Source organism: Phocoena phocoena, chromosome 3 (genome assembly GCF_963924675.1).
Source record: "Phocoena phocoena chromosome 3, mPhoPho1.1, whole genome shotgun sequence".
Lineage (NCBI taxonomy): Eukaryota > Metazoa > Chordata > Mammalia > Artiodactyla > Phocoenidae > Phocoena > Phocoena phocoena.
The window spans coordinates 42,562,922-42,685,258 of NC_089221.1; the positions used below are offsets into that span (position 1 = coordinate 42,562,922).

Here is a 122,337-nt window from a genome sequence, read left to right on the forward strand (position 1 = left end):
AAGACACAGATGTAGTGGGACCTGATGAGGTGACACCTGCCAGCCAATCCCCCAGAACCTTGAAAAGAAGTGGAGGTCCTGCTCTCACCAAGTGGGAACATTCACCCAGTAGCAGATTTAATATAATCTACTTTATATACTCAAACAAGTGAGACCGAAGAGTTATTTGGTCTGCACCCATTGTATAGTTGAGTAAACTTAGACTTAGGGGTGATGACAGCAATAACAGCCAATAGTAATAGCCAATAAATAACAGAGCTGGCATCTGCACCATGTTGGACTGACCTCAAAATCTATACTATGTTTACTAAAGGGGAAGGGGAGGATTCTGAAAAAATGTGTGGAGGACTAGGCAGATTTAGTCAGACACCATGAATAGTATGAGAGGAAACTTTAGAAACTGAACACTCCAATGGTGCTACCTGCTAAGAAGCCTGCAAGTGGAGACCCAGAGAACTGGGAAGAGGCAGAAGTATCTTTTGCCAGGGAGTGACTGGCCAAGTGACCAAGACAGAGCTAAGTCATGTGATCACTAAACATGGGCAGTCACACATGTTGCTTCAAAAATGATGATAGTCCATTACACAGCGTCCACTGAATGCACTCAAAGTTCACAATTCTAGAGGGAAAACTGAGAAAGTAAAAAGCACAGTGTCCAGCAAGATTGCTGCTTGGCAAGTGAACCCACAAGAGTTTTGATGGCCACGTCTCTCAGCCTAACCTAAAACTGGCCATGGGCCACATCTTCAATGTAGAGAGAAAACTTCTTTGAGTCAGTCAGTGCCAGTTACACTGTGCCAGCGTCCCGGATACACCACTTCCTGTGTGTCTCAGTGTGCTGGTCTGCCTGCAGAGGAGGAAAGAGACCCCACCAAACGCTGGGGTGATGCCTCAGTCTTTGAGATGACCCCCAGGTCTCACTGAAAGTGTGATGTAAGTGCAATGCCCTTGAAAGCACTGAGTCAGTGGTATACTGGTAAATGGTTAGCAACAGGCTGGCCCTTAAGGGGAAAAGCCCTAATTTATAGTGTTTGCCAATTTCTGTGGTATAGATAATCCACCATAGCTGATTTCAAACAACCAATGTGACATCACTGAACATGGAGTTAAGAGATGCACAGTAGTCCATCCTTATGTAGCACAGATATGACTGAAATAAAATATCTCAAAAGCACAGATATTAATAGAACACCGTAAAATGATTAAGTGATGAGTTTAGAGTATTATCTTTATTTTATATAATTTATTTAATTGCAAGTTTATCTAATTTAATTTTTAATATTGCCTGTGTTTAACAACTGGCTTGCAACTTTCCTGAAAATTTAACAATTGGCTTTTGTGAGCTGGTATAAGCCAGAACCAGTATCCTTTTGAGCCAGTGTTTTCTTTTATGGACAAATATTGACTGAAAGGTGAAATTGTAAAAGGATGGGCATTTTACAAAGAGATAAAATATCCAAGGAGGTAAGGTATTTGTTTTTGTTTTTTACTTATGCTATGTCAGAATAGGTTTGTTATATCGTTTTACTTAATGTTTTGTCAGATTGTGATTTCTCTCCTCTATTGAGCCTTCTACGGAATATATCAAAGGCCTAACCCAGTCTTCCATATGCTTCCATTATAATAAAATATAATAGGTGCCATCTTTACAGTTTTATCTGTCTCAAAGACAACATGAATGGGGGACGGGAGATGGATGGGGGAAGATTGTAGTTAAAGAAGATAAACTGGTGGTTTAACACCACTTCACTGCCAACAAACTCTATATTAAATTTAATGCTGCTCCCAAGATCAAAGAGGTAGACGGACACATGTAGAAATCAGCAGGATACACTGGAGCAATTAAAGATCAAAGATACGGATAATCCCTGCCCTTGAGGATTTTTGTTCAGGGATGTGTCCCTAGTGTCCAACACAGTACCAAGCAGATACACAATGGTATCTGGTGCTCACTCACTGGCCGTTGGTTCTCCCATCCTCCAGAAGCAAGCTCAGTGCTCCGATGCAGAGAGACCTATCTAAAGAAGGAATTGCCGAGCAATATGAACATACCCTATGGGAATTCAGTGCCTTGCTGCATTGTCCAGAGTTGTAAGGAAGGGCTTCTTAGGAATATTTATATTGCTGGAAGAGTTACAGGAGTTTACAAATTGTAGACCTCACCTCCAAACCTCCATCAATTATTAAGGAAAATCAATTTACTACCACCTGTTTTGTAACAACCAAATACCACACTAAGGTCAGTTTCTCCTTAAATTGTTAATGGCTTCACTTATGATGGGTTCAGCTTCTCTGAGAAAATCTTCAGATTGGTTTGTAGGATTCTTGGTCACCAACTAAATCTAACCTTCATCTGGCCCCAAAGCTTTAGGGGAAATTGTATTTCTCATCAGAAGCTACCTCCTCAGAGTCTGCCTTTTTCCCCTGGACAGGATCCCCTTCCTTGAGCTCCTGGCTATAAATTTCATCTGAAATTAAAAAATTTTAGTGAGTCTGTGGTGAAACAGTAAGACTGCCAGTAGCACTCAAAAAATTAAAAACAACTCCTTGACCACATACTTTTCATGTTCCGCATAAATCCTCACTTAAGACATACAGAGTACGCAACTTATGGCAAATCATGTTCTCACTTAACTAGAAGTAATTTGCCCAGGAGTTGTTAAATCATCTTCCTTCTTGACACTCATGAAAGTACTATTTGGAAATAGGGATTTCAAAGAATGGCCGATCAAACAAAATTTTAAATATTTCCCATTAGAAAGCTATAGACTTGGGGCTTCCCTGGTGGCGCAGTGGTTGAGAGTCTGCCTGCCGATGCAGGGGACACGGGTTTGTGCTGTGGTCCGGGAAGATCCCACATGCCGCGGAGCGGCTGGGCCCGTGAGCCATGGCCGCTGAGCCTGCGCATCCGGAGCCTGTGCTCCGCAACGGGAGAGGCCACAGCAGTGAGAGGCCCGCGTACCGAAAAAAAAAAAAAAAAAAAGAAAGGTATAGACTTGACGGGGTGAAATTTCACAAATGAGACTCTCAGCACAAAAAGAAAAGGCCATAAGTATTTCTCTACATATGTAAAGCAAGGAAAATAGAACTTCAAGTTCCACTCACCTTTTAAGATTAAGCATAGCTGGAAACAATAATATACCCAGGAACAAGCATGAAGCCATCTTTCCAAGGTAGGACATTGGAGGAATCTGAACCATTAAAGATAACCTAAGACATCTGTGAAAGACACAGGTTGTATTCTAAGGATAATAGAGACAAGACATTTTCAAATGTTGTATATAGCAGGATGATCAAAACCTTGAAATGTTCAAGGAAATTTTTTTATTACATATGTAAATAACTTCACAAGGAAAACACACATAGAATACGTCCACACACAAAAAAAAACCCTGTTTATATAAATGTATAATCAGTTCTGAAGGTTATTTTCACACAAGCATAATTTTAATCTAGTTATAGTCTTTTCATGTATCACTATTTTATAAACTGTTTATCATGTAACAACAAAGTCCACCTGGTCATCCATCATTGTAATGACTGTCGTAGGCTGGGTTCCTCCGGAAGCAGATGCTGAGACAGATGTGAATGCAAATAGCTTCTTTAGGAGGTGATTCCAAGAAGCACTCAGAAAACCAAGGAAGTGAGACAGGGAAGAATGCCAATGAGCAGGCTATCCCTGTGGGCAACCAGGGCTCAATACGCACTGGGGACCTTTGGAAGACAGTGTGGAACAAGCCTCAGAGTTAGCCCAACCAAGGAGGGAAGCAGTTGGGATATATCTACACCAACCGCCATCAGTCATGGGTTGAGAACAGTTTCCAGGGGGTGTTAATTCCCCAACACCTCCAGGCTGCCCTGTTCATAGGCTGAAAGGGCGCCAACAGCTAGAGAAACCTCACAGGCAAAGATCTGTAGATGCCTGTGGTTGGAAGTTTTTGGTTAGAGAACATGAATAGGAAGTCCTGCAGGGCCCGAGAGCATCAGACACAGTAACTATGTGATATCTCATCACATTTCTATGGCATTGTTTTTCTATTTGCTTTGAGAAATACAAATTTAATTGTCCAAGTTTCAGAAGGAAGTCAGTCAGTGTAACATCCATGTGAAACTTAGAATAGGTACCTGGTGAAAGAGATGCATTAAATTGTTTTGTAATCAATGCCATGGAAAGCTAAGTAAATTATTATTATTCAAAAGGCATTCATTCACTTCACCTCCATTATGATAGCTAACATAAAAAAACAGAAAATAGCAAGTGTTGATAAGGATATGAAGAAATTGGAACACTTGTGCATTGCTGGTGGGAATGTAAAATGCAGTTGCTATGGAAAACAGTATAGCAGTTCCTCAAAAATTTAAAAATAGAATTATCCATATGATCCAGCAATTCCACTTCTGGGTATATACCCAAAATAATTGAAAGCAGGGACTCAAACAGGTATTTATACACCCATGTTCACAACAGCCCAAGTGTCCATCAATGGATGAATAGGGAAACAAAATGTGGCATATACATATAAAGGAATATTATCCATCCTTATAAAGGAAGGAAATTCTGACACAAGCTACAACATGGATAAACCTTGAAAACATTATGTGAAGTGAAATAAGCGAGTCACAAAAGAATAAATTCTGTCTGGTTCAACTTATATGGGGTACCTAGAGTAGTCACATTCATAGAGACAGAAAGTAGACCAGTGGTTTCCAGAGACCGGGGGAGGGAGGAATGGGGAGTTACTATTTAATGGGCACAGCGTTTCAGTCTGGGAAGATGGAGAAAGTTCTGAAGATGGATGTGACTGAAGGTTGCAGAACAATGTGAACATAGTTAATACCACTGAACTGAACACTTAAAAATGGTTATAATGGTAAATGTTATTTTATGTATATTTTACCACAATTTTTTTAAATCCTGAAAATTTTTTTAAAATAAAAAAGTGAACTATTATTCTATGCAGCAATATGGATGAATTTTTCAAAGATGTTCATTAATTTTCTCAACATCTTCCAAGCTGTATATACTTAGTTTCTGGAAATTAACATCTGGAACCTGTGAAAATATTTTAGCAAAAGCCACTCCAGGGCCCTCTGATGTTCTTCCCATCCTTACTCTAAATGTGTACACACCAAAGGTCTTCCTCATGCCAGAATAAAGGCAGTGCTAGATCCAAAACATGGAATGCTTTCACTTCAGCTCTTTCTCCAAGATACAGTTCACTTACAGCTGTGTGTTTCTAGGGTTTGTGCAAAGGAGCCAACTCACGAAACCAGGAGCTTTCAATACTCAGGAAGAGTTGGCAGCAGGGAACTACCAGCGGTGACTGTGTGGAGACCTGATTTGCCCGCCCCCTTTAGAATGGTTGTCAGAATCTGCTTAGGAAGCCATCAAGGCAGGCAGTTTTCAAGTTAGTCTTTTGGCAGGCTTCTCTCCTTGGCAGGATCCTAAAGACTCCAGGATGGAGGTAGCTTTTGTCCCTAACTCCTTTCTCTTTAGCACTAATTGAGGCAAGATTTGGGCCTGATACTGTCTTCCATATGATAGCGTGTTCTCAAAGGTGTAGGTGGTGGATGAGACAAAAGCTTCCAAATCACTTTAAGTAACCTCATGCTCCCACCAAACTGAATTGCTTGCTGTGCCCCAAACACTTTCCCACATCCCTGCATGTGTGCACGAGCCTCCCTTCAGAGGAAAGAGACACTTCTGCCCTCTCTCCCCAACCTCTGTACATCCAAATCCAATCCTCTCCTCCACAATCCATTGCCCAATGGCTAATTAGAGGTAACTTCTTCCTCTTCCAGAATTCCATAATGCTTTAGCAGTTCTCAGGTTTTTGCATTTGGCATTTTCTACCTTGTAATTTAGATATGATATTTCTATCTTATCTCCCTTACTAGACTCTAACTTCCTTTAAGACAAAGTCCCTATCTGATTTACCCTAGTACCCATTCCACACAGAACGTTAGTTCAGCATGTTTCCCATAATAGGAAGTCAGTAAATATCTCACAAATGAATGAGTAAACCAATGAATGAATGTAAGCATGAAATCCTACAAGAAAAGCCCAACAAGTCTGGGAAAAGCTGTGCCATTAACCATTTGTTTTTCAAATGCCCATGTTTCTGGCCGTGCCCTGACCCTCCACACTTCTGCAAGAAATACAGGCTATAATGGGAAGACATGTCATCATCTTCAAACCTCTGTCTCTACCCCTCGAGCCTCTGAAGCACCAGACAAGCAATAATTCCCATGGCCCTCTCTGCACACCCCCATCCCCATGCCTTACAGTCACTTCAAATCTGAGAGCCCAGATTCCTCCAGTTAAGGAGCCTGAGTATAGACCACAATTTTCCAGCTCTTCCCTGGAGCTCTATAGTTCCAAGAAGGTGAAGGGGCCACGAGGAGGAGACTGGGACGGCAAGGCCTTGGGAGCCACACACATACACATATACTCACATTGTCCTTCAGCAAGAGCAGCTCTGGTTTTCATCTATTTTATATTTTAGTTTTTCACAGAAGATTTCATGAAGAATAGAAACTTCCCTGCTAAAATATAAGATATCTGAAAAACCTGGTGTAGCCCATGTACTTGGACTATGATCTCTAGGAGGGCAAGAGGTCAGAATTGTACCATTCATTACTGCCTCATGTCTGGCACAGTGCCATAAAATTAATTAGGAAGCATCTTGGTGGCACCAGGCATGAAGTGCCAATAACCCGAGTCCTGGTCCCAGCTCTAGTATGAACCAGTTGGGTAAGCCCCTTCTCTGAGCTTCAGTTTCCTCATTTTCAAAACAAGGGGAGGGCACAAAGAGAGGACACTCAAACTTACAACAAAGGCATAGGATATGCAGGACACTAAGTAACAGAGACTGCAGGATCCCCGACATATCCCAAAGAAATTTCAACCTTGGCTTTAAGGGCTGAGGCCTGAGTCACTGCAGTGCCTCACCCACTGGCAGCCCGGCGATGCCGGCTCCTAGTTAAAAGGGCCGGTGCCGTGGGGCCAGGTGGCCCCATTTATGCGCAAGTGCGGGCTCCGGCTCAGCAGTCTGACTCCAAAATGCCACGCGCAGGCACGGCAGCGGCTCGAGGCTGCATGTTAGAAAATATATATTTTTTTTTTTTTTTATATTAAGACATTGAGTTGTACTTTGAAGTGTTTGAGAAAAGAAGAATTTACCTGTACTTTTATATACATCTATTTTTATTTCATTATTAAAATTTTCAACTGTTTTAGCCAGCTTAGGCTAAGTCATGCTGCAGTAACAAATGATCTCAAACCTTGTTGATGACACAATAAAAGTTTATTTCTTGTTCAAAAACAAAACAAAACAAAAACCAAGGGATTTGTCCAGAAGATTCTAGAACACCACTGTCCAATAGAACTTTCTAAGAGGATGGAATGTTCTATATCTGTGCTACACAATATGGTAACCACCAACCATATGTGAATAGTGAACATCTAAAATGTGGCTACTGAGACCAAGAAACTGGATTTTAAATTTTAATCAATTTAATTTAAATTTAAACAGCTATATGTGGTAATGGCTGCCATACTGGACAGCACAGCTCTAGAACATGATCTCCAAGAACTCTTTCAACTCTGACATTCTAGAACTCTCTAAATAACCCTGCCACCACCTCACTACTCCCACCACCAGGCATTGTGATTACAAATCCCTCCCACTACCAAACACACACACACACACACACACACACACACACACACACACACGACATTGGATTCAAACGACTAAAGTTAGCTGTCTTCCTCAAAATGAACAGTAGGTGGCTCCCTTACCCTGAAACATCCACTGCTGCAATTACCTCAGAAGCTTCGGTGATTAAAGCAGCTGTAAGACACAGGGATCTTAGATGGGCAAACTACCCAGAGCACCATAAGACAGAAGGAGAAAGGAAAACCAGATTGGAGGGACTCCATGATTCTTCTCCAACCGTGTGTCTGACAGGGTCTTGGTGCTCCAGCCAGGTGTCAGGCCTGAGCCACTGAGGGGGGAGAGCCGAGTTCAGGACATTGGACCACCAGGGACCTCCCGACCCCACGTAATATCAGAGCTCTCCCAGAGATCTCCATTTCAACGCTAAGACCCAGCTCCACACAACGATCAGCAAGCTACAGTGCTGGACACCCTATGCCAAACAACTAGCAAGAAAGGAACACAACCCCACCCATTAGCAGAGAGGCTGCCTGAAATCATAATAAGTTCACAGACACCCCAGAACACACCACCAGACGCAGTCCTGCCCACCAGAAAGACAAGATCCAGCCTCACCCACCAAGACACAAGCACCAGTCCCCTCCACCAGGAAGCCGACACAACCCACTGAACCAACCTTACCCACTGGGGGCGGACACCAAAAACAATGGGTAGCTGCAGGTTCATAGCCTGGGGGCTGCAGGCTTTGAACCTGCAGCCTGTGAAAAGGAGACCCCAAACACAGTAAGTTAAGCATAATTAGAAGACAGAGAAATACGCAGCAGATGAAGGAGCAAGGTAAAAACCTACCAGACCAATAAATGAAGAGGAAATAGGCAGTCTGCCTGAAAAAGAATTCAGAGGAATGATAGTAAAGATGATCCAAAATCTTGGAAACAGGATGGAGAGAATACAAGAAACGTTTAACAGGGACCTAGAAGAACTAAAATACAAACAAACAATGATGAACAACACAATGAATGAAATTAAAAATTCTCTAGAAGGAATCAATAGCAGAATAACTGAGGCAGAAGAACAGATAAGCGACCTGGAAGATAAAATAGTGGAAATAAATACCACACAGCAGAATAAAGAAAAAATAATGAAAAGAATTGAGGACAGTCTCAGAGACCTCTGGGACAACATTAAATGCACCAACATTCGAATTTTAGGGGTCCCAGAAGAAGAAGAGAAAAAGAAACGGGCTGAGAAAATATTTGAAGAGATTATAGTTGAAAACTTCCCTAATATGGAAAAGGAAATAGTCAATCAAGTCCAGGAAGTGCAGAGAGTCCCATACAGAATAAATCCAAGGAGAAACATGCCAAGACACATATTAATCAAACTATCAAAAATTAAATACAAAGAAAAAAAGCAGCAAGGAAAGGCAACAAATAACATACAATGGAATCCCCATAAGGTTAACAGCTGATCTTTCAGCAGAAACTCTGCTAGCCAGAAGGGAGTGGCAGGACATATTTAAAGTGATGAAAGGGAGAAACCTACAACCAAGATTACTCTACCCAGCAAGGATCTCATTCAGATATGACAGAGAAATTAAAACTTTTACAGACAAGCAAAAGCTAAGAGAATTCAGCACCACCAAACCAGCTCGACAACAAATGCTAAAGGAACTTCTCTAGGCAGGAAAAAAAAGAGAAGGAAAAGACCTACAATAATGAACCCAAAACAATTAAGAAATTGGGAATAGGAATATACATATCGATAATTACCTTAAGTATATATGGACTAAATGCTCACACCAAAAGACACAGATTGGCTGAATGGATACAAAATCAATACCCATATATATGCTGTCTACAAGAAACCCACTTCAGACCTAGAGACACATACTGACTGAAAGTAAGGGGATGGAAAAACATATTCCATGCAAATGGAAACCAAAAGAAAGCTGGAGTAGCAATTCTCATAACAGATAAAATAGACTTTAAAATAAAGACTATTACAAGAGACAAAGAAGGACACTACATAATGATCAAGAGATCGATCCAAGAAGAAGATATAACAATTGTAAATATTTATGCACCCAACATAGGAGCACCTCAATACATACGGCAAATACTAACAGGCCATAAAAGGGGAAATCGACAGTAACACATTCATAGTAGGGGACTTTAACATGCCACTTTCACCAATGGACAGATCATCCAAAATGAAAATAAATAAGGAAACACAAGCTTTAAATGATACATTAAACAAGATGGACTTAATTGATATTTATGGGACATTCCATCCAAAAATAACAGAATACACATTGTTCTCAAGTGCTCATGGAACATTCTCCAGGATAGATCATATCTTGGGTCACAAATCAAGCCTTGGTAAATTTAAGAAAATTGAAACTGTATCAAGTATCTTTTCTGACCACAACGCTATGAGACTAGATAGCAATTACAGGAAAAGATCTGTAAAAAATACAAACACATGGAGGCTAAACAATACACTACTAAATAACCAAGAGATCACTGAAGAAATCATAGAGGAAATCAAAAAATACCTAGAAACAAATGACAATGAAAACACAATGAACCAAAACCTATGGGATGCAGCAAAAGCAGTTCTAAGAGGGAAGCTTATAGCAACACAATCCTACCTCAAGAAACAAGAAACATCTCAAATAAACAACCTAAACTTACACCTAAAGCAATTAAAGAAAGAAGAACAAAAAAACCCCAAAGTCGGGCTTCCCTGGTGGCGTAGTGGTTGAGAGTCCGCCTGCCGATGCAGGGGACACGGGTTCGTGCCCTGGTTCGGGAAGATCCCACATGCTGCAGAGTGGCTGGGCCCGTGAGCCATGGCCGCTGAGCCTGTGCTCCGCAATGGTAGAGGCCACAACAGTGAGAGGCCCGCGTACCGCCAAAAAAAAAAAAAAAACCCCAAAGTTAGCAGAAGGAAAGGAATCATGAAGATCCGATCAGAAATAAATTAAAAAGAAATGAAGGAAACAATAGCAAAGATCAATAAAATAGAAGCTTGTCCTTTGAGAAGATAAACAAAACTGATAAACCATTAGCCAGACTCATCAAGAATAAAAGGGAGAACACTCAAATCAACAGAATTAGAAATGAAAAAGGAGCAGTAACAACTGACACTGCAGAAAAACAAAGGATCATGAGAGATTACGACAAGCAACTATATGCCAGTAAAATGGACAACCTGGAAGAAATGGACAAATTCTTAGAAACGCACAACCTTCTGAGACTGAATCAGGAAGAAATACAAAATATGAACAGACCAATCACAAACATTGAAATTGAAACTGTGATTTAAAATCTTCCAACAAACAAAAACCCAGCACCAGATGGCTTCACAGGCAAATTCTAGCAAATATTTAGAGAAGAGAAAACACCTATCCTTCTCAAACTCTTCCAAAATATAGCAGAGGGAGGAACACTTCCCAACTCAGTCTACGAGGCCACCATCACCCTGATACCAAAACTAGACAAAGATGTCTCAAAAAAATAAAACTACAGACCAATAGCACTGATGAACATAGATGTAAAAATCCTCAACAAAACACTAGCAAACAGAATCCAGCAGCACATTAAAAGGATCATACACCATGATCAAGTGGGGTTTATCCCAGGAATTTGAGGATTCTTCAATATATACAAATCAATCAATGTGATACACCATATTAACAAATTGAAGGATAAAAACCATATGATAATCTCAATAGATGCAGAGAAAGCTTTTGACAAAATTCAACATCAATTTATGATAAAAACTCTCCAGAAAATAGGCATAGAGGGAACTTACCTCAACATAATAAAGGCCATATATGACAAACCCATAGCCAACATCATTCTCAATGGTGAAAAACTGAAACCATTTCCACTAAGATCAGGAACAAGACAAGGTTGCCCACTCTCACCACTCTTATTCAACATAGTTTTGGAAGTTTTAGCCACAGCAATCAGAGAAGAAAAGGAAATAAAAGGAATCCACATCGGAAAAGAAGAAGTAAAGCTGTCACTGTTTGCAGATGACATGATACTATACATAGAGAATCCTAAAGATGCTACCAGGAAACTACTAGAACTAATCAATGAATTTGGTAAAGTAGCAGGATACAAAATTAATGCACAGAAATCTCTGGCATTCCTATATACTAATGATGAAAAATCTGAAAGTGAAATCAAGAAAACACTCCCATTTACCATTGCAACAAAAAGAATAAAATATCTAGGAATAAACCTACCTAAGGATACGAAAGACCTGTATGCAGAAAATTATAAGACACTGATGAAAGAAATTAAAGATGATACAAATAGATGGAGAGATATACCATGTTCTTGGATGGGAAGAATCAACATTGTGAAAATGACTCTACTACCCAAAGCAATCTACAGATTCAATGCAATCCCTATCAAACTACCACTGGCATTTTTCACAGAACTAGAACAAAAAATTTCGCAATTTGTATGGAAACACAAAAGACCCGAATAGCCAAAGCAATCTTGAGAACGAAAAAAGGAGCTGGAGGAATCAGGCTCCCTGACTTCAGACTATACTACAAAGCAACAGTAATCAAGACAGTATGGTACTGGCACAAAAACAGAAAGATAGATCAGTGGAACAGGATAGAAAGCCCAGAGATAAACCCACGCACATATGGACACCTTATCTTTGATAAAGGAGGCAGGAATGTACAGTGGAGAAAGGACAGCCTCTTCAATAAATGGTGCTGGGAAAACTGGACAGGTACATGTAAAAGTATGAGATTAGATCACTCCCTAACACCATACACAAAAATAAGCTCAAAATGGATTAAAGACCTAAATGTAAGGCCAGAAACTATCAAACTCTTAGAGGAAAACATAGGAAGAACACTCTATGACATAAATCACAGCAAGATCCTTTCTGACCCACCTCCTAGAGTAATGGAAATAAAAACAAAAATAAACAAATGGGACCTAATGAAACTTCAAAGCTTTTGCACAGCAAAGGAAACCATAATCAAGACCAAAAGACAACCCTCAGAATGGGAGAAAACATTTGCAAATGAAGCAACTGATAAAGGATTAATCTCCAAAATTTACAAGCAGCTCATGCAGCTCAATAACAAAAAAACAAACAACCCCATCCAAAAATGGGCAGAAGACCTAAACAGACATTTCTCCAAAGAAGATATACAGAATGCCAACAAACACATGAAAGAATGCTCAACATCATTAATCATTAGAGAAATGCAAATTAAAACTACAATGAGATATCATCTCACACCAGTCAGAATGGCCATCATCAAAAAATCTAGAAACAATAAATGCTGGAGAGGGTGTGGAGAAAAGGGGACACTCTTGCACTGCTGGTGGGAATGTGAATTGGTTCAGCCACTATGGAGAACAGTATGGAGGTTCCTTAAAAAACTACAAATAGAATTACCATATGATCCAGCAATCCCACTACTGGGCATATACCCTGAGAAAACCAAAATTCAAAAAGAGTCATGTACCAAAATGTTCATTGCAGCTCTATTTACAATAGCCCGGAGATGGAAAGAACCTAAGCGCCCATCATCGGACGAATGGATAAAGAAGATGTGGCACATATACACAATGGAATATTACTCAGCCTTAAAAAGAAATGAAATTGAGATATTTGTAATGAGATGGATAGACCTAGAGTCTGTCATACAGAGTGAAGTAAGTCAGAAAGACAAAGACAAATACCGTATGCTAACACATATATATGGAATTTAAGGGGAAAAAATGTCATGAAGAACCTAGGGATAAGACAGGAATAGAGGCGCAGACCTACTGGAGAACGGACTTAAGGATATGGGGAGGGGGAAGGGTGAGTTTTGACAGGGCGAGAGAGAGTCATGGACATATACACACTAACAAACGTAGTAGGGTAGATAGCTAGGGGGAAGCAGCCGCGAGGCACAGGGATATTAGCTCGGGGCTTTGGGACAGCCTGGAGGGGTGGGAGGGGGAGAGTGGGAGGGAGGGAGACGCAAGAGGGAAGACACATGGGAGCACATGTATATGTATAGCTGATTCACTTTGTTATAAATCAGAAACTAACACACCATTGTAAAGCAATTATACCCCAATAAAGATGTTAAAAAAATAAATAAATAAATAAAAAATAAAACTACAGACCAATAGCACTGATGAACATAGATGTAAAAATCCTCAACAAAACACTAGCAAACAGAATCCAGCAGCACATTAAAAGGATCATACACCATGATCAAGTGGGGTTTATCCCAGGAATTTGAGGATTCTTCAATATATACAAATCAATCAATGTGATACACCATATTAACAAATTGAAGGATAAAAACCATATGATAATCTCAATAGATGCAGAGAAAGCTTTTGACAAAATTCAACATCAATTTATGATAAAAACTCTCCAGAAAATAGGCATAGAGGGAACTTACCTCAACATAATAAAGGCCATATATGACAAACCCATAGCCAACATCATTCTCAATGGTGAAAAACTGAAACCATTTCCACTAAGATCAGGAACAAGACAATGTTGCCCACTCTCACCATTCTTTTTTTTAAATTCTTATTATTCTCTCTCACCACTCTTATTCAACATAGTTTTGGAAGTTTTAGCCACAGCAAACAGAGAAGAAAAAGAAATAAAAGGAATCCAAATTGGAAAAGAAGAAATAAAACTGTCACGGTTTCCAGATGACATGATACTATACATAAAAAATCCTATAGGTTCTACCAGAAAACTGCTAGAGCTAATCAATGAATTTGGTACAGTAGCAGGTTACAAAATTAATGCACAGAAATCTCTTGCATTCCTATACACACTAATGATGAAATATCTGAAAGAGAAATTAAGGAAACACTCCCATTTACCATTGCAACAAAAAGAATAAAACACCTAGGAATAAACCTACCTAAGGAGACAGAAGACCTGTATGCAGAAAACTATAAGACACTGATGAAAGAAATTAAAGATGATACGAACAGATAAGAGATATACCATGTTCTTGTATTGGAAGAATCAACATTGTGAAAATGACTCTACTACCCAAAGAAATCTACAGATTCAATGCAATCCCTATCAAACTACCAATGGCATTTTTCACAGAACTAGAACAGAAAATTTCACAATTTGTATGGAAACACAAAAGACCCCAAAAAGCCAAAGCAATCTTGAGAAAGAAAATGGAACTAGAGGAATCAGGCTCCCTGACTTCAGACTATACTACAAAGCTACAGTAACCAAGACAGTAAGGTACTGGCACAAAAACAGAAATATAGATAAAAGGAACAGGATAGAAAGCCCAGAGATAAACCCACACACATATGGTCACCTTATCTTTGATAAAGGAGGCAAGAATATACAATGAAGAAAAGACAACCTGTTTAATAAGTGGTGCTGGGAAAACTGGACAGCTACATGTGAAAGAATGAAATTAGAACACTCCCTAACACCATACACAGAAATAAACTCAAAGTGGATTAAAGACCTAAATGTAAGGTCAGACACTATAAAACTCTTGGAGGAAAACATAGACAGAACACTCTATGACATAAATCACAGCAATATCGTTTTTGACCCATCTCCTAAAGAAATGGAAATAAAAAACAAAAATAAATAAATGGGACCTAATGAAACTTAAAAGCTTTTGCACAGCAAAGGAAACCATAAACAAGACCAAAAGACAACCCTCAGAATGGGAGAAAATATTTGCAAATGAAGCAACTGACAAAGGATTAACCTCCAAAATTTACAAGCAGCTCATGCAGCTCAATATCAAAAAAACAAACAACCCAATCCAAAAATGGGCAGAAGACCTAAATAGACATTTCTCCAAAAAAGATATACAGATTGCCAACAAACACATGAAAGGATGCTCAACATCACTAATCATTAGAGAAATGCAAATCAAAACTACAACGAGGTATCACCTCACACCAGGCAGAATGGCCATCATCAAAAAATCTAGAAACAATAAATGCTGGAGAGGGTGTGGAGAAAAGGGAACCCTCTTGCACTGTTGGTGGGAATGTAAACTGATACAGCCACTATGGAGAACAGTATGAAGGTTCCTTAAAAAACTAAAAAAAGAACTACCATACGACCCAGCCATCCCACTACTGGGCATATACCCTGAGAAAACCATAATTCAAAAAGAGTCATGTACCACAATGTTCATTGCAGCTCTATTTACAATAGCCAAGACATGGAAGCAACCTAAGTGTCCATCAACAGATGAATGGATAAAGATGTGGCACATATATACAATGGAATATTACTCAGCCATAAAAAGAAATGAAATTGAGTTATTTGTAGTGACGTGGATGGACCTAGAGTCTGTCACACAGAGTGAAGTAAGTCAGAAAGAGAAAACAAATACCGTATGCTAACACATATTTATGGAATCTAAAAAAAAAAAAGAAAAAGTGGTTCTGAAGAACATAGGGGCAGGACAGGAATAAAGACACAGACATAGAGAATGGACTTGAGGATATGGGAAGTGGGAAGTGTAAGCTGGGACGAAGTGAGAGAGTGGCATGGACATATATACACTACCAAATGTAAAATAGATAGCTAGTGGGAAGCAGCTGCATAGCACAGGGAGATCAGCTCAGTGATTTCTGACTACCTAGAGGGGTGGGATAGGGAGGGTGGGAGGGAGACGCAAGAGGAAGGGGATATGGGAATATATGTATATGTATAGCTGATTAACTTTGTTATACAGCAGCAACTAACACAACAATGTAAAGCAATTATCCTGCAATAAAGATGTTAAAAAATAAATAAATAAAACAGCTGTTGTCCACCCCAGTGTGCTGTCACTCAGCTATAACTAGGCCCAGGAATCAAGTCGCTCTATGGAAACTCTCCTATATGCCAAACTGTTGGGGAGTTACCCCAAGAAGCAGAAAGTCAGGCTACTCGCAGGCCCCCGGGCAGCTGTCCAGCCATTCACCACCAGAGGTTCTCCCTGCTCCCCTGAGCCCCAAGGTCCCCTCCACACTTCCTCATAGATTCCCACACTTTGTGGAAAATGGTGACAAAGAAATTGTAGATTGGTATGTATTTGTCGAAGATGACATTCTGCAAACAAATTTTTGCAAGTCATTCACCTAGTCTCTGAGGCAGTGCTAGGACTTCATGTCTAACTATCCTCTCACGAAAGAGACAGAAACTGTAGCTGCCAAGTAAATAAATGGATTAGAGTGGGGGCAATCCACAGGGCACTGAAAGAGTCAGGGCAAAGATCCAGATTCTCTGCAGCTTTCCACCCTTTGTAAACCCAGGCTGACTTGGGTTGACCAGCTCCCTCATTTTAAGGAGCTAGTTTCAGACATCACTGTTACACAGACATTGCTACTGCACAGTGATTAATGGAATGGGCTCTGGAGACAGCCTGGATTTGCATTCTAGGTGCACAGTCAGTGAGCTGTGTTACTTAACCTCCCTACTCATCAGTTTCCCCATGTATGATGTGGATAGTTGACAAAACCGCAAGAGATAATCACAGTGGCTGTCTTCTACTTGTATGTTAGTTATTATTAAAGATTAGTTCTTTCTTGTAGCTCAGCTATATGATAACTGCTGTTCCATCTTACTCTCTAAAAATGTTGCCACCAAATTAGAGATGAAGCTGGCCTTCCTTCTGGGGAGAGCGTCTGGCCTGAAGAGAGTCTGTGACTAAATCCTTGAGGAGTCACTGCAAAGTCTGGGGTGGATCTGCAGAGCCTGGAGCCTCTCCTTCCACCCATGTTCCTCGTACGGTTTGAGAAGAGTGGAAGACTGGGGGAGTCACCTTGCTCCAGGTCAGCTGGACAAGTCCTGCGAGTACATAGGCAGGAAATTTAGCTCGTACCTGAATGGTCTTCTGGAGGACACAGGCTAGCAAAGGGGCCAAAAGCCCCTCTCATTTGGAGGTTTCAAAAACAGTAAGATCCTTTACAAAAGGGATATAGATGGACAAAAGGCACAGTATTAGGAACAGAACCTTAGATGGGCAAGTGTCTTATCAAGTGTCTGATCCAACGACTCACCAAACTTTAAGGGCAGTTTTTGGGTCAGGCAGTACTGGGTTCAAATTCTGATTTATCAGCTATTAGTGGTACAACTTTGGTCAAGTTATTTACCCACCTGAACTTCAGTTTCCTCATCTGTAGATTAAGAATAAACAATTCCTCTTTCACAACAACAACAAATGGTGCCACTCTGGAGATATTCCTATTTAACATCTTAGTAAAACTACCTCTTTCATTATTTTCTCAGCTTAGTTGAAATTCTTCATTTCAACTAAACACATCCTAATGAAGCCTTTGTTTTCATAATTGGTCAGCTTACAGCACACACATACATATACACACACTTTCACTCCACACCATCCCCCTACACCTCACCCCACATCCCACTGCCCCAGGGCACCCTGGGACCCAAATCCCATCCCTTCCCAGATGTCAATTAAGAAGATAAAGAGATCTCATTCTCCATTTACCCTCAAACACCTTTTTGAGAGATAATTTAATCTGATCTAATAAAGTGGCCTGGTGGACAAAGCAAAAACAATAACTCAAATTACTTAGTGCCCACAGGAGCGCCCCAATAACTAGCTCTATTCTCCTCCAAAATCAATGTGCTTTTCATCCTCTGAACATTTACTCTAGTAGGATGGGGTGTGTCTAACTCAAACAGCTAGGGAGCTGCCACTCCCTGCCCAACAGCTGCGCTTTCAAGTTATGGTTCATTTTCTGGCCACATAACTGTGTCTATATTGCTCTCTATGAAGCTATAAAAAGTCAAATATACTATACATCTCTTCAAATTCACCCAGACCAAAAATAAAAGATCAGTTATCTCACAGACTATCAATAAAAAACTCAAAAAATCCAAATTAAAACAGAATAAACATTTAAAATACACTAAAAAGGAGTTTAAAGTTTTTTTACATTATAACTCATAATTAGCCAAATTCTTCTGGACTGTTGATATGGGATATTTGGTAAACTGGCCAAGTTCAACAATACCTCTCCCTATGAATGGCAAGAATATACTAAAAGGTCACTCTTCTGTCAAATAATACAGAAAGCACAGGAAAGCCAACAAGGACTTTATTTTGTAATGTCCAAAAGTATAAAGAATAATATATATGAATCCCTATATATCTATCACCCAGCCCCCATCACCAGTTAATTATCAAATTTTGCCAATTCAAAGACTTTTGACAGGAAGATTTTTTTTTTTTTTTTGGCTATGTTGGGTCTTCATTGCTGCACTTGGGTTTTCTCTAGTTGCGGCAAGCAGAGGCTACTCTTCATTGCGGTGCACGGGCATCTCACTCAGTGGCTTCTCTTGTTGCAGAGCACGTCTCTAGGCACACTGGCTCCAGTAGTTGTGGCTCACGGGCTCTAGAGCTCAGGCTCAGTAGTTGTGGTGCACGGGTTTAGCTGCTCCGCGGCAGGTGGGATCTTCCCAGACCAGGGCTCGAACCCAGGTCCCCTGCATTGGCAGGCAGATTCTTAATGAAAGGTAGATTTATACCATCTTATACCATCATCTAAAGTATGTGTTTTCACAAAAAATAAAACAGGCACCTGCTTGTTTTGAGGGAGAGGAAAGACTGGATTAAATTTTGGAGAAACAAGAGGAAGGCGCTATCTATGCTCTGGCCGAGAGTAAACTGCAGAAGTGTGTTGCCTTGAGCTAAAGTCCTTAGTCTCTAGGTGCTGAGAGAGGCAGGGGAGGAGGGATTATAAAGTTCTAACCCCCTATGTTCCTGGGAAACAAGTCTCAGGCAGCTACAGCCCAGTCAGTCTCTGACTCACTGGCAGAAGACTTTCTTCCTTCTGACTCCATCCATTCCCCACCTCAGTCACAATAAAGAAGAAATCAGCCTTGCCCTCTGGGCTGCAGCTGGCCAGGAATGTGAACTGCAGGCGATTCCAGGTTAGTCCAGGAGGTGCACCAACATTGCTGAGTGCCGTCTGTGTGCCAGGTAACACTTTACCCCAGCACTTCTCCACGCTGACTACTGCTTTATAATCACCTGGGAAACTTTGGGAGAAATGCCTGGGATCACCCCAGACTAAGTATCTCAGAGCGAGAACCATTACTTTACAGCAGTCCTTTCAACAGCCCAATAAGCTAGGTACCATTGTGCTCAGAAAGGATGTGGATGTTAAATGACAGGGCCAGGGTTTAGAGGCAGGGCTCTCTCATTTCCAAAATCCTGCTCTTCTCACTGACCACAGCACTGGACATTAGTATTTCTAAGTCTCTATTTAGGCCATAAGATCCATTCAGACAGTAACTCCCATAGCTACATATCAAGAACCATTGAATTGTACATTTTAAATGGGTGAATTGCATGATATATAAATTATATCTCAATAAAGTGGTTTAAAAAAATGAAACGAAGGGGACTGTCCCAGTGGTCACAGTAGATGCAGCAACAGTGATGTGGTGAGTTATCTAGTGGGGTGACATGAGATGCAAACCTGGGGGTTGGGGAATGGGGGAGGAAAATTGTCGCTTCATTACCTAGAAAACTCACCACATAGAAACCTCTGACTTTAGACCACATCTAAATGACCGAACTATAACCAGAAAGATTTGGTGGGAACCTCATAAAAGTCTCTTCTCACTCTAAGAGTTCACTCTAAGTCCAAAGCTCAGAAAATCAAAAAAGTTACAATTACCCCTTTCCCACCTGCCCTACTTCAGGGAAATCCCGTTCCCACACGTGTCCTTCTTCACTGGAAGGCAGGGGGCAGGGCTGCCCGGATCCCACATCACAGGGTAGGAGAAGCAAAAAGCCCACTGCCCCTCTACTCTCACCACTTACCACCACCAAAGGAGTCCCCAGTGTTTCAGTTCAGTGAGACATTCAACTCCAAATCCTACTTTGTGGGTCTAATTTACAAGGTCACTCCCAACTCCTAGTGCCACTCCCAACTGTCAGCCTGAGCTCCCAGAGGGGAGAAGTTATATTCTACCACTGTCTTAGAGATCAAAATACTTGAGAAGGGGGTAGCAGGTGGTGTGAAGGGAGAAAAGAGGAGTGTTGAGGAGAAGCACACTACAAAGGTGCATGGCTGAACAGGAAACCTCTTGGCATCAGGCACAACTGATTGCTCAGACTATCTTCCAAGAACTCTAAGAATTAGTGCTTCAAAAAATAGCTTATATATAAACTAGATTCCATCTCCTACTAATCAATAGATTTCCCTAAAAGGCTCAAATTCCCCTACATTTCTGCATCATACCCTAGATCTCAGCAGCAGCAGTGGAGTCCAGTGGTGGAGGCAAAAGCTGTATCATGCAGGCATGAGGCAAGGTGCTGTCAGGTGGGTGCCCAAGATGGTACAAGGCCATGCAGAATTGGTCTCCATGGAGTAGGTGGAGAAGAACAAGTGGCCAAGATCCATGGATTTTTAAAAATATTTATTTATTTATCTATTTATTTATTTGGCTGCACCAGGTCTTAGTTGCGGCATGCAGGATCTTTAGTTGCAGCATGCATGAGGGATCTAGTTCCCTGACCAGGGATCAAACCTGGGCCCCCTGCATTTGGAGCACGGAGACTTAGCCACTGGACCACCAGGGAAGTCCCAAGGTCCATGGATTACATGAGGCCAAGGGGATCTGTGGTGACACACAAGAGGTGTCTGATACAGCAACATTTTTGTGATCACTTTCCATGCTATTTAGTGGTTGCACAGAATGGTTGTACTAATGAATTATAATTTACTTACTATGATATGCAGAATAATGTTCCCACCCACCCAAAGCTGCCCACATCTTAATCTCTAGAGTCTGTGAATCTTAGTTTACTTGGCAAAGAGGAAGTGAGGTTGTATATGAAACTTAGGTTGCTAATCAGCTCACATTAAAATAGGGAGATTATCAGAGTGAGCCCAATGTAATCACAGGAGTCCTTAAATGTGGAAGTAGCAGGCAGAAGGAAAGTCGGTGTCAGAATGAGAAAGACTCCACCAGCCATTGATGCCTTTGAAGCTGGAAGGGGGCTAAAAGCCAAGGAATGCTGGCAGCCTTTAGAAGCTGGAAAAGGCAAGGAAATGGATTTTCCCTTAGAACCTCCAGAAATGAATGCAGCCCTGCTAATACCTTGGTTTTAGCCCGGGGAGACCCACATCAGACTTCTGACCTGCAGAACTGTAAAATAATAAATTTGTGTTGTTCTAAGCCACTAAGTTTGCAGTAATTTGTTACAGCAGCAATGGGAAACTAATAGGCTTACCTAATTCCTTACTTGGGGGCATTTAGATTATTTTCAACTTTTTCTCATTAGGAACAATAATGCAATGGAACTCCTTATTGCTAAATTTCACAATTTTTTAAATTATGAATCATAAACCTGACTTGTTGAGACAAAGATCATGCAAAATTTAACAACCCTTTCATATGTATTGCCTTCCAAAAAGATAGCAGCAGTTTGAAATACCATCAACACATGAGAATTTCCAACAACAGAGAGTATTTTTTGTGTGTTTTTTAATTTTTAGTAATTTGACAGGCAAAAATAGTACCTAAATGTTTTAAATTGCATTTTTATTACAGATAACTTGTGCTATGTGATTATGCATTCCTCCATAGGTTAGGAAGATAGGAGCCATTTTTATTTCTTCTTTTGTAAATTACTTGTTCAAATTCTCTGACCATTTTTCTTTTCAGGTGTTCATCTTTTCTTATTGCTTTATAAAAATATCCATTTGTGTCACATAGATTGAAAATGTTTGCAATTTGTCTTTGCGTTTGCTGTGTTAAGGTACAGAAACTTCAATTTTACATCATTGACTCTATCAATCTCTTACAAATTCTGCCTTTGATGTCATATCTCAAAGTCCCTTTCTCATTTCTACATGTGTGTGAATATCTGTATCTTCATTTAGTGCTTTTATAGTTGAATGGTGTGCTTTAAGAATCTAACTTCAGTTTTCCCTTGATGATTACCCAGCAATTTCAACAATGAATGCATCAAATATCTGTCCTTTCCCCCACTAGAATAGGTTTAAAGATGCTATTTCAAAATAATTTCTGATATAGACTTGAATTCTCAGATTTTTAAAATAAACTCATATTTGAAAGTGAAAAAGTTGCCAAAGAAGAGCAATTTTCTATTTAGTGTTCTTAATTTAAAATAGTCCCTATGGCTGATTTGCTTTGCTGTGCAACAGAAACTAACATGTTATTGTGAGGCAATTATGCTCCAATAAAGCTGTATTAAAAATAATAATAATAAATAAAAATGAAACAGTCCCCATGGCTTCACATTTACCCTTTAAGGTAGGAAAGGTCTAACCCTGAAGGAAATGTGAAACAAATAAGTAACCACACCATCTATAAAATAAAGTTATGTTTTCCAGTAATAAAATACCAAACTCTGTAGCCACATAGCAGAGAAAGATAAGAAGAAAAAACCCACATCCTTTGTGTTTCATTATATATTACTAAGTCAGTACCTGAAACTAAATAGTCTCCATATGTGAGTAACAGAAGCCATGAAAATTCCATTCCTTTTCTCTTTTCCCACTGGCATGTGTCTCCTTCTAATTCCTGGAGGTAAGACATATTTCCATATGCTTTTTAGTTTTGCTTATAAGAAAATAGAATTTTATATTGCTTTAATTTTTGTTTAATATTGTGTAAAAGGGAAAAAGAAATCACAACTCAATTTCCAATAATTTTTCATGTTACGTTTTTTCTTTGCTATCTAAATGGTATATTGGCTTTTTAAGATGAAAACATACTCTATTGTATCTACAGCAAAAATATGAAAGCATTAACTATATCTGGAGGTTATCATAAATTCAGGCCAGATCTACAGAGCTCTACCTTCAAGTGAAAAACCAACAAAGCCATTAAATTGGGGATGGATAGATTACTTATTAACTGGAGGGCTCAGTCATACAGATACAACTGAGTAGTCATAGCTCTCAGATAAATCTTAAAACTTTGGTTTTCAGAAGGTATTTGTGAGTGCCTATTTCCAGCAGTGGGGGTGGTGAAGAAAGCAATAACATCAATGTAAAATACTCTAATGAACTGTGTGTGTGTGTGTGTGTGCACACGTGTGCACCAACACTGCATAAAACTTACAATGAAGTATAGCAGTATTCTATGTGGTTTACTTATACTCTTCTTAAGTATCATTGTTATCAGCCCATTTTACATATGAGGAAACCAAGGCACAGAGAGGTTAAGTCCATTTACTAAAGTCATCAACTAGTAAGTAGTAGGGCTGGGATTTGAACCCAGAGTTCAGGTTCTTAACCACACACTATGATATCTTATAGCTCAATGATACCTTCAGAGCTGGGATTCTTAATGTGGGATCCATGAGCTCCTTCAAGGCCATGGATGGGCATCAAGAAGTCTCCCAAAACTGTATGCAAATATTTACATGCATCTGTGTGTCTGTACTATATCAGATTCTCAAATGGCTCTATATTTCAAAACTAACAAAGGTACAGAGCCACTACTTTAGGCAAACAGTACATCACAATGGAAAGGGAATGATTTTTCATGATGCGGAACTGTGTTAGAAGACAGCTTTGCTATTTATTAGTTGTGCGAACTTGGGCGAGGTAATTGCCCTGTCTAAACTTCATGTTCCTTATCTCTACATGGGAGTAATAACACCCACCTTGCATTGTAGCAAACATCAGAACCAGTGTCTGAAACTAACCAGTGCCTAGTAAATCATAGATGCTTTCATTATTATTGCTACTATAGTTGTTGATTTTTTTCTTTGAATTTAATATAACTTACCAAACCATCATTCCAAATAATAATCTCACCATGGAACACTGTGAGATTTTTAAGGTCAATAACACAGTGTCCAACCCAAGACTGAGACAATGCCGCCTGTAATAGGAAGTGAACAGACTAGTAAAGGCACAAACAGGAGAATGGGGTTTCTCCCCAATCTGCTTTTACTGTGTGATGTTAAATCTTTAATCTTTTTGCTTTTTGAGCTTTAAGAAAAGAGACTCTCTTGCCTGACATTTTCTACCTCCCAGGGATAGGAAGGAGAGAGACATTATGTTAAAGGTGTTTTGCATTCTTGAGGAAGAGAAAATTGTTTAAGTTCAAGATGCTATTATACAGAGCTGTCATGGAAAATTTTTAAAACTCTGTGTCACCTGGACTGCTTTGATCTTCTCTCCCTGACGCAGAGTGCACATCTATGTACTCGATCTCGATCTATTCATTATATCAGAACTTTTCAGAGGGAAGCATGACTTGGTAAGATAGGATTTCACTCTGGATCACTCTTTTAGTTTTTCCAGTATCCTGTGAGGGAATTATAAGAGGAAAAGAAGTACCACCTCACACAAGACGCTACATGGCTCTAATCGAAGGGCTGAAAGTCTGTGCAGGGGCTTTGATCAAAGAAAACTGGGTGTTGACAGCTGCTCACTGTGACCTGTAAGTAATTCTGAGCTTCTCTCATTCTAGGCAGTTTGCGGGGGGCGGGGGGGGGGGGGCGGACAGGGGTTGTGAAAATGAAGTCCAAAACCAAAATTAGGTAGAGATGGAGAAGAAAGTAAGCAAGCACATTCACTGATATGTACTATTATTATCTCTATAAGCAAAGGCCAGATCCTATAGAATAAAATTGAAATACATGACCATTTTCTCACATTATTTAAAAAATATTTTTCACTATAAATACCAATATTATCAACATTTTGAAAAAAATGGTGAGAAATAGCACTCATAATCTTATCAACTTCACACAATCACTGTTAATATTTTGCTATATTTTGTTGCAGGCTTTTTCCATAAGTATATTTTACACAGTTGAGCAAGTTAAGTGTTCTCTATGATTACAAGCACTTTAGTTACTATTATATAATTAGTTTTGTCCCATGTTGCTACATATTAGATTGAACCATAAGAAATTACTGATATTTAACTGTTTGACTTTACAAAATAGCCATTTCCTACGGTTCAAACTAATGTTTTTCCTAATTGTGATTTGAAAGTCAAAATAATGTTTATCACAAGGATATGCTGCTGTCTTCTTTATCAGTACCTGTTGTTGGTACCTACTATTTCCCTGCTCACTTTTGCATAAATTGCATGAATAAAAGAAGAGACTTAAAAACTAGCTTCCCACAAAGAAGATCAAAAGAGATCTGCATTACGTTGTTGTATCAAATGAGAATTTATCAAGTAGGAAATTCAGCACAATGTACACTGTGAAGATCACCACTGGCACTCTTGATTGACAGACCCACTTGGTGCAAAGTCTGTCCGGCAAATCAAGAAATGCTTGTGCCCACCTCTCCCAGATTAGCTATCATTAGGTTCACAAACTAGACTTGGCGGCTAGCAGTTTATTTGCTCCTGTGTGTGTGTGTGTTTAGATTCAGCTTTAAAATTTCACTGCAAAGTTGATTCATTTCTTCAGTCTTACCTATTAAAAGCCTGACTCTTTTCCATCTTTGTCATCTTTTTTTTTTTTTTTCCGGTACGCGGGCCTCTCACTGTTGTGGCCTCTCCCGTTGCGGAGCACAGGCTCCGGACGCGCAGGCCCAGCGGCCATGGCTCACGGGCCCAGCCGCTCCGCGGCATGTGGGATCTTCCCGGACCGGGGCACAAACCCATGCCCCCTGCATCAGCAGGTGGACTCTCAACCACTGCGTCACCAGGGAAGCCCCATCTTTGTCATCTTTGAAGACTTAAGCAAGGTACACGGTCTTCCTGAAACACAGAAAAGCAAACCCACTACCTCTGCTCTCACTCTTAGGTTTAGTCTCTAGGTCTTGGGTTGAGTCTCTTCCATTAGGTGTTGATTCCACAAATCCAAGGCAGATGGAGACACTGGTAGCTCCTCTTCCTGCAGCAGTCCTCTTTGGTCAGCACCCAAGCATACCTCTCCAGGCCTTGCCAACCAACGCTCTTGCCTCTGCCAGAAGACCTGGGATTTCTCTCCTGTTGCTTCTTCCTTGAAAAGATGTGAAGCTGAAGCACCTAAGATAACACGTCTTGGGAGTTTTAGGTAAAAATAACTAAAACGGGGCTTCCCTGGTGGCGTAGTGGCTGAGAGTCCGCCTGCCGATGCAGGGGACACGGGTTCGTGCCCCGGTCCGGGAAGATCCCACATGCCACGGAGCGGCTGGGCCCGTGAGCCATGGCCGCTGAGCCCGCGCGTCCGGAGCCTGTGCTCCGCAACGGGAGAGGCCACAACAGTGAGAGGCCTGCGTACCGCAAAATAAATAAATAAACAAATAAAAAGTAACTAAAACACCAAAAGTAAAAAACCTCATAAATTCCCCCCTGCCTTGCTGTGCTTGTTTATAAATAGGAAACCATCTGAAATAACTGGTCAGATTTAATCAACTAAGTTCATGCTTAATTTCATCTATTCTCTCACATAAATGATACATCGTCCTTGTTTTTTTCCAGGAAAGGCAATCCTCGAGTTATTCTTGGGGCCCACTCTACCTCCCATAAAGAGAAATATGACCAAGTATTTTCCATTAAAAAGGCAATTCCCCATCCATGCTTCAATCCACAGACATTTGAAGGGGATCTTCAACTCCTTCAGGTAAATATGGCGGTTTTTTTCAATAACTATTTTGAAATTGCAAAATTTTGAAATTTGATCAGTTTAACTTGAAACTAGTTTTTACACACTGGCCTCATAGCCAGTGGTTGGCTAATGCCAGGATGTAAGGGTAAGAAGTACAGCTGGGACCCAGTGCAATTGTACAGATGTTCACCCTCTTGGAATTCAGTTCAATTTAACAGATATTGACAGAAGTCCTACTGTGGTAAGACCTGTCAATCCAAAGTGGTAATGCCACCAGCAACTCAACTGCAGACAAACCACATTGCATTTATTGATTCTTGCTCAGCAAGGGAGACTGTACACCATGAGGAACCATAGGGTGGCTCAGTAAGAGAGTGTTAGATGGGGCTTATCCTAGGATTTGTCAGATGAGGGGGAGGGTTCTAGGAAGTAGGAGTTTGCTCTGAACTGACTGTTGTCAGGAAGTGGGGTAATTCTACGACTGAGTATCTCAGTGAATCTTACTTATCTAGGAGGCTAAATCTGTGATTGATAAGAAGCAGCAATCACTCATTTTAGCGGATAGGGGGCGCTTGGTCATTTTTGTGGTGGGCACAATGACCTTGCTTTTGCCTGTACTCAAACGTGACTGCAGAGCGGCCTGGGTATTGCTCCCTTCTTGAGGCTCACCCTGTCTGATATTGGTGCTCTATGACAAGCGTTCATGATCAACAGGAAAAATCGTGGCCCAGCTGTGAGTGCCAGTAAGCTTTTCTCTTCCTCATAAGATAAATAGGTTCTGTTCTCAAAGTGTTCACAGTCTAGTGGGAGAGACAGACAAATATATCAACAGCTCTGATCTGGTGGTATGTGACTCATCGGTGATGGAGATGACTAAGACGGGGACTCTACGAGAGGACATGGTGTGTCCAGGCGGTCAGGGAAGCTTTCTTAGAGAAGGTGCAGGGGTTAGTAGGAAAGAAGGAGGAAAGGGCCTTTCAGGCAGGAAGAGCAGTGTGTATAAGAGGAGTCTTTCTGGAAAATGCATTTGGAAGAAGAAGGGAAGAAAGGGAAGTTATCATGAGATTTGAGAAAGCGGGGACCCAGCTATTGTGAACCATGGGAAGAAGTTTGAACTTTATGGGGAAGGAAATGGGAAAGTGTTTTAAGCTGGGCAGTGACATGATCAGACTTGTTTTTAGAAGGATTATCTGGCTGCTGTGCAGAAAGTATAATAGAAAAGGCAGAACTGGAAGGCAGAGTGTGAGCTGAGGTTCACACCTGTCCAAAGGGGCTTGATGAGGACCTTCCCTAGCAGGAGTCAAGAAGATGCTCAGGGGATCCACACACCTTCATCAGTAGGAGTAAAGACAGGGTCCTAGAGTGCCATGTGTTTCCGGCAAACTCCCCACATTCCCTGCTCCCCAATACTTATAAGTGACCCCCATACTATCTGCCTTGAGATTCTCAGGCTGGGCCTCTCTCTCAGGTCACCCCTCCTCACCCATACTCTAATTCCCTCCAGTACCCTTCCCTGGGCAGGGAAAGGCAATTCCCTCCCCTGTCCAGTAGAGGGCACTCCTTGGCCTACTTCCCTCCTGCGGTTTTTCTCCACAGCACGAACTTTTTTTTTTTAACATCTTTATTGGAGTATAATGGCTTTACAATGGCGTGTTAGTCTCTGCTTTATAACAAAGTAAATCAGTTATACATATACATATGTTCCCATATCTCTTCCCTCTTGTGTCTCCCCCCCTCCCACCGTCCCTATCCCACCCCTCCAGGCGGTCACAAAGCACCGAGCTGATCTCCCTGTGCTATGCGGCTGCTTCCCACTAGCTATACCCACTAGCTGTACATTTGGTAGTGTATATACGTCCATGCCACTCTCTCACTTTGTCACAGCTTACCCTCCCCCTCCCCATATCCTCAAGTCCATTCTCTAGTAGGTCTGTGTCTTTATTCCCGTCTTACCCCTAGGTTCCTCATGACATTTTTTTTTCTTAAATTCCATATATACGTGTTAGCATACGGTATTTGTCTTTCTCTTTCTGATTTACTTCACTCTGTATGACAGACTCTAGGTCCATCCACCTCACTACAAATAACTCAATTTCGTTTCTTTTTACGGCTGAGTAATATTCCATTGTATATATGTACCACATCTTCTTTATCCATTCATCCGATGATGGACAACACGCACTTCTGATGTACCTTAGTTTGTTTGTCTGCCCCCCTCCCTGGAATGTAATCTTCAAAGAACAGATATTTTTGTCTTTTTATTTGTATGCCCTGTACCAGGTAGTATAGTTCCTAGTACATAGTAGGCCCTCCATAAATATTTCCCGAATAATTTTGGATAAGGGATGGAATTAAGCCAGACAGTGGCAAAGGTCACCAAGAGAAGAGATTCTGCACTCAGGTTTCAAGAAAGTGGTAGCAGTTGTCAAGTCTCCTTCAGGAACTAAAAATCTTACCTTTACAATAGGGTGGGATGAGTAAGGGGTGCGAGGGGTTCTTGGTCTTGAAGTAAACTCAGGAAACTCCCTCTCACCTCTGACACTGTGGCCAGTGGGGTGATGTTGCTAGAGAACTCATGAAGAGGGCATCAGGACCTCCCTGCGGTCAACCTTCCACGGTTAAAACATCACTGCTGTGTGTGCCTGACCCCGGGAGAGCTACTTACAAACATATTCATCCTGACTCCAATTCCGATCCATTCATTCAGACCTGAAGCCTTTTCTGGGGATTCTCCTGTCTCCTTGTCCATCCAACCAGATAACAAGCATGAAGGCTGTGAGAAAGCATGAGTAGGAGAGAAGGAGAGACGTTGCATGTAGGCATTTGAAGTCATGGTCTATGGAGAGATTTTAGACTATGGCCATCTCACTTTCTAAATGCTAGCAGGGTAAGGGTTGGGCACACGCAACTCAGAGTGGGCACTGAGGAAGTGGGGACTGTCTAATGTCAGGAAGTGGGGCCTGAAAGCAATGCAATGATAGGAATGTGACAGTGGCCTTTGCTGCTGTGTCCCTATGTTTTTAGAAGGTCTGTAACACCAGGACTCCCTACAGCTTGAGGCAAGAAGAAAAGAAGTAGAATTATGTTCCTCTACCCTCTACTCAACCTTGCTCACACTCCCTGATCTCCTTGACGTGACTTTTCAGAAAGAGAGAAAGCAAGGTGGTGAGCCAAGAAGAGAGCTTTAGTGAATCAAAGAAAAGGGCAGAGCGGGGGGGAGCCCCCAAAGGCAGTTAGGCTGGTTAGCACCTGCTCAGAAGCGGGGAAGCCACATTTCCACATGGAAAATGAGGACACTGGCCCCTTTCCCACCCCGCCCCACTGCACCTGGAGCCCTGGCTTCCTTCCATTGGTCTCAGTACCAGTCAGTTCACAAACCTAAGTCCACCTGAATAAAATAATGATGGCACTCTCCAATACAGCTTTTCAACCACAGAACTGTCAGCCACCACCAACATAATTTCATCACTGACAGGTCAACTGGACTGAAGTTTATCTAGACTAGCCTAGCAAAACATGCATGAAAAGTTGTGCTGTGACTTTTAAAAAATCAGTAACTGATGGTCAATTAGGTTGGAACAGGACTTTGGCCACGTCCTTCGTAAGAACATGCTAAATAAGCAAGGTATCTATTTCAGTCAGAGCTGTTTTCTGGGTTTGGTTACTGTTGTCCTTTCCTAAAACTGCATCTCCTGTCTCTTTTCTAGCTGGATGGTAAAGCAACTATGACCAAAGCTGTAGGAATACTTCGGCTACCGAAAACAGGAGACGATGTCAAACCCCACACCAAGTGTCATGTGGCAGGATGGGGAAGCACCAAAAAAGACACGTGCAAAATTTCAAGTGCCTTGAGAGAAGCCAACGTTACTGTGATAGATAGGAAAATATGCAATGATGCCCAGCACTATAATTTTAATCCAGTTATTGATCTCAGTATGATCTGTGCTGGTGGTAGAAAAGGTGAAGATGATTCATGTGAAGTAAGTAAATTAAAAATTTTAACCGTTTGGGGGCTATAGGAAATCAGGTTAAATAGAGTGCCTAGGAACAAGACGGCGGACTGTCATTATTACTTTTTATGTGTGAGGCCTGCAAGAACGTCAGCTTGACACTGGGCTGGTGTGTGCTCCTTTGTCTCAAGTGAAACATTCTGCCCAGGGAAACTTCTCTCGTTCCTAAGAATCAGGATCCCATTTAACCACCGCTTACGGATGCTTTTCAGCCCTCTCAAAACTGATCACATCAGCTGGCATTTATCAGATGGCAGGAACTATATCAAGTTCTATACTCTATGCCACTTGACCCTCAAATAGCCCCATGGGATAGACACTATTATTACCAACTCTATTTTACAGATAGGGAAATTAAGGCTTAGAAAGTTACTTCCCCAAGTTAGATAACTCGACTCTTAGTGGGGAGGACCTGGACTTAGACTGGGGCCATCTGATTCCCAACTCCTGCGTTGTTCTGCCTCTCCATGTGCTTGACTATGGTTTGGCCCTATTTGGAACTCATGATCCAGAAGTGGTTTGCAAGGTCAGAGAGAATATGAAATGAGGGCTGATGAAAACTGGAAAAGATCCCTAAAAATTGTTTGAACTATCACAAGTACTCCTTGGTCTGAGATGGCTTAACCCATGTCCTCCTTCAGAGCAGGGAGTGGCTCAGATCCCATCTCATGCCTTCAGGCAGCGCCTACATTCAGTTTTTTCCCCTAACATGTACTGAGCAAGAAAAGGGGATACAGGTCAACTGAAGGAGACAATTATTTTTCACAATTATTTTAAAGGCTTCCTTTGTTATTCTTTCTTTGTTTTACTGATGAAAATGAGTTTGTACATCTTCTCCAGAATTGCCTTTTGCAAAATGAAAATGATTGGAAAATATAAACAAATCTGTGTTAATTGATGCTGAGGGCAGACAATTAATAAAAAGAGATATAAAATTAGCCTTTAAAAAGGAAAGAGAGAAACAATGTGTGAGCGAATGAGTGAATAAATGAATGACTAAAAAGGTAAGTAAATATCTTTGGAAAGCACTCTTGTTTAAAACATATGACTTTCTTTTCCAGGGGGATTCTGGAAGTCCTCTGATATGTGATAACGTTTTCAGAGGTGTCACTTCCTTTGGGAAGTGTGGTAACCCCCAGAAACCTGGCATCTACATTCTCCTTACCAAAAAATACCTCAACTGGATAAAGAAAACCATTGCAGGAGCAATATAACATTTCTTCTTCAAAGTAGAAAATTGAGGTAACCAAGTAAAGGGTGTTTTAACTTGACCTATCTGAAGAAACACCTCACAACCCTCTTAACCTCATGTACAAATGACAGTCTGTCTGAAATAAAATTAGCAATGAAAGAAATAACCTCCTGCCTTCACTCTTCCACAACTAGTGAAGACTGATTCATCACATGTTCTCTATCCATGGCAAGAGATGTCCCTTGAGAAAAAGTTCCCCAGTTCAGTGATTCTCTGTTTTATTCAGAATGTGAGGATTGTCACTTTTGTGTTCATCCGTAAAAGGAAGTCAGTCTCAGGGAAATTTAGAATATTCTTCTTTCTTCCAAGTGAAACTACAAAATATTTGTGGCCTTAGGAATTTAGAGCCTGATATTCTATTCCATGTTGGAATAAGGACAGAGATAAAGAGGGATTTTTCACTTCCTACTCTATGCTTCTGTATAGTTTAACGTTTTACAAAAATTCTAATTATAAATACAGTGGGAAAGATGCAATGTGTGTTTTAGATAGTTGGAAAATTTGGAATTTGAGGTTAGAGATAGTTCAGGACAATTGCATCATTTATTAATTACAAGTAGACTAAACTTTCATAGACCAATAGGCCACAGTCCAGCCAGTATCTTGATATGTATTTTGCCTTAGCTAATCAATTTATACATGCAAGCACTAAGCTTCATTCTATGTTATTCTTTTTTGGGGGGAGTATAATTGCTTTACAATGTTGTGTTAGTTTCTGCTGTACAACAAAGTGAATCAGCTGTATGTATACATATATTCCCTCCTTCTTGAGCCTCCCTCCCGCCACCCGCATCCCACCCCTCTCAGTCATCACAGGGCGCCAAGCTGAGCTCCCTGTGCTATGAGGCTGCTTCCCACTAGCTATCTATTTACACATGGCAGGGTATATATGTCCATGCCACTCTCTCACTTTGTCCCAGCTTACCCTTCCCCACTATGTCCACATGTCTGTTCTCTACGTCTGCGTCTAGTTCTATGTTATTAATAGATTGTGATATGTAATAAATGAAAGTGGCTTTTTTATCACCTACCATTTGTATCTCATCTTTTTGTTGTGTTTTTCTCCAAAGAGTTGATTTATAATAAACTCGTTCTCTAATAATCCTGAGTGATTTATCCAATTTAATTCCTCAAACATTTCCTGAGGGCCCACCATGTACCAGGCATTACGTCCAGATTTATAAATACTGAGACATGACCACTGCCCTCAAAATATTTGAAGCCTAGTAGAAAACTAGGAGAAATCCATAAATAAGAGGACACCTGCTTCAGGTTCTGAAGAACACGTAACAGAGTAAGGCTGTCTACTGTGTTGGGAAGGTGATGGGGGAAAAGATAAATAATATTTCACACTCCCAGCAGACCTCACAATTAGCCCTCAGAGCCTTCCTGCTGAGATCTTCCCTGTATTTAGACAGACCAATAAAAATTTCAGATTCCTGACTAGGATGCCACAGACATCACAACAGCCTGGTGGAAAGAATCACTGGTCCACAAGTCAGACACCAATTCCATCACTGGACAGTATAAGACCTTGAGCAGGGAATTAGTCTGTGCCTCCATTTTCACATCTGTAAACAGTAACATAAAAGGGTCTAATGGGAGGTGGCCCCAAAAATCTGAAGTTGAGTGGTCCCGTCCTCCTAGCTCACACCTCCTAGGATGGCTGTCATCAAAAAACAGACAATAACAAGTGTTGGCGAGGATGTAGAGAAACCCTCATACAACACTGATGGGAATGTGAAATGGCACAGACACTGTGGAAAAGTTTGGCTGTTCCTCAAAAGGTTAGACATTGTGTTAACATATGACACAGAAATCCCACTCCTGGGCACATGCAAAAATCCGTGTCCTCACAAAAGCTTGTATGTGAATGTTTATAGCAACATGGTTCCTAATAACCAAAAAGTAGAAACAACCCAAAGTCTACACTAATGAACAGATAAACAAAATGTGGTATGTCTATACAATGGAATATTATTCAGCCATAAAAGGAAATGAAGTACTGATACATAGTATCATGTACGAACATGGCTGAACACCGCTAAAGCTTGAAAACACTATTCTAAGTGAAAGAAGCCAGATAGAAAAGGCCACATGTATGATTCCATTTAAAGGAAACATCCAGAGTAAGCAAATTTATTGACAGAAAGTAAATGGGTATTTGCCAAGGGGTAGAAGGAAGTGGGGGTTGGGGAGTAGCTGCTAATGGTTATGGGGTCTCCTTTTTTGGAGTGATGAAAATCTTTGGGAATTAGATGGTTATGGGTGCACAACCCTGTGTATATATGAAAAACCATTGAATTGTACACTTTAAAATGGCCAGGTTTATGCTATGTGAATTATATCTCAATTTAAAAAAAGAAAAGAGCTGTCTGTCTTCTAAGAATGAAACTAGAAGCAGCAACTTTCAACGGGCACACAGGGGTTACTCAAGCATCCCACCCAAAGGGAGGGAGTTGTCAAGAGCCCGCTAAATAGACTTGAGAAGAACAAATCATACAGTATCTCCAAAGGGCATCCTAGAGATTGAGAAATAGCTGAAGAAAGCTATTCTGTAATCTAATCCTCTCTGTTATCACCAGTATGTCTAAGGAAAAGAGACAGGAGAGACAGACCACTTTCTGAAAAAGGAGAGATAACAAAGAATCATTTGTCAGTGCTTATTGTAGCAGAATTACGGTATGCTGATTCTGGAGGCCTGATGTCAGCTCCTTTGAGAGAGACAGCACTAGATCAGCAAGGCGAAAGTCTTACTGGAAGGAAATGTGATTTCAGATTCGGGGTAGGAGTTAGGGGAGTTATAAAATCCTATCTAACCAAGCAATCTTCTGCCTTCAAGCTGATGTGCCTTGCGAGGAGAGAAGATGTGCCCAGAGCAAGTGAAAAATGCCATTCTTCTGTCACACGATAGTGTGCTAAATCTGCTCTCCATTTTAAACATTACTCTCCTCCAAGTTTGGGTACGAGGGTTAGGCCTCCAGAGCTTCAGCAAAGAGCAAACTGCAACATGGATTTTCAGGAGTGCCTCTCACCAACTCAAAGACGTCAGCTCCAGCAATTCTGCATCCCTCCCCAGCCCGCCACCTCATCCCCAATTTTTTCCATTCCCATAAGCATATAAACATGCTTCTACTCTCCCCAGCTTAAAAAAAAGAAAACAAGACTCCCTCTCCAGGCATTTCCCCCATTTCTCTGTTTTGCTCTATGTCAAAACTCCTCAAATGAGACGTCTATACTCCAATTTCTCTCTTTCCATTCTCTCTGAAACTGCAATTTGGCTTTTGCCCCACGCTCTACGGAAACGGCTCGTCAAGGGCTTCATTTTGTTAAACCCAATGGTCAGTTTTCAGTCCCCTTTTACTTGCCTTCCCAGCAGTATTTGACACAGTGGAGCTCTTCCTCCTCTTTTTTTCGGTGCGTGGGCCTCTCGCTCTTGCGGCCTCTCCCGTTGCGGAGCACAGGCTCCGGACGCGCAGGCCCAGCGGTCATGGCTCACAGGACCAGCCGCTCCGCGGCATGTGGGATCTTCCCGGACTGGGGCACGAACCCACGTGCCCTGCATAGGCAGGCAGACTCTCAACCACTGCGCCACCAGGGAAGCCCTCTTCTTCCTCTTTGAAGCGCTTTCTTCACTTGGTTTCCAGCACGCCGCTCTCTCCTGGCCCTCCTCCTACTTCACAGGTCCCTCCTCCTCAGTCCCCATTGCTGGACCTCCTCTTCTCTTCTACCTCTTCATGCTGGGGAGAGTCGCAGCTAAATCCCGGGACTTTTCTTCTCCATCCTCACTCCCTCTCCCATGGCATTTAGGTTCTATGACTCTGGAGACGGTGCGCCATCTACACGCTGATAATTCCTAATCTGTCTTTAGCACAGACATCTCCCTAACTCCAGGCTGCTAGAGCCAGCTGCCTTGCTCTAAAGCTCCACTTGGGTGTCTAGCAGACATCTGAAGCGCAACCTGTCTGGGGCAGACCTCATATCTTCCCTCCCAAACCTGCGTCAACTCTAGACTTCCCCATTATTTCATGGTAGCTCCATCCTCCAACCTCCCCGTTGCTCAGACCAAAAATTCTGGAGTCTTTTGGACTCTTCTCTTTTTCTTTCACTGCACATCCATTCTGCAAGGGACTATTACCTGCCCTACCTTCAATATATATCCAGAATCAGACTATATCTTATGACCTCTGCTGCTACCTGCTGGGTCCAGCCCACCATCCGCTCCGTCCTAAATCACTGCAGTCACCTCCTAACCTCACCGCTTCCTCCCTTGCCCCCATTCAGTCTGCTCCCTGAACGGCAGCCAAAGTGATCCTGTTCAGACACTTCAGCTCATGTCTCTCCCCTGCTCAAAGCCCAGCAATGGCTCCTGTTTCTGTTGGGGTCAAGGTCCCATGAGGCCCTCACAGTTTTGTCTCCAGCATTCCCCTGACTTCATTTCCTTCTGTGCTCGCCCCACTCTCTTCTCTCGAGCCATGCTGGCCTTCCTGCCCTTCCTCATACTCACCAGGAACCCACTTAGGGCTTTTCCCCTATTCCTGGAAAGTTCCCCCAGATATCTTCATGACTAGCACCCTACCATCCTCCAAATCTTTGCTAAAGTGTCACCTTCTCAACACACCTTCCTAAATTTCCCTGCTTAAAATCGCATTGCACACACATCCAATGCATGCTCCCTCCCCCTCCCCCTGACCTTTATTTATATAGTTGACCCTTGAACAACAGCAGGGGTTAGGGGCACTGACCCTCTGGACAGCCGAAAAATCCATGTATAACTTAATAGTTGGCCCTCCATATCCACGGTTCCGAATCTGCGGATTGAACCAACCTAGGATCAAGTAGCACGGTAGTGCTTATTTAGTGGGGAAAAAAATCTATGGATAAGTGGACGCTCGAAATTTAAATCCATGTTGTTCAAAGTACAGTGCCTGGAAGGCACACCCAGCAACCTCCACTCACTGAAACCCAGCGTGCATAAAGCCCATGCTGAAAGAACCCCAAGTGATCAAAACAGTGGTTTCAGAAACCCACACCCTGGCCTTGTATATTCACTGACTGTTAAGCCTAGAAGGGCTCCAAAGAGCACTTAGTCCAACTCTCTCCCTCACCATGTAGAGAAGGATGCTGAAGCCTGGAGCAGTTCATAAGCCTTACTTACAAGAAAATACTCTCTGAAATGTCAGTTTTCCTGCTCCTTCCCTCTCCAAGTCTAAATTATCTCTTCTTTAAAATATGTAGAAATAGACATTTCTGTGTATCCAATGAGACAATTCCAAATATTGAATGCTTGTTACCTACAAGGCACTCAGCCCTGAGCAATCTCCCCCACTGAGAACACTGAGACAACTTGTACAAAAAGAACTGTACCTTCTCTAAGCAGAAACCCAGCTACAGAAGCGATTCGTCTGCAGCCCTGACTGGCAGAGTAAGAAGAGCAGTGAACCTGGGACAGAGCTCCTGACCTCACTCTGCCTCTGACACACCCCAGGACTCTGAAGAAACCATTCAAGCTCTCTGGGCCTTGGTTTCCTCAATCTGTCATGAGCGGAGAGGACAAGAACATCACCCTGTTCCAGAAGTGTGTAAATAAAATGTCCTCTAACAGAGGCCTTTTCACAGACATTGAGAACAGATCTGAACTTCCCATGGTGTACAAGGCCCTGCTCGAGCTGGAGTCTCTGCCTCACTCACTCCACTCTGGCTGTGCCAATATTCTTCTCTCAGTTCCACACATACACACACACACATGCACCAGGCTTTGTGACCACCCACCTGCCCTCACACATACACTCTCACATACGTCCCCATCGCCACAGGCACTCACATTCACACCTGCACACACACTCACTCCCCATAAACTAGGTTTTCTCAGGTAGGCACCCTTTCATCCGGCAGTTCTGGGCTTTAACGTCAGCTGCTCATCTTCTCTGAGACAGGCCGTCCCTTAGTATTCTCCATTTCGGCACCCAATTTTTTTCCTTTATGTTACTTACAACAATTTAAAATCATTTCACATGTCTTCCTTAGTAGACTCTATGCTCCATAATGGCAAAGATTAAATGTGTTTTATTCACCTTTGCTTCTTATCCCCAGCATTTACACTGTGTCTGGCACCTGAGAGGCATTCAATAAATATTTATGTAATGTATCAATCCGTATGATTCCAGGCCTTTTCCCCAATAGCTGATTCACTCCTCTATGACCATGGAAAGAGGACAGCAAATTCACATACAAGTGCATGTAACAGCATGCATTGCTTTCTTGAAAAATATCGATTCATTGAGTTATGTAGATTTTCCAAATGTTGACACATTCATTGCACAGTATGTTTTAAAATACATTTGTTAATGTCACTATCATCTCATTGGGAAAGTCCTTAAGTGTTTGGAAGATGTCAAGCTCGTGAGAGCAGACACAAGTGTTCCCAAAATTCTAATTTTCACTTGAAAGCTCTAATTTTATCATTAGCAACACATTGTCAGTTGTTTTCTCTAAAGCAACAGGCTCACTTCATTCATGTTTGAGAAAATGTCTGTCAGATACCCAAGTCTGAATAATCATATTTTGTCTGTTAGCATTCTTTCGAATAAAAATAGTATTCCATGAAAGAGACAGATAAGTTCACAACTCAACCAATTGCACCAGTGCCTTTCCCCAAAGCAACCATTGTACTTTCATGTGTAACCAATGTGTTTCATGCATATTTTGCACAGTTCCCACATCACAGAGAATATTAAAGAGACATTTACTACAGGGTAAAGATGTATTACATTTTTTTAAAATTTTCCTGTTTCTACTGTCTCATCAAAGACATTCTTTTTTTTTTTTAATTTTTATTGCAGTATGGTTGCTTTACAATGTTGTGTTAGCCTCCACTGCACAACAAAATGAATCAGCCATACACATGCAGATATCCCTTCCCTTTTGGAGTTCCCTCCCATTTAGGTTACCACAGTGCATTAGGTAGCCTTCCCGAAGCTATACAGTATGTTCCCATCAGTCGTCAAAGAAATTCTTAGTTGAAACTGGTTTTCTCTTCTGAGAGTGTCTGACCTACTAGTACAGTTTGGTGCTACTGATTTGTGCTAAGGCAACAGCAGTTTTATCCGTCCTTCCCTTTGTGACATCAGTGAAAATGTCAACACAGATGAAAAACCAACACCTTAGTATTATTATGAAAATAATTTTAATCTTGCAGACCCCTGAAAAGGTTTCAGGAACCCCTAGGGGTTCACCAACCACACTTTGAGAACTACTGGCTTACAATAGTGCAATGGCTCATTCACAGCTGGAATAAATTAAAATTTTTCCCAAGAACGTAAATAAACAGCCTTAATACACAATTTTTAGAATTTATACTTTACAGTCAAAACATCTTGAAAAAGACTGTTAGAATGAACAAAGTTAGTGGGAAAGTTAGTGGACACACACCTTTCAATTTCAAAACTTTCTACAGAGCCTCAGTAATTAAGATAGTATGGCACTGGCATAAGGACATATGCCAATACGGTACTGACATAAAGACAGATAATGTTATAAATTGAGAGTCCAGAAATAAACTCTAACGTTTATGGCAAACTGATTTTTGACAAAGGGATCAAGACAATTCCTTGGGAAAGAATAGTCTTTTTAAGAAATAATTCTGGGACAAATGAATATCCACATGCAAGAGAATGAAGTTGGACCCCTACCTCAAACCACACACAAAAATTAATTTGAACCAGACAAAATTAAAAAGGCGACCTAAATGTAAGTACTAAAACTGTAACACTCTTAGAAGAAAATCTAAGAGTAAATCTCTGTGATCTTGGATTAGTCAGTGATTTTTCAGATGTGAAACTAAAGGCACAAGTGATAAAAGAGATGGATAAGTTGGACTTCATCAAAATTTAAAACTTTTGTGCTTCCGAAAGACACCATCAAGAGAAATAAAAGACAACCCACAGACTGGGAGAAAATATTTGGAAATCATTTATTTTATAAGGGGCTCATATCCAGAACATATAAAGAACACTTACAACTCAATAATAAAAAGACAAATAAGTCAGTCAAAAAACAAGCAACATTTTTGAATAGCCATTTCTCCAAATAAGATATACAAATAACTAGGAAGCCCATAAAAAGAAACTCAACATTAGTCATCAGTCATCACAGAAGTGCAAATCAAAACCAAAATAAGAAACTGTTTCATACCCACTAGAATAGCAATTATAAAAAAGAATACTAATAGCAAGCACTGGCAATAACTTAGAAAGCTGGAACCTTCGCTGTTGATGGGAACGTAAAATGATGCAGCCACTCTGGAAAATAGTTTAGAAGTTCCTCAAAATGTTAAACGTAGCTACAATATGACCCAGTAATCCTGCTCCTAGGTTTATGCCCACACCCCAAATGAAAACGTATGTCCACCCAAAAATTCGTACATAAATGTTCATAGCAGCATTATTCATAATAGGTAAAAAGTAGAAACAACCCAAATGTATATCACCTGCTGAAATGGTAAATAAAATGTGATATTTCCATATGATGGAATATTATTTGGCAATAAAAAGGAATAAAACACTAATACATGCTATAATATAGATGAACCTCAAAAGCATTATGCTAAATGAAAGAAATCAGTCACAAAAGACCACATATTATACGATTCCATTTATATGAAATGTCCAAAATAGGCAAGTCTAAGGAGACAGAAAGTGGATTAGAGGTTGTCTAGGGCAGGGGAGTGGGGGAAGGAGGGTAATGCTGAGTGACTGCTAATGACTATGAGGCTTCTTCGGGGAATGATAAAAATGTACTAGAATCAGATTATGGTGATGGTTACACAACTCTAGAAATACACTAAAAGCCATTGAATTATACACTTCAAACGAGTGAACTTGATGGTATGTAAATTATATCTCGGAAAGCTGTTCAAAGTCAACATGAGTCTAGGAAAGGTAACCATAGTCACATAAAAAGAAACAGAATTATCAATGTTTCCTTTAGGAAATTTTCAGTAGCTGTAGTCAATTAAAATTTGATTTTTTTTTAAAGTCTGCACTAAAATTATTCACCAAAAACAGAAGCAGGGTATCCCACTGCTTTACTGAAAATGGTTCATCTTTGATACCCTAGTAATATCTGGGAAAAGGAAACACAGGTATCTCAGTAGGGCTTCCTTCCAAGGTCATGTGATTTCTGAAAAAGCAACCTCTGAGTCTGAAGTCATCAGGGTGTTAATTCTGGGGATGGCTGGTTAACACCAAACACCCTGATCAAGCCTATGACCATATACATGTCATATAATAAAGACCACATCCTCAGCTCAGAAAAAGAGCTAAAGACATTTCTAATAGAAAGCACACTGAATACTGTTCGCTCAGGGACTGAGGATGATCCTTCTTAGAGTGAGATATTTTCCTTACTGGAACAAAGTAGCCATGTCTGACACCCATTTTCCTTTCTTAGCTAACTCCAGAAAGAAGGAAGGAAGGAAGAAAGGAAGGATAGGAGGGAGAGACAGGAAGGGAGGAAGGAAGGAGCAACTCAGAGATACTTCCATATGTCTAAAGTTGTAAAATCAAATGATCAGGGGAAGCCCAATCAGGGGACTGGAGAGAGCTAACCCTCCCTACCGCACCAGCCTCTGTCCCCACCTGCCAAATTCCAGACAGGGACACAATAAGTTACCCTCCACAAAGTGGGGAAGGAAAATCCAAGCAGGAGCTTATGAATAGATAAGCCTCCATCCTATATATTTCCACGTGCCCTTAGCTGATTAATCCTTACAAAATCCAAGGAGATGACTAGAAAGACACTTGGTTGGTGACCAACTTTTAGGTGGCCAATTTTAAATCTCTGATTTAAGTCTTTAAAGAGCTTTCATTTGTGAATAGAAAAGATAATGTTGCTGCTATGAAAACTAGAATCCACGAAATCTCAGCTGAAACATTTGGAGTCTCTTCTTGTATACTATGTTCTGATGGCAACGAGGGCCCATTGTCCCCACCCACTCTGTAGAATTACAACCCTCTCCCCTCAGCAATCCTAGCCAAGGAAAGCATGCCCACAGTTGAGTGATTACTCACTGTTCTCACTTGTGGTTTGTTTTTTCTTTTTCCTAATACTCAACTTTGAAATTGGAAAGAAAGAAAAGAAAGGAAACCACATCCTTTGTACTCTCGATATATAAATAAGAGCCAATCAAGAACTGAAAACAGATTTTCACATTGATTGACGTGGGGACACCAGCCACAATGAGGAACTCCTCTACCTTTCTGGCAGCCACTCTCTCAATGGTCATTTTCCTCCTTCTAATTCCTGAAGGTAAGACTGATTCTTGTCATTTCCATTATAGCAATTAAGCAAAATGGAGCAGACCCTTTGGCAATATTAGCTAAGTGTACTAAGAGGAGATTTTTTTCTCGCAAGCCTTAACATTCTTTCTTGGATTCTACATGTATCTTTATTTTAGAAAGAAAAACAACCTTCTTTCTTCTTTACAATTCCTTTACAAAAGATAATAGAACCACCAGTGCTGCCAACTTGGGGCTTGAAAACTGCCAGAAAGGACACTGTAAAAACAAGTAAACAAACAAACAAAAAGTTCTTAAGTTAGGAAAACAAATAGGACCTTTCAGGGAAGGAATAGTGATGCCTCAGCCTTTCTTGCTGCAGAAAATGCATAGATAGCTTTAATGACAAAATCGACAATACTTCAATAATAAATAAATATATATATTTTTAAACCTGACCTAGACACACCCCAATAATCAGGAATGATTCAAATATTTATCATTATTTCTCTAGGTTAGTGTGTCCTTGGGAATACATTAGGACATTGGGAGCATCCTCACATTGACTCTTTGGAAGTGCTATAGTGTTTTGTATTACGCTTATTCTTTGACGTACTAAGTAGTAACCAAGTTGCCTGGTTTTGTGTGAGTTGCACATGCGTCTGTTTGAAATGCTGCAGAAGTCATGGGATTATCGCTAGAAGGGTAATAGCCCCGGGGTAGCTCTAGATGTTCCTTAAAAACTTTCTAGGCAGTGAAAAGCACTCTGGGGCTAGGCTGAACTGTGCTGACAAATGTGGAGCAGCCATGGGTTTTCCCCACATTCTGGCAGCTTTTGGAGATGGAAGTGGTGGGCAGGTGCTGATGCAACAACCTAGCTTACCAAAAATTCCCAAGGAAGTTCTCTAGCTTATCTTGCACCTAAAAGTTTTAGAAATAATAAGGTTACAGGGCACTAGAAACAAAAGGGTGGGCAGAGTACTATAAGTATGGCATAGCACGACTATGGTCAGGCACGTTAAATCCTCCACAACAGTGAAAACAGAGCAGATTTTAAAAATCCACTCTTATCTTTTCTTCAAAGGAAACAACAAAAGCAACTTACTCTTTGTTTCCTGTGGTCAGAGAGAGCAATGTGGGTCCCTAAAAGGAACAGACACAGCAAAGCAAGACTTGATGCTCTGGACGGGAGGTCTCAATCCTTCTACACGTTAGAATCCTCTGGAGGATTTGAAACAATGCTGATATCCCAGCCCCAGTGATTTTAATTTATTGTGATTCTGGGTGGGAACCAAGAATTGCTAGTTTTAAAAGCTTCTCACCTGCTCTAAATCCTATTCCCGAATCCTAGGTTGTGGGATGTGGGGACTTTTTCTGAGGTGGTATTTGTGCTCACCAAACACAGGACTCTGCAAAACGAACTATTATACTGAGTTTATGATTTCTGCAGCCCAGACGGTCCAAAGATGCATCTTTGAAATCCATCTATTTGTGATACACCCCAGGAAAATTGAGATGTAGGTGAAGTTCTCTTGGTTTCTCTAAGTTCCTTATCTTTTTACTTCTAGAGTCTAGGACTTCTCCTTCCCAACTCCCTTCTGGAAACCAACTTCCCCTTCCCCCACTCTCATCATTTACACCTCATTGTAAATCTGGCAATGAGTTAGCTTTAATAATGGAGTAACAGGCACTGTGCCCTATTGAAGCAAACCTGAGTCCCAGCCAATAGTCAGGAGAAATGTTTGGGGAGAATCCAAGAACATCTGGTGTAGGAAGGTGATGCTGAGAGTATATCACACGGGCATAAGATCCTCTCAACCAACGTGTATGGTTTGCCTCGTGCTTTGGTCTCACTGTTCGCTAATAGTGAATCTCTACTCTTGTTCTATCACCAAAGAAATTTTACTAAGGCAGAATTCTCTCCCTATAGCATCTTCTCTCCTCTCTTCATTGGAAAAGGGCTTAAATTAAACCATGTGGTACAGTCTGGAGATTGAAGGGGAGCTTCAGTTGCAAAAGATATTATTCTCTCAATTTATGAGTGAGAAGAGTGCAAATTTCAATAAGCAAAAGTCTCACAATGACCAAAGAACTCAAGGGTAGGCTCACAGCTAACAGGTACTAATATCAGTTTGTAAGCTGTGGGGTTTTGCAAGGGCTTGGGACAAAAAGGGTGGTTTTCAAGCTTCTAAAAGCCACCCTGCTTCCCCAAATTAATACTTAGCCAGAAAGGGAAAGGTGTGGGAGAGCACTCAAGGTTGTCATCATCACCAGCGGCTCCTTGTGTTACTGGTATAAACCCATGCACAGTTGTCTGCCTTTGCAAGCCCTGAGGCCTGAGGTCAGCGGTAGTGACAGATTTCCAGCCTGATAATCCCTGGAACGGCCAAAGGCATGGTTTCTGTGGATGAAAGAGCAAGACCTTCTCAGAAAGTCCAACAGGAATGGGATTTACATTCAGATATCTGAAATCCACATGAAGATGGGGAGGATGCCCTCATCTCCCCTCGTCTCTAAGTGGGAAATGCGTGTCTAGTCTTAGAAACATGGCTTTAGGTAGAACTCTTTGGAGGGGTCACTGATATGACTTGTCTTTTTCTTTTTAACAGATCTCTGTGTAAAAATTATTGGAGGAAATGAAGTTACTCCTCATTCAAGACCCTACATGGTGCTACTTCAAGAGAAAAGTATCTGTGCCGGGGCTTTGATTGCAAAAGACTGGGTATTGACTGCAGCTCACTGTAACCTGTAAGTGCTTGGGTTTAAAAAACATTCGTGGAGATATTCTAACTTGGGGGAATATTAATGAAGACAGTAAATACCACTAAAGCCACAAGATCTTTACATCGCTTACATCTTTGACAAATTGCTTTACCCCAAAAGGGAGTTGAGCCCAGGCTCGGCCCCAAAGAATCCGACCAATGAGGAAGCATCAACCAGAGCTCTTCCGGAAGATCTCCCCTAGAGCTTCCCTAGATGCTTCTGATCTTGACTTCATGATGGTGCAGAAGGGTGAAAATTTCAGTGTCCCCTCAGGGGCCTGAGCACCACTGTCAAGCAGAGAAAGCTTCTTTTGAATGCCTTCCTGTTTTTCTTATGAACTTCTCACGCCTTCAGCCATCTCTTAACCACCGTCAACCACTGCCTTCAAACCTCTTCCAGGGCTGGTCTTTTCTCTGCTCCTAAATCAAACTTCTAAACCTAAATCAAGCTTCTGTCTATTATGATAACCACTATCATGTTGGCTATGTAATTACCTATGGCTATACACATTTACATTAATTAAAGTTAAATCAAATTACAAATTTAGGTCCTCGGTCTCACTGGCCACATTTCGAGTCCTCAGTAGCCTACACGGGGCTCCATATTGGACAGAGCAGATCTATAGAACATTTCATCATCAAAGTATAGTCTACTGAAAGCACTGTTCTACTGTCTTAAGTGAGACTAATATCAGCTGTGTAATGGAAAAACAGCAATGTGAATATATGGTTGGTGTAGTTTATACACTAAGATGTGAGTGATAATGGCCTTCATCATCAATGCATCAGAGAGGATCTTGATTTTATTAACCAAAATGAACCTTTAGCATGGAGTAATAAAAGGAAAGAATGCTGGGACCCTCCTGCAGACCACCATCCCCTCAAACACACACTCAATGCCATGCAAATAGGGTCTTCCACTAAGCGATCTATCTCTGAAAGTTTTCCCATTTAAGTCTACTGTTCTCTTACAGAGATTTCTTCAGTGCATTAGTCTACAACTATCAAGTGTCTTTTGCTTTTGTCTCTAGACTACTGAGATCTCTGTTTTCCAGTCATCTGCAACCTGATTCTCTATGACAACTAAAGGAAGGTTGAGGGGACGGCAGTAAAATCCCAACAAAGATCCCAAGACTTGGCTTAGCTGCCATGGAATTCTCTTATCATTTGTTTTTCAGTGAAACTAGTTTAGCTTGTTATAAATAAGCTGCAGGTGATCATGATGATAATGGTAATGATAAATTCATAAACAATTCACTTTTTATTCTTTAAAGTACACATTTTTTTCTGAGCCACAAACAAGTATTTTCACAGCAAGCATATTTACAAATGGGACAATGAAACTGATCAGCACATAATATGCTCAGCTTCTGATTTAAAGAGTAAACCAAATTAACGGTGTTGTGTCTGTTTTCAGGAACAGAAGATCCCAGATCGTTCTTGGGGCTCACTCAATAACCAAGAAAGAGCCTGAAAAACAGATCATGTTTGTTAAGAAAGAGTTTCCCTATCCATGCTATGACCAGGACACGCATGAGGGTGATCTTAAACTTCTGAAGGTACGAACCTTTGATTATACTTTTGATTGAAAGTATAGAAGCTCCTACAGTCTGGCCACCTACATGGAAACCTTTCTCAGTGCCCCGATAACTACAGACTGTAGCTGCGTAAGGGGGTGGGGGATGGGGGTCCCTGAGGGTTCAGCTAGAATTTAAATAAAAGTGTACAATTTTAGTTTTTTTAATTCATTTTTATTGGATGAAATTCTTAATTATCTCATTCTGTTAACTTTTTGCTTGTCTTCCAACAGCTGAACAAAAAAGCAACAATTAATAAAAACGTGGCTATCCTTCCCCTCCCTAAATTGGGGGATGATGTGAAACCTGGAACTATGTGTCAAGTTGCAGGGTGGGGTAGGTTTCGCAATAATTCACCTCCGTCTGATATTTTGAGAGAGGTCAATGTCACCGTCATAGACAGAAAAATCTGCAACGATCAAAGCCACTATAATTATAACCCTGCGATTGGACTGAATATGATTTGTGCCGGAAGCCTCCAAGGTGGAAGAGATTCCTGCAGTGTAAGTAAAATAAGATTCCAAACTCTAGCTGTTGGGTTAACTCATGCAGATGTAGAGAACGTGAAGTCACTCTTTGCCTTGTCATGACACTGGCTTCTACAGCGTCCTAGTGCTTTTAAAAAGAAGTTTGATAGGGCTTCCCTGGAGGCGCAGTGGTTGAGTGTCCGCCTGCCGGTGCAGAGGACACGGGTTTGTGCCCCGGTCCAGGAAGATCCCACATGTCGCGGAGCGGCTAGGCCCCGTGAGCCATGGCCGCTGAGCCTGTGCGTCCGGAGCCTGTGCTCTGCAAGGGAGAGGCCACAACAGTGAGAGGCCCGCGTACCACAAAGCTCCAGTCAAATTAATTAATGTTCTCAGCTCAGGTGAGTTGTTCATCATAAACCATGCTAGTGCCTGGGTTGAACTACTACAAATTCTTGATTTTATATCGAAAACCACTAGGAAGCTATTTTTTCTCGTTTTTCATATTAACATATATAGATCTAAACTGAAAAATATATAACACTGAGGAGAGCTGAAGTCAGGGTTCCTCTAGGGCCTTCAGTACGTTTTCCCCATCTGATCACCCCCCAAAAATTCCTCTGCCGTTTAACCAGGTAAGTCTGAAATGCCTGCATTCCCAAGACAGACTCAAGATCTCCAGGGTAAACCCCATAGCTTCCTAGAGCTGAGCTCAACCCCTGGAAACAACTTCCAAGCATGATCCATTCCAAAGTACACACAAGCCTGCCTACCATATGCCCTGAGAAGGGCTGGGACTGGGCTCCGCTTAAAGATAGGAGTAGAAGAACCCTTGACAAAGGTTTAAGCTCTGAGCACTGGTTTGTCACTTCTCATTTCACTGGGATGGAGCTGAGCCCTCAGAGCCTTGCATTTGCAGAACTCTGTGTACAAGCCTCAACAGCCCTTCATCTGGCACCACCCATCCTCCCTAAAGCCAGAAACAGCCAAGCTGGTCTCTAGACCTTAAATACATTTAAATATGCTGATTCTAAAGTTCCTTGAGAGAATACAAGGTCACACATTGGGTGGCTCACGCACAAGAATAAAGCATGATTTACAGCTAACTGAAGCCTCCCTCCTAGTGGAACCAGGCAGTTCCAAAGTGTTATCACTGACTTGCCGGGAGCATCCATCTAGCAACAGATGCTCTAAGGAGACTCGGGAGGAAAATCAAAGAATAACATAAATTCCACGAGAGCAGTACTTTTTGTCTATTTTTTTTTCTTTTTGTCTATTTTGTTCACTGATTTAGTCCTAGTGTCTAGAAGACTACATGGCACATGGTAGATGCTCCATAAATATTGACTAAATGAACGATGTTTGCTAGAAAAGAATGGTGTTTGTGGGAGTTTGAAGGAATTGACCTCCAAGGTCTAATTTTAATGTTCATTGATACTATATAGGGTGATAGACTGGCAGATTAATAACACAAGTTTTAAAATGTAATTTTCTCTTCAATGATTACTGTATTGATTAGTTGAATTTTATTTTGAGTCTTTCGCACTCAATACTCTCTTTAGAGATACTGTTGTATAACTTATTTCATTAAATGTTTCTTTCTCATTAAAAAAAAAAGGAGACTCGAGGTAGCAATTTCTGTCTATTTGAGAAGGGGAAGGAAAAGGTTGCTTTGGCTTTGTTCCTTTGGGAAGACAATTATCTGCTGGAGGAACTAGAAAGCATGGCTTTTATTCTTTGCCTCAGTGGCCAATCTGCATTTGACTATTTTATCCCTTGAGCGATTATTAAACATTTTGAGAAAATGACAAACAGGAGAGTTTCTAAAGCAGAGAATTTGTCTCAACGTTAGTGGATTACACAAATAATACAAGTTTCATTTCAATTTTCACTGCTTCATAAACAAATCGAGAAAACCAATTTGAACATATTATTGAATATTCCCAAACATTTGGGTTTTTTAAGCACTAATTGTCAAGTAAGTCAAGGCTGGTCTTAACTTCACCTTAAAGGCTCCACATTAAATGGAATTTCTTCCATTCTGCTAGTGGTCATATTTGGTGCCAGTCTTCATCATTCCTCTTGTTTTCCCCCAGGGAGATTCTGGGAGCCCTTTGATATGTGAAGGCATTTTCAGAGGCATCACTGCCTTTGGCCTTCCAGGGAAATGCGGAGACCCTCGAGGACCTGGCGTCTATACTCTTCTCTCAAAGAAACACCTCAGCTGGATAGCTAAGACTATGAAACATGCAGTTTAGATAACCGTATTTCATTTCATTTGCTGTTACTTCTTTTTTTTAAATTTTTATTACAGTATAGTTGATTTACAATGATGTATTAGTTTCAGGTATACAGCAAAGTGAATCAGTTATTCATATACATATATTCACTCCTTTTTTTTAGATTCTTCTCCCATATAGGCCATTACAGAGTATTGAGTAGAGTTCCCTGTGCTATACAGCAGGTTCTTATTAGTTATCTGTTTTATATATAGTAGTGTGTATACGTCAGTCCCAATCTCCCAATTTATCCCTCCTGCCTCTTATCCCCTGGTAACCATAAGTTTGTTTTCTATATCCATGACTCTACTTCTGTGTTGTAAATAAGTTCATTTGTACTCTTTTTTTTTTAAGATTTCACATATAAGCGATATCATATGATATTTGTCTTTCTGTGTCTGACTTACTTCACTCAGTACAACAATCTCTAGGTCCATCCATGTTGCTGCAAAGCATTATTTTGTTCCTTTTATGGCTGAGTAATATTCCACTCTATATGTGTACCACATCTTCTTTCTCCATTCCTCTGTTGATGGACATTTAGGTTGCTTCCATGTCCTGGCTATTGTAAGCAATGCTGCAATGAACATTGAGGTGCATGTATCTTTCTGAATTATGGTTTTCTCCAGGTATATGCCCACTGCTGTCATGTCTTAATTTTATCATAAATAAAATCAATTTGTATCACTGTACTTGTTGCTCTCCTATAACTTGAGCAGGCAGATCTCCACTAGCAAAGTGAACCAGAGTAATATAGAGACCTTGCGGATAATGCAAAGGAGAGATCAGGGACCAATGTCACCTGTGTCATCCATGTGACAAGTGACATGCAAACTTGGCTTGAAATATTCACTTCACTGATTCAGTGGGTCCCAGCAGGAGGGACACTAAGGTCAGTCTATCTAGTAACAAGTACAGTGAAGGGCTCAGCAATTCTGCAAGAAACAGAGACAGCCAGTCTGGAGCGTTTGGATTAAAAGGAAATGTTTGCCCTTCAAAGGCCATTGTTCCACATCAACACCTGCTATTCAGATTTATATGTAAGAACCTGAGTCGATGGGAGAAGTAGAAACAGAAAATGCCTTACAGTATTTTCCAAAGACAGGTGAGAAACAGAAATTAAAATTCTAGGGGATATTAATGAGGCACTTAGCTAGCCAAAAAAAGGATACAAGGAAAGTCAGCCTCCTTTCTCAGTAGTTTGAATTTAAGCCTTGGATTATCTAGGTGATTTCTTGGTTCCCCTTGTCATTGAGTCTGGGTAGGTCTAATCAACATGGTGGTTACAGTGACTGCCATCTCATACTAGGGAGTGAGTGTTGAATCGTGGCCTGAAATTTTCCTTTGGGAAAAAACTCAAGATATTTATTCAGCGTATTGAACTTAGTGGATAGTCATCAGCCCAGTAGCCACTTGAAGATGAGATTATGTGAACAGATTCCTCTGATTTCCATCAGTTCCCTTTGGAATATAAATCTTATATGTGTGTGCATGTATACATACATAAACATATACATACACACACACACAGTATATCCAAACTAAGAACATACAGCAACACTAAGAGACAGCTTCTTAAAACAAATGAAGGAACATAGCTTAAAGACTGACCAGAATACTGGTCCTTTGGTTTTCAACCATGGCTGCCCATTAGACTTACCAGGCTCTTTAAAATGACCAATGCTCAGGTCTCACCCTTAGAAATTTTTATTTAACTTGATGAGAACCAAGACAAAGTATTCTTTTTATAAGCTCCCCAATGATTTTAATATGTAGCTGGGGATGAGAACCCCTATATTAGAAAGTGAAGTCTCATGCTGATATCTAAAAGAGATGTTCTAAGAGGATATTTTAGATGCCTACTATAATCCCTAATTAGAATTTTAATAGCAATAAGAGGATGGATGGTGTATTCCCTACTGGCAACATTTATTACAGATTTTTTTTTTATTACAGATTTTGAAGTCCACTTAAAAAGAGTTGTATGAAACCCTTGTTCATCTATGGTAGAAGTGTAAATTGGTAGAGCTTTTCTTAGGAAAAGTGGCAGTGTCTATTAAAACTCAATGAACACATATGCTATGACCTAACGATTCTACTCCTGGGTATATACCAAACAGAAATGAGGGCTTTTTTTCCACCAAATACGTGTTTGAGGATGTCCATAGCAGCTCTATTCTCAAAAGTCAAAATTGAAAATAACTCAAATATCCATTCATAATAAAATGGATAAACAATTGTTGTATATACAATGGAATATTACACAGCAGTGAAAAAGACCAAACTACATGCCTGTGTCATGCATGAATGCAACAATATGAATTACTCTTACAAATCTAAGGGTGAGTAAAAGAAACCAGACCCAAAAAAAAAAAAAAAAAAGAAAGAATATTTACGGTATGATTACACTTATCTGAAGGTTGGCATGAGGCAAAACTAATTCATGGTGACCGAGGTCAGAATAATGGAGGGGTATTGACTGAGTGGACACAAAGTAGTCTTTGGGGGTGAAAGAAATGTTCACATCTTGATCTGGATGATTTATTCATATGATCTTGATCTTATTCATAAATTAAACACTCACTGAGCTGTACACTTAAGATGTATGTGCTTTATATGACTTATTAGTCAATAAAAGTTTTATATTACAAAATTTTTGTAGCAGAGGCTTCTGTTTTGTGTATTATCTGTAAGTTCATTTTTTTCTTTACTGAAACCATATTCCAGACTTCCACCAAAACTAACAGTAGTAAAAGATATATTGCTGTTTTTCTTAAATGAGAGCCTAGTTCACACACCAGTATTAATTGAGAGAAGTGATCTTTGGTCATGTCATAGTGCCATGAGATTGTTAAGATAGAAGTAACCACGTCAGAATGATGGGGGACACTGGAAGTGGCCTCACCATTTTGCTCCTTTCCCTGCTAAACTTTTTCTTATAGTTTATACCTGGCTAAATAAGAAGATCAAATGAAACCCATTTTCTTAAAGAAGAAGAGTGTGTATTGTGGGAATGTAGCATATTTGCAGCTTTTGGTGACCTAAAATTTTATAAGGTAAAAATTACTAGCACTACCAAGCAGATTTTCTGAGTTTAAAAACAGGGAAAAGAACAGAATGTATGGCAACTTGTCAGGAGAGTCCTAACACCCCTTGTATTTACTATTCCACTTTTCAATTATCAAGGCTTTTATTTGGTTTTTTTTTTTTTTGAGGAGGGGTATTAAGGGAGTGTGTATGTATTGGTAAAAACCATTTATGACAAAGTAAATAAATTAATCAACATATGTTAGCTGACACATACAAAACATTCCAAAGGACACTAAAAAATATAACATCTTGACACTTAAAAGCATGTCATCTTGTTTGAGCCTCATGACAACACCATGGAGAAGGCAAGGCCAATATCCCTCAACTCCTCAATCAAATTGTCCGGAAGAAATAAGCATGTTAAAACTTAGATAAACAAAGATTCACATAGTAATAAAAGATTTTTTTAAAACCACTAGAATAGTTATATTAACACAAAGTAGGTGATACAGACTGATGCCAAGAGTTAAAGCCAGGTAACATCATTTCAAAACACTTCCTGGAGAGGTCAGAACTTATGTGAAGGTGCAAAGCAAAAGAAGAGAGGAGCAGGAATTCCAGACTAGAAAGAAGAGGTCTAACAAAAGCATAGGGCAGGAAATCACAAGACTTAGCCCAGGGTTAACACAGGAGGGAGTGAGGATTAACGTTAAAAAGATAGAACAGGGCTTCCCTGGTGGCGCAGTGGTTGGGAGTCCGCCTGCTGATGCAGGGGACACGGGTTCGTGGCCCGGTTCGGGAAGATCCCGTGTGCCGCGGAGCGGCTGGGCCTGTGAGCCATGGCCGCTGGGCCTGCGTGTCCGGAGCTTGTGCTCTGCAACAGGAGAGGCCACAGCAGTGAGAGGCCCGCGTATCGCAAAAAAAAGATAGAACAGTGGCCTGATCAAGCTTGAAGAAACCTTAGCAGTTATCAAATCCAAATTCCTATTCTTGCAAATGTTGTGACATACCCAAGGTCACTCAGCAAGTTTACGGCAGAGCCATAACTGGTACAGGTCCCCAACTTCAGGTTCTGGGCTCAGGACTCCAAGGTGGAGGCCTAGGGGGTTAGGTCATGGGAGTCATTGAGAGTCTATGCGCAGGGGACGGGAGGACCAGCATGATGATTTTAGAAATGTAACCTAGCGGTAACGTGGAGACCCACGAAGAATAAAGACAGGAAGCCAGTTAGAAGGCAATTACCACAAACTGGTCATCAGGTATGCAGGGCATTACTAGGGTAAAACAACAAACAGAGAACAAGGGGTAAACTGAATAACCAGGAGGCTCCCTGAGTAATGGACCAGGATAAAGATGATAAGAGAATAGGGAGTCCCACAGAAGTCCTCTTTTTGAGAGGAAATAATATGCATGCTTAACATAGAGTAGCACTTTAATCAATGTTTTGCAAGTGAATAAGTTGTGTTTTTAATGTATTGAGTTTGAGCTAAAGACAAAAAAGTATCTCAGAAAAGAAATATCCAGAGACAGACAAGTATGAGGCTGGAACTTGGGAGAAAAGTCGAGTGACAAAGAAGCGTTTAGAAATCTTTGCTGTAGATAGTCTTGTGACTATAGCAGTGAAAATGCACCTCTAACGAGGAAAAGACAGAGAGAGAAGAAGAAGAAAAGGGGAAGAGGAGGAGGAAATCAGAGAGAGAAGCATAGAGTCAAAGACGGTGTCTGGGAAATGCAATGGAACGTAGCAGAGCAAGTAAAGTAACCTGAGAAGGAAGGTCAGGAGAACAGGCATTCACCTCAGGAAAAGCACGTCATCTTGTTTGAGCCTCATGACAACACCATGGAGAAGGCAAGGCCAACATCATTATTCTCACATAGAAATCAGGAAGCTGAAGCTGAGAGGGGCTGAGTGACTAGCAGCAATTCCACACACAGGCCGTGCCATCAGCTGCGGCAGAAAAAACCCGGGTCTGGTCTGGACTCAAAGCCAGGTGCAGCACTCTGCCTCGGTGGCCTGTGGGAAGAAGGACAGACAGCTCACGTTCCACATGTCAAGGGCTGTTGCTGAGGACAGGGAAGCAACCTAAGCTGGGACCAGGAATCCCATACAGGATAAAGGGCTTCTCCAAACCCCTGCCACATTCGGGGCTGGCGCTCCCACTGTGCCTTTGCCATGGAAAACACCAGTCAGGGAGGGCTCTGGGTAACACCCTAAAGTGGCTACGGTTTTGCTTCACTGTTGCCCTTCAGGGCTCTTCCCCCTTGTTTTGGTTCCCTAAGGCTGCTGTAAGAAATTACCACAAACTGCACGGCTAAAGACAACGGAAATTTATTCTCTCACAGACCAGAAGTCCAAAATCAAGGACTTGGCAAGCAGGGGAGATTCTATTTCCTGCCTCTTCTACTTCTGGCAGTCATTGGCCATCCCCAAATTGTAGCCACATCACTCTAATCACTGCTTCTGTGGGCACATCATCTCTGATTCTGTGGTCACATCATCTCTGATTCTGTGTGTCTGTTCTCCTCTATGTGCCTCTTATAAGGACACTTGCCATTACATTTAGGGCCCATCTTGATAACCCAGAATGATCTCATCTCAAAATCTTCAACTTAATTACATCTGCAAAAACCCTTTCACCAAATAAAGTCACACTCACAGGTTTCTGGGATTTGACGTGGATAGCTTTGACGTGGACCAGTTTTTAGCTCACCACACCCCTCGTGCCTTATACCATTATTAGTTCTATCTTCTCTAACCCACCAACACCCAGGGATTACCATGGCTGTGCTCCTACCACACACTCTATCTCTCTTCTTATCCTGCCCTGAAAGTCATCCTTTTGGGATCTTGGTTTCAAGAAACTAATCAAGGGCTTCCCTGGTGGCGCAGTGGTTGAGAGTCTGCCTGCCGATGCAGGGGACGCGGGTTTGTGCCCGGGTCTGGGAGGATTCCACATGCCGCGGAGCGGCTGGGCCCGTGAGCCATGGCCGCTGAGCCTGCGTGTCTGGAGCCTGTGCTCCGCAACAGGAGAGGCCACAATGGTGAGAGGCCCGCGTACCGCAAAAAAAAAAAAAAAAGAAAAAAAAGAAACTAATCAAATAAACTGATGCAGCTTAATGGAAAAGGACCCAAAAATCTGTCTCACAAAACATACATGAGTCTTTCATATGGAATTCTGAAGACAATACCCTCTTTCTATTATCTATCTGATTATTTCTCAAAGAACACTCTGTGGAACAATAGTTCTATACAAGGTTGATAGGTATTAAAAATGAAAATAGTCTTTAATGTTCACATTAATTTGGAAGCTCCAAGTTAAGAAAATTATACAGGATTCCTTATTTCAAAACTGCTATATGCATTAGAAATATTTGGAAGAAGAGGCTATAATAGGCAGCATTTCTGAAACTTATTTCACCAGAGTCCTTTTGACTTGAACATCTCAAACTACTAGGGTTCCTTGGAAAATACTTTCCAAATCTATCCTAATCCAACAGTAACTTTCACAATCAAAAACTTCAGGCCAAAATCCACAAAGCTGACTCCATGAAAGAAAGCTGGGACTGGGAAGATGAGAGGAAAAAAGAGGTTGGATATGTTTTTGACTGGGTAGGTATTTGGGGGCACAACTAAAATCAAATGAGGTGGGTGGCCACCCCCTCATAGGAGGAGTACTGCTTACAACTCAATTGAGAGCTGGAATTTCAGAAATAATCTTGTTCTCTGACACAAGATTCTCAACAGCAAGGAGTGCCGATACACTATCCCACTCCCAAAGGAGATATTTCTTAGATACTTGGGGCTTTTTCCATCTAAACACATAACTCCCAATGCTCTCCTTCATGCATACACACACACACACGCACATACACATACACACGCGCACAGACACACCACCAAGGAGACATGGGATTGGCCCTAGGCATGTTGGTGCATTAAAAATGTTTAAATTTATAGATATAATGCCGTCTTCTTATTTTACAGATGAAGAAAAAACTTAAGAATATCGAGCAATTTGTTCAAGGTCACACAGCTGATTAATGGCAGAGCCAGAACTAGAATCCAATTCAATGCTTTAACTGTTTACCACGCTCCAAATCCAATGCAAAGAAGAATCTCTTTTTCTAATGAAGGCCAGTAACCATTAGTTTTTAAAAATTAAAATTTTTTAAATTTGAGCCATATAAATGAAAAGCAACTTAATTTAGTTAGGAAAATATAGATCGTTATACCAATGCTTTAAAATTAAACCTAAAAAAGAAAAACCTATTCAATAAATATAATCAGTGATAAATACTCTTTCATTCTTTATTATGGTGTGTTAAGATGAAGAGGAAGGAGGAAGAGAAAGTGGAAAAAGGAATAATGGGGGCTTCCCTGGTGGCGCAGTGGTTGAGAGTCCACCTGCCGATGCAGGGGACACAGGTTCATGCCCCGGTCCAGGAAGATCCCACATGCCGCGGAGCGGCTGGGCCCGTGAGCCATGGCTGCTGAGTCTGTGCGTCCGGAGCCTGTGCTCCGCAACGGGAGAGGCCGCAACAGTGAGAGGCCCGCGTACGGCAAAAAAAAAAAAAAGGAATAACAGGGAAAAAATCCCAAATGTTTTGTAGAGCAGGCTTTGAAAAATATCTTGACTTAAAAAATGGAGAGCTGCTTCTAGAACTTGTTAGGAATATGGCATTTGGATGGAAACAAAAACATTCTTGAAATACATTTTTCACATTAGTGACAATCTCAGTTTACTAGATAGTGGGAAATGCCACCTTATCTCAGATGAAGGTCCTCTTTTAGGATTTACATCTCCACGTGCCAAGAGTACTGTCACTGAAAGCATGCAAAGTTTGGTTTTCTTTATGCAGCTGCATCCATAAATGAGACCACATACTGACGTATGTGCAATGGACTGATGAAACCCAGTCAAAGGCCAGATCTCACTTATAGACTAGAAAGTTACCTACCACTGTTTCAAACCTTGGAAATTACAACTCTCGGGGGGGTGGATAGGAGGGGGAATTATAAGGTATCTTTCTTCGGTAGTCAGGTGGGTGAGACCTCTTTAACTAAAATTTTCCCCCAGAGAATTATGACTGTGGGTAACAGGGTGAGACTTACTAAGGGCATGACCACAATCTAGAACAGCTTTTTTCCAGCTTTATGACCACAACTCATTGTCAAAACTACATTCTATGCAGTGACCCCATACATAGACATGCAAATGTACTGATAACTATGACAACAGTTATTCACAAAATAATACCTACTTTTCCATTTTTCCATTCTATACCATTCTATTTCTTTTTTTTTTCAGTGCTGATCTTGACCCACAATGGAAACATTGACAGACAGTAAAAACACATAGAAGCTGAAGACCTCAGCAGCCCCATGCCATGTGGCAGTGCCCCCTGAAGCATGTTCACCAAGCAAGAATCTCAAGATGCTCCCATACAAAGATTTCCCAGATGAATTTGGGAAACAGAGAATGCTGTAACTCCTCTTGGAGATTCCCAATACACATAATGTATCAAAGGCTTTGAGACATTCTTAGGAAAGAAAAACTGTTCTTGTTTAACCCAGAATTTCCAAATTTATCTGACCACATGATGTGTGTTTGTAAAACAATCTTCCTGCTAAACACTTTGGGGAAATCTCGTACACAGCAGAAACTACTGAGTTAGAGATGAAAATTAGTGTCTAAAAGTTCAAAATTAACTGCAACTTCTCCAGCCAAAAGCATTTTAAAGGAAGGAGAAAAGGTTAAATGTACCTTTGGATAGCTCTCTAATATCGATGAAAAAAATTCACAAGTCATTAAAACTAGAAAAGTATAACTTATTAAGGATAGAGAAACAAAAACACACTAAGTACATTCCTTATTCTAAGCATGAGCAAATGGTTCAAGTATCTATCAGTACTCCCACCTAGCTGATGGACCTATCTAGCTGCTGGAATTATAATTTTGTAAAGAACTGGGTTTTGAGGCTTGATTTTAAGTGTTTCTCTAAACTGAAAAGGTCTGGTGAATTGTGATTAAATATATGCAAAGGACCAACTCATGCTTCTCCTGCACTCATGCTGGTACTGAAGTGGCTCTGTCAAGAGCTGCCTGTATTTTTTTTTTTTTTAACGTCTTTATTGGAGTATAATGGCTTTACAATGATGCATTAGTTTCAGCTTTATAACAAAGTGAATCAGCTATACATACACATATATCCCATATCTCCTCCCTCTTGCATCTCCCTGCCACCCTCCCTATCCTACCCCTCTAGGTGGTCACAAAGCACCGAGCTGATCTCCCTGTGCTATGCGGCTGCTTCCCACTAGCTATCTATTTTACATTTGGTAGTGTTTATATGTCCATGCCACTCTCTCACTTTTTCCCAGCTTACCCTTCCCCCTCCCCGTGTCCTCAAGTCCATTCTCTAGTAGGTCTGCGTCTTTATTCCCGACCTGTCCCTAGGTTCTTCAGAACCATTTTTTTTTAAAGATTCCATATATATGTGTTAGCATATGGTATTTGTTTTTCTCTTTCTGACTTACTTCACTCTGTATGACAGACTCTAGGTCCATCCACCTCACCACAAATAACTCAATTTCGTTTCTTTTTATGGCCGAGTAATACTCCATTGTATATATGTGCCACATCTTCTTTATCCATTCACCTGTCAACGGACACTTAGGTTGCTTCCATGTCCTGGCTGTTGTAAATAGAGCTGCAATGAACATTGTGGTACATGACTGTTTTTGAATTATGGTTTTCTCAGGGTATATGCCCAGTAGTGGGATTGCTGTGTTGTATGGTAGTTCTATTTTAATTTTTTAAGGAACCTACATACTGTTCTCCACAGTGGCTGTACCATGCCTGTATTTTTATTCACCTAGTCACACAGTATAACAGCTGAAGGATATATACTCATTTTGAGGCTAAACTGAGCTCCAGCCAGCCTGACTGCAGAAGCAGGAAGTCTTTCTGTTAAGGATGTTTTGTTGTGGCCAATAACATTCTCAGACTCTCCAAAGAGAGTCATGGTATTATCACTACCTAATATTGTATATATTTGGTTTTTGTCTGTCTGCTCCCACAAAAGTGTGAGATCCATGAGGGCAAGGATATTGTCTGTCTGGTTCACCTGTGTATTCCCAGTGCCATAAAAAGTGCCTGGCACATAGTAGATGCTAAATAAATAAATGTTGAATAAATAACTTCCAGGGATGACCAGAAGACAAGTTGAGTGGCAAGAGGAAGAAGATAGAATATGTAATCAGAGGTCTACAAGAGACTGGATGCCAGTGCTCTGTTCCTTCATTAGCCAACACTTCTGTCTCCCTATTTCCCTCAGCCCCCTTTAACATTTCAGATTGCACCAAAGAGCATTTAAGGTTCTTGAGGACAAGGCCTGGGTCTTGTTCTCCATCATGGGGTCTTGCTCTCAAGAAGTAACCAATAAACATTTACAGAACTACGCTGACAAAGAACAGCAGTCTGCCTTGAAAGGGCAGAGGCTCCCCAGAGTCTCACAGTCTGGAGTGGTCTCCCCACATACAACAATGTCTCACCCTTTTCATACTTCCTTATCTCCCATACATTTCAGCTCTGCTGGTTCTTCTGCAAAATAGGGTAAGATGAGTCATAATGCTAACTCCAGAGTTCGGAAACACATTTTGAAAACTGTCCACAATCATCACTGCATACACAAATGCAAGAAGACATGACAGTTATAAGTGACGAACAAGCAAATTCAGAAACACTCACACCAGAGGTGTGGTGGGTGTAGGGCTTTTTCCTCTGATAAAATATATACTTCAAAGAACCAGAAGGAGAAAATCTTCCATTCATGGATTTTTCCACCAGTAGCAGCTCACTTTGCAATAGGGACATGGAATTTTACTTACCTATTTACTTACCAAAAAAGCCACGTGACCTGGCCAGAGCAGGACAGGACCACACAGTCACATCATTCTTAGGAGACCCTTGGCCAGTTGCAATCTCCTTTGTCTTAGGTAGCCAGATTAGGGAACAAATCTGTAATAATGACCCCCAAAATATAGAATTACGGCAATTTCTGATTCACTGAATGCATTTTAAACTGATTCTAGGCAGTGTGCTCTGTCCACATCTATCCTCCAGTTCATACGTGGGGTTAGGTTATTAGAGGAATTATGTTAGTTCTAGGAAAGTTTATCCCAAGGCAACAAAAGACTAAATATACAAATAGGCTTAGGCACAATGAACCTATGAACTGAAGTGGGCTATGATCACTGTCCAGGAACAGTCAGACTACTCTCAAGTTTCTCAGTCAAAGCAGTGCTGAGAAAGAAGGGAAATGAAAAAGAAAGGACACACAAGTTAAATTAACTTTCAACTCACAGATGAAGAAGGTTTTACAAAAAGAAACTCTTAAGAACTGAAATTCCTGTAGACTTAGCAGGTAAAGAGAGGTGTGTTTGGGTCCTATGCTCTATCATAAGTTATTTTCACAAGATTCTAGAAGACCAGAATGAAGGTAAACTCCCTGAGAGACATTTACCTGTGAGTTTGTGCTTGGGGTCTGGATGCTCTGCTCAGTATTGATGTCCAGGATGTGTAAGTGTCCATCCTTCATTCCTCCTCCAACAGCGAGGATTTCAGACTGCCAGGGACACCAATCCATGGCCTTTAAAGTTCCAAATAATCACACAGGCAGGTCAGCTTTGGAGAAGGTGAACTCATGAATGAGCTGCACGCATATAAGCAGAAGCTCCAGAGCTCTGTCCCTGTGGCAGATTTCCAGGACCTCTGATCCAAAGGCAAGAGCTACTTTACTCTCCAGAGATTACTTCTCAGGGACTAGAAATCACATATTGGTGCCTTCTTCAAATTTAGATAACAATTGCAAATATTTTAAACATAGAAAAGCCACACAATAATATGTTTGAAAAGCTTCATTCAACACATCCTCTGGGGCAAAAATCTGCTGCTGTAAGAGTTGACATGTGCCCCTAGCATCTGGTTATAAAATACAGTCTTCCTCTGGTTTGTCTACCTGTGTCCTTAGGTTCTATGTCAGAGAGGGAATAGAAAAGAATGGAGAGCTATACATGCTTACTCACAACACAAGAAAATCTCATGTATTTCAAATCTTAATACATTTTAGAAAATAAAATTGCCTTTTCTTTAGTTATAAATTGTTATTGTTAATTCTGAAAAACAGAATTTAATATTATACATTTATATTGATAATTGAAATGACTAGTAACAGTAACTTTAAAAAACATTTTAACAAATATTTCAGTCATATTTATCTGTATATCCTTATCAATCATCCTGGCAACTATTCTCATTTTTACATATTATCTTCTATATGTAAAAGTATTTTATAAAGTACTAAGCATGATGTATATACTATTTTATTTTTCTGTTGTTTTCACTTATTATATGGCTTTCCATGTTTATTTTTCATAGTTATCATTTTTAGTAATCCCACAATATTCCATCACGTTATTATACTCTAATTAATGTTTGTTCTAATTCTGGACTCAGGTTGATTTTTTATCTTATTTTGGTTTGGTTTGCATTGGCTTGGGCTGAGTTTTTTGAAAAGAAGTGGATTTGGGGGGATTGTGTTTTTGTTGTTTGTTTTTATAAAGAATACTTTAATAGGGTTCAAGATGGTGGAGTAGAAGGATGTGCGCTCACTCCCTCTTGTGAGAGCACTGGAATCACAACTAACTGATGAACAATCATCGATAGGAAGACATTGGAACTCACCAAAAAGATACCCCACATCCAAAGACAAAGGAGAAACTACAATGAGATGGTACGAGGGGCACAATCACAGTAAAATCAAATCCCATAGCTGCTGAGGGGGTGACTCACAAACTGCAGAACACTTATACCACAGAAGTCAACCCACTGGAGTGAAGGTTCTGAGCCCCAGGTCAGGCTTCCTAACCTGCGGGTCTGGCAATGGGAGGAGGAATTCCTAGAGAATCAGACTTTGAAGCCTAGTGGGATTTGATTGCAGGACTTTGACAGGACTGGGGGACACAGAGACTCCACTCTTGGAGGGCACACACTAAGTAGTGTGCACATCGGGACCCAGGGGAAGGAGCAGTGACCCCATAGAAGATTGAACCAGACTGACCTGCTAGTGTTGGAGGGTCTCCTGTAGAAGCAGGGGGTGACTGTGGCTCACCACGGGGACAAGGACAGTGGCAGCAGAAGTTCTGGGAAGTACTCCTTGGCATGAGTCCTCCCAGAATTGGCCATTAGCCCCACCAAAGAGCCAGGTAGGCTCCAGTGTTGGGTTGCCTAAGGCCAAACAACCATCAGGGAGGGAACCCAACCCCACCCATCAGCAGACAAGCAGATTAAAGTTTTACTGAGCTCTGCCCACCAGAGCAACACCCAGCTCTAGCCACCACCAGTCCCTCCCATCAGGAAGCTTGCACAAGCCTCTTAGATAGCCTCGTCCATCAGAGGGCAGACAGCAGAAGCAAGAAAAGCTACAATTCTGCAGCCTGTGGAACAAAACCAAATTCACAGAAAGATAGACAAAATGAAAAGGCAGAGGATTATGTACCAGATGAAGGAACAAGATAAAACCCCAGAAAAACAACAAAATGAAGTAGAGATAGGCAACCAGAAAAAATTTTTCAGAATAATGATAGTGAAGATGATCCAGGACCTCGGAAAAAGAATGGAGGCAAAGATCGAGAAGATTCAAGAAATGTTTAACAATGACCCAGAATAATTAAGGAACAAACACCTATAAGAATTAAGGAACAAACAAACAGAGATGAACAATACAATAACTGAAATGAAAAATATACTACAAGGAATCAATAGCAGAATAACTGAGACAGAAGAACCTATAAGTGACCTGGAAGACAGAATGGTGGAATTCACTGCTGTGGAACAGGATACAGAAAAAAGAATGAAAAGAAATGAAGACAGCCTAAGAGACCTCTGGGACAAAATTAAACAACATTTGCATTATAGGGGTCCAAGAAGGAGAAGAGAGAGAGAAAGACCCGAGAAAATATTTGAAGAGATTATAGTCGAAAATTCCCTAACATGGGAAAGGAAATAGCCACCCAAGTCCAGGAAGCACAGAGAGCCCCAGGCAGCACAAACCCAAGGGGAAACATGCTGAGACACAGAGTAATCAAACTGACAAAAATTAAAGACAAAGAAAAATTATTGAAAGCAACAAGAGAAAAACGACAAATAACATACAAGGGAACTCCCATAAGGTTAACAGCTGATTTCTCAGTAGAAACTCTACAAGTCAGAAGGGAGTGGCACATGGCACAATATATTTAAAGTGATGAAAGGGAATAACCTACAGCCAAGATTACTCTACCCATCAAGGATCTCATTCATATTCAACGGAGAAATCAGAAGCTTTATGAACAAGCAAAAGCTAAGAGAATTCAGCACACCAAACCAGCTCGACAACAAATGCTAAAGGAACTTCTCTAAGTGGGAAACACAAGAGAAGAAAAGGACCTACAAAAACAAACACATAACAATTAAGAAAATGGTAACAGGAACATACATATTGATAATTACCTTAAACATGAATGGATTAAATGCTCCAACCAAAAGACACAGGCTTGCTGAATGGATACAAAAACAACACCCATATATATGCTGTCTACAAGAGACCCACTTCAGACCTAGGGACACATACAGACGGAAAGTGGGGGGATGGAAGAAGATATTCCATGCAAATGGAAATCAAAAGAAAGCTGGAGTAGCAATACTCATATCAGATAAAATAGACGTTAAAATAAAGAATGTTACAAGAGAAAAGGAAGGACACCACATAATGATCAAGGGATCAATCCAAGAAGAAGATATAACAATTGTAAATATATATGCACCCAACACAGGTGTACCTCAATACATAAGGCAACTGCTAACATCTATAAAAGAGGAAATCGACAGTAACACAATAATTGTGGGGGACTTTAACACCTCACTTACACCAATGGACAGATCACCCACATAGAAAATTAATAAGGAAACACAAGCTTTAAATGACATAATAGACCAGATAGATATTTATAGGACATTCCATCCAAAAAGAGCAGATTACACTTTCTTCTCAAGTGCACACGGAACATTCTCCAGGATAGATCACATCTTGAGTCACAAAGCAAGCCTCAGTAAATTTAAGAAAATTGAAATGATATCAAGCATCTTTTCCAACCACAATGTTATGAGATTAGAAATCAATTCAGGGAAAATAATGTAAAAAACACAAACACATGGAGGCTAAACAATACATTACTAAATAAGCAAGAGATCACTGAAGAACAAAGAGGAAATCAAAATATACCTAGAGAAAAATTACAACGAAAATACAACAATCCAAAACCTATGGGACGCAGCAAAAACTGTTCTAAGAGGGAAGTTTATAGCAATACAAGCACACCTCAAGAAACAAGAAAAATCTCAAATAAACAATCTAACCTTACACCTAAAGGAACTAGAGAAAGAAGAACAAACAACACCCAAAGTTAGTAGAAGGAAAGAAATCATAAAGATCAGAGCAGAAATAAATGAAATAGAAACAAAGAAAACAATAGCAAAGATCAATAAAACTAAAAGATGGTTCTTGGAGAAGATAAACAAAATTGAGAAACCATTAGCCAGACTCATCACGAAAAAGACAGAGAGGACTCAAATCAAAAAAATTAGAAATGAAAAAGGAGAAGTTACAATGGACACCGCAGAAATACAAAGCATCCTAAGAGACTACTACAAGCAACACTATGCCAATAAAAAGGACAACCTGGAAGAAATGGACAAATTCTTAGAAAGGTATATCCCTCCAAGACTGACCCAGGAAGAAACAGAAAATATGAACAGACCCATCACAAGTAATGAAATTGAAACTGTGATTTAAAATCTTCCAACAAACGAAAGTCCAGGACCAGATGGCTTCACAGGCGAATTCCACCAAACATTTAGAGAAGAACTAACACCCATCCTTCTCAAACTCTTCCAAAAAATTACAGAGAAAGGAACACTCCCAAACTCGTTCTATGAGGCCACCATCATCCTGATACCAAAACCAGACAAAAATACTACAAAAAAAGAAAATTACAGACCAATATCACTGATGAATATAGATTCAAAAATCCTCAATAAAATACAAGCAAACAGAATCCAACAAGACATTAAAAGGATCATACACCATGATCAAGTGGGATTTATCCCAGGGATACAAGCATTCTTCAATGTACACAAATAAATCAATGTGGTACACCATATTAACAAATTGAAGAATAAAAACCATATGCTCATCCCAATAGATGCATAAAAAGCTTTTGACAAAATTCAACACCCATTTATGATAAAAAAAACTCTCCAGAAACCGGACACAGAGGGAACCTACCTCAACATAATAAAGGCCATATATAACAAACCCACAACAAACATCATTCTCAATGGTGAAAAACTGAAAGCATTTCCTCTAAGACCAGGAACAAGACAAAGTTGTCCACTCTTGCCACTATTATTCAACATAGTTTTGGAAGTCCTAGCCATGGTAATCAGAGAAGAAAAAGAAATAAAAGGAATACAAGTCAGAAAAGAAGAAGTAAAGCTGTCACTGTTTGCAGGTGACATGATACTATACATAAAGAATCCTAAAGATGTCACCAGGAAACTACTAGAGCTAATCAATGAATTTGGTAAAGTAGCAGGATACAAACTTAATGCACAGAAATCTCTTGCATTCCTATACACTAATGATGAAATATCTAAAAGAGAAATTAAGGAAACACTCTTATTTACCATTGCAACAAAAAGAATAAAATAACTAGGAATAAATGTACATAAGGAGAAAAAAGACCTGTATGCAGAAAACTATAAGACACTGATGAAAGAAATTAAAGATGATACAAACAGATGGAGAGATATACCATGTTCTTGGATTGGAAGAATCAATATTGTGAAAATGACTATATTACCCAAAGCAATCTACAGATTCAGTGCAATCCCTATGAAATTACCAGTGGTATTTTTTACAGAACTAGAAGAAAAAAATCTTAAAATTTGTATGGAAAAAAAAAAATTTGTATGGAGGCACAAAAGACCCCGAATTGCCAAAGCAGTCTTGAGGGAAAAAAATGGAGCTGGAGGAATCAGACTCCCTCACTTCAGACTATACTACAAAGCTACAGTAATGAAGACAATATGGTACTGGCACAAAAACAGATATATAGGTAAATGGAACAGGATAGAAAGCCCAGAGATAAACCCACGCACCTATGGTCAACTAAGCTATGACAAAGTTGGCAAGGATATACAATGGAGAAAAGACAGCCTCTTCAATAAGTGGTGCTGGGAAAACTGGACAGCCACATGTAAAGGAATGAAATTAAAACACTCCCTAACACCATACACAAAAATAAAATCAAAATGGATTAGAGGCCTAAATGTAAGACCAGACACTATAAAACTCTTAAAGGAAAACATAGGAAGAACACTCTTTGACATAAATTACAGAAAGATCTTTTCTGACCCATGTCCTAGAGTAACGGAAATTAAAACAAAAATAAACAAATGGGACCTAATGAAACTTAAAAGCTTTTGCAAATCAAAGGAAACTACAAACGAGATGAAAAGACAGCCCTCAGAATGAGAGAAAATATTTGCAAACAAATCAGTGGACAAAGGATCAACTTCCAAAATATATAAACTGCTCATGCAGCTCAATATTAAAAAAACAAACAATCCAATCCCAAAATGGGCAGAAGACCTAAATAGACATTTCTCCAAAGAAGACATACAGATGGCCAAGAAGCACAAGAAAAGCTGCTCAACATCACTAATTATTAGAGAAATGCAAATCAAAACTACGATGAGGTATCACCTCACACCAGTCAGAATAGTCATCATCAGAAAATCTACAGACAACAAATGCTGGAGAGGGTGTGGAGGAAAGAGAACCCTCTTGGACTGTTGGTGGAAATGTAAATTGATGCAGCCACTATGGAGAAGAGTATGGACGTTCCTTAAAAAAACTAAAAATAGAAGTACCATATGACCCAGCAATCCCACTCCTGGGCATATACCCAGAGAAAACCATAATTCTAAAAGACACATGCACCCCAACCTTCATTGCAGCACTATTTACAATAGCCAGGTCATGAAAGCAACCTAAATGCCCATCGACAGAGGAATGGATAAAGAAGATGTGATATATATATAGAATGGAATATTACTCAGCCATAAAAAGGAACAAAACTGGGTCATTTGTGGAGACGCGGATGGATCTAGAGACTGTCATACAGAGTGAAGTAAGTCAGAAAGAGAAAAACAAATATCGTATATTAACACATATATGTGGAACCTAGAAAAATGGTACAGATGAACTGGTTTACAGGGCAGAAATAGAGACACAGATGTAGAGAACAAATGTAAGGACACCAAGGGGGGAAATTGGGGGTGGGGGGTGTCATGAATTGGGAGATTGTGATTGACATGTATACACTGGTGTGTATAAAATTGATGACTAATAAGAAACTGCTGTATAAAAAATAAATAAAATTTAAAAAGAATACTATAATAAATACATTCTGGCATATGTCTTTTGTTTCTCATATATTATTTTTTTAGGTAAATTCCAAGCTTCAGAAGTGCTGATATAGGTCTCCAAATAGTTGTAACTTTTTATAACACCAGCATCAAATGAGTACATTAATCTCATCCTGAGTTTAAGCTTAATTGGAGTTAAAAATTAATCTCCCATCCCACATACCCTTTACCAACATCCTCCATCAATATGTGGGATCTCATTCTCCTCCCTTTGAATCTGGGAGGGCTGTGACTGGCTTACAAACAACAGAATGCACCAACAGTGTCACTGAGTGACTTGTGGAATTAGTTATAAAAGGTGATGCCGCTTTCACCTTGTTCTCTGAAGCACTGGCCCTGTTGCCCTGAGCCACAAAGTCCAACTCTCTTAAGACTGCCATGTTGTGAGGAAGCCCAAAGTGACCCAATGTGGAGAAGCTCTGAGACCACATGAAGAGGGAAGGATGACTAGCCAGCCAACAGCTGCACCAGCTCCCAGCACTTTTACCTTCAGTCACTGTCTGACTACAACCCCATGAGAGACCCTGAGCCAGAACTGCTGAGAAGAGCCTTTCCCAAAGTCTGACCCCAAGAAACCATAAGAGATAGTAAAATAATCGTTGTGGTTAAGCCACTAGGTTTTAGGGTAATTTGTTACATAACAATAGATAACCAGAATAAATACCATAAATAGAAAACGTAAACAATGAAATATGGTTGTAGTTCATATAAGAAAGACAGTGAAGAACTCTAATCAGTCAACCTACCTTCAAAGTAAAGACCTTGACCTTGTATTGTGAATAAATGTACAATTTAATTTTCAGTTGAAATAAAATATTTGCAATATATATGTATCATATCTTATGGTTACCTACCTTAGTAGTCATTTTTAAATAACCCTTCAGCTACACCCCTGACTGGGCTGGATAAGAGGGCTATTTCAGTAAACACAAAATTTTGCATAAAATTTGAAAAGGCTGAGAAATTCTCCTGAGCCCATGGACCCCAGTTTCATCATAGAATATTTTTATGTTTTTTAGAGAGTATCTTTGTGTTTATTAGCAATCATTTTCTTCAATACCCTACTTCCAGTTAGCTTTTACTATAAACAAGCTGTTCTGGCAAAACTAGAATCTCCATCATGAAAGAAATCACACAGACGTCAACCTCTGAGTCTGCTGCTGCTCCTGCTATACTAGTTGGCTAGTCGGTGGTGAGTGTGAAAGTATTTACACTAGTGACTGTTCTTATGATTCCCCAGGTAGTAGCTGCCACAAGGTTTGGCTTGCCCAGGTCTCCAGAAACTCTTAGTTCAATTCAATGTATTTCTGATAAGACATCGAAGAATGTAAGCAGCTCTTTCCAGGAAGCAGCTCTCTGCAGATCTTTTGTCTTGTCACTTCAGCAAAACTATATGTTAACTAACTTTACACCAGATGCCCCATGCTTAACTAACCTCCAGCGCAAGCACACCTTTCAAAACTGTTGGATTTTTATTACCTTGACTGCTGTAGGTTGGGGTATGACGTTTAGCGGGTGACCCTGTGCATTCACACCTGGATCATGGGGCCATATAGTCAGCAGTCCGTCACTACAGCCACTGGAAAGCAGCCTGCCACCCGGCGACCACTTCAGGGCACACACAGCTTGCTTGTGGTGAAGAGTTCCAACATGGTGCTGGGCTACCCGAACATCGTGATGATAAACACGGCCCAGTCTCGACCCACTGCTCAGAGGTAAAGGGGCAGGTTTAGGACAGAAAACTTGAGCCCTAATGCTGCATAAGCATAACATGAAAGAAAGTATTGTTCAAACTCCTGAAAGACCCCTTAGGACAGATTCAAAGCATAGACATTTCTTGAGTTAATAAGGATGGAGTATTCTGCCTGGGTGATTCTTCCCACAAGTGAAATAGATTTGCTTGGCACAGTTTCAAAACTGGATATTTAAAAGATATATTTTGATAGATAACTCTAATGGCTTTAATATGATGCTTTAAAGTTAATGGCTTTAACTTTAATGGCTTTAATGCAGGCATGGAAAAAATAAATTTATAAGATTATCATATTTTCCCAGATAGTAGTTTATGTACTGAACCCAGGAAATATTACTTTTCTGGAATTCAGAATATTTCATATTATCTTAATGAAATGGCATATGTGTATGATATATGTGTTAGACATAAAAATGTATTATTTCCTTTTTCTATTAATCTACAGATCTACTATTAGTTTGCTCATGCTACTAATATCTAAAAAGAACATAAAACTATCTGAATGTCACAGCAAACTGCAATATGATTCAAAATCACTGGATAATGTCTCCACTCTCAGTGATTTGGATCCAAATGATGATAAGGGTCCTGTCTCACAAAGATAATGAACTCTTACTGGACTAGTTTTCTCCAAGGAGAAAGTAAATAACTGCCCACAATTATTTCTGAAGTTTCTCAAAGTGCAGTATCAGATTTTTAAAAACTACTTAGGCACAGCCCAGATAGCATTTTGATGAACAGTATGGACTCTGTGGCCAGACCACCTGGTTCGAAGCCTGACTCTTCCCCTTACGTTAACCATGTGACCTCAGGCTGGTGTCTCAGTTTACTCCTCAGAAAAAGAGGGTGGGGGGATATAAACCACTTTATAATGTCATTGCAGGGATTAAAACGTGATTACACACCTAAAGAGTTAGCGCATTGCCTGGCACAGAGTATTCTAAAATGTTAGCTGCTATGATTGTAAGAAAGTGTTTGTTCATGTTCCTCACGGATAATGAAACTAAACTTAAGCAATGTAAATAGATTGTAAAAGGAACTCGAGTATAGAATTGACCAGAGTACAACAACTTCACAGGGTAAATATTTAGGTTTATATAAGAGCAATTTGCTTAAGTAGTTTTAAGTCTGGCCTATAATCACAAGGTATTAAAATATCAAATTTACATCTGTGCTACTTAAAGAAATTGTAAAAGGCTTCAAATTTTATTTAAATTTAAATCTACTTTAAGAAATACAGTATGAAGATGAATGACTGTTATTAAATACGTATTTAGACCAATTATGTAGGCTCACAGGGACAAGTCGCTTAACGTTCCTGGTCAAAAAGAAGCAGTTAGATGACTAAATCAGTAGTTCTCAAAAGTGATAAAGTGTCAGCATCACTTGGGAAATTAGAAATGCATATTATCAGCACACCTCAGACCTACTGAATCAGAAATTCCCAGAGTGAGAGCAGCAACCTGGGTTTTGAGGAGTCCTCCAGGGATTCTGACACACTCTCAAGTCTGAGAATCACTGAACTGGTTAATCTATGAGGTTCCTTCCAGCTCTAACCTCTGTGGGTCTGTGAATTGGAAATGTGCCCCCCAGAAAGCTTAACATATTCCAAATTAGTGATACTGATATCAATAAATACCCATTTCAAAAACATATCCCTCTAGTAGGTATTACTTGGTACAGAGAAACTTTTTGCTTAAACAGAGTTTTACATTTTATCTGAACAATCTAATGAATCCTGAACGTCACATCTCAGTATGAGTACATGCTTTAGGCACAGAGCCACCATGGTACATGTGGCCACTGGACCTCTTATAGCACCAGGCCTGAATACCTGACAGGTAGAATCATAACTGTTACTAATCATGTCTGCTTTGTTTTACTTTGGTTTTGGTTTTAAATATTGTAGTTCTGTTCACTCAGCACCCATAGTCAATTGGTGATGCAAATATAATTGGTTCCAGTAAGACACTGCTCACCTGCTAAGGATGTAGTTATTCCAGCTTAGAGCCCCAACTACTGACAAATGACCAAGCATATTTCTCTGTCGCTTTTTAGTGACCACATCCCACAACTGAAAAAAATGAACAAGCACGGTTATGTAGCATTTTCACAACCCACGGTCTTCTCAAAGGCCTGATAGCCAACTAGTGTTGATATAGCCAGTCCTTATGCTAAGTGAAAGTTCGGCACCTCTAACCCTAGTCAGCAGTTTTCAATGCTGTCTGCATATTAGGATCATTGAGGGAGCAGGCTATGCGTGCTAGCCATTCTGATTTAATGGTGGGAGTAAGAGCCTGGGGATATGGCATTTATTTTAAAGTTCTCCAGGTGAAGTCAATGGGCTGCAAAGGGTTGAGAATCACTATGACACTTCCAGTTCCTTCAAACTGTGGGAATTCCAAACCTGGAAATTCACCTATAGTTATCAACAAATAAAATTTGAGTGCCTAGACACTTTGTAAAGTCAGGAATTCTATTTACTGCTAAGAGACTCCTTTTCTGCCAGCTATCAATGATATTCTGACCCATATTAGGAATGAGAACTTTGGCATAAGAAGAAATCATGACATAACCCTCATAGTATCCAGTATCATTACAGAGATGAGAAAACAGTACAGCCATCTGTGACCCTCCAAAGTCATTGAACACCTGAGCGATATTGTTTACACTATTGCTAATAAACAACAATAACAATAATGGTACATGAGAAATTAGATAGATTGATGGAAACTTGGTAAGCTCCTATTTCAGAGAGCCTATTAGAAAAAAAATTCACTCATTTTAAGTAACTCTACTCCTGATCATGGCTTAAGGTGAGAAAGGAAGACTGGAAGGTTGTTTTCTTCTCTCCAAAGTCCTAAAACTGGGGATCTCCTAAGTCCAACTTTAGTCCGACAGAAAGAACGGGGGCGAAAAAAGGAAATGTGACCGAAAGAAAGCTTGTGTGAGAAAACTAAGCAGAGTATCCCTACATCCTCATTAAACACCATTCAGAAAAGACCCAAAATGGTATATCCTCTTACTCCTCATAGCTTCAAGTACCACATCTACTATAGTTTCTTTATTTTATAATAAGCTGTTATTAAAAGTCAATCTTAGTTATCTGGCAACTATACAGAACACATTATGAGAAACAAAAAGCTGACCAGTACTTGCACTTCTCCCTCGCTGGTGCCAACTGCCAGGCAGGTTCCCTCTTTTGTCCAGGACACAGAAGATATATAGTTACAAGTGACACTTAAGTCTATATTTTCAATCCTATTGTGATTATCCCCGTTCCAGATGTATACAGAAGATCCAAGGGCTATAGCAACAAGATTTTGCAAATTCCAGTCTAGGATATTCAGATCTATAAGAAAAGCATTTCAAATTAGGGTGATTATACAGCCAAATAAAAATATTTTCAAATAACTTTATTTATAGGTAGAGGAGAAAGATTGATAACTTCCTTATGGTTGGCTGGAAAACAGAATCATGGATCCAAGCAGACCATGAGAAGTTCAAAAATGAAAGCTGGAATAGAATCTTGTATCAAGATACACAGTGTAATAAGCAATAACACTTACCATTTATGCTCTTATATACTTATTTAGAGGCATTTAGAAAACTTGGCAGTTTCATCTACCATTATAAATATAAATGGATTTCATCTAACAGATCATTAAAATTTAAAAGCATGTAATTCTTATGGAGACATCCTCAGACCTAGAATATACATATGGGAGATGACACCATCATTGCTAATCAAAAGGCAACCCAATTACAGTATATCTAGAAGAGGTGATCTCTGGCTTATTTATGATATCTAGAAGTTCTTAGTAGTATTCTCTATCTTACTCTATAAAAATCATATGACTGCTCAGAGAAACCATATTTGTATGACCACATATTAAACTGTACCCTATCTTATTTCTTGTAAGACAGAAACTCCTATCCTGATTGACACATATCAGTACAAAATTATGAAGCAAACCAGTTTCACTAGAGCAGTCTAATCCCCTATAACTCATCCTTCCCACTGATGCAAACTACAAACTCTGAACAAAATTCAAAAAACAAATACCTGAGAACTCTGGAAAATCAGCAAAAGCAGGTAAACCAAGTAAGGGAGTGAAAACTTGGAGAAGCAACCTGCTCAGGGGTGAGTTTTCCATTTTTTTCTTCACACGGCTTTACCCTGAGGGTGGGCCCCAATCATGGAGTAACACCAGCAGCTCAAACTCTGACAGAAAGCCCACCATGTCGCTAGTCAAAGAAACCAGAGAAAGGAGCCTGAAATGGCCAAAGTGTGAGGAGAAAGCCTGGGAGGGATAGGAGGGGAGCCACAGAAAGGCATCCTCTAATTGTGAGTGTATAAACCCACACACATCTCAGCCTAACCCCAAATCGTGTAAGTGCAGGAAAAACTCAAATTATTCAATCTAAAGAACATGGAGGAAATGTAAAATAGATAGCTAGTGGGAAGCAGTCGCATAGCACAGGGAGATCAGCTCGGTGCTTTGTGACCAGCTAGAAGGGTGGGATAGGGAGGGTGGGAGGGAGGGAGATGCAAGAGGGAAGAGATATGGGGATATATGTATATGTATAACTGATTCACTTTGTTATAAAGCAGAAACTAACACACCATTGTAAAGCAGTTATACTCCAATAAAAACATTTTAAAAATAAATTAATTAAATAAAATAAAAAATAAAGAACATGGAGGGGAAAAAATGTTAAAGAAATGGACAGAACCTCAGGGATTTGTGGGATAATATCCACAGATCTAGCATATGTGTAATTGGAGTCAGGTCTTGGAAGCAAGAGAGCAAGGTTTCAAATGAGTTCTCACCAGAAACCATAGAGGCCAGAAGTCAGTGGAACATCTTTATAGTGCTGAAAAAATATATCTGACAACCCGGAATTCTACATCAAGCAAAAATATTATGATAAGGGTAAGAGAAGTCTTTACCAACAGACCTGATCTGCAAGAAATACTAACAGAAGCTTTTGACTGAAAGGAAATTATATGAGGGAAATTTGGATCTTCAGGAATGAAGGAGAATGTTGTAATTGGTAAATATTTGGGTAAATATAAAGGACAATTTTTTCTCTCTTAAAATATTTAAAACACAAATGCGTATGGCTCTTTAAAGTAAAATTTAAAGATGGTGGAGTTTTCAATGCATGTAGATTTAAAACATAGACAACTAAAGTAACTCTCCCAAAAAAGTTGGGGGCTGGGGAGACACATGTGACTGCAAGATTTTTACATATTGTGTGAAATATGCAACAGTAATTCTAAGTAGACTGAGAAAGTTTAGATTGCATTGCAATCCCTAGAGCTACAACTAAAAACATAATACAAGGAGATATAGCCAGAGAGCCAATAGATCAACTAAAATAGAATAGAAGTCAAAAAGAAAAGATGTCCAAGGAATGAGACTTGGTGCATTCCAAAATTTAGGAGGCAGAGAGATAGAAGAGGAAGAGAAACCAGCAAAAAAACACTAAGAAAGAGTGAACAGAAAGTTAGGAGGCAAACCAAGACAGTGCGATATCAAGCAGGAGGAAATGACCAACTGTCTCCAATGTGGCTGATAGAGTTAAGTAAATGAGCTCCAAGAAGTGACTGCTGGATTTAGAAATGAAGAGTTTTGGGTGATGTTTGGAAGGGCAGTTTCAATGGAATGGTGAGATTTAAGAGCTGACTAAAGTGGATTCAAAGACAATGGGGAGAGAAATAAGAAATTGTGAATATAGACATCTTTTGATAAGTTTTGCTGTCAAAGGGAGGAGACAAAAGGGGTTATGGCCTGAAGGGGAAGTAGGCACAAAAGGTTTTTGTTTGCTTTTTTTTAACATGAGTGTTGTGCTTTTTAAACATCTCTTGAAATGAATTCTTCAATTTTTATTAGTCATGGCAATAAATTCTCTTAGAGGTATAGGAGGAGAGTGGTAGGAGAACTGCTCCCTTTAATGATTTTGCTTTTTCCCGCTCATTCCTCTCTGTGAATGCTCCTGAGAAGCAGACCTCTTCCCTCTGCTCCTTTCTCCCTCACCAGGAGAGCTCACCAGGGCTCTCAACTTCAATCATACTCATCTGACCTACACTCTAGCCTTTCCCCTCTTTCAACTACAAACCTCATTTCTAATAAACTGCCAGAAACTCTTGTATATCTCACTGTCTCCTCAAGTGTAATATTGCAAGAATAATCTTCCCTCCTCACATGACTTCTCCTGCTAACTTGTCTTCTCAGTGACACCATCCTTCCCCTGCTTCAAAACGTGGAATAATCTTAAACTTGTCCCTCTTCCCATATAGTTTTCCTCATGGAAAGAAAACAGTCCCTTACTTTTTGGTAGCTCTCCTGCTAATTGCATTCTGCATACTCTGCCATGAGTTTTCCTTTGATATTTCTCCTAGTTGAGAATTCCCACAACAAATCTAAAAATCTACATCAGGATTTGAAATATATCCATAATCTGCAACCACCTCCTATTCACTAGTCCCCAGTGTATCCTCTTCATTGCCATTAATTACCATGAATTACCAACATCCTGCCTTTGTTCATGCTGCTAACACCACTGAAGATGCTCTATCTTCTCTCTTCCACTCCTCCAAGTCCTACTCATCTTTTAAGATCCATCTCAAGTCTGAATGTCTCCACAAAACCTTTCTGAACAAATCCAAAGATCAGCAAACTACTTATAGTCCTTATAACTCCTTAAACCCCACAATTTATTATTTATACTCTACATTGGCATGTTGGTAGCAGGTCAATGTGGGTTAGTCCCATCTTCCCAACTAGATCACAAGCTAGTGACATAAGAAGAAGCTAGAGACAAAGAGCCAATGTAGTTATTTGACAAGATTTATCCATGTTTAAAATATAAGCAAAAAGAATGGATATATGTATATGTATAACAGATTCACTTTGCTCTACACCTGAAACTAACACAACATTGTAAATCAACTATATTCCAATAAAAAAAATTTTAATAAAAAATAGAAGTTGTGAGTGTAGATAAATAAATAATATATAAGAATAAGAACAGGCCACCATTTATACACTTCATTCTTTTTTTTTAACATCTTTATTGGAGTATAGTTGCTTTACAATGGCTTGTTAGTTTCTGCTTTATAACTCAGTTATACATATACATATATTCCCATATCTCTTCCCTCTTGCGTCTCCCTCCCTCCCACCCTCCCTATCCCACCCCTCTAGGTGGTCACAAACCACCTAGCTGATCTCCCTGTGCTATGCGGCTACTTCCCACTAGCTATCTATTTTATGTTTGGTAGTATACACTTCATTCTAATACAGTAAAACATAATGTGTAGTTCTTATGCCTCACCAAGACCAACAATACCCATTCCTGAACATGAAAATTCCACAATGAAAAAACCACTATATTAACCATATTTGGATGGTACACCATTTAAGCATGAGGCACAAGGCCATCTGGTTCTTCCAGAATAAAATTTCAAGTTTATGCCAGAGCACAGAATACATTTTTTCATTTCAACTTTTCAATTCATGATCTAAGCAATAACTTACAATAGTCATTTCGAAGAGCGGTAAGATGAATCTTCACCTCTGGTTGGAGTATGGAATAGTTTATATCACTGAACCTTTGAATGTGGAAGTATTCATCTCTGACTCCATCACTGCAGCCTACAAGAAATGAACAGTTCTACACTATAATCCTGAAAACAAAATCTTTATCTTTGCAGGTATTAAGAGATAAGTGGGTGATAAAGTGGTCATCATGATAAAATTGAATTATAAGTTGCGGGGGGAGGAAAGGAAGAAAAAGACTTCAGTATTAATTTAAACAATTTTTTAAAAAATATTCAATGACATTTTCTAATAAAAAGCACATGAATACCAGGCCTAAATGTAATGACAGATTTTGTGGGGAGCACACAGAGACACTACATCATGCTTTGAATATTTATTCTGTCACTTGAGATTTTAAAACCAAAGTAATGTTCACATATCCATGCATCTATAACATCAACAATTATCTAATAGACCTAAGCCCTACTCTGAGTCTTTGTCAATAAGATTGTTGAGTCATTGATTTTGGCTCTTTCTCTCACTGTTTCTGTACCAGAGCACACAGAGTTACTTTTGGCTAGTGTTACCCATGACTATCTGAATTCAAGGTTCTATCCTGTGCTCAGTTTTACTTCTCAACAAATGACCCCACTAAGCCTAAACCACAAGCCACTGTCTTTTCATCTTTCCAACCACTTGGCTTGTAATCAAACTGAGAATGACATGATCAGCAGGAAATGAGCCCCACCCAGGTAACTTGTGGTGCTATGACCACGTGGTTTCTAACAAAAGAATGAGAGCTTCACAATGCTATACCAAGAAGCCAGATTGTTACTCATAGTTGCAACGTTAGCTATGAAAACCTGCAGTTGTGGGCAGAACTACAAGGTACTAGAAATACATACTCAAGCACTGCTGATAAAGGTTCAAAAAAAAATCAAGTACAAACTTCCAGTTACAAAATAAATGTCATGAGAATTTAACGTACAGCATGTACAGCATCTTTGAAAGTTGCTTAAAAAGTAGATCTTAAAAGTTCTCAACACAAGAAAAAAATTCTGTAACTCTATCTGATGACAGTTGTAAAGTAGACTTATTGTGGTGATCATTTTGCAATATATACAAATATATCATTACATTGCACACCTGAAGCTAACATAATGTTCTATATTAAAAAAAAAAAAAGCAATACCCAAAGAATCAACAAAAAACTCCTGGAACTAATGAGTGATTATAGAAAGATATAAGATTAATATACAAAAGTCAACTGCTTTCTTATATACCAGCAATAAGCAACTGGAATTTAAAATTAAAAGCACAATACCATTTATATAAGTACCTCAAAAATGAAAAACTTAGGTATAAATCTAACAAAATATGTACAAGATCTATACGAGGAAAACTACAAAACTCTAATCAAAGAAAAGCTAAATAAATGAAGACATATTCCAGGTACATGGATAAAAAGACTCAGTATCATTAACATGTTAGCTCTTTCCACCTTGATTTATAGATTCAGTGCTATACAAGTTAAAATCCCAACAAGGTATTTTGTGGACACTGACAAGCTGATTTTAAAGCGTATATGCAGAAAAGTCAACACAATATTGAAGAAGAACCAAGTTGAAGGACCTACACTATCTGACTTTAAGACTCACTAAAGGGCTTCTCTGGTGGCGCAGTGGTTGAGAGTCTGCCTGCTGATGCGGGGGACACGGGTTCGTGCCCTGGTCCGGGAGGATCCCACATGCCGTGGAGGCTGCAGAGCCTGTGCTCCGCAGCAGGAGAGGCCGCAGCAGTGAGAGGCCCGTGTACCGCAAAAAAAAAAAAAAAAAAAGACTCACTAAAAAGCTACAGTAATCAAGACAGTGTAGTACTGGCAAAAGAACAGACAAATAGATCAACAGAATAGAGATCCAGAAATAGAGCCCCACAAATACAGTCAACAGATCTTTGACAAAGGAGCAAAGGCAGTACAATGGAGAAAAGTTAGTTTTTTCAACAAATGATGTTGAAACAACTGGACATCCACACGCAATCTGGGAAAAAAAAATAATCAAATCACTTTGCTGTACACCTGAAACTAACACAATGTTGTAAATCAACTATACTTCAATTTTAAAAAATGCATCTAAACACAGACCTTATACCCTTCTCAAAAATTAACTCACAATGGATTGTAGACCTAAAAGTAAAACACAAAGCTATAAAACTCCTAGAAAATAACACAGGAGAAAATCTAGATGTCCTTGGTTTTGGCAGTGACTTTTTTTTTTTTTTTTTTTTTTGGCCACACCACACAGCTTACAGGATCTTAGTTCCCCAACCAGGGATTGAACCCGGGCCCATGGCAGTGAAAGCACCGAGTCCTAATTCACTGGACCGCCAGGGAATTCCCTGGCAGTGACTTTTTAAATACAACACCAAAAGCATGATCCATGAAAGAAATCACTGATATGCTGGACTTCATTAAAATTAGAAACTTCTGCTCTGCAAAAGACGTATCTAAAGAATGAGAAGATAAACCACAGACTGAGAAAAAATATTTGCAAAAGACATATGTGATAAAGGACTGTTATCCAAAACATACAAAGAAACACTTAAACCTCAACAATAAGAAAACAAAAAACTCAATTTAAAAATGGGCAAAAGATCTGGACACCTCACCAAAGAAGATGGCAAATAAGCATAAGAAAATGTGTTCAACATCATATTTCATTAGAGCATTGCAAGTTAAAACAATAATGAGACACCACTGTACATCTGTTAGAATGGCCAAAATCCAAAACACTGACAAACACCAAATTCTGGCAAGGATGTGGAGCAACAGGAGCTTTCATTCATTGCTGGTGGGAATGCAAAATGGTACAGCCACTTTGGAAGACAGTTTGGAGGTTTCATATGAAACTAAATATGCTCTTATCATACAATCCAGAAAACGCACTCCTTGGTATTTACCCAAGTGAGTAGAAAGCTTATGTCCACAGAGAAACCTTCACACAGATGTTTATAGCAGCTTTATTCGTAATTGCCAAAACTTGGAAGCAACCAAGATGTCTTTGAATAGGTGAATGGATAAATAAACTGTGGTACATCCAGACAATAGAATATCATTTAGCGCTAAAAAGAAATGAGATATGAAGCCATGAGAAGACATGGAGGACACTTAAACGCATATTACTAAATGAAAGAAGCCAATCTGAAAAGGCTACACTGTATGATTCCAACTAAATGACATTCTAGGAAAGGCAAAACTATGGATACAGGGTTAGAGGAGGAGGGAGAGATGAATACGTGAAGTACAAAGGATTTTTAGAACAGTGAAACTACTCTACGTGCTGTTATAACGGTGGCTACGTGTCATTACACATTGTCAAAATCCATAGAATACACAACACCAAGAGTGAACCCTAATGTAAACTATAGACTTTGGGCGATAACAGTGTGTCAATGTACGTTCATTGATGATAACAAATGTACTATTCTAGTGTGGGATGTTGGTAGTGGGGGAAGTTGTGCATGTGTTGGGGCAGGGTTATAGGAGCACTCTCTGTATTTTCTGTTCAATTTTGCTGTGAACTCAAAAATTCTCTAAAAAATAGGATGGATGGATGGATAGATTGTAGACAGATAGATAAATACATAGATACATAGAGATAGATAGATCTCCTATGATAACAAAATAATACAGGTACATTCTTTCTGCCTTTATAGAATATACAATTTCCATTCTACATCAAATCTTCAGCATGTTACAGAAACACAAACTTGTTGCTGATCAGATCAGAAGAAATGGGAGAGCTAAGGTAAGACGTGTCCCCAGATATTTTATTTTGCTTTTAAGAAATTATAACTCTAAGAATAAAGAAGTAAACGATAAGTTTCACTCATTCATCCAACTGTACATTCCCAAACCTCCCAAAAGAATATTCACCAGGCCTTAAACTTTTTGCGCCTATTTTTATGCATCTAACTCTGTTTTTGTCCCTTTTATACGGCTGGGAAACAGGCATGAAAAATACACATGCACAAAGTTATCTTCTCCCAGAAGGAAATTTAACAGGCAAGATTCCTTGGCATTTATGAGTTGAACCACTAGTTCTCTTAAGTTTCTCTCACAGAGCTACGCTCCTAATCAATTATTTTCCAACCATGATAACAATCTCATGAATGACACAAAGACTTCCAAGATGGAAAGGGGAAGTAGGAAGGAGAACACATGGGTGGCAGGGTAAATTTGACTTTGGGAGCACTGAATGCAGCATGGAAGGAGGACCTTCTAGAAACTGTCACAGTAGCAATATCTCCCCACTGCATGGCTGCAGAGTCGCCCTGATGCACACATGACATTACCACCCAAAGATTTCTACCAGCTTTGGCCCCGATAGGTATACTTACAAGTCACAGGAGGTGCCTACTGTGAGGTTTCAGAGTCTTAGCAAATATGGGTGAGGCATGAAGAAATACTTTATATGCACAGCACCTGGATAAAATTTGTCCCAGTGATCCACTTGCCTAAGAGTAATTACCTGGCTTATGTGGAATCTGTTTCACACTTTAAATCCCCTTAAAAGAATTAAGAACAGAGCCCTTCATAGAACACTCCTTTCAATTAGACTCTGCTTCCAACAGCCAACCCCTTCAAATCTTCCTCAGTGCTGCCACCAAAGTCATCTCTGCTTTAGCAGAGAAACAGACTTGCAAGTCAAGTCAGAAGAATGGCCACATAAGTGTATTTCCTCTGCCTCCTATTTTCGACCTCACTAGAATGACAGCAGATGACTTTTTTAAGGTGTGTGAAGATATAAGAACAAAGAGTATGGGAGTGAAATAGCAGTAAGAAGACATTACAGTAATTTTCTGCAAAATTGATAAAGGTTTGATAGCTGACCAGGAGGAACATAAGAAATGACCCTCAAGTGCCTATAGAGGGGCCATGGTGAAGAGAAGCAAGCTGATTTGTCTTGCAGAAACCCCACAAGGGGTCAGGGCTCAGAGGCACAGGGAAGGTTTAGAATGAGATGAGTTTGGTTATAAGACTGTCAAGTTCACACACACACAAACACCCTGTACATACACACACGTGCACATGTCAAAAGAAAACAGATGTTTACTCCCTGAATAAACTAAAAACATGACAGCCTCTTAACTCAAGAGCACCAGCAAAAACAGAGTGAAAATTGTCATAGTGAATTTGGCAGGTCACAGGTCTTTACCTTAGTGCTATTTCCAGAACACCACACATTTCAGGAAGCTTCACTGAAGCTTTCTTCACTCTGAAAGAGGGAAACCAAAACTACTGTGGGAGGAGCTAAGCAAAGAAAGATAATTCAGGAAGAAGAGCAATCCTTCCAAAACTGTATGTGAAATTTTTTCAGAGAAATAAGAGAAAATAGTATATACATGAAGCATGAACAGGATGCTGGAAAGAGAGAAAGAGAGAAGGAAGGAAGGGAGGAAGGAAGGGAGGGAGGAAGGGAGGGAGGAAGGGAGGGAGGGAGGAAGGGAGGAAGGGAGGGAGGGAGGAAGGGAGGGAAGGAGAGAAGAAGGAAGGAAGGAAGGAAGGGAGGAAGGGAGGAAGGGAGGGAGGGAGGGAGGAAGGGAGGGAGGGAGGGAGGGAGGGAGGAAGGGGTATAGGGGAGAGAGAGAGAAAGAGAGGCCTGACAGTGTCTAAGAAACTTTAAAATTAAAACTAGGATAGCCAAAATAAAAACTTTAATCTCAAGGCTAGTGGACAGAATGAGGTAACCACCTACAAAGTAGAAGAAAAAGTGAGATGAAAAATAGAATAGAAAAAAATAAGAGAACTAATCCAGAAGGACCAACAATTATGGTCAACATTTCAGAAAGAAAGAAAAAAGAAACAAAGGTGAAGAAATTACTAAAGAATATTTCAAGAAACTTTCCAAGAATTAAAAGACACAGGTCTCCAAGACTGAAAAGATCTACCAGTGGGCTTGTCAGTTATAATGAGGTTTTTTTTTTTTTTATTCTGCACGAAGCTTTATCATCATGAAATTTTAAAACACTAATGATAAGAGATTTTTCTGTGTGCATTCAGAGAGAAAAAGCAGGTGGCATACAAAGGACAGGAAGTCACAACATCATATAACTTCTCAGCAGCAACAGTGAATGCCAGAAAACAATAAAGCAATATCTTTTTTCACAAAATTCTGAGCGAAACTATAATCTGTAGCCAGCCAAACTATGAATCAAGTGTAAAAGTAGGGTAAGCACACTTTCAGACCAGCAAACCCAGAAGGAGCACAACGTGGCTGCCCGGAAATAGAGGATCTAACATCAGAGAAGAGAAGTCCCAGAATCACAGCTGTGGGACTGGCCAAGACAGCAGCGTGTTCAGCAGGCTCTGGGTAGGAGGCCACCAAGGAAAACAAGAACTGATGTGGGTGGGTACGTGGAAAATATTATTGATGGCTGTGGAACAAAACATGGGAGCATTTAGGGAAAACAGTCATAATTTCACAGGTATCTAATAAATGAAAATATAAAGCAAGTTTTTAAGTCTAGAAAAAAAAGGTTATACTAGAAAAGAGGCATAGTTATAGTACACTATTTGGCTTGACAGGAAATAATAGTTTTATAGTAATATGATGTAAACGTTAAATACTAATTTTACTCTTTAAAAGTGTAATATAAATAGACTGAGGGAGATGAATGAAACAGGAGGAGAGCTAAGTTCTTACTATGCTAGAAAGTTGTGATAAAGTCAAAAATTGTAAAAAAAAAAAAAAAAAGCAGTTTACAAACATTATTTAGAACATAGATGTAAATAGCAGGGGGTATAGCTGGAAGAGCTAAGGGTGGTTGCCTCTGGGAAATAGGAAGTGTTGGTAGGGATGGTTAAGACAGAGGATCACAAGAATTATCTACATTTTACAATTATGTTGAGTTTGTTCTAACAAATATAAAAATAAAATATTTTAAGATAAAGAAGAAATGAAGGAGGCAGGGAGAGAGGAGGGTAGGAAAGAAGGACAAACAGAAAATCTTTGGCCCCTACCTTTCCGAATGCATTGGGATTGCTCGCAGAGCTGCATTTTCCCATTAACCTGCTGAGCCACTTTCTGGGTCGATAATAGCTGGTTTAAGCATTTCTGAAAACAGACACAAAGAGATTACTTATTCAGAAACATATGTGTACATATCAGATGTGTTGCATGGTATAGAATTAAAGCTGCTAATTCACTACAAAATTCAAAGGCTACACATTACTGAAACCAAAACTAGAATAATTGCCATTATTTATTAGCTAACCACTGTGTAATAAACACAGTGCTGAACGTTTTACTGCTATATTATTTCTTATCTCCCCAACAACTCCAGAGGGAGGGTATCACTCAGCTACAATAAAATCCTCTTTTATTCTTCGGGCCTAAAAATCCTTTTAGCCCACAAACCAACCATATGCCAGTGACATCATCAAAGCCTGCAAGAACTGAAATGTCGTATTTCTAGTACTCTCTGAAATTAAAAGACCTCCTCAAAACAATAAAGTTGAGGGCTTCCCTGATGGTGCAGTGGTTGAGAGTCTGCCCGCTGATGCAGGGGACACGGGTTCGTGCCCCGGTCCGGGAAGATCCCACGTGCCGCGGAGCAGCTGGGCCCGTTAGCCATGGCCGCTGAGCCTGTGCGTCCGGAGCCTGTGCTCCACAACGGGAGAGACCACAACAGTGAGAGGCCCGCGTACCGAAAAAAAATAAATAAATAAAAATAAACAATAAAGTTGAGTATTAGTAAGAATGCTTTCCCTAAGAAAGATTTATTTCAAGGGGTGCCTCTCAGCATTCAACCCAGAGATGGTCTCTCAGTCTGTTACTGAGATTTTCTCCGGACCTCAATTTTCCTCATCTGTAATATGTTAGAATTAAACTTCTTATCTTAAAGGTCCTTTTCCACTAACACCTTTACCCATGAGAACTGGGAATATCAAGTCAGAGACAGCTTAAGTAAATTGCCTAAATTTCCATGAGCACAAAACTCTGATTGCTATCTCTCTGGGCCAGTATATAAAGAGCACTCCTGATGTTCTTACTTCCAACTCCAATCAAAAACAGATGGGCAAATTAGTAAAAAGGGAAAGAAAAGTACTTATTCTAGAAATACAATAGAAAATAGTTAAAACAGAGAAGATTCTCTTTTATCTCTTTCACAACAATACATTTAATCACTGGATCACCATAATTCAGACAGAAGTCTCTCTGCTGAGCATAATTTTGATATTTTGGGTTTCTTCCCAGATATTGTATCACATAATAGGCATTGCCAGTCAATGAATCATGGATTTTTAGGTATTCAAAGTAAAACAATTAATTATAAAGCAGGGCTTCACAACTTCAGAACTATTGGCAGGTAATGCATTATTGTGGTCTACTAGATATCTATCCCTGGTTGTGATAATCAAAAATGTCTTCAGGGCTTCCCTGGTGGCGCAGTGGTTAAGAGTCCGCCTGCTGATGCAGGGGACACGGGTTCGTGCCCCGGTCCGGGAAGATCCCATGTGCCGTCGAGCGGCTGGGCCCGTGAGCCATGGCCGCTGAGCCTGCACGTCCGGAGCCTGTGCTCCGCAACGGGAGAGGCCACAACAGTGAGAGGCCCACGTACCGCAAAAAAAAAAAGATGTTTTCAGACTTTGTCAAATGTCCCCTGGGGAGCAAAGTAGCCCCCGTTTGAGAAGCAGTGGTATAAAATAACATTCCTACAATGACCTGCTGGTCAATAGCTCAATGTAACTCTTCACAGATTCACTTCTTCAGAATCCCATAGTTACCTCAAAGCTGACCAAGGCATTGCCCAGACAGTGTGCTTCTGCTCAGTATACCCGGGGATACTCTTCCCTAGGTGAGAGCCACTTATTATTGGGTTGGCCAAGAAGTTCATTCGGGTTTTCCTGTAAGATCTTATGGAAAAACCCAAACGAACTTTTGGGCTAACCCAATACTTTAATGAGCAACTTGGCATAGAGCCGATTGGATATGAGAATTCTGAAATCTCTAGAGTTAGGCAGGCCTCATTGCGGAAACACCCCCCAGGTGATCTCTAAGGACTACATGAAGACACACGTTTACTGTCGAAGTAAAAGACTTCACTTTATATCTGCACCGTTCTTGCTGATGCTTGACTTCCAATTAGTCGTGACAACAAATGCTCTACATAAAGCAGTAAAAAGGCTTCCATTATTCCCTGCCCAGGTTCTTCAGTGATGCTGGGATGATGTTCTGCCTGGATAACAATTGTTATAACAATAGTAACTTGCCAACACCATTGTGACCCCACAGACAGAGCCACCAACTTTGCTGCCACGAGTTACCAGACAGCACAAGGGGAAGGAAAAGGGAAGTCGTGATGGCCAGGGCAGTAAAAACTCCAAACAGCACTAGAGGGTGGAAAGGACAGGTGTGTTAATAGCCGGGCCTGGGCATGAGCTCAACAGCGCCCATAGTTACCTCAATAGAACCCCTTGGCCATCCACCCACCCCAAACCCTTACCCAACAATAAGCACCCAGCAAAAGACCTGCTCTAATAACATTTGTTTCCAACTGCATATGAGCTCAAATAATTAAAATTTACATTCACAATATTTTATTGTTCCTCCAGCAAGATGTATATGCCAAACACAGGAAGCACACACTCAATGAGTAGCTTTGCCTAAATTGAGAATTTATGACATTCCTAGTTCAAAGTTTTCTAAATGAAACATTGATTTCTTCAGAGGTTCTTCATGCGATTTGATAAACCTAAAAACATGCTACTGATGTTTAATGTGCACAAAGGATTTAGGGCAGACTCCTATGATCTTAAAACCATAATAAATAAGATACTTAAAGGAATTAAATTAACTTAGTAGAGAAACTAAAAAACAACAAAGACATAAGGGAAATATTTAAAAGACCATCTTATAGACGAAGAGTCAAACTGATCCTGAGACACCCCAAAGGGCAGACCAAGTCACCACATACTTCCCAAATAGTTGGGAAATGATCGTACAAGAGACCTTTGGGCTGAGAGGAAACATACCATAGTATGTATAATTTTATTCTATTTTTAGTCTTTACCTTGTTGATGGTTAGTCTCATTTTCACTTTTTTGACTGATGCTAATTAAACACTTTTTTGTGTATTTGCCAGGTATTCTATTTCTTTTTGGAAATGCCTCTTTTCATGTCCCTCACAGACTCATTTTTTTCTATTAGGAACCCATCATTTTCTTATTGATTTGTCATAGCAGCTAAGCCAGCTCTTACCTCACATTTGGGACTCAGTTGTCTGAGCTTCTCAAGATGTGAGATCTTCAGTTTTCCCTCTTTACCTACCTGGCCTTTTGAGGCAACAGTTTTCCTCTTGCCTCCATCCAGTGCATGAGGTGCCTTGCAAAAATGGAGAGCAGAGCTATTTGTTTCAAAACTTCCTTTGTTGGGGGTCTTCAGTGGCTCTTTGTAGGATCCTGCCAGAAAAACATTTAGCTTTGAATTTGGTCTTTAAAACAATATAATCTTTTAAACCTTTGGTTGGAGGTCAGCCCTTGGCATGTACCATAGAACAGAACGTGAAGATACAGGCCCTGGTCTCTGCAAAATCCTGGGTGGGGTGGGGTGGAGAGGGCGGCACAGGGCCTATGCAGAGCACTGGGTTCATATGTGAACGCTGGGTAAGAAAGTGCCTCAATGGCTTCCAAAACCAGGAGGAAATGCTAAGATTAAAGACCTGACCCCAACAGCAGCAGCAGCAGAAATGCTTTATGTCTGCCTGGAAAGTACACATTTGCAGATTTGAAGAATGGATACAAACAGTTCAATAGCTTAAAATGATGGAGCGAAGCGTACCTGGTTTGCCCAGGTTGTGATCATCCTGCCAGGAAATCACTATGGGATGCTTGCCTTCCAATCATTGATGTTCACTACATGATCATAAGCAAATCACTTTGCCTCTCCCTCTTCCTACTGCACAAAGATGTAAAGCTAGTTTGAGATGACCTTAGTAAAATACTTCCTAAGTTACAGTCATGGAAGAGTCAATGTTATTTGCATTGTTATTGTCCATTTCTATTCTCTTCTCACAGCTGAGAAGGCCCTTTACCATACTTAACTGCACTGAAAACTTTGACAAGTCATCTTCTAAAGCTAAATATCTGCTATATCACTTGTTCATCAGCGGAACCAAGGGACCACTAGATTAAGTAACTTGGCCTTTTGCGATATGACAATCCCTTCTTCATTTGGACAAATGTGTGCTAGATAAACTGTCACTAATGTTCCTAGAGCCCAACACCTCAATTTCTGGGCCATCCAAAGTCTAAGAGGAAGGATGAATCCAAAATCTAATTTCAAGGAGGAAAGAGGGATGAAAACATGAAATGTTCTGCAAAGTTTTATTTTTTTTAAAGGCTTTTTTATTTTAATGTATTTTATTTATTTATTTATTTTTGGCTGTGCTGGGTCTTCGTTGCTGCACGTGGGCTTTCTCTAGTTGTGGCAAGGGGGGGTTACTCTTCATTGCGGTGCACGGACTTCTCATTGCAGTGGCTTCCCTTGCTGTGGAGCACGGGCTCTAGGCGCGTGGGCTTCAGTAGTTGCAGCACACAGGCTCAGTACTTGTGGCTTGCGGGCTCAGTAGTTGTGGAGCACAGGCTTAGTTGCCCCGCGGCATGTGGGATCTTCCTGGACCAGGGATTGAACCCGTGTCCCCTGCATTGGCAGGCGGATTCTCAACCACTGTGCCACCAGGGAAGCCCCTTCTGCAACGTTTCAGATCTTACTCTTTGTCTTGCAAAATTATGCATCCTTGTTTGGTCCTATTTGTAGACAAGTAAAGAGGAGAAGAAGCCGTCTCTCTGAACCTCAAATGAGAAATAAAACGTTACAGTTGGATGCTAGTACTGACAATCACCCCAGTTATCAACAAAGAGGTTAGGTCCACCAGCCTAAGGAATCCAGGACCTCTCAGGTTTTGTTCACAGAGCATGACTGCAAATGAACCTCTCTGCAAACATCCCTTTTAGGATGGGAGGGTCTTCAGTGTTCACCCTTCTGGAACAAAAAGAAAGAAACCCCACCAGCAAAACACTGAGAAACCAATGTTTCTGATTAATATGCAGTATTAACTTAATAGAAAATGAAATATACTTTCTTGTAAAATTATTTTGACTGATAATCTCTCTTATAATTCTGAATTTCTCATGCAATGCTTTATTTGAAAATAATTAATTAAGGAACTATGAAGGAAAAGGGAGCCCTTAATTTTAGCCAGAAATTCCTCTGATACAATTAGCATTAAAATCACCCCTCAATTAAAACATCTTTCAGAAGATAGCCATAAGAATGACCTTTCTTACAACCCTTTATCTCCTACTGTTTCAATCAGCAATTTTCTGTGTTGATACTTACTATTACAGGAAAATTTCATTGGTTTAAAAATGATTTGAGGCCTTTCTCACCTCTGAGATGGCCCACACTCTGTCTGTGGAGTGTGTTTCTCTCTAAATAAATCCACTTCTTACCTATCAAAAAAAAAAAAATGATTTGCGCTCCCTCTCCATCTGCAGGACTATGGTGCCTCACTGTGTCTAATGTCATTGAGAAAAGAGTGGCAGTAAGTTACCATTTGTCTTAAACATGCTGATAAGACAATGAATTACATTGCCTAGGATTTTAAAAAGGAAGAACAGAAATTAAATCACTAAGTGTCAAGTTTTGCTTCTGAAGGATGGGAATAAAAAAGGTTGTGCTCCTATTGGTGGGAATGTAAATTCATGCAGTCACTATGGAAAACAGTATGGAGGTTCCTCAGAAACATAAAAATAGAACTACCAGCAATGATCCAGCAATTCCACTTCTGGGTATTTATCCACAGGAAATGAAAATAGCATCTTGAAGAGATATCCACAGTAGCCAAGACATGGAAACAACCTAAGTGTTCATCAACGGATGGACAAAGAAAATGGAATACAAAAACATACAATGAAATATTATTCAGCCAAGAGAAAGAAGGAAATCCTGCCATTTTCAACAACATGGATAGACCCTGAAGGCATTATGCTAAGTGAAATAGTCAGACAGAGAAAGACAAATACTGTACGACATCACTTATACCTGGAGTCTAAAAATGCCGTACTCAGAGAAAGAGAGAGTAGAATGGTGGTTGCCAGGGGCTAGCGGGTGGGGAAAATGGGGAGGTATCTGTCAAGGGGCACAAATTTCCCATTAGAAAATGAATAAACTCTGGGGATCTAATGTATAACATGATGATTATTGTTAACAATACTGTATTATACACTTGAAAACTGTTAAGAGAATAGATCTTAAATGTTCTCACCACAAAAAAATGGTAATTATGTGACGTGATGGCAATGTTAACTAACTCTATTGTGGTAATCATTTTGCAATACATAAGTGCATTGTGTCATCATGTCATATACCTTAAACCCACACAGTATTATATGTCAATTATTTCTCAACTGGGACTTCCCTGGTGGTCCAGTGGGTGAGACTCAGCACTCCCAATGCAGGGTCCCGGGTTTGATCCCTGGTCCGGGAACTAGATCCTGCATGCATGCCACAACTAAGAGTCCACATGCCACAACCCATGCCACAACAAAGACCCAGCACAGCCAAAATAAATAAATCTCAATAAAGCTGGGAAAATTTTTTTAAAGTTGTGCTAATGAGACATATTTTAGAAGGAGAGCTTGTGTTTCAAAGCTTTGACAGGTTAATCCTGGATCCCTGCCCACCAGATCATAGCTTTGCTGCCCATTCCCCATCTCTGTCCCAGACAGGCATTAGACTGTCCCACTCTCATCTTTCCTTCTCTTTGCTTCCCTCTTCCCTCTTTCCCTCTCTTCTTGTTTCCCTCTACTCCCTTCATCTCTTCTCTTCTTTCTTCTTCTTATTCCTCCTCTCTCTCTCTCTGTCTCCTCTGTACTCTCCATGTCTCTCCTCTTCCTTCCTTTTCTTTCTCTTCCACTCATCCTCTCCTGTTTTCATCTTTTTCTTCTCCTATTTCATACCTAATTATTTCATTACTAATACATCTTTTTCCTGACTGTTGTAGACAAGGAATCTTACCAGAGTCATCAAAAACTCTATACTTCACAAAACATAAGAGAAACATATTTGTGTGTATACATATGTATGTATACACATATTTATACATACTTAAAGTCTTTACAAAAGCAATAATCTACCAATGCAAATCTCAGAGACACACTTAAAATACAACATACTTTCTTCTGGTTTTGTTTCAGGCCTCCCCTTCCCCCTGGCCCTGGAAATTTCTTATTCAAAGGGAGAAAAAGAGAAAAGCAGTTGACTAAATGTGACATCAGATATTTCTGTAAGACAAAGATTCTCTCAGGAATACATCTTTTTTTTAAGATTTCAAAACTGGCCTGTGGCATTTTTATTACCTCACCTGGAATCAAGGTCTCTTTCTCAGGAGTTATCTTCAGCACAGTTTCTGGGAGGTCAGCTGTTGAATGCTCTCCCCCAAAGGAATGGGCTGCCACATCCCTGGTTTGGCTTTGCCGCCATCTTGTGGTAATTGGGCTACTGGCAACAGGAACTTCAGCCGATAGCCTCTTCGCAAAGTTGCTCTTGAAGTTAGAGTATGTTGGATTAACTGCATCAAATACCTATTTAACAACAGATACATGATTTATAGTAGCCTCAATGATACAAAAGTTAAAATTCCTTAAAAGAGAATTATAAACAACTCACCTAGTACATTTTATATATGTATGTATATATATATCACACTTAGAGCCTCTGCTCAAGGGTCTGAAGACATACCAAAGCAGTTTCAGGAGTAATTATGTTTACACTTATTACTATTACATACAAATATAAAATATTAAGTTGAATAACACTATATACTGATCATAGAAGATGTTAATATAAAATCATAAAATTTCATAAAAGCATAAAATATCATAAAGTCTGGAAATAAATAGCAATTTTCTAGTCCAATCCCATTTTTCAGATGGGAAAACTGAGGCCTAACTTGCTCAACTTCTGTCTATCCCCTGTGAGAAACACCAAGAGTTTGGTATTTACAGATCCTTTAGTGGTGAGCCATGCCATGTAGTTATGTGAAATTAAAATGCAAATGACAAACTGAAAATGAATTATTTTTTAACAAAATGACAGGCATGTTAGGTTAATATCTTTGTATAAAGGGCTCTTATAGAAATTTAGACAAGTTTATCATCCCAAGAGAAAAGTGAGCATGGGACATAAAAAGACAATACATTAAAGAGATATAAATACCCCAAATATATTCAAGCTCATTAATAATCAAAAATGCAAATTTAAAACAATAATGAGATGTTAGCAATGATTTTTTAAATGACAATTCCCAATGTTGAAGGTTCTAGAAACAAACACTGGCATACAGTGCTGGTGGGATGTCAATTAGTATCTGGAAAGGACAATTTGGCAATGTGTATCAAAAACCCTCAAATATGTGCCTAATCTGTACTGACCCAGCAATGTCACCTCTAAGAATTTAAGGAAGAAATCAAAGATTCCAGCATCTATTGATTTCTTACCACGTACAAACCCATATGTTAATGGCTTTATGCACATTCATATTTAATCCTCTGAAACACTTGGTGAAGCAGGTCTGTTACTTATTCCCATTTTACAATGAAGAAACTGAGATTTAGAAGTTAAGTGAATTGCCTAAGACCACACTAGGAGTAAATGGAGATGCTATACCCTAAACTCATCTGCCTGACTCCACAGTCCATGCTTTCAACTGAGAACGTGAGGGTGGGTACTGGAGTATATATGTAAGGGCAAAAAGATGAGAGGGACTCAGTGTTTACCAATGGAGAATTGACTAGGTTATGTGGCATCCATAAAAGGGAATACTCTGCAGCCATTAGAAATTAGGGAAATGAAATCAAAACCACAATGAAGCACCACTTCATACCCACTAAGATGGCTATAGTCAACCAGTCGACCTAACTATAACAACTACTGGTGAGGATGTGGAGAAATTAGAAGCTCTGTACATTGCTTGTGAGAATGCAAAATGGTGCAGCTGCTGTGGAAAAAGTTTGGCAGTTCCTCAAAAATTTAAACCTCGGGCTTCCCTGGTGGCGCAGTGGTTGAGAGTCCGCCTGCCGATGCAGGGGACACGGGTTCGTGCCCCGGTCCAGGAAGATCTCACATGCCGCAGAGCAGCTGGGCCCGTGAGCCATGGCCGCTGAGCCTGCGCGTCCGGAGCCTGTGCTCCGCAACGGGAGAGGCCACAACAGTGAGAGGCCCGCGTACCGCAAAAAAAAAAAAAAAAAATTTAAACCTCGAATTACCATATGACCAGCAATTCAACTCTTAGGTATATACTCCAAAGAAATAAAAACAGGTACTCAACTACAGGTACACAGATGTTCACAGCAGCATTATTTATAATAGCCAGAGGTGGAAATGGATAAACAAATTGAGGGGGAATGTATGTGTGCAATGGAGTATATATATGCCTGTATAACAATATGTATATGAATATTACTCAGCTATAAAAAGGAATGAAGTACTAATAAAATGCTATAATGTGGATAAACCTTGAAAATATTATGAAAAGTAAAAGAAGCAGATGCAAAAAAAGTCACATATTGTATAATTCCATGTATATGAAATATCAGAATAGGTAACTCCATAGAGACAGAACACAGATCAGTAGTTTCTAGGGATTGGGGGAAGGAGAGAATGGGGAGAAACTGCCTAATGGGTACGGAGTCTTTTTTTTTTTTTTTGAGTCTTCTTTTGGGATGATGAAAATATTGTGGAATGAGATAGAGGTGGTGGTTGTACAACACTGTGAATGTACTAAAGGCCGTTGAATTTTTCACTTGAAAATGTTTAATTTTATGTTTAATTTCATGTTTTTTAATTTTTATGATTTCACCTCAAATTAAAAATCTTTAAAGATAGGATTAAATTCAATAAAACACAAAAATGCTTATACTATACTACCAAGTGAAAAATGGACACCATAAAAGAGTATTCCCATGTGGTCTTACTTCCTATCTATAAATGAAAGATAGGAAGGAAATATGCCAGAACATTAAGGCAGTGAATATTGGTTTTGTTTGGGTTTTTTTTTTTGCGGTACGCGGGCCTCCCGCTGTTGTGGCCTCTCCCGTTGCGGAGGAACAGGCTCCGGACGCGCAGGCTCAGCGGCCATGGCTCACGGGCGCACGGGCGCAGCCGCTCCGCGGCATGTGGGATCCTCCCGAACCGGGAAGCCCCTGTTTGGGTTTTTTAGTAAGTGTGTGTAAGGTGATCACCTGGTCGCCTGCAGCCACTCCAGCTGATGGGTGGAGATCTCTCCCCTACTGCTGCTCTGTTTTCCTCCAGAAACTGCACCAAAAAGGGCACCTTCTCCACAAAAAGAGAAATCAGGAGCCCGAGGCCTTTGCTGTTGTGAACAGTGTTGTCTGGGGTCAATTTTTTTGCCTTTCGATTGTTCTAACCTTGTTCTTGTTTTTGAGTAGGAACAGGAAAAGCTGAAAAGCGGCAAAGATAGAGCCCTGGAAACGTAAATCTGGCGTCTCATCCTCAGAAGCCCAGACAAGGGAGCAGCAGGGAAGGAGCTGGCAGAAGTGGGCCTGGAGGGAGAAATGTGGCCCACTCAGACTTTCATCTCCTACTTCTTGGTTTCTCTCAGACAAGGAAACCACAGATCCAGCTCAAAGACTGGAGAGGCTCAGCCCCAGTCAGAAGGAGACTGGGTGGTGGGAATCTGTCTCTGATTGGCATGCTCGTGTTTCAGCAAGAAAGATAGAGGGGTACGTTGTCCCATGTTTTAACAGAAGTTATAAATTGAGACTTTTCCTATCAATTTCCCTACTTTTCAAAGTTTTCAAGTGATTCAAAAATTTTAAAACGCGTGGGATTAAGCAAAGCATGTCTGTGGGCCCCATTCAGGCGGTGGGCTGGGCTAGGTCTGCAACCTCTGCAAACACCAGCAAAGCAGCCCTCACCCTTCTAGGCAGCAAGAAAGGGAGCAGCCACCATATTTGAAGATATATTTAACTTGCAACAAACATGATACTCTTGATCAAGGTTTTCCTGGAGTCCCAAATTTAAATATACATTTAAAAACAAAATAATCCTGAGTTTAAAAGAGGGAAAATAAAGAATTTGATATGGCAGCTAAGAAAAATGATTTAAAAATTTCACACTGAACTGACAATGAGCCATGTTTCTCTGGCTTGTCCACTGTCACTCTCTCCATACGGTTTCCCCACCTGGGATGCTCTTCAGCAGTTCTCTAGCCCACCCTCATGGCTGGGGTCAGCCACCAACTCCTTCAGGAAAGTGTCTCTGACATTCCTTTCCTCCCCATTCTAAACTGGGTTGGGCAGCCCGTGGTGGGCTATATCATTGTGATGGTCAATATTATGCATCAACTTGATTGAGCTAAGAGATGCCCAGATAGCTCATAAAATGTAATTTCTGGATGTGTCTGTGAGGGTGTTTCTGGAAGCATTTGATTCTGTAGACTGAGTAAAGAGATCCACGTTCACAAATATGGGTGGGCACCATCCAAACCACCAGGACCCCAAATGGAACAAAAAGGCAAAGGAAGGGCAAATTCTCTCCCTTTGTGAACTGAGACATCCATCTTTTCCTGGCCTCAGACATCAGAGCTCCTGGTCCACAGATCTTCAGACTCCTTAACTTACAACAGCAGCCGAGAACTGGGATTCTCAGGCCTTTGGACTTGGACTGAATCATACCACCAGCTTTCCTGGTTCTCTGGCTTGCAAATGGCAGGGTTGTGTGATTTAGCTTCCATAACCTCATGAGCCTCTTATCTATATCTATATCTATACCTATAACTATATCTCTGTCTATATCTATATATCCTATTCATTCTGTTTCTCTAGAGAAATCCTAATACAATAATGGCCCTGTAAGATATCCATATCCTAATCCCTAGAACCTATGAATGTTACTTTCTACGGCAAAGGGCTTTCGCAGATGTGTTTAAGCTAAGAATCTTGAGATGGGGAGAACATCTTGGATTATCTGGGTAACCCCTAAATGAAATAACATGTTCTTCTAGAAGGAGGCAGAGGGAGATTTGACTACACACAGAGGAGGAGAAGGAAATGTGACCACAGAGACAGAGACTGGGGTAATGCACAACCAAGAAATGCTGGTTCACCAGAAACGGGAAAAGGCAAGGAATGGCTTCTCCCCTAAAGCCTCCCCTGCTGATTTCTTGCCTTATGCCAGGGAAACTGATTTTGGACCTCTAACCTCCATAACTGTAAGAGAATAAATGTGTCCTGTTTTAAGCCTCCAAATTTGTGGTAATTTGTTACATCAGTCATTGGACGCTAATACACAGCACTCCTGTGCTTCTATAGCTCACTATGTGTGCTTCCAATAGAGCCTTGTCACATTTTATTAATAATAACAGCATTTATCAAGCACTCAATAAGTGCCAAGCACTGAGATAAATGTATTAGAGGGTTTTTATTTAAACTTCATCACAACCCTATGAGATAGGTACAATTATATCCCCCATTCTCCAGAGTCGGAAAGTGAAGGTTAATAGGTTTGAACAAGGATAACTTGAGAAAAGATATAGCGCTGATAAGTAGCGGATCCAGGATTCAGACCACTGTACACAATAGTACACAACATTGCCTTTATGAATGGCAGCCCCTGGAGCATGCAGTGCACAACCTCAAAACCAACCAGGGTAACCCAAGGTTTAAACTCACAAAGTGATTCAGTCCCTATGCTTTTAGCACCTCTGTTCATGCTGTAGTCTCAATGTTTGTGTCCCTCCTCCCCCCACAAAAAAATCATGTTGAAATCCTAACCCTTAAAGGTAATGGTGTGAGTAGGTGGGGCCGTTGGGAAGTGATTAGGTCATGAGGGCAAAGCCCTAATGAATGGGATTAGTGCCCTTATAAAAGAGGCCCCACAAAGCTCTCAAGCCCCTTCTATCATGTGAAGGTACAAGAAGAAGTCTGCAGCCCAGAAAACAGCCTTCAACCGACCATGCTGGGACCCTGACCTCAGACTTCTAGCCTCCAGAACTGTGAGAAATAAAATTCTGTTGTTTATAAGCTACCCAGTCTATGGTATTTTGTTACAGCAGCCCACAAAGACTAAGATGGCTTATATTCCACTTTTCTGATTATTTTTATGTCCTTCTACTATATTATCAATTCATTAAGACCAGAGACTTTGTATTTTCTCTTACTATCCTCAGATTACAGACATTTAGGGCATCTAGGAGCTCATGAATAAATGAATGGATCTCTTCCCTTAGAGGCAGTGAATCCTAAAAAACCACAAGGGATTTAAGAAAGAATCCAGAGGCAAGGAAATAAGTTATTTTCTTTCTTTCTTTTCCATTAAGAAGAATGATTTTCAAATTGGACAGGATATAATAAACATTTCTGCAGAAACTGGAGAGTGAGTTTTAATTAAGCAATAGATATTCATCTGGGCAATTTAAATAAGTTCAAGTCTCTAGGACCAGATAAATGAAACCTCAGAACACTGACGACACTTCCAGAATGGATACTGATTAGTGATCTATGATGACAAGTGAGAAAATGCCCTCCCCCCCAAATTTAGATAGACAAGTGTTCTCCATGGTTTTCCAATAGGAAGAACAAGTAACTAGAAATAAGTAGCTTTTGTCACCGGTGGCCTGGATCACACGAGTCTTACTGGATCCATGTTGGCCTGAATGAATCCGCCTGTGATGTACAGAAGGGGTTCTGTCCCTGGCCTAATGCTGTTGAGTCTGTTATCAGTAGTTTGAATGGAAATTTATTTATTGAAGTGGTTTTTCCTAAGGTGAGAAGAGAGTTAAAATATTAAAGGACAGAGTAGGATTCAGAATAAAGTCTGGGACAAAGACCAAAATCAGCAAAATTCAATTCAATAAGAATATGTGAATATTTTTCCCATTTAGATTTTTTTCACAGCACAGGCCTAACATGGGAAAGAACTGATAAGAAGTGAAAATGATGGGCAGTATTAGACAGCCACATCCAGAATATGAGTCAACAGTATAATGCAATTACTTTTTTTTTAAGTAGTACAATTCTAGGCCTTGTTAAGAGAAAAACAGTGTCCACAAGAAAAGCAAGCAAAATCTGATTATCTCTGCACCGGTCAAAACTCATCTGGAGAACCGTGGCCAGTCTCAGAACTGTTCTTTTGGAAGGAGATGGACAAGCCAGGATTCAAAACTTGATTTTATTTGGAGGAAAGAGACTGCAGTGATAGGAGGGCAGGGAACACACAGTAAAGGAGCCACACGTGAATGGAGTGAGGGCACCTGGGGTATCTAGTCCAGAGGAAAGGAGACCCAAAAGGAACTGTCTTCTTTAAAGAGAAGCAATTTGTGACAAAAAAGCAAAACGTATTTTGTGTTGCTCCCTATGACAAAACTAGGACCAATGCATGGGAAGAGGCAAGTCTGTATTCAACACAAAGAACGTTCAAAGAGTTAGAACACAATTGTTCGTAACATTTTGAATATATTTTTCTCAGTCAGCCCCTCCACTAAGGGCATATGGTCTGTAATGGCACAGATGAACATTTTTTAATAGTTATGTATTTTAATGTGCATTTTTTAATGTTTTAAATTTTTCATTGTTGATAGAAAATTTTCCCTTATAAAAATTAATTTGAGTAAAATAAGTGACTCAATTTGGACAAAAAAAGTTAAGTAACTAACAAATGGTATGCAGACAGGGCAAATCACTGAGGCAGTATGCAAATAACTACAGCTTAGGAAACACTGCTGTAGGTTGTGGTATTTCATCTTCAATGTTTTTAAACTTCTGTTCCAGGATCTATCTCCTGCTGAGGAAATGCCTGTCGCATAGTTTTAAATGACTCAAGTATTTATTAATAGAGAGGAAGAGGGAGATAAGGAAAATAAGACAAAGAAGGGAAAAGGGATGAATGACTTGATACTCCAAGCACATCAGTGTGCCTTGTTTACCTTTAGAGTTCACATCATATTGACACTAAATCGGGAGGAATTCAGGACACCGGGGCCAAAAAATAAATAGAAAGGAACCTAGAGAGGTTAAAAATAAGGTCAGGAAGTAACAAAATGAAACAACTGGGAAAACAGAAACAAATATATATCTAGTGATAAATAATCTGACACACAAATATTCAGTGGGTGGGAAAAACCTAGACATTCCAAGGAAAGACATGCTGGTGATGCCAGGGTCTTTCTAGAACCTTATGGCAGAGACAAAAGTAACAAAGATGGTCCTTAGCTCTCAGGCATACCCCCCCAACCGCTCTTCCTTAGCCTCTGAATGTCTGCCCTTCCCACCTGCCCCACCAGCAGCAGCCCAACACGGCAGTATTCTGTCCACAGGACATTTTGAAATCAGGGTCTAAATATTATTTAAAATTGATCGTGAAGAACAAAATATTTACCGTCTCATTTTTTAACTTCCAATGCCCCCTCATCCTAGGGAGCAATACAACCTAGGCAAGCAAAAACAATCAAGGTCAGATATCCTTTATTCTGCATTGCTAACACCTGCCACTGGGGGCTCCAGAGTGTCTTTAGCATCACCCCTTCCTTTCTATCTCCCTCATCAAGGTTGCCTTCCTTAAGACACTATCATCTCTCAGCTTGACTTGTTGCTCTGCGGGCTCTGACCCCTTCCACATAACTTCAGTACACGTGACCAAGGTTTTGTTTGTTGTTCTCCATTCCCTCCCCTCTTCAGACCCTTACAGTGATTTCTTATAAAACTAAATGTCGGGACGTCCTTGGCGGTCCAGTGATTAAGACTTCACCTTCCAGTGCAGGGGGTGCGGGTTCCATCCCTGGTGGGGGAGCTAAGATCCCACATGCCTCTCAAACAAAATAATCAAAACATAAAACAGAAGCAGTATTATAACAAATTCAATAAAGACTTTTAAAAAACAATGTACCACATTAAAAGAAAAATCTTTTTAAAAAATCTAAATATCTAGTGATGAATAAAACCCCTTCACCAGAGTACTACAGCAATCTCACATATCACATTTTCTTCTAAGTAAACATATTTTGTCTATCACAGAGAAATAGTTTAATGTCATTAAAATAATTTTGGTTATGAAGTTGAAAGTCCTAAACTCTAGTCTTGGTTGTCTCACTTACTAGTTCTGTGATCCTGGGTGAGTTATTAACTTCTTCATATTTCAAAGAATTGTTACATAGTGTCTGTAAAGAGCTTTATACTACACTTGATCCCCTGTAATATAAATATATGCATATTTATATACTAAATATTAAAAATAGCTTTCTACAAACATGTTGTTTAGAATCATGGGTAGTACAAAGCTCTTACCAACATGTCATTTCTTTAGCACTTGGTTATTTGCTGCCTTATAATTGTTCCCTTGTTTCATGGGTGTTTTGTCTCCAAGCTTGATTTCATACTTGTGTGAGGCTGCTTCCATCACTTACACTTTATTGTATCTTCTGCAGTGCCTTAGTTGGTTGACTGAGTCCACTGCTTTATCCCATTTTTGACCCAGTAGCTTCCCTTAACCTTGACCTTCTACCTCATCAATGTCTTCTCCTCCTTTAGGAAGCCTTCCTAGAGCTTCTGAAAGAGAACTGGTGGGTTTTCTAACATATGATCCCCTAAGCAGAGAAATTTGCAATGTGGATTTATTTATAATCTGAGAATGGCCTTAGTATAGACAGAACATGTAAGCAATGATGATGATCCCCAGAAAGCTGAGAGATGATGAAATCAAATATATACAGAGAAAGACTCTAGCAAGGTCCAAAATCTATCTGTGGTCACCACTGTCTAGGGTGGGTGTTCTCCAAACTATTGTCTTAAATGTTTGGTTAATGGGCCTGTATGGATATTTAGATATCATAGATATATATATACACATATGTTTATATTTATATCTCATGCTCCTAAGCCTTAAGAATTATAAAATTAACAAACTGGCTCTGATCTGATTTCGTCCTTGACAAGAGACTTACTTAAGCTTTCCAAGTAGTTTTCATATAGAGTGAATTTTCTGGTCAAACGAACAGGAAACATCAGGTCTGCACAATTGTTTTATTTCTGGTTGTAAAAACTGGCACGCTTATACAGCAATCTCTCATAAGTTCATAGAGCATAATATTGGCCTTCTCAAGTCCTTTCAGCTCTGGATCACTCAATGGAAGATTCTTAGAAAACAATGGACTAGAAGCTAGCATAATGATTTTATCAAAATAATATCACCCTATGGAGTCCTGCCTGGCAGATGGTCAGTCAACATCCCTTCCAGAGTTATCCCTCTGTCTCCTCCCTCAAAGCACAGTTATAATGGAATGAGTTTACATGGTTCAAAATACAACAGGTTCTATGAATTAACTTTTAAAGCTATTTGCTTAAACAGCCTGCGGAGTTAAAGTAGCTAGTGTAGACACAGAGACACGAAACACATCTACTGTGGAAGATAAAGGGAAACCAAAGAAGCTTGTTGCTCTGCAAACCAGAAAAAGATTGAGGTCTAATTTCTCAGACTTAAATGTGCATTTGAGTCATGAGGGGATCTTGTAAAAATGCAGATTTTGATTCAAAATAGGCTGGGATGGGGCCTGAAAGCCTGTGTTTCTAAAAAGCACCCAGGTGATGGCAGTGTTGCAGACAAGGACCTGACTTGGAGGAGCAAGGGCAGAGAATTTAAGCTACATAGCAGTGTTCGGAGGTAATATAAACACAGGCACTTTGTCTCTTTCAACAACTCAGCTAGAGAGCACCAAAGTAAAGTTATCATAGTTAAGAAGTGATATAATACATTTTGTATTAGTATTTGTATTTCTAGTTTTTACTAGAAATTATATTTACAAGAGAATAGTTTTCTTTTGTATCCATTCTTATCAGGTCCCAAGAGTGGGAGTGAAGTGGTTTATGTTCTCTGACAGGTTTATGTGCTTAAGCCATGGGCTTTGCTCAACTACCTCCAAACACATACCCCAGGAGCAGGGACCAGAGCAGGGCTGATAGCCTCCTTAGCATGTCCTCTAAAGCTCCAAATACCTAACGATGATGGGAAGGGACTCTCACAGCTTCTCAGATCATTCTGTGCACTTTTCTAGCACTTTTTGGAAACTTACCACAACACCAACAGTCAGGCCCTAGTGGAACAAAGTACCTTCATTCAAAACCTGCTATGTGTCCTAGAACAAAAAATTTCACAATTTGTATGGAAACACAAAAGACCCTGAATAGCCAAAGCAATCTTGAGAAAGAAAAATGGAGCTGGAGGAATCAGGCACCTGGACTTCAGACAATACTACAAAGCTACAGTAATCAAGACAGTATGGTACTGGCACAAAAACAGAAATATAGATCAATGGAACAGGATAGAAAGCCCAGAGATAAACTCACACACATATGGTCACCTTATATGTGATAAAGGAGGCAAGAATATACAATGGAGAACAGACAGACTCTTCAACAAGTGGTACTGGGAAAACTGGACAGCTACATGTAAAAGAGTGAAAATAGAACACTCCCTAACACCATACACAAAAATAAACTCAGAATGGATTAAAGACCTAAATGTAAGGCCAGAAACTATCAAACTCTTAGAGGAAAACATAGGCAGAGCACTCCATGACATAAATCACAGCAAGATCATTTTTGACTCACCTCCTAGAGAAATGGAAACAAAAACAAGCAAATGGGACCTAATGAAACTTTAAAGCTTTTGCACAGCAAAGGAAACCATAAACAAGACCAAAAGACAACCCTCAGAATGGGAGAAAATATTTGCAAATGAAGCAACTGACAAAGGATTAATCTCCAGAATATACAAGCAGCTCCTGCAGCTCAATATCAAAAAAACAACCCAATCCAAAAATGGGCAGAAGACCTAAATAGACATTTCTCCAGATAAGATATACAGATTGCCAACAAACACATGAAAAGATGCTCAACATCACTAATCATTAGAGAACTGCAAATCAAAACTACAATGAGGGGCTTCCCTGGTGGCGCAGTGGTTGAGAGTCCGCCTGCCGATACAGGGGACACAGGTTCGTGCCCGAGTCCGGGAAGATCCCACATGCCGCGGAGTGGCTAGGCCCGTGAGCCATGGCTGCTGAGCCTGCACGTCCGGAGTCTGTGCTCCACAATGGGAGAGGCCACAACAGTGAGAGGCCCGTGTACCGAAAAAAAACTACAATGAGGTATCACCTCACACTGGTCAGAATGGCCATCATCGAAAAATCTACAAACAATAAATGCTGGAGAGGGTGTGGAGAAAAGGGAACCCTCTTGCACTGTTGGTGGGAATGTAAATTGATACAGCCACTGTGGAGAACAGTATGAAGGTTCCTTAAAAAACTAAAAATAGAACTACCATATGACCCAGCAACCCCACTACTGAGCATATACCCTGAGAAAACCATAATTCAAAAAGAGTCATGTACCACAATGTTCATTGCAGCTCTATTTACAATAGCCAGGACATGGAAGCAACCTAAGTGTCCATCGACAGATGAATAGTTAAAGAAGATGTGGCACATATATGCAATGGAATATTACTCAGCCATAAACAGAAACGAAATTGAGTTATTTGTAGTGAGGTGGATGGACCTAGAGTCTGTCATACAGAGTGAAGTAAGTCAGAAAGAGAAAAACAAATACCATATGCTAACACATATATATGGAATCTAAAAAAAAAAAAATGGTTCTGAAGAACCTAGGGGCAGGTCAGGAATAAAGATGCAGACCTACTAGAGAATGGGCTTGAGGACACCAGGAGGGGGAAGGGTAAGCTGGGAAAAAGTGAGAGAGTGGCATGGACATATAAACACTACCAAATGTAAAATCATTAGCTAGTGGGAAGCAGCCTCATAGCACAGGGAGATCAGCTCGGTGTTTTGTGACCACCTAGAGTGGTGGGATGGGGGGGTGGCAGGGAGATGCAGGAGGGAGGAGATATGGGGATATATGTATATGTATAGCTGATTCACTTTGTTATAAAGCAGAAACTAATGCGTCATTGTAAAGCAATTATACTCTAATAAAGATGTTAAAAAAAAACTTGCTTTGTGCTCTAAACAGGGCATTTTCTAAGGTGGCTAAAGGAACCATGGATTTCAGGATATGCAGCCCTCAATTCCCTTTCCATATCTGCCCCTAAAGTTTTCAACAAAGTTAGGCCTCCTGTAGAAAGTGATAGCCACAGAAAAAAATGAAGATAATAAGCAACTAGGTGATGCACCCAAGTAGGATGGGGGATGGAGTGCTTTTGCCTTTAGTGTAGAAATATCTTATTTAATTATTAAAGTCCTGCTTTATTATACAGTTCAGTATTTTTCTATCTACAGTTTGCAGCCCATTGGTGAACCTTGAAATCATTTTCATGGTTCAGAACCAGGCTGTTTTTAAAATGCAGTAGACCAGTGTGCAACGCAGTTCAAAGGGGAAGTATCATTTAATGAAACTTCTCAGTTACACCTGTCTATGTACTGAGCTATATTGTAAAGTGCATTTCTTACTATGCATCATAATCAAAAATTTGAAAAATCACTGAACTATAGCTTGCTTTATGGTAGAGGAGGGTATTTTTTAGAGTCATCATTGTTTTTAATCTATTTATTTTTACTATATTCACCAGGCATTGCCTTAGCTAGATGAGGTCATAGCGAGTAGCCTTTTCAGAAATTTCACTGCCCTTTCCACTATAAATTCCTTGAACTCATATAGCATGCTTAAGCCATATGCATTATATATACACATATAATATTAAATTCCTATAGATCATGTGTCATACTAATAGACCAATTTAACTGACACTGAACTATTCCTGGGTATTATACACCCAATTCCCTACATCCAGTCAATTGCTGGGAGCATCTCACAGCTTTCAAGTTACAAGGGCACCATCTTCTGGTGAAATATTTTCTTTGTTGGGCCGATATTAAAGAGCTACCAAAAAATGTCCTGATTTTTCAAGCAAAAATTGCAACTGACATCATATATACATTGATATTCTTTAGAGCTTTTTACTTCATTCAGGAGTTTCACTCCATTCCCAATCTGAGAAAGGTCTTTCTATTCCTCAGCAGTGAGAGGAGCTAGTCTGTCCTTCCTGACTTTCCGTTACACTAGGCTGGTTTCAAGTTTCAGCTCCTCCTTGAATTCCAGCCTGCTGAGACTTCCCTCTAGAATCATCCAAAATGGAGCCTCTCACAGCCTACCCTTTGAGATGTTCAGGGCCCAAAGCAAAGGTATTTGCAGTTTTGCTGTCTATGGTTCTATGTACAGTAATGTTATTTCTTCTACAAATAAAATTCCTAAAACCTAAAATCAACAGCTTTTATACATTTGAAGTGAAAGATGCAAATGGAAGAACGGTTTCTCTGGAAAAGTTTAAAGGCAAAGTAAGTTGTATCTTCTGATTTTTATTTCTGTTGTTTGTCTGTGTTCTCTGCTTATTCTCTTAATAGTCCATTTTTCACTGTTAAACGGTCATATTATAATTTAGTCTTCAATGTAATGTTATTAGTATATCACTTTAGCCATCAGAGCTCTCAATTTGTATACTTCTAATTGATAACTGATTATGTTAACTGTTTGCTTTAAGTGATGGATCAATACTTTAAGTTGCTTAGGAAATTCTTAGAGTTAGTAATGTGAATATGGAGTATTCCATATAATGTGAATATGAAAGTATTAATTCCATAATCTAACAACATTAAAAAGCACTCTATCAATAATCATATTTTATCTTTTATTTTTAAAAAAAAAACTTTAATTGAGTACATAGGGCTTTTTCAATGGTCGTGATTTTTCAGAGTTTTAACTCAGGCATCCATGTTATGATTTTCAGCAGAATTGGGTATATCTAAAAATATGAGGTAACCATCTATCAAAGGTTGTATTCCTCCAAAATGATTTAGGATTTTAACTACTTGCAAATATTTTTTTTAATCTTTTATTTGCTTCACTTTCCGGTTGGATTTTTTTCTTTTTCCGGGAGGTTGCACTAGTTGTAAACGTGGCTAGTGACTGCCAACTCACAGACAGAAATTACTTAGCACTGCAGGAACTGCACAAAGAGTTTGGACCATTCCACTTCAGCGTCTTGGCTTTTCCATGCAATCAGTTTGGAGAATCGGAGCCCCGCCCAAGCAAGGAAGTAGTATCTTTTGCAAGAAATAACTTCGGAGTAACGTTCCCCATCTTCCACAAGATTAAGATTCTAGGACCTGAAGCAGAACCTGCATTTAGATTTCTTGTTGGTAAATATCCACCTTGCCTCACCAATTTAATGCTTTTAATTGCTTTTCATTTTTAAAACAAATATACCAGGACAATACATTCATTTGAAATGTTTTAGTGGGGAAGTTTTATAAAACTATCAAAGAGCTAGATTCTCATCCTTTGTGACTTTCTAGAAGTTATGCTTCCCTGAAATCAATGTTTTAACTTATTGGATGGTAAAATAAATCTACTCCAGTGTATTGTATTTTTATGATCATTTTCCTGAAGAATTTACTTTAAGTGTGGTCATGGCTATTTTCACAAAATATTTCAATTCTCATTTAACTAACATGTGGGCAAATATCCCTCCCCAATATTAAAGCTATACATCCCACATCAATATTGCTGAGCGTTATTAGTTGAACTTATCTTTGTGGTTATTTTTATGTTGCCTTACTTATCTAAGATATTATCCTCAAGGGTGAATAATATCTGTTTGCCAGGTGGTTTTTGGCAAAATTCAAAACAATATATCTTGATTTTTTTTGGAGGAGGGTAGTGTTAGGCTATCTCTGTAATTAAGCTAGCTACAGAAACCTATTTAAAGATTTTCCAGCATAAACGTGGTGCAGTATAGTGACTAAAAGCCAAACTTTGGCCCCAGTCTGTGTTGAAACCCCTGCTCCTTTACTTTTGCTGGGTGGCATTAGGCACATAATTTCTCTGTGCCCGTTTCCTCGTTTGTAAAATGACGTTATCAATAGTATCTACCCCCTAAGATTGCCTGGATTAAGTGTGTTAATAATAAAAGTAAAGTACTTATTCACATACAGCTTACACTGTGGCAGACACTATTCTAAAGGACATTCAGCTCATGTCCTCTCATCTAACTTATATAGATGACAGCCTCAGTCATTTTCACTGTGGGTAATTTGAGTTTTGCTAAAACCATGACCTCATCCAGGCAATCAAGCTTCCAATCAAACAAACCACCTAATGATGTCCTATAATATTTCATTTAAGTATGAAATCAGAATCATCCAAAAACATTATATTCAGTTTCTAGGGAAAGTCAATATAATGCCTAACACCACAAATAGCAACTAGAGTGAGGTCTTCATTCCTTTTATTTCCAGGGTGCACAGGAAAAAAAAAAAGCCAGAGCATGTGCCCTGTAATCATCTCTCAATTACAGCAGGCAAATACTTGGGCACAATAGCTCCTAGGTTCTTCCCCTTTGTCACTAAGAAAGCTTCTGAAACTCCACTTACCCTGTGTGATCAAAACATAACAGTGATTTAAGGTTTCATTAAAGTTAGATGAAGCTCCAGAGACAAAGATTATGAGTTGACGGCCAAATGAAAATTAGATCTTTGAAAACTGGCCACAATGGACAGTACCTGGTCATGCACTCACAAACAAGATGGCTCTGTACAGGTGTACAGGTTGTCCACTAAACAGGAATAAGGAGGCAAACGGGGGCTGAAACATAGGGAGTGCAAGGTATGTGCCGAGGGACTGTCCCCACCTGGAAGGATATCTTTTTCTAATTCACACGAAGATGTTACACTGACTAGAGAGAGCCCTGCCCTGATGGGCATTATCTTTAAAAACACATTTTCCATCATAAAAATGGCTATTTTTCAAAGCGATTTTTAAGAAGGCTTTAGTTAATAATATGATGTTCGTACCAAGTCACTGATGTTTGAGCTAATCAGCAACACTATTAAAAATGAAATAACCAGTGTAAATGCTTGGCACAGTACACAAAATAAAACACGTATAAGTAAATATTAGGCTACTTTTCATTCATTATTTTTAACCTGTGCTCCCGCATTTGTTCTTTCCCCAGCATAAAGCAAAGTATCCCTCAATTTTAAAAACTCTAGGCAGTATGTTCCTTCTACCTACCTCATCAGCAACGTTTTTGAAAGGATAGTTAACATTTGTTTTCTCCACTTCCCTGTCTCTGCTTCCTTCTTAGATCACTGTGTTTGGCCTCTCACTCCATAACTCTCCTGAGCCTGGTGGGTCTCGCTGCCTGTGACTTCTACTCTGGCCCCTTCTCTTCCTCCCTTGCAGGTTCCTCTTTTCCTCCACCCTTAACTCTACTGATCCTCAGGATTCTGCCATATCCACATGGGCTCTCCTTACTCTGTCTCCTTTCCCTGGGTGAGCCCTTGCTCTTAAGCTCCGAAGCCTCCTCTGATTGGGTGTCCCACATAACCTGAATCTCCTTGTGTACAAAAATGAATTTGTCATCTTCCTCCTAAAATCTGTTTGCTGTTCCCTATTTTAACAGCACGAGCTCTGCAAATAGGAATATCAATCCAGGCTCTACCACTCACTAGCATGTGATCGTGAGTCCAGGCCTCCATTTGTCTCATCTGCAAAATGGGGATAATAATAATATCCAATGTTTACAGGGTTGCTGTAAAGATTAATGGAGAGGATCCATTTAAAGCACTGAGCATACATTACTAGGCACATAATAATTATATTTTTTCTCATGTTAGTCAATAATAATGCACACAAATCCTGTATGATATAAATAGAAAAAAACTTCTACATTTCTTACCTAAATTAAGATGTATCAAAGGATATCTACAATTATTTAGAATTCCTTACTATATAATATGCAACAATATTAAAAACATATATATATATTTACTACAAAAAGTAATCCATACATTCCTATTACCAAAGACATTTAGAACATCACTTTATCTTTAAAAAAATGTTAAGAAACTGAAAGTTTTCACCTAGTGACAGGGTAAATTTTTTGTGGTGGAGATCAACAAATCTAAAATAAACTAATTTATTTCATTTCTTGATTCTAGGTCAGTAGAATCATCAGTGAAGTCACCAAGTATTTCTATAAATCTGGTTACACAAACTTTGAGTTGTTTTGTTTGGGTGTTTTGCTTTTTGTTTAGTTTGGTTTTTGAAATGATGACAATACTAGAACTTGATTCTAAAGTTGTAATTTATGCAGATACTAACAAAAATGAAAATCTTGAAAAAGAATTTACTCATGAAAATATATTCTGATATTTTAGATTCGTCAAACAAAGAACCAAGATGGAATTTCTGGAAGTATCTTGTCAACCCTGAAGGTCAAGTTGTGAAATCTTGGAGGCCAGAGGAACCCATTGAAATCATCAGGCCTGAGATAGCAGCTCTGATTAGACAAATGATCATAAAAAAGAAAGAGGATCTATGAAAATGCCATTGAATCATTCTAAGGCAATAGTCAGAATACAGAAATGTCTCCGCGAGGGTTTGATCCCATTTTAAATACTCTGACAATTAAATGTGGCACTGAAGGATGACTTTCCTTTTATGTTATCTTGTCAGTGACTGGTAATGAATGTCCCCACGATAGAGATGTTACCTAAAGCAAAAATGAAGAGTAGCCAAAGACTCTAAATGAAATATATTAAATACTTCATCTGACCACACTAAATAATTCAGAATACAGTCACCAATGTGCTTCAATATCCTATTGTCTGACTTGACATTTTCTAGTATCGTTCTTGATGGAAATGCCAACACACTAGACCACTGTTTGAATTCAAGACACTGTGTGACATTTCCAGAGTAACTAATTATAAATGATTATTTTTATGTAATAAAAAACAAAATAAACACTGAAAATGTGAAATATAGATTCTAATCCTTATGTATTTTTATTTGTTTCAGGTACAGGATTTTGGGTTTTTCGGGGTTTTTTTTTTAAGTACAGGTTCATGGTATGTTTTACTACACCTGGCCAAATAGTCACTTATAAATGACATTATCACAACATTTGAAAAAGCCTTCATCTTTCTCAATATTTATTATTATCTAGAAGCAACTCAAATTCCATAATTAGAATGTTAACACTTGAGTCAGTCTGTATTTTTGAGTGAAAATCCCAAGTGTAAGAAAAAAGCCATGAGTATATGATCATTCAGCTTGATTCCCCTTCAGGTTAATTTTGATAACTTCGTTACAAGTTAATTCCTTACAGGTTTTGGTTAATTCTTTACAGGTTAATTCCTTACAGGTTCCTTACAGGTTAATTTTGGTTGCTAATCTAGTCAGACTAGATTAGCCATTTGGAAAGAATTCAATGCTGCATCATTCTCATGGCTGTAGTAAGAAGAATCAACTGCAAACAGTCAAAACTCTTAACGAAGAAAAGGGAGTGATTGCAACTACATGAGTCTTAGAAACATCAGCAACCACCGAGCCTTTTGATAGAGTCACAACATACCTTTTCTCCCAAAGTCCTGATCTTTACGTTTTGTCAGCCTTCTAATTATTGGAAAAAAAGCAACCGCCAAGTTGATGAAGGTTAATTATTGCCCCATGAAATATATATTCATTTCACAAAGGAGTTAAACAGGAATACTGGAGCCAAAAACCAGTGTGAAAAAACAGTCACGTAGAATTTGGCTAAGAAGGAAGACCCAATCTAAATAACTGTGAATTGGCTCTCCAATTCTGACCTGATGAGTGAAAGTGAAGGCTTTTTTTTATGGTGAAATAAGTAGTGCCACCTCAGTAATTCTGCAAAAGTGTTTAAAGTTCTTTAAAAAAATCAAATATATTTCCCGGAATACCTTCTACTTCAACATAGATGTCCAACCCCCAGCTCTGAATGTATTTAGTAAGCTCTCTGATGGGGGCGGAGGTGTGGTTCCCCTCAGGTCAAGAGGATGTGCAGAGGCACCTCAAGAATAGCAGTCAATATGGTTAAAATAGTATGTTTTATATTATGTGACTTTTACCACAATAAAAAAGACATAAAAAAAAAAAAAAAGAATGATGGTCACTGTGTGAGCAAAGCCCGCTTCTACCTCTCACCAGCAGCAGGGCCTTGGGCCAAGCTCAACTACTTTTCAGTTTCCTCACCCATAAATTGGGGGTGGGATCAAAGTGAACCAAAAGCCCCTTCCAAGTTCCCAAGGGTTTTCAAGTGATCAGGAATCAGCACCAACCTGGATTGTTGTTGAACAAATGGAAGCCACCTCACTAGTCTATCTGTCTTTTGCAAGCTTGCCCCCAAAATGCCTGTTAGCAATTTGAATTCTGGGCCTCTAAGCAAAATTTTATTTAGGATAATCCCTCCAAGTGTTGCTTCTGGAGCACTCTTGCTGTTTACCCCCGCTTACGACTTCCATGAATTCATATCAGTGCTCCAGGACGGCCAGGGTGTTTATGTGCTCACAGTCAGGGTGTGAGCAGAAGTGTATCTGCCAGCACCACAGAGGTTACGTAGACACCCCACTGCCAGACAGAGGGTAATGAGCTGCGGGACGACCAGGACTGTCCCAGAGAACACAGTTGAGGTGTCCATCCTGCCCCAAATCACTAGTTCTCTCCAAAGCCATAAAAAGTGGGTTTTTCACTTATATATCTCCAAACTTGGTTGCCTTATTCAAACTATAATCTCTGCTAGGTTAGGCTTGATTCTCTCCTCTTGCCCCTCTGAGTATGCAGGGAAGGCAGGTAGGGATTTGAAAGTGTGTCATACAGGTGTCCATTCAGGGTTCTGTAACAACCAGGTTATGTGTGATGAAAGAGAGGAGAGCCATTTGCAGATGTGCTGCCACCCAGACCTCAAATGTCTCATATGAATACCGTCAGGCAAACACACAGAGGAAAAAAATGCATTTTTCTTGAACTGAGCACAATACCTTCTCTATCTCAGCAACAAAAACCCTGGGACAGGGCTTCCCTGGTGGTGCAGTGGTTGAGAGTCCGCCTGCCGATGCAGGGGACATGGGTTCGTGCCCTGGTCCGGGAGGATCCCACGTGCCGCAGAGCAGCTGGGCCCTGGAGCCATGGCCGCTGAGCCTGCGCGTCCGGACACTGAGCCTGCGCGTCCGGAGCCTGTGCTCCGCAACGGGAGAGGCCACAACAGTGAGAGGCCCGCGTACCGCAAAAAAAAAAAAGTCTGGGACATAAACTGCTACGAGCTGCCTGAACTGAGAAGTATAACAAAACTAGTAGACATCCCATAAAAGAGTATTCAGCAGTTGTCCTCCTGACAAAGGAAAGGGACAAAATCAAATGCTTTTAACTGTGGTTAATAATTCACTGACGAAGTTTGTTTTTGTTTGTTTTATTTGGGAAGTGGAGAGGAGTACTTCCTACTAACTTCTGATCATCATATTATGGCAGATGTAAAAATACAGAGTGTTGGAGAGTGGAACAAATATGAATTTGCCTGAAATATTCCCAAAAAATTGTACTTCATTTTTGAAACTGCGTACTAATTATAGCATACCTATAGTATGTATATATGTACATATACATAATTCTTAATAACTATAGTATATATAGCATATATACAGTGATGACTGGTAAATGTTTAACAACCAGATCTCTGGAGGAGGAGTCCCAATTTGCAGCATTTGCAATTTCTATGGTGTGAATGCTCCCACATGGTCAATTTTAATCTACTAATGGTTTGATAACTGGCTTGTAAAATTTCTGAAAATTTAACAATCATTTCTCACAGACCAGGACAAGCTGGCTCCAGCACAACAAAATTTTTAAAATCTGACTTACGGTAATAAGGATCTCCACAGAGAAAAACCTAAAGCAAAAACATATCACATATACTCTTTATTTTTATTACAAATATATTATTTTGACAGGTTATATATAAATGTGGATGTATATGCAGTTATACTGAATTATGAAAAGCTGCTAACATTATAACTGTATAATCACACTATAATCTAGCGACGTAACTGGATTGCCTGCAGGTAATTTCAAGTAGGAAAACACTCCAGTAAAAAATAAGAAAATATATATATATATATATATATAGAGAGAGAGAGAGAGAGAGAGAGAGAGAGAGAGAGAGAGACAATGTCTAAGAAGGAAAACAAAAACTACATTTATTTTCTTTAAACTACATTTATATATACAAAAACTACATTTATTTTCTTTAAACATATTAACTGTTTCAAGACTTCCTGATATGAGCGAGAAGATCTTGGGTGATCCCTGTACAAAATCATGTGTATTCCTGCTAACATGTTCCTTTGAAAGAAAAATGTCATGTTTGGGTGCAGCTAATATGGGGACGCTCTGTATCCCTCAGCTTGACTTCATGTTTCCCAGGGAATAATAAAATCCTAATAACTGTTACACCAAGAAACTAATACATCACACTTCTTCCCACTCTTCTTGTTCCCTCCTCCCTCTGAACGGTTAAGACCACACCTTGCCGAGGGAAGTATTCTCTTTTGGGGGGCAGAGGCTGGTGAGGGAGAGAGCCATTAAAGAGCACTGAGAAACTCAGACATTTTCCAGAGGGTGTGATGGCAAGCAATTACATCCCCAGCACCAGTGAACAGCAGTGGCTGTCCCCAGAGAAGATACTTCCAACCAGCTTTGCCTCCCTCCTCCTTTTTTCTTCAACCCACTTCCATCTTCTCTTCCTCTGACATCCCAAGTGTGGATCCCTCTCTTTCCTTCTCACTCTTACGAAAACGTTTTCTTTTTGAATTTAAACATTCAATCGCCTCCTTACCCATTGATCTCCTTGTTTATCTTTACTACACTCGATTCTTTCTTTCCTTTCTCATCATCTCAATAATAGGAACTGAACTATGTATTCTGTTTATTGAGTATAAATGTTGGCATTTTATGTCTTGCTCTTTAAAAAAAATTTTTTAAGTAAAATACAAAGGACAAAACTTCTAAATTTAGTAGGTTTTATTTTTATCAACAGATCAGTGATTTTCTATAGAAAATAACATGTTGAAATTTAACCTTAAAAAAAAGATGAAAACAATATTTACATTAAAGGAATACTTAAACACAAAGATGCTGAAAATGGAATGATACTAGGCAACAAAAAAAGAGGATGAGATGTGAAAGTAGCAAAATGCATAAGAATCAAATTATACATATCTCTTTAACCCATGGTTCTAGAAATGTTTACATTTAAATAAGGTAAGAATTTAATTTTACCCATAACTTATAGTCCAATGCAGTAGAGAATGTGATACATTTTTCACTTCTCATTTAGGGTGTAAATAATTGACCAGACCACCAAAGTCAGTTCCATGAACTTGCTGCAAATGTTTATACAACCACAGTGTGTCTGGGACCCAACACACACCTGACACGGCTCCATGAGTCAAAATGGCCTCCAAGGGAATGAGAAAATATTTTAAATTATACTGTGCGGTCAGTTGTCCCCCTTCACAAACTAAATATCATGCTCTCTTCCAAACACTGTATGAGTCTGTGATTTTACAGAAAATGAAGACTCAAGGCAAATCTTCCAAACAATTTAGCCCCATCTCCTAACCCCCAAAATCCCCAGTTCTCTTGATATTCAAGTGAAAATGTTTTAGTTGACTGACTCATCTGCAAAGTTACTTCAATTCTCCCTTTAGTTGTACACACACATGGTAACTGAGACCTACTCTAATGTCAAATTAAGAAACTAATGATCCAGAAAGAATTCTAAAGACTTAGTTGAAAGTTGAAAATTTGAGGAAACATTTTAGGTTTTCCATTCCAAATTGTCATTATATTCTAAATTTTATATTTAAAATAAATATATAATTTCACAAATACTTTAATACTGTCTACAAGTATTAGGGACTCCAGAATATTACCTGAAATTTTTAAAATAATTAATTGGAGTAGTTTCTTCAGCATTATAAAGCTGTTTGTTGTATTATAACTGAAAAGTAGTAATAAACATTATGGTAAAGAGTGACCCGGTTCATGGCAAAAAGTACACGTACACACAAACATACACACATATTACTTACAGATTTAATTATACTCTGATGTTCATTGTACATGCAATGAGATAGCAGTTGCATGTTAGCTGATGCCATTCACATATTCAACCAGCTAACAATACACTGCCAACCCATCACACACAGGTAACCATTGTACTTCGTTAACAAGAAGAATTTATCCAGAAGCAAGTGGCAGGGTAGTTGTGGCTGCTGAATTGACCCAAAGCAGCCAGCTAACAATACACTGCCTACCTGATTCAGGTCACTACTGCTTTTCATGGCCCATAAAGTCACTGAGGCTAAATTTGTAACATGAAACAGTGGCAGAACTTTCATCTTAATAGTCACATTAAAGAAAACTTACTGGCAAAACCTGTTCCTCCAAAAATACTATAAGAAATAACACCAATATTTTCTTTAATCTATTCAAAAACTTAAAAAGAAAACTTTCAAAATACTTCCACTTAGGTTTTACAAATTAAAGGCTCGGATACTGCTATACAAGTGAATTAACAAAGTTATACATAACTGTAGCTTTTCCCATTGTTTCTATTTACTGACGAAAAGACCAGTTGTCTGTATCAGGTAGTCAAATATCTAGGAGCCATGGTGATACAAAAGGTAGGCAAGACAAATCTTCAGCTTTGTTTGGGAAAAATAAATATTAAAGTATTTAGGGAATTTTAGGAGTCAAATGTCATTTGTTTTCTCTGGCTACAAAGGCTATTAGTCATTGCATTCTGAAAGTTATGTGTTCAATTTATTGTGTCACCAATTAAATACAGAAAAATTTAAAGAAGGTCTGAAAAAAAATCTATAAAACTGGTGATGGTTTTGAAACTAAAATCTATAAGTAAAAACTAAGGGAATGTGAACTATTTAGCCTAGAGAGAAGCAAGGTGAATCCTGATAATGATTTACACTGATTACAAGAGACACTAAAGGCCTTTGGGTTCGGACTTTCAAGGTGAAAAAGTACTACATGGGATCAACTGTTAAATTACTAACCTAAGGGCCGTAGATTATGCCACTTCTCCTCTTGACCACAAGATAGCACCATTTCCATTTCTTTGGGGGGCAAGCTTATGAACACAACAGAGGGGAGTGCAACTAGCAACTGTTAAAATGAAATTATAACAGCCAGCTAAAGAAGCACTGCCTACCTGACACACCCAAGCTTCATCTTTTGCTGTAGAGGCAAAAACTAGAACGTAACATTCAGATTAAAATGATTACCATTATTTGTCAGTCAGAGATCTTCAGTTTCTTACAAAAATGTTTTAATATATACTCATTAATATATAGACTGTAGTTAGTGATAGTATGAGATTTTTTTAATTTTTCGTATTTTCAGACCAATTCATACTTCCAGCAAATATCTTTAGCAAGAATTAGTTTGTTCGAGGTCATATTCAAGACAGAGAACTGGAGTAAGCACTGGACACTCACCTTGGGAGAATCTTGACCTCTCTTCTGTTTCATGTCTTTGGCGAGCACCCGCATGACCTCCTCCTTTGAAAATACAGACAACATATATGAATATAAACTGTTTAGGAAAATCATAATATTAGGCGTGGAATGTTTCTAGATCCTTACTTAGTCAAACTACATTCACTTTTCTTTGAAAGAAAACAGGCACCGCCAGAATATAACTAAATTACACAACTCAAAATTAAAATCAGGATTTAGAGTTTTGAACTACCTCTTGGTCCTAAACAGGTATTATAAACGGTGCCTTCGACAAGAAGTCTCTTTAGGGAGTTGGGGCGAGGAAACAAAAGGGCGTTACTCACCCATAGGATCTCTTCTCCGGTCCGGACCCTCCTCCGGGCGGTGCGCTCAAGTTTCCACTCCATCTCTGGAGGAGTTTGCCCTACCTGGCTGGAGAGTAGCCTCTCCTCGACCGCTTTTAGTTTTGCCCCCCAGGTCTAAGCCAGTCTTGACGCTTAATCATCAAACCTCTGGAGTCTTGTTCCCCAGGATGATCATATTTCACCCCAACCTCCCATTTTTCCCCACTCCTCCCACCGCTCTCAGCGAGCTTTCCCCAGGGTACGGTTTAAAAAGCCGGCGGGGCGGCAGCCAGAGCGGGAATCCCCCTCTCCGGCTTCTCATTGGCCGGCGCTGCGGTGACGTCAGAGCCCGGGAGGGCTTCCCCCTGCGCGCGCCTGGGCCCATTCTCTCTCTCTCTCTCTCTCTCTCTCTCTCTCTCTCTCTCTCTCCCCCGCCCCCCCCCCTCCCGGCTGGCGGCCGCGCCGCTCAACCTCCAGCTCTTTGTCAGCGGAGGCGCGCACAGGAGCGCCAAGCTTTGCCGCGAGCGGTGGCGGGCCTGAGCTGCGCCAGGAGCGGAGGGCTGGACAGCTGCAGGAGGCAAGGCCGTTGGCGGGCGAAGAAGCGGGTTCCGGGAATTCACGTTCTTTCCATTTTAGAAACAAAAATGTTCTGTAATAACGAACCCTGCTCCCTTTTCCTCGGCCCCCACTTCTCATTCTCCAACCCCATCATCCTGTCTCTGCCTCTGAGGGATCGGAGGGGTGCATAACTCTCCGGCCTCCTCTCCTTTGACGCTAATCACCCTTTGCTTAAGCTACTGAGTCTAGGCGTGTTCCCTCAACGTGTCATCAGCTCTTCCTCCATCTTCAAACGGACAAGAAAACGTGGCAACATTTCTATGCTAATGAGAAAGGGGGGGAATCATTGAATATTTATTCAAGAAATTCTTCTTTGCTCTAACCATTTGGCAGTGGTCAGGTTCTCTCACTTCAGCTTCTGAGCTTTCTCCCCTAACAATGGTTAATGAAAGTTGGTGAAACGGCCGGTGACGGGGAGGACCTGATAGGGAGTGAAGAAGACCCAGCAAGAAAGCTGAGCACACTGGGGGCTAAGTGATAAGGGAGACGATGATATTGGGGGTTGAGGGAGGGTTTTGGAGGAAAATGAGCCAGTTGGGCTGTGCACACCTGAGCTTCCAGGAGAGGAGAGCTGTGCCGTATGGCATGGGGGGAAACTCTCTGGGAAACCTCTGACAGTCTAGCAGCCTGCTTTTCCCCCCTCATTACCTCCTCCCTCCTCTCCCCGGCCCCACAATTGACATTGGATTGCTTTCCCTCTAATGCAACATGTGGGTTTCTGCATTTGGGGAGGGGGAAGGGTTAATAGAGATCAGATAGTTAAAAGGGTCAGTGATTTTTAAAATCTAAACCCATTTCTCCTGCTTTTCTTCATACTGAAATAAAAATGGCCTCAAGGCTAAGATCCAATCTTAGGCCAGTTCTCCATTTACATGATAAAGCGTTCGAGGAAATGCTGCACGGGGTAACTTAATCTTCAAATGAGATTTATCAAAATGCTTGCTAGTCAAATAACCTTCGGATTAAAAGATCTCTAAGTTTCACCCACAAAAATTCCACTTTCCTTGCAGTGCATTCAAAGGATACTCATTCCAACTTCCAGTAAATCCTTTCAGCAAACATTGAGGCTAAGTAAAGTGAAATATCGTTGGATGAGAGTCAGAAGTATTGTTGATTTAAAGGATTAGTTTTCAATACCAACTAAAAATAGCAATACATTGAAATGAAATTAAAAACTTCGAATCTTAGTTCTATTTAAAATACCATTTTATGTTCACCCATTTATAAGAATGGGTACAAACATGGGAGTAATAAAAACCAATTCAATTAACGAGCTTGTAAATTCATGTAAATTGGGATTTCAGATCCCTTGTTCCTTACAAGTACTAAGAATAGTGAATTATTCATTTAGAATTCAGTTATCTATAAGTAATACATTCAACAATTCTATTTTAGCCACTAATTCCATGGCATATCACACAGCCTCCAAATGCCTTTTCCCCCCTAGTGTAAAGTAGAAAAATGTTAGTCAAAATCTTCCTTTTAAAAGTTATTGTGCATTTAAATATTCAGATTAAAATTTAACATCAGAATAATGTCAACAGAAAAATCACCATTTGGCAAACACCACATACTGTCTCAGTCAGGAACCATGAATGCTAAAATTGGTGTGCATATGATGAGGATGTTTGCCTCCTATGATTAAATACAAAAAGAAAAATTACAGCTTTTCGTTGGACAAACCTGGCAGACACCACCTTAACAAAGTAATCGATTAAGGTCACCATTAATGACACACGGACATCAAGTGCCTCTTGATATAATGTACTGGGAAGGGTACATTATTACCTCTGTAATATTTTTGCCAAAAAAAAATTATAATTTGAATAATGAAAATACTAAACAAACCCAAATTGAAGAACATCCACAAAATAATTGGCCAGTAGTACTCTTCGAAAGGGTCAGTGATGAAGAAAGACTGAGAAACTGTCACAGATCAGAAGAAACTAAGTAGACATGACAACTGAATGCATTATGAGATCCTGGATTGAAACCTAGACGAGAAAAAAACAAAAGGACATTTGTTGAATAATTGTAGAAATGTGAATAATATCTGTAGATTAGTTAATAGAGTAATAGTAATGCTAATTTCCTGTATATAATCATTTATTATGGTTAAGTGTTAATATTTAGGGAAGTTGGGTGAAGGATACAATGGGATTCTTTGTACCATTTTTGTAACTTTTTCTAAGTCAAGTTATTTCAAAATGAAAACTTAAAATAAAAAAATTAACATCATGTGCTCATACAAATAGAAAAACTATGGTACACCTGTTTAGGAGAAAAAAGATATATTCTATAAACATTTTACCTTAATTTGTATCAAATATGTTTTAGGAATAATGGCTAGTTCAAATGTTCAGGTGCCTGTGAGTAATTACCTGTTTTCAAAATGTTTCCTCTTTGAGAGTGGGTTTGGAAGGTAGATTTATAATAATGAGAAAGGCTGTGAGGACTCCTCGGCAAAGGGCAAAGGCCACTTGGAAAGACTTCGAATAAGAAGGTGAGAGGGAAACAGAGTAGTGAGGCAGAGAGAAGGGCGAGTGGGAAGAAGATTTTCCTGACTCATCTCTTGCCGGTGCTCTGAGTCTGAGCAGGTCCCTACCTATGGGAAGCAAAAGGATAGCCAAGCTTCCCAAATGCAGATTTTTTTTCAGTTATATGATCACATTTTCATGCTAAATAATAATAATGTTAAGTAGCTCAGAAACGTACAAAGTAAGCTCCCTCCCTTCTAGTGCATTTACATACGTACATATAGATAATTTGGCGCTGTGAATCTTTCTACATAAATGGGATCTTACTATACTTATCGGTTTTGCAACTTGCTTTTTCTACTTCACTGATTTCAGTTGCTTTCCAGAAATGCAAATCGGAGAGCCCCTCATCCCCAACTCCAACGGTCGGTTGTCGCGTCCCTCGGGCCGCTGCTCCTCCCGCCGGACTGGAGGCTGGTCCCGCGTCCCGGCCGGACCTCCCCCGGGCGCCCCACCTCCCCTGCGCCAGCCAGCCCGGCTCGCGCCTCCAGCTCCCGCGCGCCAGCCCGACCCTCCCTGCGCGCTCCTTACTGGACAAAAGGGACGGTTGGGGTTCGCTCCAACGGTCGCCGGGGCACGTGCCCCGCCGGGTGGTGGGTGGGAAAAGCGCCCGCTAATGCGGATGTATCCAGCTCCAGCCTGCGTGGGACAGGTGGGGACGCTGGATGAAGGGGGACTTCCCTCACTGCGGAAGAGTGAGGGGAAAGGAAGGGAAGGAGACCATCGTGTCCCGGACTAATAAACTCTCTGAGCGGGACTGCTCCCCAGAATGTATAGCTCAAAATAGCGCTGGGGAAGGAATCAGTGAATCCCTTATAATTCAGACTCAGTAGGACAATAAAAAAGTAACCTGAGAAGGTTTTAGCAACGTAAAAAAGCCTCAGTCAGAAGAGCAGTCAATAAACTACGTCACCTCTGGTTACATGACTTATTATTTATCAATTATAAGTAGTTTGTGTATATGCATATTGTCCCGTTACTGAATGATTTCTAAGTAGTCTATCCTTTAAAATGTCTTTCTCCAATACAAAATAATATATGGTGAGCCAAATAACTTACGATGTATTGCAGTAAAACTCTCACCACAGTCACCAGAAAGTTCAAGAACTGAGCAGAAGTTCAAGATATGAGAATGTCTGGGTAACTTTGTAAGTAACTCAATAATTAGAAAATAAAACTTTCTATTTTAGGTTGTTGTCCTGACACTTTCTAATTACCTTCTTACCTTATGAAGTACTTCTAAAGTTTTCAATAAGTAGATTTAGAAAGCATTCGAGATTAGGTTAATTGTACTAAATGTATATATTAATTTAGAGATAATTACATATTGCAACATAATTTCTTCCCATCCGAGAACACGGGATGACTTTTCTTTTGTGTAGATCTCATTTTGTCTCTCAATAAATGTGCCCTCACTTTGTTCAAAAAAATAAATAAAATAAAATGTCTTCTCCATCCATACCCCAATTAATGAAGATGGGGAATAAAGTCTGCCCAGCTGAAAGTACAAAAATCATATCACTTCACCTCCAACCACTTCAAGCATTTTCCCCTTCTCTTTTTCTCTGTGGTACAGC

General features: G+C 39.9%; 4 protein-coding genes and 1 non-coding gene across 8 annotated transcripts; 3 read left to right on the forward strand and 2 right to left on the reverse strand.

Annotated features, from left to right (window-relative positions):
• Positions 1-6,971: 6,971 nt before the first annotated feature.
• LOC136121788 (small nucleolar RNA SNORA76) lies at positions 6,972-7,099 on the reverse strand. Its single transcript, XR_010655798.1, has one exon. It is a non-coding gene; the product is annotated as a small nucleolar RNA SNORA76 (small nucleolar RNA).
• Positions 7,100-23,172: 16,073 nt separating this feature from the next.
• On the forward strand, positions 23,173-32,774 carry LOC136120836 (granzyme A). The gene is made up of 5 exons (XM_065874477.1): positions 23,173-23,270; positions 24,992-25,139; positions 27,126-27,267; positions 30,960-31,232; positions 32,324-32,774. Exons 1-5 carry the CDS (start codon positions 23,210-23,212, stop codon positions 32,474-32,476), a joined length of 777 nt encoding a protein of 258 aa, XP_065730549.1. The 5' UTR covers positions 23,173-23,209; the 3' UTR covers positions 32,477-32,774.
• Positions 32,775-42,716: 9,942 nt separating this feature from the next.
• Positions 42,717-50,565, forward strand: LOC136120678 (granzyme A-like). The gene is made up of 5 exons (XM_065874219.1): positions 42,717-42,822; positions 45,401-45,539; positions 46,971-47,112; positions 47,364-47,633; positions 49,691-50,565. Exons 1-5 carry the CDS (start codon positions 42,753-42,755, stop codon positions 49,850-49,852), a joined length of 783 nt encoding a protein of 260 aa, XP_065730291.1. The 5' UTR covers positions 42,717-42,752; the 3' UTR covers positions 49,853-50,565.
• A 4,180-nt stretch (positions 50,566-54,745) lies between these two features.
• Positions 54,746-117,835, reverse strand: CDC20B (cell division cycle 20B). Its single transcript, XM_065874439.1, has 12 exons — positions 117,606-117,835; positions 117,262-117,324; positions 92,227-92,446; positions 88,131-88,261; positions 84,821-84,914; positions 77,797-77,913; positions 73,405-73,601; positions 72,229-72,323; positions 69,976-70,201; positions 61,430-61,555; positions 60,807-60,924; positions 54,746-54,917 (listed from the first exon to the last, which is right to left on the reverse strand). Exons 1-12 carry the CDS (start codon positions 117,666-117,668, stop codon positions 54,817-54,819), a joined length of 1,551 nt encoding a protein of 516 aa, XP_065730511.1. The 5' UTR covers positions 117,669-117,835; the 3' UTR covers positions 54,746-54,816.
• Positions 106,003-110,715, forward strand: GPX8 (glutathione peroxidase 8 (putative)). Of its 4 annotated transcripts, none has more exons than XM_065875104.1 (3): positions 106,003-106,224; positions 106,824-107,085; positions 110,107-110,715. In XM_065875104.1, the coding sequence occupies exons 1-3, from the start codon at positions 106,021-106,023 to the stop codon at positions 110,268-110,270; spliced, it is 630 nt and encodes a 209-aa protein (XP_065731176.1). In that variant the 5' UTR covers positions 106,003-106,020; the 3' UTR covers positions 110,271-110,715. The 4 variants fall into 4 exon arrangements, with proteins under 4 accessions (XP_065731176.1, XP_065731177.1, XP_065731178.1 ...); XM_065875105.1 differs by having other exon boundaries at positions 106,021-106,071; positions 110,107-110,270; XM_065875106.1 differs by having other exon boundaries at positions 106,021-106,071; positions 106,950-107,085; positions 110,107-110,270.
• Positions 117,836-122,337: the final 4,502 nt, after the last annotated feature.

Excerpts from the sequence above, each read along its gene's own strand:
- LOC136120836 (XM_065874477.1), top strand. The coding sequence starts at position 23,210 with ATGAAAATTCCATTCCTTTTCTCTTTTCCCACTGGCATGTGTCTCCTT. Across the intron at positions 23,271-24,991 it reads TCTCCTTCTAATTCCTGGAG|TTTTTCCAGTATCCTGTGAG; the intron begins GTAAGACATATT and ends TCACTCTTTTAG. Across the intron at positions 31,233-32,323 it reads GTGAAGATGATTCATGTGAA|GGGGATTCTGGAAGTCCTCT; the intron begins GTAAGTAAATTA and ends TTTCTTTTCCAG.
- CDC20B (XM_065874439.1), bottom strand. The coding sequence starts at position 117,668 with ATGGAGTGGAAACTTGAGCGCACCGCCCGGAGGAGGGTCCGGACCGGA. Across the intron at positions 88,262-92,226 it reads GAAAGAGACCTTGATTCCAG|GATCCTACAAAGAGCCACTG; the intron begins GTGAGGTAATAA and ends TTTTTCTGGCAG. Across the intron at positions 73,602-77,796 it reads CGCTCTTCGAAATGACTATT|ATCTGAATATCCTAGACTGG; the intron begins GTAAGTTATTGC and ends CTTTTCTTATAG.
- LOC136120678 (XM_065874219.1), top strand. The coding sequence starts at position 42,753 with ATGAGGAACTCCTCTACCTTTCTGGCAGCCACTCTCTCAATGGTCATT. Across the intron at positions 45,540-46,970 it reads ACTGCAGCTCACTGTAACCT|GAACAGAAGATCCCAGATCG; the intron begins GTAAGTGCTTGG and ends GTCTGTTTTCAG. Across the intron at positions 47,634-49,690 it reads GTGGAAGAGATTCCTGCAGT|GGAGATTCTGGGAGCCCTTT; the intron begins GTAAGTAAAATA and ends GTTTTCCCCCAG.
- GPX8 (XM_065875104.1), top strand. The coding sequence starts at position 106,021 with ATGGAGCCTCTCACAGCCTACCCTTTGAGATGTTCAGGGCCCAAAGCA. Across the intron at positions 106,225-106,823 it reads TGGAAAAGTTTAAAGGCAAA|GTTGCACTAGTTGTAAACGT; the intron begins GTAAGTTGTATC and ends TTTTTCCGGGAG. Across the intron at positions 107,086-110,106 it reads TGCATTTAGATTTCTTGTTG|ATTCGTCAAACAAAGAACCA; the intron begins GTAAATATCCAC and ends CTGATATTTTAG.